At 34.4% G+C, this 127,483-nt stretch overlaps 1 protein-coding gene across 2 annotated transcripts; it reads left to right on the forward strand.

The window, feature by feature from the left end:
- Positions 1-43,462: 43,462 nt before the first annotated feature.
- On the forward strand, positions 43,463-81,208 carry LOC142353293 (uncharacterized). Of its 2 annotated transcripts, none has more exons than XM_075405525.1 (5): positions 43,463-43,587; positions 47,133-47,251; positions 74,977-75,106; positions 80,194-80,372; positions 81,039-81,208. In XM_075405525.1, the coding sequence occupies exons 2-5, from the start codon at positions 47,195-47,197 to the stop codon at positions 81,168-81,170; spliced, it is 498 nt and encodes a 165-aa protein (XP_075261640.1). In that variant the 5' UTR covers positions 43,463-43,587; positions 47,133-47,194; the 3' UTR covers positions 81,171-81,208. The 2 variants fall into 2 exon arrangements, with proteins under 2 accessions (XP_075261640.1, XP_075261641.1); XM_075405526.1 differs by having other exon boundaries at positions 43,581-43,683.
- The last annotated feature ends 46,275 nt before the right edge of the window (positions 81,209-127,483 follow it).

Raw genomic sequence — 127,483 nt, forward strand, 5'->3', positions numbered from 1 at the left:
GGTCTATGATAATTGCTGCTTCTAAGAAACACCGTTCACACCATAAGTAGAAGTCTTTAAAAGTTTCAGTGAATTGCATACTTGGAGACTAGTGAGCTGAAAGGCTCTAAGAGCATTTCTTGCATTTGTTTATCCCATTGAGTACGAAGAGTCAAATGAGTCTGCGAAGAGTCAAAAGTAAAAAATTGCACAAAACAGACCAACACGATTAATACAATCACTACAAACGTCATTTGAGAGCATTTCACAAAGATTTCCCAAAAAGTGCTAGTTACGTCACATATGACAAAAAATTTCGACTATACTTCAGCGTTAATGAGGGTAATAGATGATAACACCCCACATAACAGCGGCAAAAGTGAGGCATCAACAAAACAGTTGTTGAAAAATAGAGATAGAGTGCGAGAGAGATAAAACGTAAATAAGAAAAAGAAGAAGAGAAACCCCAACCAACAGAGAGAGAGAGAGAGCTACGGATATCAGCCATAATGAAATTTGACTCTGCAGCTTCTCGTTTTCTAACCTTGTTAGTAATTGAATCATATAGAAAAAATATGCAAAATACAAAAATTAAAGTTTCCAGATTTCGCAGTGAAAAAAAAATTTCACACCTATTTTTTGTCTCTTGAGTTCTGTCATGTAATCCATCAGCATGACTTAACAACTTCTTTTTTCCAGTATTGATCGTTAAACTCAAAAAGGACAAAAGTATTCAAAATTTTTTATTACAATTGAAAATTGTAACAGAATCATGCTAATATTTCTGATATTAATACCTTCAGAATCATTTCATTGTCTCATGAGCCCATACACCACCTCTATTTCAAGCCTTCAAAAAAATCGTAAATTCGATATGCTAAAATCTCCAAGAACATTCCATTAAATCAAAAAAACTATACAGTATCCTAAAATCAAACCCTAGAGGACATTTTTTGACTCTTGAGGACCGAAAAGCCTAAAAATTGAAAATAAAAATTAAAAAAGATCGAAAAAAATTTACATGTTTTATCAAAAATTTGCTAAAATTTGTAATGATAAAAGCTGAAAACTATTCCATAGCCAACAAATTTTTTTTCAGTAAATCATTATCGAACTTAAAAGGAGGCCTTCTGCACCCTAGATTGGGAAAAACTAAAAAAAATGACAGAAAAGTTTCTAAAACATGGACAATAATGCAAATTTTGTCAATTAAAAGCTAAAATTCTTGATGTAAAAATGTTGAAAACCATTTCTTTACAACTAGAAAATATGCAGTAACTTATTAGCAAAGCCTAGCGGTGCTTCCTTGACACCTAGAGCTAAAGAAAAGACAAATGGCAAAAAATTTTCAAAATCTTGAAAGAATTTGTGAAAATTTTTTAAAATTAGCATGTTTTTGTTGTGATTACCGGAATATATAGCTCCTAAATGGTCAAAAAAAGTAGTTCTTAAGGCTTTCAAAAAAAAGACCTTTACCAAATCTAACCAGCCTCAGTTGGATAAGTCCAACAAAAAAATACGAAGAGTCAAATGGGTCAAGTAAAAAAATTCATAAAAAAGACCAACACGGTTAATACAATTACTACAAACGTCATTTGATAGCATTTCGCAAAGATTTCCCAAAAAGTGCTAGTTAAGTCACTTATGATAAAAAATTTCGACTTTACTTCAGCGTTAATGAGGGTTAGATGATAACACCCCACATAACAGCGGCAAAAGTGAGGCATCAAAAAAACAGTTGAGGAAAAATAGAGATAGAGTGTGAGAGAGATAAAACGTAAACAAGAGAAAGAAGAAGAGAAACCCCAACCAACAGACAGAGAGAGATAGAGCTACGGATATCAGCCATAATGAAATTTGACAATGCAGCTTCTGGTTTTCTAACCTTGTTAGTAATTGAATCATATAGAAAAAATATGCAAAAATACAAAAATTAAAGTTTCCAGATTTCGCAGTGAAAAAAAATTCACAACTATTTTTCGTCTCTTGAGTTCTGGCATGTAATCCATCAGCATGACTTAACAGCTTTTTTTTTCCAGTTTAGATCGTTAAACTCAAAAAGGACAAAAGTATTCAGAAATTTTATGACAATTTCAGATTTTAACAGAATCATGCTAAAACTCCTGATAATAATACCTTCCGAATCATTTCACTGTGTCATGAGACCATACACCATCTCTATTTCAAGCCTCCAAAAAAATTGTAAATTCGATTTGCTAAAACCCCGAAGAACATTCCATTAAGACAAAAACTATACAGTATCCTAAAATCAAACCCTAGAGGACGTTTTTTGACTCTTGAGGACCGAAAAGCCTAAAAATTGAAAATAAAAATTAAAAAAGATTGAAAAAAATTTACAAGTTTTATCGAAAATTTGCTAAAATTTGAAATGAAAAAAGCTGAAAACTATTCCCTAGCCAACAAATGTTTTTTCAGTAATTTATTATTGAACTTAAGAGGAGGCCTTCTGGACCCTAGATTGGGAAAAACTAAAAAAAAATGACAGAAAATTTCCCAGAAAATGGTCAAAAATGCAAATTTTGTCAATTAAAAGCTAAAATTCTTGTTGTAAAAATGTTGAAAACCATTTCCTTACCACTAGAAAATATGCAGTAACCTATTAGCAACGCCTAGCGGGGCATCCTTGACACCTAGAGCTAAAGAAAAAACAAATGACAAAAAATTTTCAAAATCTTTAAAGATATTGTGAAAATTTTTATAAATTAGCATGTTTTTGTTTTGATTACCGGAATATATAGCTCCTTAAGTGTCATAAAAAGTACTTATGGCTTTCAAAATTTTAAAAACAATTGCAAACTTTTAACAAAAACTTGCTTACTTTCCCGATAATAATACGTTCAGAAGCATTTCATTGTCTCAAGAGGCTAAACAGTATCCCTGTTTTAAGCCTCAAATAGTTTCACTGGCTCATTGAGAGATCTAAAAACTTGTAACACGACAATTTCCCGATCACTTGAAAAAAATTAAACTTTATCAGGAAATTGTTAAAATTCAAGTCAGAAGAAAACTGATAATTATTCCATTAACTGCAGAAAACATGAAACAGCTTATTATCAAACCTTGGAGTAGTGCCTGCTACCCTGGCGACTGACAAAATTCAAAAAAATTCTAAATTATTCAAAAAACTTGAAAAAAATTGCAAACGTTTTAAAAAGTTACTTAATTTCGTTATATTGGAATCTTTAAAAAGGTTCTATTATATCTAAAAACACAGCAGTAACCTATTATCAAACCCTAGAAGAGGTTCCTTGGCACTTGAGAAACCCAAAAATTGCCAAAAAATTTTCAATTAACGTGAAAAAAAATGCAAAGTTTTGTGATATTAAAAAAATGAAAACTAACCAATGGCCAATAAAAATCTTTCATTAACTTATTATAAAACCCCAACGGAGCTTTTGTGACCCCTGAGGCTAATAAAATCTGACTGTTGACAATAAATGTCAAAAAATTGAAAAAAAAATTGCAAGTTTTATAAAAAAAGTTCATTTATGTTAAAATCTCAAAGAACATTCCCTTTAATCTAGAAATTATACATTAACCTATTATCAAACCAAATAAGAGGGTACTGGCTCTTAAGTGTGGAGAAACCTGAAAAACGACCAAAAATTTCAACAAAAGAACACAATTTCAAGTTTTACCAAAAAAATTGCTAAAATTTGTGATATTAAAAAGTTGAAAACTATTCCGTGGCCAAAAAAATTTTTCCAGTAACTTATTATCAAACCCCTAAAGAGGTTTTCTGGACCCTAGGTTGGGAAGAACTTGAATTTTGACATAAAATGTCAAAGAAATGAACAAAAAGGCAAGTTTTGTCAAACAATTGCTAAAATTCATGATGTTAAAATGTCGAAAACCATTCCATTACCACTAGACACAAAGCAGTAACCTATTATCAAACCCTAGAGGCGTTTCCTTGACACCGTTGCCTGAAAAAACTCAACAAATGGCAAAACATTTTCAAAAAGCTTGAAAAAATTGTGAGATTAGTATAAATTAGCAAGCTTTGTTTGGATTACCAAAATTGTCCTAAAAGTACTTATGTCTTTCAAAAGACCTTTACCAATCTTAACCAGCCTCAGATAGACTGGTCCAACCAAAAAATAAAAAAAACGAGAAAACACAAAAAATTGCAACATTTTGGGCTCGAAAATTCCTAAAATGACCTTTTAACCTTAAACTGCGGCCTTCCCGGTAGCTTCACTACATTAAGCACTTGAAGACCTACTAAACGTGGCTAAGGGCCTCTAATGAAATTTTCATGCCCCTGGGAGCCACCTGTTTATCCCGTTTCCAAGGAGGAAAATCAAATGGGTCAGACGAAAAATCGGTCAAGCAAAAATCGCATAAAAAAACCAACAGGACTAATATAATTGTTCGTTTGAGAGCAAATAAACATAAAACATCAATTTATCTCACACTTATTATCAACATTTCAATTCAGCGACTTGAAATAAAAAATAAACCTACATTTTCACAATAGCAGCAAAAAAAAACTATCACTCAACGAAAGATGAAACTCTGCTTACTATTTGCAAATTATCACATACATGGTCAAACCAAAAAAATCATGTCCATGTCTCTTTGATTGACTGAGTTTTCAAACGTTTCAAAAATGGCAAAAATTGATAATAAAACTTACGTACAACTGCAAATTGTTTGCGAAGTTGCAAAAATATTTTGAAAGTCGGCAAATTGAAAAACTACAGCATCAAAAGGAGACTTTAAAACTCTACTTACTGAGTGCAAATTATTCGGAAAAAGCACGTGCTAGTGGGTGCCATATGGTAAAATGTAGATGTATATAAAACAAGGCGGCTCGGTAATGTGCGTACGCAAATAATGTTCCGACCCCGCTCATCCACATTCTTGACTTAATTGGCTACCAAATAATGAAGCGGTATAAAACTTTCAAAAACATACACATCGTTCAAAAGACAACCAATGAAAAACGATAACGCCATGCTAGATGGCCAATGAAAATTGTTGATGAAAAATGCTGAGGACTACTAGAAAGGACAAAAATCAAAATCAAACAACAAAGATTATTTACGACCAAAACTATAATAAAGTCTATAATAAATTATATTAATCAAATCTAGAATAAAAAAATCATAACAAAATCAAACTCTCATCAGATAAAAACCAAAACAATTAAACCTATATTTCATTAGAAAAGACATAGGATGTGTCCCCAATGCGACTGGTTAAAAGGTAAACAAAAAGGAGGAAAGGAAATAAGTGCGAAGTTCAAAAATACTTTTCCATTTTTGAAAACAATTAATTGCACAATTATTATTGTCATTAGATATGAACTGAAAACAATAAAATGTTCGTTTATTTCTACATAGGCAGCAATTGAGACAAGTCACTATCCAATGTTCGATGGCACAAATTTTCAATGCCAATGGACCAACGATTATTGTTATAATTTAAAAAGAAACCAAAAATTATATGATATATACAAATATAAAAAAATATAACATTTTACCAAATCTCGTGTTAGCAAAAGTAACCAGCCAAGAAACGAACAATTTCAACTAAAGCAGTTAAAAAGATTAAAATTTAGCTCACGGGAGACGGATTGTTACCTGTTTATACACAGACTGAGCTAAAAATCAACCGAAAAACTCTGTAAAAAAGACGAAGCTCAAAAACCCAAAATTATTTCTGAAAACAAATATATTCAATAGACAGAAAAGATTTAAAATTACAACAAAAAGCCATGGATTAACTTTCAACAACTCAGGAAGCCAATTGGACCTGTTAATAATGAGACTAAGTAACGAGCACACAAACAAACGAATTCATAAAGAGGCCAAAGCTCGAACAATTTTGCAACATGACACTGCTCAAGGCACTATTATAAGATGTAACCTAAAAGAACTGTAACGAACTATTTTCTATTCATCTTATCATCAACGAATCCTCCTTACAAAGCTTCGACATGACAACAAAAAGAACACTGAAAAAATTGTTCATAATCTCGAAATTTTTAATTAAACTACAAGGTCGAAGCAATCAGTTACAACGCACAACCAAGCACCAAAATTAGTTTCGAATCAGCAGAACTATTTGAAATCTCTAATAAGTGAGATCGAGTAACATGGTGATGAAATTAAAAGAGAAAAGGAGACAAATGAAAAAAAAATCTTTTTTTTTAAAAAAATTTTATTTCGAAAGTCGTTAGAACAAACAGCTTTAAGTTGAAATCTTCAACTCGGTTGCGTTATACGTCTTGGGGAGCAATTAAGTTCAATCGTTATTGGGTAAATGGCGTACAGCAATGAAAAGAAAGACAAACTTAGGCAAAATCAAAAACCCACAAAGTTTTGCGAGATAACTGCGTCTCAGCCCAAGAAGCATAGCGATTCAACAAAAACAATTAACATACCAGATACGCCTTTTTCCAACGTTTAGCATTTTCCCTACAATGCCTTGTTTTAATTGGACTTGTCAATAATGTGATAGTTCGACAAGGAAACAAAATAAACATAAATATTGCAATTCTGCTGAAAAAAGAAAAATAGAAAACACATAGTACCAAAATAATGAAACATTTAGTTGAAATTAAAACCCTCGCCGACATTTATTCATTCATCAAAGGAAGTCGGTTTCCAATTGTATTTCCTGAGAATGCTCCCGAAGTTGAGAGAAAAAAGAAAAATAAGGGCAAAGTTCAAATATTCACCGACTTTTTTTCAAAAAATTTATATTCAAAGTCTTAACAAACATTAGATAACAACTGAAAAAATGTCTAGGTTCTTTTATGCCTTTTAAAAAAGAGATGCATTTTTCATTGGGGACACTAAGTCATTGAACTACAAAAATCATAAGAAATGAAAACAAAACGCAAGAAGTCTATAAAGTCTTTACGAAAACAATTGGTCAGAGCCATAAAAACAGTGAGCTTAGTTCTGAAAACTTAATATAATGTAGCACGGCTTCATTTATTGTAAACAATATCTGTCAATAATTGAGCCCTGCTTTGAATTTCTGGTCCGTAATTTACATATTAAACGTTTACATAGCGGAAAATGTTTGAAAAAAAAAGTTTGCGCCTCATTAAAATCTAAAGAAGTTTCTTCAAATGGATTCATGGTGAAATCAAGATCAGCCGAGATATTGCTGAGCGTCTAACAAAACGCTCAACTATTGAAATTGGTGCAAAATGGATCAATTCTATACCAAATTTTTCAGTTTCTTAAAAATAAATAATGCGTTTTGTATATTTATCGGCAACAAATTAGAATTTCAAAAGACTCTTATAGCCAGCTGGAGTACAACTAGCTCTTTTTGAGATTAGAACGATTATGGTTGCAATTTCAAGGTGTCTAGCTCCAGCAAATTTAAAGCAAGTTGGCTAAAAAAAAGCCGTTTTTTGACAAAAAATTTCTGAATTTTGAAAAAAAATAGCATAAATTCTACCCAAAAAACTCAAATCCAGCAGTTCAGCAACCCTCCTCTATCTTTAAGGATAAATTAAATAACACTACAATTAACAATTTTAAAATATTTTGGCATTAATTTTCGAAAATTTGGTCAAAATTGACAAAAATTTGGTCAAAAATGTGAAAAAAGTAGCTGAATTACGTCTAATATTCACAAAACTTTAAACCTCGGTAACTCCCTATAAAAAACAAAAATTGAAAAAATCTTTTTAGTTCCATATTCTACACTGGACGGGCTTTTAATGATACCACTCACAGCTCTCTACGATTATTATATCGATCGGTCAAAATTGACTGAACAAAAAAAACCCGTTTGAGTATATAGTTCCTCCCCCCTCAGAGAGGGGTCGGAACAAAAATTCAAATTATCACAGACTCAACAAAATTTTCGAAGTAGAAGTCAGTGACTTGAAATAAAGCCTAACATAACGAATTCACGATTACATCGAACAAAGCAAAATTGCAGTCAGCGGAAATTCGAAGTTCTACTAAGTGCGAACTATTACACATACGGTCAAACCAACCGAATTATGTCCAAGTGTCTCCGAGTGACCGAGTGTCTTCGATTTTCCTTGCTGTGACCAATAATTGAAACATTATTCTAAGTCTTTTCGATAGCCAATTATTACACCAAAAAACAGGAGAGTGTTAAAAGAACAGGTGAGTTATTATGACGAAGATTTTTGCTTCAGTCAGGGCCAAGTACTGGTTTTTCTATTTCGAAAATAATCAACTTTTTCAACATTAATCGGCTAATTGCAGATTATGCCAAATTTGTTTATAATTATAATATCGAAGACTATAAAGCGTCCTTTTTTGCTTTTTGCTTGTATCTTACAAACCCAATCAGCTAAAGGACGGAAAAGTGAAGAACATCGCAAAGGAGCCGACACATGTATCATGTCTTTATTTGTGCTTATCTTCTATACTGTTGAAACTGCATATCAATTTGCATGAAATAGTTATCAAATTTGCGGTTGCTCGTGGGGGGCCCACTGGAGCCCAGATTAAGCGAACGCTAAAATATTCTCCTTGCTCTTAGGACGAGTGAATGCGAGTGAGACCTCGTCGCTAAGCCACTTTGCTGGGTAAACCACTTGTCATTGTTTCTAAAGTTGACATTTATAACTGGGCATTAGTATCGTTTATAGTTTATTGGGCATTCTTCATCAGTCCCGTTTTATCTCAAAGGGCACACTAGTTTATCTATATCTGCCAAAATGGAATTCAGAAAACAGAGTGTTTTGTGTGTAAGAGAGCAATTCCTCAACAAATGAAGGAAATGATAATTTATCCCAAGATTTTGCAAAATAGAAATTTCGTTTTCTCACAGATTTGTTCGGAAGTAAATAGGGTTCTTGCAATTTATCATTTAACCGTTTCCTGTTTTCTTATTAGATGTTTTTCATGATAGTCTCATATTAAAAGCAATAGAATGTAGGAAAATGAAAAGCAACTTTATGGAAATAATTTAAACCTCATTACAGAATCTTCAAGGGGGCAAAAAAGCAATACTTATCAATATAGTTTTAGTTAGGATTTTTTCCGTTGACTAATTCTGATTTTTGTTCCGACACCACTTGTGGGTGGAAGGAACTATATACTCAAATGGGTTTCTTTCTGTTCAGCCAATTTTGGCCGATCGATATATTCATCGCAGAGAAATGTGAGTGGTATCATTAAAAAGCTGGTCCAGCATAGAATTCAAAAATAAAAAGATTTTTTTGATTTCCGTTTTTTTTTCGAGGAGTTATCGAGGATTGAAATTTTGTGTGAACACGAGATATTTGTTCACTTTTAGTGTGATTTTTCTTCAAATTTAGATATTTTCTATAAAAATAGTATTTCAAACTTAAATTTCCTGTCAAAAATTGAACCAGTTTTGTGTTCCTATTAGACTAAAGGCGATGAAAAAGACTAGTTTTAGTCTCATAGGGAGCTTCAATACCAAAAAAAATTTGAAATCTATCTGAGAGCTCTTTTTTATAAAACTTTTCTACATTTTTTTGCTTTCCTAAGTCACCTAGAGACAAGTCTCTTTTCATATCGAGGTTCCGTTAATGAAAAATCTCTTTTACAGTCAAATGAAGCCCAATGAACAAAAAAATTGTTATCAAGTAATTGCTCATGTTTTTTTTAAACTTCGACTCTGAGTTTTCGTAATTTTAAATGAAATTTTGAGTTTCTTTTAGAGGTTTAACTGATTATTTGGAGTTTTATGGCATTGACTCATTGACTAACAGTGCAACATAACCCGTAATGGGATTTAAAAGAGCATATCTAGTGCTTTGAGTGGACAGCTAACGGCTGTTAAGACTTCAAAATTAATTTTCGAAAATTGTTTCGAACATTAAGGAATCATAAACTTATTATAGTGAACTGTAAGTCAGTCTCTGTGATGACAGCAGCCTCTTCTGTCCTACTGTAACCAAATTTGATCTGGTTGGCGGTTTTATCTTCTAACTTTTAGTAATATGACTTCAATGAAACAAAATTTCAAAACTTTAATTTTTTTTTTTGGATATTTCCGAATAATTGGTTGCTTTTGAAGTCTTATCACATTATCCTAAAATTGACTGCTCCTATTGGCTTAAAGAAGACGTCCAGTGGATCAAAGATAAATTTTTCAGAGAAAAGCTTATGGTTTCAAATGGATTCGACCTTTTCTTCCCGCACTTCTCTACTGAATTTTTGGTTTTTGCCTGATTTTGTTGTCGTTTTCATAGTTATAAGACTTGTTGTGATGTCATATTGATCACTTTTGCATGACAAACATCCTCATACTCCAATGGAAGCATATTTTAGCGTATTTATTGACTTCCGTTGAGATTCATTGAGTTTAATGTCTGTTACTATTTTTAAAAAAATAATTTTTCGAAATTTTTTTTTGAACATTAACCGATCCTAATTCTTTTTCTTGGACTGTTAGTCAGTCTTAGTACTTATAGGTCCGTTTTATTAAGTCTAATTCAACCAATTTTAATATGGTTATCGTTTTCATCTTCTACCTATTAGTTTTAAAACTTCAATGCCACGAGTTTTCTCATTTTTTATAAAAATTTTCGGTTACATTTTCCTAATTTTTGGTCCTTTTGAAATCTTATAACATTATCTTATTACTAATGGTTCCCATTGGTTAAGGTAAAATGTTAAACGTATCATAGATAAAATTTTCAGAGAAGAACTTATGATTAAAATGGCTTCGACACTTTCCTCTTCCCCAATTTTACTGAATTTTTGGTTTTTGCCTGTTTTTGTTGTTGTTTTCATAGTCTTAAGACTTATTGTGATCTCCTATTGATTATTTATGCATGAAAAACATGTTTTGCTGCCATAGAGTTATTTCTGAGCGTAGCTATTGACCTCCGTTGAAAGCTTTTGAGTTTAATGTCTGTTAAGACTTTCAAATTGGTTTTTCGAAATTTTTTTGGAACTCTAACCAATCCTTTTTTTCGTGAACTGTCAGTCAGTCGTAATACTTTCGGGATATGTTTTAATTTCTAATGCAGCCAAAAATAATCTGGCCCGCGGTTTTTTTTTCTACCAATTAGTTTTAAAACTTTAATGCCACTAGTTTTTATATTTTTTAAAATTTTTTGGTACTTTTTCTTATTTTTGGATCCTTCTGAAATCTTATCACATTATCTTAATACTGATGGTTACCATTGTTTTGGGGAAGACGTTCAACGAATCATATATAAAGTTTTCAGAGAAGAACTTATTATTTAAATTACTTCGACACTTTCTTCTGGCACTTTTCTACTGAATTTTAAGTTGTTGCCAGTCTTTGTTGTTGTTTCCATCGTCAATAACTTGTTGTAAAGTCCTGCTGATGTAATGTGAATGATAAACAAACTTGTTGTCCCATGAAGACATAATTTAGCGTATTTAGTGGATTCAGTTGAAAGCAAATGAAATTAATGTCGTTGATACTACGAGTTTTCTCAAAAATTTCGTGGTTCTAATGTATTTGTTCATATTTGATTTTTTGAAACTAATTTTGATAAAACAGAGGAATCCCATTGCTGTTAAAAAACTAATTGAACATAGAAAAATTTTTAGTGAAATATTCATTCTTTAACGCCTTCGACACTTTTCTCGCTCAATTTTTTTCTTGAAATTGGTGTTTTTGCGTGTTTTTGTTCCGTAGGTAGCCGTAAATTGCTGACAAGTCTCTTAAGCATTTAATTGAGGATTGAAATAATGATGTTACCCGAATCAGTTAATCAGTTTATAGCCTTTAGTCTTAAAGTATATGATAAGCATTTTCAAACCTTTTCAGTTTTTGTTGTTCTTTTCGTCAAACTGTAACTTATTTTCATCAATGAGAGGTCACATCCAATTTCTTGTATTCCAAAAAAAAACATATCTACTGATATTACTTGTCACCCATGCTTTGTTTGCTGGACAAAATGCGTTTTTATAAACGTTTTTTTAGTGGTCAATTTTTGCGCTCCTTTTTCTCTTCTTTCAGAACAATCGCGTAGTAACAGATCCCAATGGTTTACAAATGTGGCCCAGACTTGTGTTTTCGCAGATCGTCTCGTTTTTTTAAGTTTTTCTTTAGTTCGTTTGTAAGTCCTAAGATACCCAAAAACAAAGCCTTTTTGTTTTGTAGTAACTTTTTAGTAATTTATCAAGGATTGTTTAGTTAAAAGGTAATGATTTTTATGACTTTTGAAAATTCTTGGTTTAATAAATGTTGATTGGGTTTTGAATTTCGCCTCAATGATCGTTCTCTTTGTTGACTTGTAACATAATCTCATTAGGAAAATTTTCCATCCAATGTAAAGTTAGGAAAAATTAAGTTTGAGTAGTTCAGGTTTTGTCTGACTGCATTTTGACGTTGTTACTATGTGCTTTTAAATTTAGATATTCAGTTTTTCTCATGAAATTTTTGTTTTGGCTAATTTTTTGGTTGTTTTTTGTCTCGTAGTCTCTTTTATGTCAGATCTCAGTGGCGCTGTAAAAAGGCTTGGCATTATGAAGTTCAATTAGTAGATAGGTTTTGTAACAATTGTTTTAAACTCAAACATCTATTTTTGTTATTTCTTCATTTGGTTGACAATTAAGTCAAAAGTCAAAAGTATAGATGAGCTCGGGTCGGAACATCATGTGCGAACGCACATTAACGAGCCGCCTTGTCACATCTCCATTTCTTCCAATATCAGCGTCCTAAATTGAAGTATATGACTTTGGCAGTCGAGGTCAAACTGATTACCCCGGATCAGGCGATGCTCGAGGCGAGTGCAAAGGATGGTGAAGAGTGCAGCAAAAAAATACGACAAAGCTCATAAAAAAATCAAAACCATACTCTCATCAAACCATACTGATTAAAATCATCAGCAATATAGCCTTTTGGCATCAAATATAGCTGAAGTCATTGAGATATAAGATTACCAAAAGCAAGCAAAACTTGCAATCAAAACCCAATGCTGTGCTGTCTTCATTTCAACGTATAGCTTTGTGCGTTGCATTCGCAAAAAAGACATTTGCAGAAAATAAAAAACTGTCATTCTATGAAAATATTGGAGGCGCAATATGCTAAGAACCTACGAACCACGAAAATGTTTCTACTTTTACCGAAACTCACACAAATTGTTTTATCAGCTTTTCGTAGAGAAAAATCAATCTTAACGCTCAGATGTAAGATGAAATTGTGAACGTCAGTTTAACAAGCTCAACGGCTGCGGTGTGTATGCCACATTGAAAGCTGGTAACTCAAGCATTATTGTTGTGGCTTTTGCAGTGAATTCGCAGCTTCCGCTGCTGGGTGTTGCTCCCAGTTCGTCTTCAAAGCCGAAGTCAAAGTTGTTTCTGGAACAGCCGCAATCACATGCTATTTGCCATGTGCAGATGTTATTTTGCGGAAACTTCTCGTTGACAAATTTTTGCATAATCTTCAGAAGTCGGTCTTTTAGGCCAGCTTGGTAAACCGTTTGTTCAAACGATTCATCTTTGGGCTTGTTCCGAACGAAGATTCTTGTAAGAAACGTCTCGGTTCAATTCTTAGGCAATTTCTGACCCTCGTAGTCTGGGGGCATCAACGTTCTAAACTAGTCATCATTCAAGACTTTTGCAGCAAGAAGTTGATCTTCAGGCTACAGAAACCTAGGCAGAGGCAATGTGTTGATTATCCAGAGCTGATATAAGTTTCTGTCTTATTTCAAGTTATATACCGGAACACCCTATTCTGAAATCTTTCGAGAGACATCAAGTCTGTTCTAGAAAAAGAGACATTGTGATATCCGTACGTGTGAACTGGGATCAACACAGAATTCTAAAGGCCCAGTCTCGTTGCCAATTTGAGCTTATGGGAATCATTTCCCCCGAGAAGATAAAAGACACTGTTCGTTATCTTCTATTCGCTTCAACAAATTGAAACTGGACAAGCTGAGAACTGAACTAAGGAAGAACAGCTTAAGCTAACATGTCCTTAATGAGTGGAGAAACCTTCCGACTGAAGTTATCTCGTCAAAATATGTAAGGCAATTTGAGTCGATGTTGGACATTCACTGAAAGTTTTGGATAGGTGTTTTGCTAATTTGTAAAATAGATTTTGCTATTTCCCGGAGGAAAATAGGTTTTGCTAATTTGAATCTGTACTTAACGCTTCCGGAACTTTTCGCGTGGCGAAAAAAGTCTGAGCCCAAAGAGACAAAGGGAGTTAACGAGTTATCAAGAATCACAAATACACAAAAAATGACAGAGACAGGATGCATCGTCGTAAAAATGATCAAAGGAAGATTTAGTTCTCACTCATTTTAGTTTCTTTGCACTTGATGTTTATCCTTGGTTTTGAAGCGACCACTGGTATATTCAACAAAAATCAATTTATTTAGCACTGGAAAAATGAAAATTAAAGAAAAAATGTGAAGCATCAATGCAGCGTATTTAAATCAAAGCGTTGAATTGAAACTTTACTAACTAGGTTATCTAGCCTTTTTTCCAGCACAATAGCACTACAGTTATTGTCGACCTCAGTTAAACTTTTTATACCCGGGCAGCCGCTGAGAAATAATGGCGCTGCGTAGGAGGGCGAAATTTATTTTCCATTGACTGTATGTTATTGCTTTGGAGTACGTGTCGTCTTCTTATTGCAATTTTTTGTTTTGGTGCTAGTTGTTTTCTGTTGCGTGTTACAGACGGATCTGCGCCCCGCATGCAGAAAACGCGACTTGAACCAAAACTACCTTTTTTCAAATACCAAGGTGCATTGAAAATTTATGTTTTTATATAATTGTAATTGTAGGCTTCCTTGGCTTCTTTTGCGCATGATTGGGCCAATCGGTTTGAAAAATTGTGTCGAGAAATTTCTGCTGAGTCTAAAGCCTCACCAGCCATCTTTTTGTTGTCAAGTCGAACGTAAAGATTTGTGGTTAAAGTTTTCTACGTCTAGCATCTGAAATACTGCCTCAACTTCGACGTAATAGCATACGTAATGCAATATATTTGCAAATCTCTCTCTAATTAAATTTAACCCCGTTATTACCCTCTTTGTTCAGTCAAAAGAATGGGGGTAAAGTGAATTTTCCCCTTAGTCGCAGGCGATATTTTGTTTGTGAGAATTTCCTTCAAAACGATTATATTGCCCGCACAAAACAACAGCCCCTCACAAGTACCGTGATTGAGTGGTCTGTAAGTTATCTAATCATTAAGCTTAAGGGGCAATACAGAGAAACACGTTTTTTTTCTGTAAGAGTGTACCGAGGGCACAAATCGTCACCAATTTCCAATTTTGCAACTGACAAGTTATAGGGTTTCAGTGGCCGGTTAGTGAGCGAGTTCGATGCTCCTTTTCCGAAGCCGCTCAGACGTGATGTCAGGTATCTTGTGGCAGGTGTTTTTTTGCTGGTTTTTATCCTGTTATTTTGAGTGCTGCAGTCCTCTGGAGTAACCTTATACTGTAGGAGGTGTCTATCCCTGAGCTCTTACATAAAAACTATGACCATTGACTTCCTTGTATTGTGTCCATCCTCTTGAGTTGGTAGCCAAAACAACTGACATGGGTTGCCTGCAATGAGCAAGTCAAAGAACGGTGGAAGCATAATTTTTCGGTTAATTATTTTCTTTTCTCTGCGTCCAAGAAAAAATTCGCTGCAATAAGGGCTGATTTTGCTGTACAGGCTTCGTAAAACACGAGTGAAGTTTTGGAGGTAATTTCTTAATATTTCTTCTGAGTTTTTGAAATAGACGTAAAAAATTGCAATGCCATGTCTGGGAAGCGATCACTAGATTCTTCACACCCAATGATTGTTCTTAAAAGGCGTCAACTGTCGAATATAATTACCTCAATTGCAAGAAAATATTCACAAGCTCTGGATTTTGCGTAGTCATTTTGCATTCAAATTACAATTTAGCGCGTTCACTGTGAATAATGAAGACGATCGGATGATTTCTTGAAGAATTTAAATAGTTTATTCAAATTTCTGCTTGCACTGAATAGCATTCATTAAGTTCAGTTTGATTTGCACATGAGTTCAATCAATTGGAGTATGGCTACATAGGCACTGCCATGGCTTTAGCGTAACCCTTATTAATGACTTTTTGGGAGCGCAGGTAAATGTTCGCTGCAAACAAATCGGATGAGTCTGTGTATCATGCTTTGGCCGCATAGCTGAACGCAGGACAATCTTTTTTTATTTGGAAGATCAAGCTGTCAAATAAGGTGAGTGAATGGATTTTTGACGTAGATTAGGAATACTGTTCCATTCGCTTGAGCATCAAAAGCAGACACATTTGAGTGAAAATTATACGCAATCCATCATATTAGGTCAAAACAGAGCTGTTTATTGCATCCAAGAAAAAACAAGTCATTTTCAAAGAGCTATATGACGCATTTCCCAGAAATATACCGCAAAAATACTCCAATACCAACATGTTCAGCGCCAGAGTTTCTGTTTAGCAGTCTGGGGCAACCTACAGCGAATGAATCTAAACATTCACCAAAATGCTTTTTCTCTGGCTAACTTGAAGCAATCATAGATCATGTTTTTTCAATATTGGTTGAGCTCTCTCTAAAGCTTGCCAATATTGTCTTTGTTCGTTTGCGTCTCAATATCATGGACCGTTGCTGCAATTAACTTTCTCGACCATTTTTAAAAATACCGCTGCGATTATCTTTCCAAATATAGAGGGGTAGGGGGATTGCTGGGTGGTCAGCCACTAGTTTGGATAGGGTTGAGAAGGTTAAGGCATTTTTCGAGGGTGTAGTTCAAGTACAACATTCCAATTGGTTGTGTCCTTCAGAGAGAGGTCCCCTGATGAGAGCACTCCTGTTGGGAAAATAATTGCGTTCAATATTATTCCTTTTTTCATGAATTTTATAAATTTTTCCAAGATATCTTGCTTTTTCCAAAAATTCCGTGTATGAAGTATTTTTTAGGACTTTAGGTTTTGTTCCAATTGACGTTTACTTCACTATGGAAGCCGATTCTGTAACCCCCCAACCCATCAATCAACAAATTTTCCTGAGAAAAAAGAGAAGAAAGTAGGGGAAAGTTTCCGCGTAAACAATCAATAAGATTGCAATTTTTCTTTTTTTTCGGCTCTGTGCTTCAAAATTTTGTCAAAAGAAACCACAAAGAAATAATGTTTGTTTTCGTAGCACAAAGAAGGAAACAGCAATTTTACCTATTAACTTTTTGAATATGGAGTTCAATTTGTAACTGAAAGATTTTAGGTAATATGTTGATTCTGGTAGGGTGCAATTGTAAAACTGAATGACATAATTACAAGATAAAAAACAAAAGTTTCCGATCTGTCAGACTCTGACCTATCTGATAGTCACTTTACATGACTCTCACTAATAAAAAGGAAACAAAAAATAACCGGTTTTTTAGCGTCAGTTTGTACATATTTAGAGATTCAATCAGAGACATCAGAATAATTTAACAAAACGAAAAACCAACTCACATTTTTTATTAGATTTATAATTTTTATATCCAGGATGTTAAACATCTTGCAAACTGGTTTGTCTTATGTAACCTGGACAGTTTTAGGGGTGAATTTTAAATATTTTGGAAGCTTTTTGTTTCCTTTACAGAATCATCAAGTAAAAAAACGTAATTAAAAGTAACTTGCCAAAATCAAGTCGTTTCCCTCAAATGAAGCGAGTATAGTAACTTTTGTTTTCAAAAAGAAAACGAAAGCTGTCAAAAACTTTTTCTGCTTGTCGGCAAAGTTAATCTTTTTCATCTTATATAATTTTTCAATCTTTAAGGCACTCTATGGTGAAACCCTATTGAACAGCGAAATTGTCGTTCTCTTGCTTGAACAGACTATTTTCTTAAACAATAAATTACGCATTTTACATCCGATATTCGATTACTTGTTTTCGCCATACTGAAATGGTTCATTTTCTTCTAATCACAAAATTAGCAAAATTAATCTCGCTATAAAGTAGAAGAAGCAACAAGCAGTTAGTTCAAACAGTTTTTGACAAGTAGTGAGACCATCAGCGGTAGCATACTAAGAGGGTTCAGGAGCAAAACAATTTCGTACAATCAGATATGTGGTTGAAGTTCAAAAAAGTTTTCCGGATACGACCATAAAAACATTGCTTAAACTTTCGACGCAACTAAATCCAAGCAGAATGGCTCTCGGATCTCTTTGCATTTGTGAACAAAAAAAAACAACGTGAAGAGACTGAGAACAAAATGACCGCATTTCATATTTTCTTCTGCCATTTTGCACAATTTTTTTTCGAATTTTTTTGGCACAAAACCTAAAACGATTTAACTGTATATAATAACTTCACCTCCATTTTCTCCAATATATGCTTCTGTAATACTAATTAGAATCATTTTGGCGATGAAAGTGAGGTTAAAATACAGAATATTGAACAAACGCCAAAAAGCTTGAATAATCGGAAAATTTTAAGTTAAGAAAAGTTGTGCCCCTTATTGATGCTTATTTGAAGAAATTTGCATGCAGCAACCGTTTGATTGCTGTTTCATATAAATTTAAACCTTGGTTTCATCCAAATAGTAAAATGAAGAATATTTTTGCACAAGTAAACGACGCAAACGATGTACATCCCTGTATTTTAGGAAACGGTGCTAGTTATATCCAATAGGAAAATGATCACCCCAGAAGACAAAAGAGGTCAATAGATCTGAGAACAGTTATGCATACATGTCTTTTAACTGGGACTAGAACAAGAAGAGACACTCTATGGGTGGTAAAGCTTGTTGTCAAAAGTAAATGTATTCGGTTTTGTCTTGAATCCTGAAAAAATATATTTGCTCACACTTGCCGTGTAATGAAATTCTATCAAAGAACCTAGACTTTATCAAGAAATTTCAAAATTTGGTAGTTTGTCGAAACTTGAAAATGAAAAATAAACCGAAGCGGATAAAAAAAACCATTATAAACTACGGACTACGCGGACAATGCACTATAGATAAAAAAACTGTCAAATTTTATCCCTAATTCGGAGGACTTCCGAATATAGAGGGGTAGTAGTGAATGCTGAGTGATCAACAAATAGTTTTGACAGGATTGAATGGTTGTGGCAGTTTTCCGGAAAGTAGATCAAGTACAATTTTCCAATTGGTTGTGTCTTTTAGAGAGAGGTCCCTTGACGAGAGTGCTCCTTTGGGGAATTAAGTTAGATTTTATTCCTGTTTCCATGAACTTCATAAATTTTTTCAGGATATCTTGCTTTATCCAACAGTTCTTTTTAGGAAGTGTTTATTAGGATTTTGGTTTTATGCCTGATTGACTTTGCATCACTATTGGAGCCGAACTAGTTAGCGTTTTGATCCTAGACCCATCAAATCTTATTTTTAAAATTTTAGATAAAAGAAAAGTAAGTAAGGGAAAGTTGCCTTTTAAACAAACGATAAATCTGCAAATTGTCTCCTCTTTTTCAGGATAGGGCTTCAAAATTTTTTCAAACCAACACACAAAGAAAAAAATGTACTGATAAGGTACTATAGATTAAAAATTTTTCCCTACTTTAGAGGACTTGTTTTTTGAACATCTCACTTATCCAAACACAAAAATAGTAACGAAAAATTTTTAAAATGAAAGAGAATGCAAAAAAAGTTCTTACGACAGAAAGCGATTTGAGAAAAAAATGAGAAGTGAAATATTGAATCACCATTTGTTTTATCAAAACAATTGCATTGTTTTTAATATTTACCCCTTTTGAAAAAGAACAACAGTGAAACAACAACATACGTGACGCATAATAAAATAAAGGACAAATTGTTCTCATTAGATCAGAAAATCCCTTCGACAAAAATTTGAACACCTTGAGGTAGATTTGGAAGAATTAGATTGCATAGTATTGCAATTGCATTCATAGAAACCTCGAGCAGCAATGATATACAGATAGAACGTTAGATTTGCTCAATGGGAAATCAAAGGCAACATGTAACTGCAAAAGAATTTCAGGATCTGTAGGGGTGTTACTATTGCAAAAGAAGAGCATAAATAACACTCTTTGCTGAAGAGTCAATTTTTTATTCACAAATGTTTAGTAATTAACAATCTATTCATAGACGAACGTTGACATTTCTGTTTAAATTACCTAACGATTCTTAAAAGTACAGAGAAGCACATAGTTTGTTGGAACTGAAATTGAGATATTTTCAATGGCAGCAGAACTTGACCAAAAATAATCTTGTTGTTCTTTTTTTTAGTAATTAGAGTTCCTGAACTCAAATTTTCAAGCAAAACTTGGAACACTTAAATTGGCAAAGCTGAATATCGCATCATGTTTCAGTAGTTTCGATAAAAATCAATCTTTAACTAGACCACGAAGCAAAATTTTATTATCTTCTTTGAGAAAATTTTCATTAATATCAGGGCAACTCCACTGCTTCAAAAAAATGACAGTCAGAGAACGATATAAAATATCATATTTTTTGTCAAACTAACGTAAAACAAATATAATATTAAAAACATAGACTCCAATGACAAAAGAACAGAATGGTCGCATTAAATTATCTTTGATTCAGAAAGGAAGTAACAATAATGGAAAAGATAATGCAGAAAATTGAATCATTCGTTAGAGTAGAAAATCGACGTCCATGAGACGGAACAATTTTTTCTAATGAAAGATAAATAAAATGACATAGTAACAAAATTGCAGTAAATTAGTGAATTATGCAATCAAAAAAATTCTATTTATAATAACTTACAGAATTGTTTTTGCTCAAAAGTACTACATGAAACTGAAAACAAGACCATAATCAAAATTGTTAAAAATTTTAAAAACCAACCAGTGTATCGTCGAGTTTGTCCAGTCCAACAATTGAATTTCAGTTGGTCAACAGAAGTCAGAGCAGGAGTAGAGACCATATTCTTTAAAAAAACAAAAACTAAAAAAATTATAAAAAACTGTAAAAAAACTATAGAAGAAACTATTTAAAAATTTTCAAAAAAGAAACTATTATAATTTAAGAAGACAGTCCCAATGAGATCTTTGGGAAAATGAGAGGCCTGGATAACAAACAACTTGTAGATATCTCTGAAATCAGTGCCATAATACTGCAGACTGCGCATCCTACTAATTGCGCTGCCTCGTGTAACAATTTTAAAAAATGTCTTCATCTAAAGCGTTTTTTGAAATTAAGAAATTTTTTGAATGCGTACTTTTTTTCATTTAAAAAAGTCGAGGATTAAAACCGGGCGGTTACAGACAACTGTTTTTAGTGGTACTTGGAAAAAATTTGAAAAAATAATTTTAAAGCCATTTTGTAGTTTTTTTAAAGATATGATTTTCTAAGTCTTATTCAGTAGGGTTTCAGAAGTAGGAGAACTATCATAGAGGCAGTTGCTCACCTGTAGAAGTTGTCCCATGGAGCATTTTTGAGTCTCCATTTTTTGTGTTTTTTTTTACCTAAGCAAATCTTTTGACAATGTTGAGCATGAGATAAGAATTTGAGATGTCGTGATTAAGTAGTCTTCTTTTTGGAGTTTTGAAATCTTAATTAGGTGAAAGAAAATGGTCAGATGTGGTAAGAAAAATCATTTGGGTGCGAAAGAGCAAAACAACAATTATTGCGATGACACCTGAAAATAATGCTCTCATAAAGAGGGATACGAGATCCCAGAAAATGATCTCGTTAAAGTAAAATCAGTTGAATATTTTTGAGGAAAATTGTGATATTTTTGTAAAAATTGCCTGATAAAAATTTACAAAAATTGAAATCTTTTTTAAAAAAACGGAAACAGAATTGTGTTTGGAAGTTTCTCTGTATCGAATACTTTCTTTTGCAGGACTGATAGCAGAAATGACAGAGAAAGTGAAACTGGTAAAATTTTTCACTTTCATAAATGTTTTTCAGTCGTGCAACTCTTATACTCTGATAAAAACCTGTGCTCAAACAAAACTGAAAACTGGAAATTTCTGTTAGCAAATACATTTGTGACTGATATTTGAACATTGATTTGGTCACAAGAATACCTTAAAAAGTATTTTGGTCTTCGGAAGTTTGAAAAAAAGCTCAAAGAACAAAGAAGACCTAAAAACAATTGAACTCACTAGATATTCAAAACATTGATCCATTTTAAGTGCTTTTCAGGTTGCAAAGCAAGAGTCGTCACATTAATTACTGAATATTAATGATGAAAAATTTGTCAAATAAGTATAGAAAAACTCTTAACTCAACAGGTTAACAAGTACTGAATTTAAGCTAATAGCGAAAGCGACAACAATGAGAGATAAAAAATTTTTTGATCACAAAAGTGCGAAAAATATTTCTCATTTTGCAAAGTTGGTCTTCTACATCACTTAAATTTTGATTACGCCGTTTGAAGTGAAAAATCGAATTTTACATAAGGTTAATAGCAGTTAAGTACAAGGAGGGTAATCAATCCCTTTGGAAACATTACTGGTAGGGATAAGACAATAAAGTCTTCAAGTTGATCTTCAATTTGATTGATGTATTGATAAACAGACAAAATTCGTTAGCTTCGTATCCATTTGACTGTGTCTCAAGCGCTGATTGTCCCAATGCCTTGTAACTTTAGTACACCGTTCGGAATCTCAAACTATATCTATGATATGGTGATTTCCCTGTGGCTACCAGTGTAATAGACTGACCAAGATTTAAGAATTCGTTTCAAAAAGAGCAAACCAATTTTGTACAAATCTTCCTAAATGCGTTTTTTTTACAGAAGGGTCGACTTTAGAGTTGGAGTCTTGGCTCCAATTTGCTGGCAGCACAGAATTTTGGTGATAATTTTATTGATAGCCCTTTGATTGTTGCATCCTCCAGTAAAAGATGTTTAAAGTTGGTGATACAAATTAAGTTACATTTCATTGGAACATAAGTGCAATGTCTATTAAAAACACAAGGAAAACGAAGGTTTCAAATCAATACATCAAAAGATTAAACGTTTCGCATATAATGTTAGCTTAAAAATTTTTTTTAACTTTGACCATTGTTTAAATTTTGGATACAAAGAACGGATTGTTCCTGAAATTTTCTAAAAATTTGTTGCAAAAGCTTTAATTTTTTGCACTTTCGGGTATTAAAGAAATAGAGCAGGCTGATTGTATTTATAACAAACCAAAGATATGGTTAGGGGCAAAAAAATCAGCTATTTAGGGCTTGGACTCGTAGCAGAAGAAAGCCAAACTTAGATATCTTAAATGTTTTTTTGAGAAAAAATTGATAAGTGAAGTACTGAATCACCATTTGTTTGATCAAAACAATATCATTTTTTTAGTATTACTATTTGCGCATCATGCAAAAGTGTTACTCAGAAACAACAACAAACATGACGGACAACCAAAATAAAAGACAATTTGTGCACATTAGTCAAAAATTTGTACACCTTGAGGTTGATTTAGTGTTATTATTGGGTTATTATGCAAAAGAATAGCCCACAAAAAACATCAATCGTGACGGACAACCAAAAAAAGACAATTTGTGCACATTAGGTAAAAAGTCCTTTGGACAAAAGTTCGAACACCTTAAGGTTATTTTAGAAATCTTAGATTGCATAATATTGCAATTATTCTTTCAGGAACCTCAAATAGCAATAGTATACAAAAAGATTGAAAGAGTTTATCAACGTGAAAGTAAATTTAAACAGCAACATGCAATTGCAAAAAGTTCGTGATCTGTAGGGTTGTTTTTATAGAAAAAAAAGAGAATAATAAACACACAAAAAGTTAAGTTCGATATATAAAAATTCCAAGTCAGAATACTGTTAAAAACAATTTCTGTTTATAAATGTCTAGTAGTTACCGAACTATTCAGTGGTCGAACGTTGATATTTAATGTCAAAAACCTAAAAAAACAGATGTTTTCAAAAGTAACAGAAACTAACCTAAATTGGTCTGGATTTTAGCATTGTGGGTTTCTGGACTCAATTTTTTTGAAGTTAACTTGGATTATTTGTTTTTCAGACAACAGTTAAAGTTTTTTTAAAAACTTCTGGAGATCGAAAAACATGCAATTTCGAAACAAGCTCCCGTTTTTCAGATAACAAACTAATTTTTTATTCTTTTTTCAGAAAAATTTTTTAATATCAGGGCAACTTCACGGCTTCAAAAAAAGTGACGGTCAGAAAAACACATAAAATAAGATGTTTTCCTATAAGATAAAACTTTAAAATCTAAAACTTCAATAACAAAAGATCAGAATTGTCGTATAAAATTAGCTTTGATCCAGGAAAGCAGAATCCATATTCTCCAAAAAAAAAAATAAAAACTCTGAAAAAAATTATAAAATATTATAAAACTTATAAAACTATTTAAAGAATGTAAAAATTAGACTATTATAATTTCAAACTGCGCTCCCACTGAATTCTGTGGGAAAATGAGAATTTTGGATAACAAAAAATTTGTAGATATCTCCGAATTCAGTGCCGTAACAGTGAACACTGCATCCTACTATATGTGTGGCCTCGTTTTTAAAAAATGTCTTCATCTAAAGTGACCACTGAATTTAAGAAGGCGTACTTTTTTCATTTAAAAAAATCGAGGAATAAAACCGAGCGGTTACAAAAAACTATCTTTTTTACTAGTACTTGCAAAAGTATCTTCAAAATAAATTTTCAAGCTAGTTTAGAAACTTTTTAAAATTATGAAATACTAAGTCCTATTCAGTACCGGTTCTGAAGTAGACGAACTATCATAGAGGCAGTTGCTCAATTGTAGAAATTGACTCATGTAGCATCTTTGAGTTGAAGTTTTGTGTGTTTTTCGAACCTAAGTAAAATTTTGTAAGTAAAACTGGAAATGTCTTGATTATGGGGTCTGGTTTTTGGACATTTGAAGTCTTACTTTGGCGAGAAAAGGTCAGATCAGGGACGAAATTTTTTCGAGTGCGAAAGAGCAAAACAACACTTTGCGGTTTACGCCTCGAAATAATACTCTATAAAGAAGGAAACTAGAGCTCATAACATGATCTCGTTAAAATAAAATCAGCTGAATAATATGGAGGAAAATTGTAAATTTTTAGTAAATAACCCATGAAAGAAGGAAAACATGTAGGAAGATGTGCTGAAAAAACGAAAACAAAGTAGTGTTCGAAAGTTTCTGTGTATAGAAGGCTTACTTTTGCGGGACAGTGTGCAAAAAATTTCAGGATCTGTAATTGTTTTTATAGGAAAAAAGGAGATTTAAAAACACAAGAAAAGATGAGTTTGATATATAAAAAATTCAAGTCAGAAACCTGTTAAAAAACAATTTATGTTCACAAATCTCTAATAATCAACAAGCTTTTCAGTGGTCGAACGTTGACCTAACGATCGTTAGAAGTAGAGAAAGGCACGTATTTTGTTGGACTTAAATATACATATTTTCAGATATAGTAGATAGTTTAGAACGCTATCTATAGTCTCTGTTTAGAACGCTATCTTTTGCGAGAGAGAGTGTAGAAATGACGGGGCAAACGGTGCTGGTAAAATTCTACACTTTCAAAAATGTTTTGCATTCGACTCTATTTCTCTGATATAAACCTATGCTCAACCAAAACTGCCACATAGAATCTTCTGTTTGCAAATGCAATTGTGACTGATGTTTAAAACATTAAATTGGTCATAGAACACATCTTATGAAAGATTTAGGTCTATAAAGGTGGTCTCGAAGGATAAAGAAGACCTAAAACTATAGACCCCACAAGATAGTCACGACTTTGAACCAATTAAGGCGCTTTTGAGATTTCAAGGCAAGACTCATCAAATTAATTAGTGAATAATACTGTTAAAGAACTAGATTTAGGAATATAGAAAGACTCTTAAGATAACAGGTTAACAAGAACTAAACTACTAGCGAAAACGACAACAATGAACAATACAAAATTTTTGCCAAGAAGAGTGCGAAAAAAAATTTCATTTTGCAAAACTGGTCTTCTACATCACTGAAAGTTTGATAACTCTGTTTGAAGTGAAAAATCCAATTTGACATAATGTTAATAATAGTTAAATACAAGGAAATCAATCCTTTTTGAAAAATTACTGGTAGGGATAAGACAATTAGGTCTTCATGTTAACCTTCAATTTGATTGATGTTCTGATAAGTAGACATATTTCGTTAGCTTCCTACCTTTTTGACTGTATCTCAAGCGCTGATTGTCCCAATGCTTTGTAACCTTTATACAGCGTTCGGAATGTCACACTATATCTATGATTTGGTGAATTCGCTATGGCTACCAACGAATTAATCTAGCCAAGATTAAATGATTCGTTCCACAAAGAGCAACCAGTTTTGTGCATCATATCTTAAAATCGTTTCTGTTGTCCAACTTTTAAAGTTTTGGTTACAAACAATGGATAGTATTCAAAAAAACAAAAAATTTGAAGAGGTGCAAAATATCAGCTATATAGGGCGGGTACCCGTATCAGAAAAAAATATACTTATATTTCTTAAATTTTTTTTCAAAAAATGATAAGTGAAGTAATGAATCACCATTTGTTTTATCGAAAAAATTTCATCTATTTTAGTAATAATAATGGCGCGTTAATAATGATGGCGCAAAAGAGTAACTTAGAAACAAAAAAAACGTGACGGACAACCAAAATAAAAGACATTTTGTGCACATTATTTAAAAATTTGAACAACTTGAGGTTGATTTAGAAGACTTAGGTTGCATAATATTGCAATTATACTTACAGGAACCTCGAGTAGCAAAAATATACAAAAGTAACGTTAGAGTTTCTCAACGTAAAAGTAAACAAAAACATGCAATTGCGAAAAAATTCAGTATCTCTAGGGTTGTTTTTATAAGAAAGATAGAGAATAATAAACACATGAAAAGTTGAGTTTGATATACAAAGTCGAAAGTCCAAGTCTTAAAACTGTTATAAAACATTTTTTGTTCAAAAATGTCTAGTAGTAAACAAATTATTCAGTGGTCGAACGCTGACATTTCTTGCCAATTAACATAACGATCCTTAGAAGTAGAGAAAAGCACTAAGGCTGCTTAACTTAATTACAGATTTTTTCAAAAGTAATAGAAACTAATCCAGTTTGTCTGTAAGTTTTGGACTCAATTTTATGCATTGTGAGTTCTGGACTCAATTTTATTGAGGCAAACTCGGAAGATTTATTTTTGAGGCAACAATAAATATGTTTTTTTTTCAGGTTTCTGGAGATTGCCAAAACTGCAATATCGGATCATGCTTCTATTTTTTTGATAACAACAATCTATAACTAGAACCAAAAAAGAATGTTTAGTTTTTTTCAGAAAAAACTCTTATTATCAGGGCAACTTCACGGCTTCAAAAAAAGTGACGGTCAGAAAAACACATAAAATACGATGTTTTCTTAAAAAATAAAACTTCAAAATCAAAGATTCCAATAACAAACGAACAGAATAGTCGCACAAAATCAGCTTTGATCCAGAAAAGCAGAGTCCAAATTTTTTTGAAGAAAAACTCTGAAAAAAATTATAAAACACTATAAAAACTATAGAAAAAACTATTTAAAAACTATAAAAATTAGAATATTATAATTTCAGACAGCGCTCCCACTGAATTCTCTGGGAAAATGAGAGGTTTGGATAACAAAAAGTTATAGATATCTCCGAAATCAGTGCTGTAACACTGAACACTGTGCAATCTTTTATATGTGAGGCCTCACGTAACGTTTTTAAAAATTGCCTTTCTTTAAAGTGATTTATGAATTTAAGGAAACATTCGAAGGCTTACTTTTTTATTTCAAAAAGTTAAGGTTTAAAACCGAGTGGTTAAAGAAAAATCTTTTTTACTAGTACTTGGAAAAGTATTTTAAAAAATAATTTTCAAGCCAGTTTTGTAAATTTTTAATCTTATGGTATTTTATGTCTAAATCAGTACGGGTTCAGAATTAGACAAACTTTTATTGATGCAGTTGCTGAAATTTAGAAATAGTCTCATTTAGTTTTTTTGAGTATCTGTTTCTAGCTTTTTTTTTACCTAAGTAAGTCTTTTGATAAAAACTGGAAATGTCGTGATTACGGAGTCTTCTTTTTGGAGTTTTGAAATCCTACTTAGGTGAAAAAAATGGTCAGATCTGTGACCAAACTTTTTTGGGTGCGGAAGAGCAAAACTTCACTGTAACCACACAAAATATTGATCTCGTAAAGATGGACACTAGATCTCAGAACATGATCGCGTTAAAGTAAACTAAACAGAACAATTTTGAGGAAAACTTTGAGTTTTTAGTAAATATTGCCTAGTAAAATTCTGCAAAAATTGAAATGTTTTGAAAAAAACAACATTGTGTTTGGAAGTTTCTCTGCATCGAATAATTTCTTCTGCAGGACTGATAGCAGAAATGACAGAGAAAGTTAAACTGGTAAAATTTCTCACTTTCATAAATTTTTTTCAGTTGTGCAACTCTTATACTCTGATAAAAGCCTATGATCAACCAAAACGGCCACTTGAAATCTTTTGTTTGGAAATGTTTAAAAATTTTTTTGGTCTTTATAAGTTTGAAAATGTCTCGAAGGACGAAGCAGACATAAAAACAATTGGAGGCACTAGATATTCACGACTTTAAACCAATTAAAGTGCTTTTCAGGTTTCAAGGCATGACTCGTCACACTTGTCGTTGAAACATAGAAAACTCATAATTCAACAGTTAACAAGTACTAAATTTTAGCTACTAGCGAAAAAGACAGAAATTAATAAAACAAATTTCTTGGTAGCAAGAGCAAGAAAAACATTTTTCATTTTGCAAAACTAGACTTCTACATCACTGAAACTTTGATAACGCTGTTTGAAGTGAAAAATCCAATTTGACATAATGTTAAAAATAGTTGAGCACAAAGAAATCAATCCTTTTTGAAAAATTACTGGTAGGGATAAGACAATTAGGTCTTCATGTTGACCTTCAATTTGATTGATGTTTTTATAAATAGACATAATTCGTTAGCTTCCTACCTATTTGACTGTGTCTCAAGCGCTGATTGTCGCAATGCATTTTAACCTTTGTACAGCGTTCTGAATGTCAAACTAGATCTATGATATGGTGAATTCGCAATGGCTACCAACGATTTAATCTAGCCAAGATTAAAGGATTCGTTCCACAAAGAGCAACCAGTTTTGTACATCATATCTTAAAATCGTTTCTTTACAGAACGTTCGACTTTAGAGCTGGAGACTTGGCTCCATTTTGCTATTAGCACAGAATTTTGCTGATAATTTTAATGATAGCCCATTGATTTTTGCACCCTCCAGTAAAAGATGTTTAAATTTGGTGATAAAAATTAAGTTACATTTCATTGGAACATAAGAGCAATGTCTATTTAAAACTCTAGGAAGACGAAGGTTTCAAATCAATACAGCACAACAAAGACCGTTTCGCATATAATGTAAGCTTGGAAAATTTTTTCAAGTTCTGGCCAATATAAGTTTTGGATACAAAGAACGGATTGTTCCTGAATATTTCTAAAAATCTGTTGCAAAAGCTGTAATTTTTTCCACTTTCGGGTATTAAAGAAATAGAGCAGGCTGTTAGTATTCGTAGCAAACCAAACATATGGTTAGGTGCCAAAAATCAACTTTTTAGGGCTGGGGCCTGTAACAGAAGAAAGCCAAACTTAGATGTCCTAAATTTTTTTTGAAGAAAAAATGATAAGTGAATTACTGAATCACCATTTGTTTGATCAAAACAATTTCATTTATTTTAGTATTGAAATTGGCGCATTATGCAAAAGAGTAACCCAGAGACAACAACAAACGTGACGGACAACCAGAAAAAGACAATTTGTGCACATTAGTTAAAAGTTTGTACGCCTTGAGGTTGATTTATTGTTATTATTGGGTTATTATGCAAAAGAATAGCCCACAAAGAACAATAATTGTGACGGACAACCAAAAAAGACAATTTGTGCACATTAGGTAAAAAGTCCGTTAGGCAGAAGTTTGAACACCTTGAGGTTAACTTAGAGGACTTAGATTGCATAATATTGCAATTATACTTTCAGGAACCTCGAATAGCAATAGAATACAAAAAGATTGATAAAGTTTATCAACGTAAATTTAAACAGAAACATGCAATTGCAAAAAGATTCGGGATGTCTAGCATTGTTTTAATAGAAAAGAAAGAGAATAATAAACACACAAAAATTTGAGTTCGATATATAAAAATTCCAAGTCAGAATACTGTTAAAAACAATTTTTGTTTACAAATGTCTAGTAGTTATTGAACTATTCATTTGTCGAAGGTCGATATTTCTTGTCAAAAAACCTAACAAAAACAGAGTCTTTCAAAAGTAACAGAAACTTCCCTAAATTAGTTTTGTTTTTTTTAGCATAGTGTGTTTCTGGACTCAATTTTATTGAGGCAAACTTGGATATTTGTTTTTCAGACAACAAATAAGGTTTTTTTAAATTCCTGGATAACGGCAAACCTGCAATATCAGATCTTGCTTCTGATTACAAATTAATTTTGTATTCTTTTTTCAGAAAAATTTTTTAATATCAGGGCAACTTCACGGCTTCAAAAAAAATGACGGTCAGTAAAACACATAAAATAAGATGTCTTCTTAAAAAATAAAACTTTAAAATCAAAGATTCCAATAAGAAACGAACAGAATAGTCGCATAAAATCAGCTTTAATCCAGAAAAGCAGAGTCCATATATTTTTAAAAAAATAAAAACTCTGCAAGAAATTATAAAACACTATAAAAACTATAGAAAAAACTATTTAGAAACTATAAAAATTAGATTATTATAATTTCAGAAGGCGCTCCCACTGAATTCTCTGGGAAAATGAGAGGTTTGATAACAAAAAGTTGTAGATAATTCCGAAATCAGTGCCGTAACAGTGAACACTGTGCATCCTACTATATGTGTGGCCTCACGTAACGTTTTTAAAGAATGCCTTCATCTAAATTGACTTGTTAATTTAAGAAAATATTCAAAGGCGTACTTTTTTCATCTCAGAAAATCGAGGATTAAAACCGAGCGGTTACAGAAAACTATATTTTTTACTAGTACTTGGAAAAGTATATTAAGAATAATTTTCAAGCTAGTTTTGAAACTTTTTTTATGAAATTCTAAGTCCTAATCAGTACGAGTTCAGAAGTAGACGAATTATCATAGAGGCAATTGCTCAATTGTAAATGTTGACCCATGTAGCATTTTTGAGTCAACGTTTTGTGTGTTTTTTGACCTAAGTGAAATTTTGTTAGTGTCAAGCATGAGATAAAACTGGAAATGTCTTGATTATGGGGTCTGTTTTTTGGACATTTGAAATCTTACTTAGTCGAGAAGAAGTCAGATCAGGGAAGAATCTTTTTTGAGTGCGAAAGAGCAAAACAACACTTTTGTGGTTTACGCCTCAAAATAATACTCTTTAAAGAAGGAAACTAGAGCTCATAACATGATCTCGTTAAAATAAAATCAGCTGAATATTAATGAGGAAAATTGTAAGTTTTTAGTAAATAACTCATGAAAGAAGGAAAGCATCTAGAAAAGTGTTCTGAAAAAACGCAAACAATGCAGTACTCGGAAGTTTCTGTGTATAGAACGCTTACTTTTGCGGGACAGAGTGCAAAAAAAAATTTCAGGATCTATAGAGTTGTTTTTATAGGAAAAAAGGAGAATAAAAAACACAAGAAAAGATGAGTTTGATATATAAAAACTCCAAGTCAAAAATCAATTTATGTTTACAAATGTCTAGTAATTATCAAGTTATTTAAAAGCCGAACGTTGAAAATTATTATCAAATAACCTAACGATCCTTAGAAGTAGAGAAAGCATGTATTTTGTGGGACTTAAATATAGATATTTTCAAATAGAGTAGTTAGTTTCTCTGTATAGAACACTTTCTTTTGCGGGATAGAGTGCAGAAATGACGGAGCAAAAGGTGCTGGTAAAATTCTACACTTTCAAAAATGTTTTGCACTCGACTCTCATTCTCTGATATAAACCTATGCTCAACCAAAACTGCCACTTGGAAACTTCGGTTTGCAAATGCAATTGTGACTGATATTTAAAACATTAAATTGTTCACAGAACACATCTTTTGAAAGCTTTTCGTCTTCGAAAGTTTAAAGGTGGTCTCGAAGGATAAAGAAGACCTAAAACTATAGACCCCACAAGATAGTCACGACTTTGAACCAATTAAAGCGCTTTTGAGATATCAAGGCAAGACTCATCAAACTAATTAGTGAATAATACGGTTAAAGAACTAGATTGAGGAATATAGAAAGACTCTTAAGACAACAGGTTAACAAGAACTAAACTTGAGCTACTAGCGAAAACGACAACAATGAACAAAACAAACTTTTGGTAACAGGAGTGCGAAATAAATTTTTGATTTTGCAAAACTGGTCTTTTACATCACTGAAACTTTGATAACACTGTTTGAAGTGAAAAATCCAATTTGACATAATGTTAATAATGGTTAAGTACAAGGAATTCAATTCCTTTGGAAAAAATTTGGTTAGGGATAAGACACTAGGTCTTCATGTTGACCTTCAATTTGGTTGATGTTCTGGTAAAAAGAGAAAATTAGTTAGCTTCCTTTCTTTTTGACTGTGTCTCAAGCGCTGATTGTCCCAATGCATTGTACCCTTTGTTGAACGTTCGAAAAGCCAAACTAAATCTATGATATGGTGATTTCCCTGTGGCTACTAACGAATTAGTCTGACCAAGATTAAAGGATTCGTTTCACAAAGAGCAACTAGTTTGGTACATCACATCTTAAATGCGTTTCTTTACAGAATTGTCGACTTCACAGTTGGAGACTAGGCTCCAATTTGCTAGCAGCACAGAATTTTGGTGATTTTTTTATAACTCCTTGATTTTTTTGCGCACCCCAAAATAGATGCTTAAGTATAGTGATAAAAATTAAATAACATCTCATGTGATTGTGGTGAACATAAGTAAAATGTCTATTTATCACATGCTAGGAAAACGAAGGTTTCAAATCAATACATACAAAATAACGTTTTGCATAGAATGTAAGCACGAAAATTTTTTTTAGGATTTGACGAATTTTTAAAATTATGGCTACAAAAAAGGATTCTTCCTTAAATTTTTTAAAAATCTGTTGCAAAAGCTTTAATTTTTCCCAATTTCCTGCCAAACGAATTAGAGCAGGGTGAAAGTGTTGAAAACAAAACAAAGTTTTGAAGAGGTGCAAAAATATCAGTTATATAAGGTTTTGACCTGTAACAGAAAAGAGCCAAATTTAGACGTCGTAAAAGTTTTTAACTTTTTTTTGCAAAATTGGGCTTTACAGCTCCTTTTGAAAGTGCGGAAAGAAAAATTTTATGTAAACGATAATTTCTTTTTCTGTTTTGTTCTTCAAGTTTTTTCTTTTTGCGCGTTTACGAAATTGATAAGAGCTTTCATGCTTTGCATTTATTGTATTCATGTCGTAGGTGATTGTTATTGTGTATGTTTTTTTTTGCAGCGGGAGTCCGCGAGAGCTATTCCGACAGCAGATTTAGCCAAGCAAAATGCTCTTTGTTTTGCAACCGTAGATTTGAAATTAGGTTTTGAAAATCATTAAATCGACTCCAAGTTAAATTTCAGATAAAAGGGAGATTCATTAAGTGAAACCTGGACGGCAAATCATAAGACAATCATATGAAATAAGCGGGAAGCTTAGATCATTTGAACAAGAAGAACAGCAAATGAAATTTTTCTAAGATTTAGAGGATAAACTTAAATGGGACAAATTGAACTAAACCATCATTATCAAAGATGAAATCAAATAATCTAATTCATGGCATTCTCAACGTTTATTTACAGACAAATTAATTTTTTTAACCAGTTAACTGAGTAGTGGCAGAAAATTTTTGGCTTATGTATATCTAGTTATAGATAATGAAAGTATATTTTTATGCAGTTTTGTTTCCCTCCGTTTTAAACACCTCTTCTTTCAACGCAGCCTTTTGTTCTGAACGGGACAAAAAATCATCCGGTTTCAAGTGTTTTGAGCCACTATTTCAATAGCTTTCTTGTGTATTATAGCCTCGGTCAATATTTTTTTGCCTGTTGTAGAACATGTAACACTTGCTGAAGTGCTGACAAAGAAGGGGTGTTTGAAATTAAAAAAAAATTCTGCGCTGCGTGTGATGCTTTTTTTCAGGAGGATTTTACGACGCGGAGAAAATGTGTTCCAATGCGAGTGTAACTTGCATTACGCGTGCAATAATTGAACGGTTAGAAAAAACTCCTCTTCTTGGTTCTGGTTACTTGCGTTTTACCCATTTATCGCTTTTCTGCTTAATACTGCTTCGGATTTCCTCTTCTGTCAGTTTTTCAACAACTCTCGGATCTCATCTTTGAGAAAAAAAAACGAAAAAGTGTTGCTCGTTCCTCTGGAGTATCAAAATCTTCTAAGTCACTTTTGGCAGCGGTTTTTCCGGGCTCCTGTTTTTTTTCAAAGTTTTGGGACTTGACTTGACTTGATGATTCTAGACCCCGCTGCTAATACCCAAAATCGGCTATCTAGACACTTTTCTGATTGCAGAAAATCGGCAAATTCTTCAAGTCAAAAAGGGAGATAGGGCAGTAAACGAGTGGTTTCACAATCCAGATTAATTATTGTTGCTCATTTTCTGCCACTCTGCGTCCTTTTTAGTGCCTCGGTTGGTATGTTTTATGAAGTTTTGTCCAAGCTATTTGAGTTTTTGAACGTCCATAACGAGCAAAAAGATCTTTACCACGCGTACGTTGATTTTATTAATAGAATTATGTGAACTGATAGGAGATGAAATCTGTGACCGCTATGGCCAAACTGTCAAACCAATCTCGGTGTGTGACCATCTGACAACACATTGAACTCCACTTCAGCAATGTTCCGGTCATTAAGGAAAACCGGGGTACAAATCTTCCCTTGAACAGGGTTTGGCTTTTTTGTTGGTTCCAGTTTGCTGATGGTTTGTTTTGCTTAGCCAATTTGCGGGAAATTTTTGTGACAAAATCTCAACTACTTGCAACTCGACATTGTTCTTCAAAATACTTCTAGAGTTGACTAACAGTGTTGATTGTACATTTTGTATCGCAATTGGCATGTTTAAGAGCAAAACTCCAGGAAACAAAATCGCATAAGTTATAATTCGAATTTGCGTGTACAAAATTCATTAAATTCTCAGGTGGAGTTTCATCTTCCACTGCGTCGGCGGATTTTTTATTGTTGTTGTTTTGGATGTTAGTTTTCTGTGGTCCGGGATTTCTTCATTTTTTAGCAATTTGTTTGAGAACTCCATAAGTTTTACAATTTTTTTGGAGGGATACATTTCTGTTTAAGAGCAGGTGTCCAAACATGTCAAGCAGTTTACATTCGGATAACGATGTCCGAGAGAAGGTTTTTGTACAAAATTATTTGAGAGCGTTTTTCTGGAGCACGAGAATATTCGAAAGTCCACAGCATTTATACTAGTCGAAACCAATGTGTTGTTGTGGCACGGATTTGGTGTTAATTTTTTTTTATCTCCAACTAAATTTTGGCTGCGAATTCAAGCTTCGTTCGTGATTCAACTGTCTCGTTTAAGGTTTACCTTTGTATTCCAAGCTAGAATGAGTTGTTATGAAGAAATCACGGATTAGCGTCTGCTCTTTGTTCTCAAAATGGCAATTTTCGGCCAATTCCTCTTATTTGCTCTATAGTTTCTCCTTTCAGCTGTTTAGTATTTAGAAAAACATATCTATCAAATATTATTTTGCGAAGACGTATGATGGCTTCTTCTACTAAGCTCCGGACTTTTGGAGTGGTCAGATGGTTGAGTAGGGTATGTTAATTCTTACAGTTGATTGTACAAATATTTGTTTTGCAATATAATCGACAAAGTATCAGTGTCGGGCATTTGGTTTTTCATTTTGTGAGTTTTTATTATTGAAAAATTTATAATTTCATGCTAGTAAGATTGCTTGGGGGTTTTTACTGCAGCTAAGATAGGGGAGGTATTGAACTGGTAAGAACAATTTGGCAAATTAATATTGCAGTTGAATTTTTTATTTTAACTTTATTGACTTTTTCTTGCAGATGGATTGAAATTCTGCGTTCTTTGTAGTTCTTTGTTTAGATTGTCTTATGAAAATTTGAGCACGCTGTAAGACTTTTCTACCGCTAAATCCAAGTTGTCAAATATATCTCGAAAATTTAATGTGTGTGTGACCATCTGACAACACATTGAACTTGACTTCCGCAATGTTCCGGACATTACTGAACACCGGGGTACAAATCTTCCCATGAATTGGGTTTGGTTTATTTGTGAAGGTCCGTTTTTCGATTGCTCCATATTTTTGCGGTTGGTTTGTTTCGCTTAGCATATTTGCAACTAAGTTTTTTGACAAAATGTTGACTAGTTGTAACTCTATGTTGTTCTGCAAAATACTTCCAGAGTTGACTAACAGTGTTACTTATACAGCCTATATCGTTATTGGCGTGTTTAAGGGCAAAACAACCAGAATCAAATTCGCATAATTTATTATTTGAGTTTGGTTTTACAAAACTTATTGACATCTCAGCTAAAGTTTCATCTTCCACTGCAGTGACGGATTTTCACTGTTGTTGTTTTGGATTTTAGTTTTCTGTCGTCTTGTTTTTCATCACAATTTAACAATTTGTTTGGGAATTTCAAAAATCTAATATTTTTTTTTGGGGCGATACAATTTTTTGTGAGCAGGTGTACAAACACAGCCCCAATTTTGGCATTCGGTTGCCGGGAAGCGAGAAGAGGATTTTGGACACTTTTATTTGAGAACTATTCTCTTGATCAAGAGGTTGTCTGAAAGTCGACAGCATTTAATCTAGTCGAAACCATTTTGTTGTTGTGTGCACGAATTCGGTGTTGGTTTTTTTTATCCCCGGCTCTAAATTGATTGCGAATTCAAGCTACTTTCGCAGCTCAACTGTCTCTTTCAAGAGTTGCCTTTGATTTTCACGGTAGATTGCGTTGTTAGGAAGATATCACGGCTTGGCGTCTGCTCTTTGTTCTAAAAATTGCAATTTTCGGCCAGTTCTATTTTTTGCTTTACAGTTTCTCCATTCAGTTGTTTAGTATTTAGGAGAATATATCTATCGAATATCATCCTGGGAAGACGTATGATTGCGTATTTTACTAAGCTTCGGAAATCTAGAGTGGTCAGATTTTCAAGTATGGTATGTGGATTCTTACAGTTGAATATACATCTTCCCTTGACAACATTGCTTAGACAAAATATGAAAACTGTCAATCGGTATGCGGGTGCCAAATTTTGTCTCCACATATCATTCCAGCTTCTGTAATACTTTGCATTTATTTTGTCAATTAATCTTTAGTCGCGTATTGCGGGCAGTACTTTTGCGCTCGCACTGGGCTCAAGGTCCTCATACGGTCTCCTCATAAATAGGTTGTATCGGTAGCTGAAATGATTCAGTTCGAAGGCCAAGCGATGTCTCCAAAATTTTGTTTTCATTTTACTGCGTCCTCCACTTCTCCCATCTGATAGGAGGGTAGGGTGTTGTACAAAGCAATTATTACAAGGGTGTTTCGTTTTTTGCTGACTGCACTAGGTCGCAGGTGATTGAAATTGTTTTTGTATTTCGCGAGAGAAACATTGATAGTGGATTTCCCCAAGCGAAGTACATTTTGCTTTTCAAGCTATGATCTGAAAACTACTTTTGTTAAGGTTAAATAGCAACTTGACCCAAAGTGCAAAACTTAAGAGAATGAAAAGATGCTTCACATGACATATGAACAGAAAAGATCAGATAATCTTTTCGGCAAAGCGAGAAATTAGCATTACTTGGACAAGGAGAACAGCACGTGAAATATGTCTACGAATTTGAAGGTAAAATTCAATGGTGCAAACTGAACTAAACTATAATCATCATCAAATATGGGCACAAATAATCTAATATATGACAAGGCCTTTGACTATCTTAGCTGTGATCATAGCCTCGACTGGAGTCTCCTTAGACTGTGTCACATAGCACTATGACGGTATCTGAATTGTGCCGTCGATACAAAACTTTGACTTGTCAAAATGTTTCGCCCCGGCACAGGTAGATTATGAAATTCCATTGGTCAAAGAGAAGCGACTCAAATGGGTGAGATTTAAACCAATGATTTTTTTTGCACCATTAGATTTTTTTACCCCGTTAGTGTTACCCTTAATAAGGGTGGAAAAAGGCGAATGTAGCAGGATAATTATTCAAAAACGAGTGGAAGAGTGTTAGAAAAATATTTAATTGCGTAAAAGATAACATCTAATGAAGTAAAAGCAAGTAATGGTGTAATAAAAGAGAGTTTATATATAAGTTAATCCACCTTCACTCTACTTTGAATTTTTGTTTTTAGGCCATTAAATCCCCCTTTTTCCACTCTTATGAAGGGTAGTACTAACGGGGTAATAAAATTTCTTTATACTCTTTGCACTGTTTTCCCCGTTATTTTTGGGTAAAATACTCGGCCCGGGAGAGACAAGTCAGAAGCACCACTATTTTTCTACCTATTATTCGGGTCTCATTCAACTCGGCTTCTTGGCGAAGAAATTTTAATCTTTAAGAGAGACTTGATGATCTTAGGGAGCGGAGGACGAAGATGCTCGTTCACTGTGCTTGCAATGAATGGCGAAAATCCAAAATTGAATTTTTCAGTTCAAGTTTTGTCTCGGTACTTACTGAAAATTTTTGGCTGCAGTTTCTCATAATTATAATAAGGAAAAGATGTGGAGCGTTTAGTGTACTTCATAGAGCGCTATAGAGGAAAAACTAAACCCCCGTTGCGGATGAACATGTCAGATGAAAGGGTATTGAGATAGAACTGAGTGAGTGCGGTTTTGATTACCCGCTATGACACTAATACGAATAAATAAGAGTGAGAAAACGAATATGGCTGATTAGGCTCTCATAGATTGCCAAAATGAGCATTCGATGTAAAGCTTGATGCAGAGTATGCATTATTTCGAATCGGCAGAAGAAGTGACCATCAACACAAAACTATCAAGATCAAAAAAATTTCCGCCGAAGATGTTTTGCCGCTCCTGCACTCTAACCAATTCCAATTAGGCTGAGTTTCAGACCAGGATCAACAGATCAAGCCGCTCATTTTTCTGAGATTTGCTATTTTTCTGAGATTTTCTCGCAGTTGGACTATGAGATTGCGAAAAGAAGTGATTTGCTACGATTAAACTGATGCTAAAACATAAGAAAATGTGCTGAAATAGCAGAAAGCCAGAGTTTCATGATCGCAAACGAGCTTAAAAGAGCTCTATTGGAGGAACTAGTACACAGAGACGGCTTATTACAAAGTTTTTTGTAATGAGTTATTGTAACGTTAACCGTAGAGCAGCAACCGAGGTCATCTCTGACGTCAATTCTGGATCAGAACAGCAGCTCACAGATAATAAAAGAGTTAGCAGCAAGATAGATGAGCTTAAATACGCGAATTGTGGAAGAAGATATAAATAAGGCCTTGAAGGCTATGTTGGTTAAGGTTTGTAGTCTTTCTATTTAGATCGTGACTTGTGACCAAAAAGTACCCATTATGAGCAAAAATTGGAATAAAGGCTCACATGCTCGAATTACTTGCACCCATTATGCCCTCTTTATAGTGCCAACTTTGACAATTTCTATCTCGAGGAATGTCATTGAAAACCGATACCCGATTTTGGACGATACAAAAAGCGCGATGGATCTTTGTGAGTGCACCTAAGTGCCAAGCGATAATGAGACTCGACTGAAATGGAGGCAGTTATACGATATGTTATTGTCAGAGTCTTTTCAGGTTCATATAGTGCTTCCCAGTTATCCGTATAGGTCAGGAGTTTTAAAAAACAAATTTGGTAGCTGTACCTTTTGTCATTGAGAGAAGATTCTCAGGATATCCTGTTTCCTTATCTTGCTACAGAGTCTTTCCTCTTTTCCATCAGGAATCTCTCATGCGTCTTTGTCGGTTCCCGTTTCAGCGCCGGGAGATATCTATCAAGTGTTGACAGTGTTTTTCTTTTTCAATTTTCTAAGCTGCTACCAGGAACTGGCGCCAGAGAGTGGTTGTTTGTCTGTCCTGAAAACCGAAAGTGATGAGCGTCAAAAAGCTACCGAAAAATCTGCAATTTGGCTCGAAAAAAATCGGCTAACATTGAATGTTGATAAAACAAAAACAGTTAGGGTTTACAAATAAAATACACATCACCTAAGCACTCTAACGATTGAAAACACTGAAATACACAATGCTGCAGTTAATAAGTATCTTGGCGTCCTATTTGACAATGATCTTGGTATCCAACAACATGCTGAGTCAGTGGTAAAAAAAATTAACAACCTTATGTTCTTTATTCTACCGTTTGCTGAAATTTTTAAGCACAAGGCAGCTATTACAGGTAACAGTTTATAAAACAAATGTGCAGCCAATTGCTCAGTATCGAGTTCTAATGTACGGATGTAGAAATTACATAATTCTGAAACCACTGACCATGATGATAAACAGAGTTGCTAGAATTTTGACTTTTCAAAAAAATATATGAGTCCACAATAACAACCAGGAGATAATTACTCATTTACAATGTATCAGAGCTACACGACTATGAAATTTTGAAAACAGCAACAAAAATAACAAGGTGCAAAAATTCAGTTTCATGTCTCGAAAATAGATTTTCCAAAGATGAATTTCTTCAAATTACAAATGGTCGAGCGAGATCAAGGAAACTTTGTCTACTCAGAAATAAATATAACAAATTTTATATAAGACCTAAAATCAGGCAGATCATAAACTGCTTACTATTATATTTTCGAAACTTTGTGAATAACGTTCTTACTAAATCAAACCTTCAAGTTAAAAATTTCTGGCATAAATTTCTTGATAATTACATCATAGACAATTGTGAGTTACTATTTGAGTTTAATAATAAGTGATTTATTCTGTGTTTTTTTTTTGACAGCGGTAATTGCTGTTTTTCTTGTCAGTAACTATCATAGTCATTTCTCTTCCGCTTGAGACACTTGAAAACAGGACTTCCTGGCCTTAAGTGATCTCCCAGAGTGATATCGATTTTGTCTCGACGTAAATATACATAATTACGATATTTGTTTTTTTTTACCTCTGGAAACAATTTATTTTTTTAAAAATATTATTATGTTTTTTATTATTACTATTATTATTATTCTCATTATTAGTATTTTTATTGTTATTATCATTATTATAAAATTTATTAATATTATTATTATTATTATTATTATTATTATTATTATTATTATTATTATTATTATTTGCCTTCATTGGATGTGAATTTTGTTTTTTTTTCCTTCAACTTCTTCCAATGCTTTAACTCATTCCGAACCCGAAACCCTGAATTTTTTTGGACCTGGAATATGAAGTTGATAACCACTATCTTCGTCATATGCGTGTTTTTAACTCTTCTCAGTTCTGTAGTTTAGCTGCTTTTTGCATTTAGACCCAGATAAATTTTATTCTTGACTCCACGATAGACTCTTGGGACAAGATTAATTTTTTTTGTACAATTTCAAAGCTTCCAAACAAAATTATATCACACGCAGTATCGTGTACTTAGACTTCTTTATGTGTGTGTGTATGTGTGTTTGTGTGTGTCTGTGTATGTGTGTGCCTGTGTGTGTATGTGTGTGTATGTATAAGGGGAGCTCTAAATTCCATGGGCTCCTCTTGGCGATAATCTGTTATAAATTAAAGGACTTAGCCTGCTGATTTACTGCACCGTTGTTTCTTAACCACGAACCCCTTGTCGGATCCGAATTGTTATCTTGCAAGATTTTGCCAGAATCTGGCAGAATCTTACAAGATAACCATCTGGTCTCGACTGTGGACTCTATGTGTATGATAGACAACTGTTTTTGTGCCCAATTTATTAGTGGATTGACAACAATTTTAAAAACAGAGTGAAACCTAAAAGTACGAGAGTAAAAAAAAGTAGTCCAATGAACTCAAATTACAGACGTATTAGATGCAAGCATTGTGTTTATTTTTATTACCCTTTGCTGAGTGGAAAGAAAATGTAACGCGCCTATCAAAATAAGCATACCATGAGGGGGGCTATAATGTTATGGGGGAGGGCTATGTTGGCAAAGAGACAAAATTTTTATGTAAAGCACCAAATCCAGTACATTTTTAACAAATTGTTCGAAAATGAAACTGGCCGGGCTTCAACGTTTGGTGTCTGATTATTTCTCTATGATTGGTTCTCGTGAGTAATAGTTAGAGGAGTTAGAGTAATAATAGAATTTTTGCATGTACGAGTTGTTTGTTGTGCCAAGCAGAGTTGAGACTAGGCAAAGTAGATTTGAAACGAAAGCCCAGGAGCACTAATCAATGAAACATCAAAAGTAGTTCTCGAATTGTATGAACAAAATAAAAGAAATCCGTATGTACAAACATCTTTAGGTTCGTTTTTTTAAATATCAATTGAATCTCAATTTTTCCAAAAAACTTCTAGCCCATGAAAAAAGGAGCTTGGATGCCTTACTTGAAAACCACCAAATCTAGATTAGCTCCTACACTAAAGGCCACTGAAGTTTTGTTGCTTTTGTTCGAATTTTGTTCAGAGGCGAAATTGCTTGAAAATAAACTAAGTGAACTGGAAAGTTTCTTGCTGGCTAAAATGATTGAGGTATCACATTAAAAACTGATAGAAATCTCTGTTGCTTAATTTTGAATTTTCATCCAACTTCGATATAAAAATTTAAATACAAAAAATATTTGTGGACATATTAATTCGACGCTAAATTGTACAGATGTAATCCCGCATTGCTGTTACTGGAAAAAATATTGGGAGCACAAACCACCAAGAAAATCGACGAAGTCAAATGGTGAAGTTAACAATTTTACTGCACAAAATATCAAGGTTGACAGAGACAAAAATTCAACTGATATCTAAAGTAATTAAGTTTCAAAGTAAAAATTCTTTATCTTTTTTCTACTCTTCTTAGACACTCATCTGAGACACGGCACACTCATTAAGTACCATTAGATCTATGTACTGTTTTTTATTGTACTTATAAACTTTAAATATAGGCCGTCTAAGTGTATATTGAAACAAAGCCGAAAATCCGAGTATCATCACGATTAATAGGTTTCAAAAGCGGAAATCTAAGATGCATATTTTAACAATTTACGTGGTTTTAGTGCCCATTTTCTTTTATTATTTAACAGTATTGTTGGAGCGAAATCACACAGTTTTGAAAGCTAATGAAAATTTCGTCAACCCTAATTAAGATTAGACCTGAGTTATGCTGTAAATTAAAAGCAACTTTAAAGAAAAAAGTTTCATAGTTTACTCAGTTTTTTGAAACCATAAGGAGTGACACTGAGTGACATAACAAAAAAATGCTGACAATTTCTGTCATCCATTTGCTCCTACAACAATATTGAGAATTTCATGAAAAAAAAATGTTATTTTGATTGAGATTATCTCGAGAAAAACGAGTTGATGAAAAAGTTTTCTTTAGAGATATACAGATATGCTATGTTAATCCAAATTTCAATTGATTTTTCTCTTTGTTTTTGAACAGCAAAAATAGGGTCTAAATAAGTTAGAGAATAGAGCTGGGAAGCCTGCAGCAATTCGAGTTTAGCCCCGGGCGCAAGCGCTCTAATGGACTTTGAGCCCTAATTGCCGTAGGCTTCCCAGAACTATGCTCTAATATATGCTTGTTGTAGATTCTATTTCCATGTTTCTCCAATAAAATGACCGCTGAAGTATGCAAAAAACAATGATTCCGATTCGGTTGTCATCGTTAAGATAGCATTTCCACTGCTTTCAATTTGAGGTGAGTCACGATTTAGTTCCAATTGGCAATATGTTTGACAGTAATAAAATTTATCTTGGTTTTCTAAAATAAAACAGTGTCACCGTTTGAACTGAGGTAAATGTTTTCCCTTTCATGTACAAACTATTGCTTGTTTTGTTTATCTGTTGTTTTCATTATCATTTGTGAACAAACCAAAGTTTGTGTTCGCTCACCCCACTCCCACCTTATGAGAGAAAGACCAAAGAAACCTTAGAACACAAAGGTTACGTGAATTATAGTTCAGCATAGAATACGTGACTGATGAAATCACTCAAAAATTCTGGCATTAACCGGGAACGACCGTTCCAGATATGAGCCAGAATTTCGAGGTGACTTCAGCCGAGTCAAGTAGTTTTGCCGGCAAATTTAAAATCTGGTACTGTTTATGGGAAAATTTTGCATTATCGGATCGACCTGGAACCTCAGAGATCATGCGTAAAATAATACATGTACACAATCATACCGAACAATTTCTTGTGATCTTTTATTAATGCGGTCTTCTAGATTAGGGTTTGATGATTGCCCAGGTTTAGGTCCAGACCCAAATTTAGCTATGATCAGACCCACTCGAACGCACGCCCGTGTGTTTCCAGACCTAAATTACAGAGACTGGACAGCGATTCGAGTGAACAATATTCTAGACCATGGTCTGGTTTCGGTCTGATCAGAGGTCATTTCGGTCTGAAAAGTCTGAACAGAAGCCGTTTCGAACGCACTTGAGTCTGATCAGAAGAGGTATCGAGTGCACTTGTGTCTGATCAGAGGAGGTTTCAAGCGCATTTGATTACAATTATCAAGTCTGCCGTTTTACTGAATGAATGACTTTTGGTTTTTTCATTAGAATGGAGGTGCCTTGGGAAATATGTTTGCTCATTGTATATTACAACACAATTATAAGTTGATTTTATACCAAAAAACGCGTTTGATCCAATTTATATTTACAAGATCATACTATTTTTGCAGCTAAAGTTTGTGTTACCATTAAGACAGAAAATGACTTGGAATGATATGAAAACGCTTTTATAAAAATTGACAGTTAGGTTTGTTGACGCATAACTAGGATAGACGGATTCAGGAGCCAGAGTACAACGATATTTGTTTAATTAAAGACACATTGAATAGTGGATTTGAAAAATAAAATTTTCATGAAAAGAGCAATAAATGTTTTTCTTGTCTACTATAGCAAGTAATGTAATATTTTTAGCGTAGTAGAAGATCATTTAATCACTATTAAAGAGACCAAGGGTCATATTAAGTTTACAATCTGTTTGACTACTTTTTTGAAAACTGTGAAAACTGTACTGGACTTTTTTTTTGTTTTGAATATTTACCTAGTTGTTGCCGAACAGGCGAAATCTGAATGATGAGGTGGAAAAAAATTCCATCTTGACAATAAGTTTATGATGATTTAAACTTTTTTGTTATTTGTTGAAAACAAGAAGTTTGTTGAAAATATGAAAGCAGAAGTATTTGTGAATTAGCAAAAACTATTGGTGTTGTTAGATTAAAGGATGAAAAAATTGTCTGGAATTTAAAATTTTATCGCAAAAAATCTATTTGGTTGCGTTGCGCAAATTGCCAATGATTCATCAAAACAGAGAAAAGGTGCATTTTTCAAGAATTGGTTTAGATTGAGTCTGAAAAGCGGTCACTTTGATCGGGAAAATCTGATTATAGTCTGTTTATAGTCTGGACGTTGGTCTGCATTTGAGTCTGATCACAAGCGCACTATAGTGTGGACCAAGGTCTGGGTTTGGTCTCATCAGAAGAGATTTTGGTCTCGAAAGTCTGATCAGAGGTCTTTTTGGCCTGGAAATTATAATCAGAGTCTATTTCCGTCTGAAAAGTCTGATCAGAGGTCCTTTTGGTCCGGAATTTCTGATCATAGCGCAATTTGGCTCTGGACCTAAACCTGGATGCTGGTTTTTTTACACACAAATAGCCTAACCATAATTGTGCATTTTAACAAAATTTGTCATTTTTCACCGAGAAGTTCATTTCAATTTGTAAAAACCTAAAATAAAGCTCTATTCTAGAAGCGCAGTTTTGTTACTCAGATCAATTATGTTTTGATTTTGAATTTGGAAAAATTTTCAACCTCGCTTTAAAGATTATTATAATTTTGTCTGGGGGTGATGTAAAATTTGGAAAATAATCATCCCTACTGTGCAAATAATTGAAAGGACAAAAACAGTAATTTAAATGGATAACTTTTTGCTAATACAATATACTATTGCTGGAGGATAGGAAGAAACAAATAAAAAATAAAAATAGTACAATACTAGATTAAAGGGGACAAAGTATAATTTTAGAAAATGCCAGTTGAGAAAAAAACATGATTGATTATGAAGTCATGAAGAAATTCGTAAAAAAAACCCGGATATTTTCCGTTTGCTCCCCCCAGTAAGTTATGCACCCCCCGTTACAGAGTAGGTGTTATTACATAGTACAAGATTATGTAAAAAAATATCAAGTGCGTCTGACAGGTGCAAAAAATATGCACCCCACTAAGCTGGGTTGGGGGGCACAAACGGAAACGATCCAAAAATCCTATTTTTATACAGCACCTATTGAAAATTTAGCAATTTATTCAACCCTGTCATTGTTATCCCTTTGTGAATAGATGGAAAGTTCCATCTTAAATTACTATGAATAGCAAAAAATCTGGCCAATGGGTTTGGATATTCAGGCCTTCACATCATCATTGGTTTGTTCTGCTTAAATTGTTGTAAACCCGTTTACCAAATGATGGCATCACTTTGAGTTTTTCATAGACTTTAACATGCTCGAGACCATATAACCTATTTCTTGCCATATCAAGCTCTTCAAAATATTCCGGTTCAGAGATTCTTCATAAAATTTTTCCAGACCAAAATTGTATATTGAATAGATGTCAGTTATAGAACCTGACCTAATGACAAGTCAATTTCAGTACCGGGCACGCCTAATTGCAAGTCTTATATCAGTACTGATTCGGAGAAATGATCATGTCACTTTTCACAGTTGGCAGTCTAAATGTAAGTCTTATTCACGACGTGCACGACTAAATGCAAGTCTTGACCATAATGTGCGTGTCTAAATGCAAATCATTGCAAGCTTGTGCACTGAAAATGAAGCAGTTTCACAGTGAGTGCCACCCTGAATCCCTTCGGGTTGCGGTTGGGGTTGAATTTTATGTCGGTTTTGGGGTCGGTCTGGGGGCCAAATAATATTTCTGGTATATTGTGCAAAAATGGCGCGTGGGAGGAAAAAGTTGAAAAGGTTATTGATATTCTATTGAGAGCTTTTAACCAATCTCAATCTTCATCGCATCAGAAACAATATTTTTCTATTGAAAACACATATGGCATTTATTGTAAGCATGATTCAAATTTGATTAACATTAGCAGAATATGTGTTTCACAAGAATTCTGAACATGCAAAAAAACGCTCCTGATTCTGATCTTATTTCCTTCGTAGGTGCTATTATTTTTTGTAAAAGTAGTGTGATGGTAAATGTTATAGTTATAATTTTTGTTGTTTAGCTCATTATTATTTGGCCTAAATAAAACAACTCTTAAAGTGAGACAAAACTAATTGTGTTGGAATGGCAGAACTAAATCTTGGAATGGAGGAATGCATCAAAAACATGGAGAAATGCCAGGTATGTTTGAATCTAATTAGTTTTAAAGACTATTCAGAGGGAAAAAATGAGACGAATGAATGATTTTTCAGTCAAGATACCAAAAATATTTGTATCTTTAAGCCATGGTTAAAAGTTTATACACTATGGTACCAAAAAGCTACGTGAGTAGTAATCATATCTGCCATGTTACTGGGGGGGGGGGGGGGTCCGGACCCCCCCCCCCCTACAAGAACTCTCACCACCGAAAAACTGATTTTCTCTTAGTGAAAGCAAGTTTTTTGGTTAAGTTTCGCCAGCCTGAGAGAAATTCTTGGGTTAAGTTGGCTGGCGAAACTTAACCAAAAAACTTGCTTTCACTAAGAGAAAATCAGTTTTTCGGTGGTGAGAGTTCTTGTAGGGGGGGTGTCCGGACCCCCGCCCTCCAGTAACATGGCAGATATCCGCTGTTGAAATGTTCGCTGTATATAGATTTAGGTGTTACCTAAGTTTTGAACTCTCACTAAATCTTTTTGGTGAAAACATAAAAAACCTAATATAAGACACCAGAAGCCTAAAATTTTTCAAAAAATTTCAAAAATTTTTTCGAAAATTTTTCAGTTTTTCAAAGTCCTAAAATGGTCTGAAATGGATTTTGCGCTATGAAAGAGCCCTCAAAAGTGATTTTTTGTTGACTTCACTTTTTTCACCTAAGTAGTATAGGGGTCGAAACATATAAAAGTTTCGAATTTTTTGAAAAAAATTTTAAAAAATTTTTGGAGTCCTAAAATGGTCTGAAATGGATTTTGCGCTATGAAAGAGCACTCAAAACTGATTTTTTGTTGACTTTAAAAAACTTCTCAGTTAATGTTTTTATAATAAAAGATAGAAAAATTTTCTTGAAAAAAGTCAATTTTTGTCAACTTTATTATTTTCATACATAAAAGTAACTTTTGTTCATTTATTTATTTTTCTGTTTGAGAATCAGCATGACAACCATAGCGACAGTAGATTTGAAAAGCATTCATCAAATTTACGAACAAATAAAAGTCGACTATCCGGAATATAGTGAACGATTTGTATACTTTTTGGCAGCATGTCTTTATCTGGACCCCGAAATTAACTTGGAAATAGTTCTCAAGTTGAGACCATATGGTGGTCTTATAGGTATAGACAACTCTTCACTAGACACTTACCTGAAGTCTTATAAATTCCTTCGATTACATGCAATACTTCACGACGCTTCAGGGTTTATTGCAGAGCATAGTCAGAAAGGCCCTGGATATTCATACGTTTTACCTTGTCCAATCACAAACGCCTACATTGGTCACATGACTGGATTAATGTTTTGCCTCTTCGTGAAAACTTTTAAAAGGAATTTGTTTAATTTGCTGGAATGTTGAAGCCAGAAATTGTTGTCTCAGATTTTGAAGGTTTTCGTCATAAGAAATCGGGTTTTATAATTAAGGAGTTATCGATTTGCTCAAACAACTACACAGACACAATCTTGTTCCTTCCACCAGTTTCTTACAACTCACTATCCGCTAGTGAGAGAAAATCTCATCAGTGGGTTAGTAGGTTCTTACACGGTTTGTCGTGGAATAGTGGCAATTATCCTTACTGGTTTATATCTCAAATTTTTATTGCAATTAAACTTCGATTTCCTTCAGGAAAGTTTTATGCTAAAGGGAAAGAGAAAACTGAATCACTGCAAACACTTTTACAGAAAGAAGTGATAGATTTGGTTACCCTTTCATGCCCTAAATTTGAAGAAATTGTTCCCCCAATTAAACATTTTACTTGTGCTCTACATTCTCTTTACTTGCCTGAGAAACAAAAGAAAAGACATTGCGCTAAAAGAAAAGCACAGTTGTATTTCAATTGGCTAACATTGCTCGCCAATGAGCCGTCGAGTGGAGAAGGTAGCTCCTTCAGTTCTTCAAGTGAATTTATCTCCAAGTTTGACAGTATGCAGTTGCATAACGAATGATAATCAAATAAATCTATCTTTGGTCAGAGAGGAAAAAATAGAATCACGTGGGCAATCCATTCTGAGGAAACAACAGATTATTTGCAACTTATCGGAGGTTGAGACGCTGAAGAAATATTTTTCACTGCTCGAATATTTTCAAATGTACCATATCTTTACAAGAGAAAATGAGAAGACTGAAACTAACCCCTTTACCTATGCACAAGTCGCCAACCCCAGTTCAAGTGAGCCTGGACGACGAAAGTCTCCCTGATGAAATCAAACAGGTAGTCAGCAAAGCAGACGTGGAGTCAATTGTCTACCACGCAAAGGATTGTGGCATGCAATCGTACTACAAAGTGACTTTCAAGAAAGAAGACAAAGACTCTAGATATACTTCATATGAATTTTTTATGGTTGAGAGAGTTACTAACAAAATAATGAGCTAACACAAAAAACTGATGTTTTAATTCATTTTTGATCAAAACGTCTTTTCAAATGAGTGATAAAGAAGACCAGATAGATTCTCCTGCTGGAATAGGTTTGAATGATTTAGTTTTCAATGAAGAAAATCAAGAGAGACGCTCATGGAAATTTTGTAACTCTAGACTACCACGATCAGAAGCAGTGTATTTTACTCAAATCGTAATAATACTGTTTCTTATTGGTGTGTCCTTGATCAAACTTGTGTTTTTTCATCTTGATTGTGAGGAGTCAACATTTTGGTTTTCATTGCTTTCATGCACAGTTGGCTACGCGCTTCCTAATCCGAAGCTATGAACAAGATAATTTCAACAAGCGATAGACTATTCATGGCTGTTTGTGGGCCATCGTGCTGTGGTAAAACTGAGCTCATATTCCAGATGCTACTGAGAAACACTTTTTACCCAAAATTTAATTCTATTTACTACTTCTATCAACATGAACAACCAAAGTTCAGCTCTATAGAGCGTAACTTGAACATTTTCTTCACAAAGTTTTCTGGATTTGATTTCATTTCACAGCTGGAAAACTGCCTGCTTGATTTTGACGATTCTTGCGAGGAAATTTTCAACGACAAAGAGTTTTCTAAACTCGCAACTGCTGGACGTCACAGAAATATTAGCGTCATTTACGTTAAGCATAACTTATTTCAACAGAGTAAATGGTCAAGAACAATTGATCTCAATACAACTCACATCATTTTGTTCAAATCACCTAGAGACATACAGCAGATCACCTATATTGGCAAACAGTTGAACAACACAAGTTTTTTAAAAGAAAGCTACGAGTTAGCAACAAAATTACCCTTTGGTTACTTACTCATCGACTTGGATCCAAAAACTTCAGACTTCTTGCGTTATTGTTCAAATATTGTACAACCAGGTCCTACAATTTTTTATCTACCTTCCTCCAAAGCGGTTAGAACTAATTTGACAGATGAGAGAGAAAGAGTTATGTATGCTAAAGCAAATGCTCGAGATGTCTGATATTAATTTCAGAAAGTTCCACAAAGAAGCACCAAATAGTTTTATAAATATTCTTTGTGAGTGTTTGCTCAATGTAATCAATGGCAATGTACCAGTCAACAAACAGCTACTAAAAAATCAAGAGGACTCATTTCAGCAGTTATTATCAAAGGAAACAAGTCTGAAGAAAAAGCGATTTATTTTGACGAGAAAATCACAACTTATCAAGGCAATAGCATTCTCGTGCTATCTTTACTTAAAAGTCAAATAATGCATGCAGAAGAATTCGTTTTGATTCCCAAGAGAATGTTCATATCAGAAAACCCAACCAAGGAAGAAATTTTTGATAATCCAATATATGAACAAAAAGCCACTCAGTTATCGCTCCTACAAAGATCTAATCCAAACTTTGAGCAGAGAAGTGGAAAAAAAAGATGCTGACACAAGCACTGATAGACTGGTCATGAGAACAAAGAGTGTCGGTAATGGAACAAGTGATCGAGATGATGTAAAATCAGAATCATTTGTTAGTGATGACAGTGAAATTGAACCTGTAGTGAAAAAACGGAAAGACTCAGCCTTTGACTCAATAATGCTGGAACTAAAACTAATGGATGAAAATAAAACAAAAAAAGCTGCAATAATCCTGAAAAAAATTTTTGATTCCGATACTGTTTCTATTAGTGAAGAGAATAATGTTCTCCATATTGAAGATGAACCTCAAGGAGTGAAGGTGACAAATTTCTTGTACAATTTACAACAACCTACCAAAAAAATTGACGTTCAAAAGTATTCCAAAATATTGAGTGAACTTGATATAGCAGCCCACTTGGTTTACAATACACATGCAAAAAAAGTTCTCGATGAGTTTTACAGCGAAGAAGAGGAAGAACAACCGACTCGAAAACAAAAGAAACAGCAACAAAAACAACCAAGAGGAAGATCTGAGACAAAAGAAAAAAGTGCAGAGCCAAAAGTCGATGAGAGCAAAAAAACGACTGACGAAGACACGAGTAGATAAGACTGGGCTTTCTATAGATGATGTGAAGAAACTTGATAACCTCTATTTAAAAGGACCTGCGTCATTTGGAAACGCAAAACGACTGCAAAATTTGAGTAAAATATCAATGAAAAAAGTAAAAATGTATCTGGAAACGAAACCATCCTTCACCAAATATCGTTCACGTTGCCTCAGATTTCCAAGGCTTAAAGTAATTGTTAACGACCTAAATGAGATCTGGTCCGTAGATCTAGCATTTGTTGATAAACTTGCAAAGTACAACAGTGGTGTAAAATACCTTCTTGTTGCAGTTGACTGTCTGTCAAGATATCTCAGAGTTGAACCACTAAAAACAAAATATGCTACAGAAACTGCAGAGGCTTTCAAAAAGATGATCAAGCATAAGCAACCTAAAAAAGTTTGGGTCGATGATGGTACAGAGTTCCTCGGTGCTTTCAAAGCCCTCTGCAATAAACGCGGAATTCATTTATACAGTACGTTCAGTGAGAAAAAGTCTGCTTTTGCTGAAAGAAATATACGTTCCCTCAAAAATATAATATACAGATACTTAGAAGAAAAGTGGACCTATTCATATCTAGATAAACTGGATTCATTTGTTAAAACTATCAATTCTAGAGTTAATCGAACAATCAATCTTGCTCCAAACAAAGTCACAAAAAAAGACGTTCCGCGACTGGTATCGTTGATTGCGAATACAACATAATCTCAGAAACCAAAATTTTTTGTCGGTGATCTTGTACGAATACTGAAAAAAGAAGAAACGTTTGGAAAGGGCTACAAACAGTCATTTACAGACGAGGTTTTTGAAATTTCGTCTATCCCAACATTGAACCCTCCAACGTATTCTCTTATCGATAACGATAAGGAAATTATTCAGGGTAAATTCTATCAACCCGAACTCCAATTATTTCGAGAGTCGCTTGTGCAAAATGGCAAATAAACGTTTTGAAGATGAATTTACGGTACATGTAATTTCCTCTGCTTCGATGGAGATCTTCGATCAAAACACATTAGCTTCATTCAGGAATTTTTTCAATGATGAAATACAACTGTCGGGAGAATGGAGAGTAGCTTTGAGTGAAATTATTTTTCCAACAAAAATAGAGCACATCACAAACGGAGTCCTAATTTCTTACAGTTTAAGTGGTTTAGAAGATCACCAACGGAATAGCTCTGGAGCCAATTTCATATCACGTCCATACAACGGTGAGCGATTAGCTTTCATGCCAGGAACTTTTGATACTGTGCCACAGTTGTTAGCTACCATTAAAAGAACTGTTGGTTTACCAAATTTTTCTTTCAGAGAAATTAAAAGTTCCGGTAAATTTGAAATTGTCTTTGGAAAATACGAGGGAATTACGTTTCCAAGCGATGAAATTCCAAGCATTATTGGTTTCAAGGACACTCCTGATGGACGAGGAACACACATTGGTTATAAAATGGACACAATTGCAAATAAACTGATGAAAAAAGATGATACTAAAGCTTTTATGGGTGACTTTCCAGCTGATCTGTGCGCCGGGAAACATTTGATATTCATTTATACAAACATTATTGAGTATCAATACGTGGGCGATGCAAAAGCACCTTTATTACAAGTCATTGATTCAAAACAACGACTGAAAAACGGTAGCGTCTGCGAGCTTGAACCAACACACAGAATAGTTTTTTCGAATTTGGACTACAAAAAACTTCTTTCAAATACGATTCAGTCAATTTCTGTAGAACTACGCACCGAAACAGGTCAATTAGTCCCTTTTTCAGGGACCGGAAAAGTCATTTTGACGTTACAGTTTAAAAAATTTGGCGAGTAAAAGCAATGGATTCATACTACACCAATCAAGCATCTGCATTGCCTTATTTTTCTGGGCACTATAGGCAAAGAGGTAGCGGCTTTGGAGCTTTAGCAAGTGGTATCGGAAGAATCGCTCTACCTATTGCAAGAAAATTTATTTTACCAGCAGCAAAACGAGTTGGAAAATAACTTCTGTTACAGAGCGTACCAGAGTTAATGGACGTTGTCAGTTAAAAAAAATCTCCAAAGCAAGCGCTGAAAAACACGATATCAAATACAGTCAAAAAGCAAACAGGAGGCTCATTGGCTCTGCGAATGAGACAAAGACGAATGAATCGTAGACGATCTAAACGTTCAGGTTCAAAAGCGAGAAAAAGTAGCAAAAAAAGAAAAGTAGTCATTTCAAAATACAAACAGCCAAAGAGAAGTCGGTCGGATTTCTTTGCCAAAGTTAAAGATGATCGGTAATATGTTACCAACATAGGCAACACATAGTTCCTTGGATTTATTCGAAAAACCAGCGCTTCTTGTAACTTTTGATGGGAGCTTTTGTCAAAAAGTAGGGCCAGTTTAAAGTCCTAACGGACCCATGCTTGAGTCTGAGGTTGCTGGAGACAGAAATAATTTTATTGATCTGCAAAAAATCTTCCTGGAAATCAAATGCAAGATAGTTCAGGCTTCTGAAGCTGACTTAAAATATGATGCTGGAGCTGCAGCAGATGTAACCAAAACAGACACTCCTTACTTTTGTAATAATGTTTTACATTCACTCTTTTCTGACTGTACAGTATCTGCCAACGGACTGAAAATTTCAAATGCAAATGGAAATTATGCTCACAAAAGTTTCATTGAAACTGAATTTTCTCACAACAAAGACGCAAAGGCTACTTGGTTGGCTTGTCAAGGTTATTCGTACGAGGATAATCCTGGAGCGACAGCAACAGCTGAAGTTGACAGACGAAAAACTTTGGTTAGACAATCTGCTGAATGTACTTTTTATGGAAAAGTGGCAGTAGATTTTTTTACATGTGATCGACATCTTTTGAGTGGAGTCACATTGCGAATTTCCTTTCGAAGATCAATAGATGATTTTGTTGTAATATCTGACGATGCTGGAAAATCATACAAAGTAAAAATTATAGAAGCTAATTTGTATGTGAGAAAAATGACATTGAACGACGACGTCGTTTCTGCCATTGAAAAAACTTTGCTAACAAGCCCAGCGTCCTATCCTTACTTGGAAACTATAACAAAAACATTTCTGGCTTCTACTGGTTTGCAAAGTTGGAAACAGGAAGATGTTTTTAGCAGGGAGCCTATTCGACGTCTTGCCATTTGTCTTAACACAAATGAAGCTTTCTTAGGAAGCAAACAACTCAATCCTTTTCACTTTCGTAAATTTAATCTGGAGCAGATATGTATTTATCGCAATGGACTCCCCGTTGCAGACAGCCCCATAAATACAGCTGACGTAAAACGCTTGTACTTCAACACAATGTCAGATTTAGCCTATATTGACAATGGACATGGAAAAAGTTTGTCTGAATACCCTAACCATTTTATTATGGTGTTTGATCTCACCAGCACTCAGCAGGCGTCACATGATTTTATTCACCCCGAACTCACCAATTGTTCAATTTCAATTGAACTTAAGTTTTCAGCGGCCTTACCAAGCAACATTGAAATTTTTATAATTGGTGAAAAAGCTAGCACAATTTTCATTGACTCTGCTCGGAGAGTTTCAAAAAATCATATTCTCACAAACTGATGGATGAAGATGAAATAAACAACCTCGTTCAACGATGTAAATTGTTAAAGCATAAATTTCATGGTGTATTTGCTGCTGATAATTTTCCGCTTAGCCTATCTCAGAACAGCTTCATTATAGTGAATGTATCAACTTCTCAAACAATTGGAACACATTGGACACTTATTTGCCGGAAAAACGGAAAATATATTTTTGCAGATCCACTGGGACAAAATCTAACTTCATATAAACATTTACACAATAGACTTGCTTCCTCTGCTGGTAATATTCAAACTGTGTTTGAATTGCTTAGAAACCAACCAATTCAAAAACCAAACTCAATATTGTGTGGCTTATTTTGCATTTATATTGCTCATTACCTTTTTGATGAAAAAAAATTTGTAAAGATGAGTGATGTTGATTTGATACGTTTCACGCTTCATATGATGCTCTAACATTACTAACTTTTGTATTGAAATAAATTTTTTTCAAAACTTTATTTTTTCTTCATAAACTAAGCGAACACACAAAACATCATTGTCAATATCCAATTTTCCATAACCACTCACAAAGATATCCATTATTTGACAGAAAGCACCAGAATGAGGACCATGCAAAATTTTCTCAAATCTCTTAAGAGTTTCAGTAGACAATCGGTCAGTTTGCAATTGTTGGTTTGATTTTTTCTCAACACTATTTTCTAGAGTTTTGAAAGCAGTACTTCCAACTGTCCGATGAGTTTTGCAGCCAACGCCAGTGACCAAATTGGGTAAACGTTTTTGAATGTTTGTAGTGTCTCCCTTCGTCTGTAACGTTAGACCATTGTATTCCACAGCTAGCTTCAATTTTTCGAAAACCGTTCCGATTGTCTCCAAGTCCTTGCCATGCGAGAATAAACAATTAAAAGTTGTAAATAAGCATGGAACAGAACAAAGTTTAGTTTTTTTTAAGAAATCTGTAGTAACATCTGACACATCAAACAAAACATGATAATGATTAGCAGGTAAAACTCCACAAAAAAGGCTATCAGTGTGCATGCATATGGCTGAAACTTTAGCGAACGTTGATTTTGGTTTCTCTTCAGTGATAAAAAACCTGAAATTTTTTTGAAATGGCTTGAAGTAACCAGGTGAACGTTCATACATAGCTTCTACAATTTTCAATTGAGCTCTTTAAATTATTCAGAGAATTCGTGTTCGTCGTCTTTTTGTTTTAATTTAGGTTTCTTTGCAGAGGGAGCTTTCAGAGTAGAATCGTTTTCAGTGTTGTCGTTAGCAGCAGAACGAATTTTTCCGTTCTTTTTCGATAACTTTTCAAACTCTTCTAAAGTCAGTGTTATTCTCTGTTGAAGTTCAAATTCTTGACCAACTTTTTTGAACAACTTTAGGAAGATATAAGTTCCTGTTTTGTCATAAGTTTTCACTGTTGCTCGGATCAAACGTTTTTCACTTTTGGAAATGTCAAAATGAGCGTCTCCAAACTCAGCGTCTGTCTTCGCTGTAAAAGGCATTTTTGTGTTTCTTATTCAATATATTCAATTAACTGTTTTGCAAGAAAAACCGTGTCAATGATTTCGTGCACTAAAATTTTAGAAATTACACGCAGACGCTAGAAATAGAATTGGTTAACTGATAAGAAATATGATCTATTGAGTTAACAGTATTTGTACGTTAGTCCTGTAGGCAAACGCATAAATGTCTTTATCCTATGTATGCATACAAATTCCCATGGTACTAGAGCCTGCCTTAACTTCAGGGTGGTCTTGTCTGGAAACAATACAACTTTAATGTTTGGTTTAACAGATAAAACCAAAATGAAGAGTACATGTATGACCTTAGGTGTGTCAAGAGACTAACTTGATCAATAAAGTGAACCCAACACGTGTGCCAAAACTTGACGCTTTAACGACATTGAACAACCTACATACTTGTTGAAATTTTCATTCAATTCTATATTCAAGTTCATGCTTGTAATACTGCAAACAAGTGTCTTTTAAAAATAACTGTACCTCAATTCATTTTTGATTCAATTTTTCGTTTCAACATTACTAGTATTTGCTTCAAGGAAACATTATCTTTCAAAATTTTCGTTATTGTTGTTTAACTTCAATTATGACTTAACAGTTCATCTGAATTTTCCAGAGCAATTGCAATGTCTTACCATATTTCGTCAGAAAGCAATTTGTCATGTGAACGCACAATTATCTATCAAACTGTACATGAAAACTTCATAGTAATTGTACAACAAAAACGTTCTCATGAGAAAGAAGAGTGGATAACTCACGACCATTGCATGCTTCCAAAAATATTCATCAATTTTATGGCTCAGTTACCCGACAAAACCGAAACTACTGGTAGTGGATTCATTACATCAGGGGGAATTGTACCACCAACAACACTTTTGCACCATCTGGAACAATATGATATATCGAACTTACCAATTGGAACCAAAAAATTAATATACAAATACGATTGCGACTGTGTACCATTCTATGAGAACCAGCTCGGTGTTTTGCAAGCATGCGACAACCTAGCGGATCTTTGGGGGCTTCCAAAATCTCCTGAGTCTCCTACAAATCCGTCACCATTTTGCACGCCTACTGCGGACCCCAGTCCAACACTCAGCCCAGATAGCTCAGAGCAGAATCCTTCACTTTTTTCGAATCTAAAAAGCAACAACTTATGGATAAACTTTGACAGTCCTACAGACACAAACGATCTGTTGAAAAACCTTTCTGGAGACAACTTTGAGACTCCCACAATTTACAATGGAATTGAAGAACAAGAAGATACCCCTACCAAAAACTTCTCTTTAACTCCCGTAAACACTGAAAACCCCTCAGTTGACAATGCTCCAAAAAAGAGAAAAATTTCAGCTATGCGAGAACTCTTTGACAACTCAAAATAAATTCATTTTTGATGCGCTGATTTTATAAAACTTGAAAACAGTATGGTGTCCCAACTGTATTCTTATTCATTCGCCGCATATTGATCACAATTGGATTTCCATAATTGTATTTTCTTCAGAATATATAATTTTTCATTGTCTCTAAGTAAGGAAGCAAAAAATCAAATAAGAAATAAACTATCTTGACATTTTTGCAGAACAATTATTTTCTTCTGAGGGCTGAGAGTCAAATTGAGATATCTCTGCTTACAGTGAACACAAAATCTGTTTGAAAAAACAATTCAAATAACTGAGAAACATAATTTTTAAAGGTTCCCATATGAAAAATGATATTTAGAAAAGAACTCAGAATACAAAATTTTAGAGTTTTAATGAAATTTGCGTCAAATTTTCACGAGGTACTGTAAAAGTGATTGAACTAACTGTTAGGAACGGATTAAAAGAATGAAGGTACTATTAAAAATTAATAGAGATATTTTCTATTTTCAACAGAAATTTCACAAAAAATGCAATTTTTAATGATATTTTGAACCTTAACTCAAAAACTTGACATACGATTTTTGATTTTTCTACCTGAATCCATAGGTAAGTGATCTGGAATTACAATTTAATACTTTTGAGGCACCATTGAAAAAATTTTTTTAAAATGAATTTTTGATTCAAACTTTTTCATTAATTTCTCTCTGATCTTGCGGTGATCAACAAAAACAATGAAAATCTCATATTTGTTCAAAATACTGCGTTTACTATGCATATATTCGCTGAGCAGAAGGCATTCCTTTGATTTGACCCTCCCCTGATCTACAGTAACCGTTCAGTACGTTTCTAAATATAATCAACTTTACTGTTTAATGAAAAGATTGTGTTTAGTACAGAGCCCAAAAGTTGGGAAATTTAACAGTTCTTGTTATCTGAAGTGTTCAGGATTTAGGTGGAGTTCAGTTTCATGAAACGTTTTCCTTTGATATGACACTCCCTGCTCTACAGTAACCGTTCAGTACGTTTCTAAACTTAGTCAGTTTTACAGTTTACGAAAAGACTGTGCTTATTACACAGTCCAAAATTATGGGAAATAAAACAGTTTTTGTTATCTGAAACGTTCAGGGGTTAGGTTAGAGTTCAATTTCATGAACCGTTTTCCTTTGATATGACACTCCCTGCTCTACAACAACCAATGGGTAAAATTTTATTTTCGATCAAGTTTACTGGTTAATGAAAAGACTAGTGTTATTACCAAGCAAACATTGAAGGGAAAGAATTTTCGTTATCTGCGAAGGGGGAACTTAGTGTTAGGTTTGCGCTCAATTTGAATGAAAACTCTCTCACTTTGCTCTATTATTCTTTACAACATGTTTAACAATAAGTCAGCATATACTGGCCGATAGAATTTTCTTACTATTCTTATATATATTTCTGCAATAAACTCAAATTACAACTCAAATTCCATAATACAAAGAAAACTTATTATGGGAGTACATGCAATATTTAAGAAGAACTGATAAGCCTATTTATTGTTCTTGCCATATTTTGCCTATGTTTTACACAAAGGTCTCACACAGAGTTGAAACTTGTATATTATGAATTGTCATGATAAGAATTATATTTAATTACGCCCCCCTCAGGGTTAGAAAACATTGTACTACCTAAAGCTGTAAACTGGAGGTGTGCTCAAGAATTAAACGAAACCCGTGTAGTGCCACGCAATCAAAACTTCATTTCTTGACTTGATTGCAGAAAATTCAGCTTTAACTGTTCGTCAACTTTTGGGTGAAAAAGTTTTGATAAATTGGAAAACATAAAGCAAAGAATTTATACCTCTATTTTGTTGCAAAAAAATTTGAAAGCTTTTCAGGCTTTTACTATAAATTAATAATTCCTAAGCTTTTCAAAAACTCTCACAACTTAGAAATATCTCTTAACGTTATCAATCATTATTTTCTACATTTCTTACCCTATTATTCAAAAGTCTCAACACCATTCAAAGCTTTAAAACTGCGTTCCGTACTTCTGTACAGTATGCCAGTTCAGTGTCCAAACTGTTCTGCTCAGCTCTCCAACAGAAGGTCCCTTAACAAGCATATGAAAAATTTACATAAAATTTTTCCAGATATACCGACTTTCAGCTGTTTTCAGTGCTTCGAGAACGTTAGAAGTCTTCCTACACTGCGTAAGCATTCTCATATTTCTCATCAACAGCCCATTTTAAAAGTCTGCTATACTTGTCGCGTAGGTTTTCAAACAAAACTCGAATATGCAGAGCACATAAACAATGAGCATGGTCTGCCCATTTTGGACTTGGAAACCCACGAAGTTGATACGTCTAAACCAACAGTCTGTTCAATTAGCAATGGTGTAAACTACTACGAATTTGAGCCGGCCCAGGGGGATTTAGACATTATGGAATATCTGTTCAGGAACCGGGGCGAAATTTCGAAAACAGTCCAAAAACACACGCACAAGTTTCCACAAAAGGTTCAACTTGTAGTGGAAATGACGCTTCAGAAACCTTTGGATGATGATCAAGAAAAATTGAGCGTGTTTTTCAATACGAATACACGAATCGTATATCATTCAGGGATTTCGGATGAAATTTTTGAAGACTTTGTCGACAACATTGTTTAAAAACTTGTTTCGTTTTCAAGCTACGGAAGTGGGTGGCAGCTACTTTCAATAGACAAAGTTACCCTGAAGCTGGCCAAATGTGTGCCTGTCCGGAGAAGCAGTTTCATACCGTTTCATGAGGAACATCCGCTAAGAAGAGATTCGAACTTGTTAAACATACACAAGGCAAACGATGATAACTGTTTCCTTTACTGCTACACAGCTGGATACCATCTGGTTTACAAAAAAGAAAAATTAGAACCGCCAACACCATGCTTCAGGTCACGCACCAACGTTCTGACGTACAGCAAAGAAAATCCATCAGCAAAGCAACCGAAAGGGGACTTTGAAATGCCAATGAGTCTACAGGACATATCAAAGTTTGAGGAACTCAATGAAGTACAAGTTAATGTGTTCAGGTAAGAACAAATCGTATTATTCTGTATTTAAATGTGATTTTATTTTTTTGTAAAAAAAAAAGCAAAAACAAAAACGAAAAGTTGTTAAAAAAAGGGGGGCAAAAATTCTTCGTTCATCATAACAGTTCTTAACATTTTGCTGTTTAAAAAACCTCACTATCCAGAAAAAGTCTAAGATTTTTCATATTTAAGGTATCAGACGAAGCAATTACTACCATTGAGGCTGTCACGAGGCAAAAATTTCCCATTCGTACTCGATTTGTTGCTCCTACAAAACGAACAGACATACCACTACGTACTCATTATCAATTTGATGAAACTTGTCGCTAAAATCAACGGTAAAGAGTATCGTGATAGAAATGAGCTGTGCAGGAACTGTTTTCACATTGGTTCGTCAGCGGATGTGCTATTAGCACATCAGAAATCGTGTTTGGAAAATGATTCTCTGCAAATCACGATGCCCGATCCTGCTAACAACAAGTTAGAACAATGCTAAACTACGCCGCGAGGTGATTTTCACCTTTTGTAGTATACTTGGACTTGGAATCTCTACTTGTGCCTGTAGCAACAGCAAAAAAAACCCAATGACTTCAAGCACGTGTGCCTTGGAACACCATTTACCGTGTAGTTACTGCTTAATTGTGGTCGAACATAACAACCCTGAACCAATACATTTTGACATTTACACAGGCCCCGATTGTATGAAACGCTTCATTACAAAAATCGAAAAACTTGCAAGGTTCTTTTACCATCAGAAAAGGAAATTTCCTAAATTTATTGGAGCCGCTCCTTTGAAAAGTACATTCTCGAGATGTTGGATTTGTGATGTTGCTTTCAACAATGACAACGAAAAAGTGTTAGACCACTGTCACTACAGTGGTCAATTCATTGGTTACGCGCACGACGAATGCAACCTCAAGCGCCGAACACTCAACTTCACGCCCGTAATTGCCCACAACATGATGAATTATGAATTACATCACATAGTTAAGTCCTTGCATACAGCCTCAGAGTCAACAAAAATTGAAGTGATACCGACAAACGACGAAAAATTCATTGCACTAAATTTTTGTGTATTCATTGAAACACGAAAAAGGAAGCGAGATGAAGTCACTGTTTACGAGTACATGCGCTTTATTGACAGTTTCAAGTTTATGCCGTGCAGCCTCGATAAAATTGTACAAACTCTGCCTCACAATAAATTCAGTATTCTTGACAACTTTTACCGAGGCTATACCACTGAGCAACGCAACTTGTTGAAGAAAAAGGGAAGTTTTCCCTACTCGTATGTCAATGACTTCAGAAAACTGAGAGAACTTTCTCTTCCCAGTCTCGAAAACTGGAAAAACAGTTTGAAAAACAATAAAATTGATGTTACCAGTGAGGAACTCAATCAGTTGAATTTTGTCTTCAACGAGTTCAATTGCCAAAGTCTGAAGGAATTCCTGGAGCTATATCTCACTGGCGATGTGCTACAGCTGTCATGCTGGTTCGAGGAGCTGCGTTCTGTGTGCTATGACACATACGGCCTGGACTGTGCACAGTTCTACACAGCTTCAAACCTTTCTGGAAACGCGTTTCTGAAAACCTGCAAGCCCGAAATTGAGCTGTTGACAGACCGACTGATCCTTGAAATGGCAGAGAAAATGATACGTGGAGGCCTGTCCTCCATCTACAGTTCAAGACTAGAGATTGCAAACAACACTCTACTGCCTAACTTTGATAGCTCAAAGGAAGTCTCATCAATCATTTATATTGATGCTAATAACCTTTACGGGGGAATCATGTTACATTTCCCTCTTCCCCTGAATCCGTTTGAATTGATTGAAGATGTTGCACTAGAAACGATTTTGCAGACCGACGACGAAGGGGATGTTGGTTTCATTGTTGAGGTGGATCTAGAGTACCCTGATGCTCTACATGATGAACATGCAGATTACCCATTGATACCCGACAAGGAACCAATCGATACCCTAGAACTTAGTGACTATCAGACAACTCTTAGAAGCGCTCTAAGTCTAACTTCGTCGAAATCAAGTAAGTTGAGACAGACGTTTCACCCAAAGAAGAACTATGTTGTTCACTACCGGAACCTCAAATTCTATGTTGATAGCGGAATTAAGGTCACCCGAGTTCATCGAGCAGTAAAGTTTCATCAATCTAAGTGGTTAGCAAGTTATATTGCACTTAACACACAGAAACGTCAAGAAGCTAGCTCTAAGCTTGATCAGGATTTCTACAAACTTATGTCAAACTCTACTTTTGGCAAGCTATGTGAAAGTTTGAGAAATAGAGTGTCCGTTAAATTTGTTCGCACAGAAGAGGAGCTACTTAAAACAACATCAAAAGGAAATATTTCATCGATAAAAATCATAGACGAGAACCTAACAATTATCACAAAGAAAGTCCAATCCATAGTATGGAACAAACCAACAATTATTGGAGCCAGCATTCTTGAGCTTTCAAAGCTGTTTATGATGGATTTTCATTACATCGTAATAAAAAAACAAACAGAGTGCAGTTTGCTGTATTCAGATACAGACTCATTCGTATACAAAGTTAAAACGAATAGTTTCTATGATGATTTGACGAAAAACTCTACCCTGAAAAAACACTTTGATCTCTCAAACTTCCCCAGCGACCACAAACTCTATGACAAAACGAATGCAAAGGTGGTGCTTAAGTTCAAAGACGAACTTGCAGGAACGCCAATAGAAGAATTCTGTGCCCTTAAGCCTAAACTTCACTCGATTGTTGCTAGTAATGGTGAAAACAAAATGTCGGCGAAAGGAACTAAAAAATTCGCGCAAGCCAAATTAAATCATGAAATGTTCAAAGAGACATTGGAGACGAGCAACGTAGTGAGACTTGAAAACATCAAAATGTCAACACTTCAACATCAACTACAAACTGTGTGCTTGAACAAAATTGCCCTCTGCGCATACGACGACAAAAGATATATAAATACAGACAAAAAAACGACACTGCCCTTCGGACATTTTTCTTTGCGTGATGAATACGTTTCAAAAAAACTGTGTGCCGAAACCGACTGGGAAGACGAATTGAACGAACCCTATAACGTGTTTGAACTTCCTGAAGGAGGGGAGGTCTCAGGCTGGGAAACACCCGATCCAGGTTTTCATCAGCCCTCGTACTCTAATGAAGAGTTGAATGATGTTATTGACCTTTCAAATTTATCGGAACAAAGTGATGTGTCTGACCATGAAATCAATAACCCGTTCATTCTCAATGAAGCTGATGAAAACCCAGATTGCTGCTCTTCAAGCAGTGAGAGTGCAACATTAGCCAGCATCAGCAACAAAAAGAAGCAAGCAACATTAAGCAATAACTTATTCAGACAAATAGATAGTGTTGAATCTACTAACTCTTCAGAGGTAACACTCTCTGAAAATGAGGAATCGCCAGTAATCTCGATTAAACCTACCCGTGCTTATATTGTAGATTCTGACACTGAGTAATCTGTTATTTTTCTTTGTATTGTAATAAGTACTTCTTTTATAGAACGGAAAATTTAAAAATACAAAGATAAATATTAATAATGATATTTTTATACAATTGGTGAGAACAAAACTTACTTTAAGGAAATTTCCCAGTCCTCCTGTCGGATATTCTTTGCACTTTGCACCGACAAAAGCTTTTCAAATGCTTCTCGAGCTCCTGTTTATAAAAAAAATTTGCCTGCAGAAAGGGCAAATTTGGTCCAATATTTTCCCCGAAACAAGAGATAGAGAACAGTATAATGGGTTGGTTTCAAGAAATTTGTTGTGCTTTTTATGCTTGGTAAACTGAGGAAGAAAATAAACGGCTTCCTGACATCTTGAACAATATTTTATATATCGGTTTTTGTGATTTTCTGTGAAATGTTTTAATTTTTCTTGAAAATTGTTGAAAGTGAGCTCACAAGTCTCACATTTGTGTCCTGGCATTCTTTTTAATAGCTTCAAGTTTCACTTAGTTCGCTCTGTAGACGCAATACAATTGAGAAGAAATAGGAAATAGTCTCTTCAGAAGGCTCATTTTGGTGGTTTAACATTTATCTCAACCTAACAGGCAGAAAAGAATATATTCCAAGCATTTGCCAAGAAATGGTTCAGTTCTAACACCGAGGGCCCTGCTTAATTCCCCTCACCAAATTTATACTTCCAAACTGCTTTCACAGCCATACATTTACTTTTATCTTAATTGGAACACTTTTCATACACCGAAGCAAATTAATTTCAAAATCAATAAAACACACCGCACTAATTTAATTTTGTTTTGAAATTCAGTTTCCAAGAGCCCGCTCCGCTTTGATTTAACTCCACATAAAATCCCCCACCGTAAACAAAACTTGACAAGTTTAAACAAACCCCACTTTCGAAAGCTCAATAAAAGTTCTAATTAGGCATAACAGCCCACTCATGCGCGCGGAAGGAAATATTCCAAACTCTCCAAATTTATTTCCCAAGAGTTCACATAACATGAACTTACAATCCAAAAGATCGAAGTAGGTAAAACAATAAGACTCTCAAAGTTTCTTCAAAAGTACAAGAAATCAACTTTTACAGAGTGAAAGTTCTTGTAGGGGGGGGTCCGGACCCCCCCCCCCCCTCCAGTAACATGGCAGATATGATTACTACTTACGTGAGCCTAAAGATTTTTTAAAAAGCAATACAAACATCAAATAAAATAACATTTTCAGTTCAAAGTTTTTTCTCTAATAACGCGTCAATACACCTTTAGCTTTTTCGACGTCTATGAGATGGTTTGTATAGTTTTCATACAGGTTTCTCACGACGTCTGGGTCAATTTCACTCCCAATTTCATAGACTTTTCTTCTAAATTTTCCCAAAAACTGTCTGTTTTCGTAACCGTTGCTTCAAAATTGCGCATAAATTTTCAATAGGATTCAGATCTGGACTGTATGATGGCCATTCCAGTACCTTCAAAAAAATTACCGATAATCTTCGATTTATGCACAGGAGCATTATCTTGTTGAAAAATAATGTCCTGTAAATGCAATTTTCTTCGTAAATTTTCAAAATTTCCAAATAACAGACAGCGTTTAGCTTGTCTGGACACTTAACGAGCAATTTCCGTCCATTGATTGTATTGCATCGCAAAACAAAAGTGATCGTTTGTCCGATCTCAAAATTTTTGTGTTTTTTTCAAGAAATTTTGTTCTATTTCTTCGAAAAACTCTTACAATTCCGTTGCTGGAGATGCGCACCCTTGTTTCATCAGTAAAAACATTATTCTGCTAAAAAGAGAACGGCTTCTTCAGCATATTAATACACCATTTTGAACAAAACACTTGCTTTTCTAATTCAAACTGACTTTATTGCAGCATTTCTTGAAAAAACACAGTACTTTTTGAGAATTCGTCGTACTGTACCTCTGGAAATTTTATCGTAGCAAGAAAAAGCGTAATGAGCCACTCTAATGCGCTCCAGTGAGGTTTTGGGATTTTACAAAACATCCATAACCAACTTTTTTTCTAATTTTTTTTGATAATTTTGGGGGTCTTCCGCTCGATTTTTTGGCCTCGAAACTGTTATTTTTCAAGTAACGTATGTATGCATACTGTGCACTGGATCTTGACTTCAAGTTGAGTCACGTTTGTTGTTTTTTAAACCATGAAAATCCGACATCTCGTAGCGTAACAAACTTTGCAAACGGTGAAAGAACAAAGCGGTTTAACCATCTTTTCTGTTTAAGCGGAGAAATAGAGAATGAAATATCTCTTAAAACCTCTAAATTTCACGCTTTTTTTCATGACTTGGCGCAAATCATGCTTATGAAGCACGAATAATGCCTTAAAAGCAGAAGTCATGCTGTACGTAACTTTTTGGTACCATAGTGTATCTTTGTTCTTCTTCATTCTCTGTTTCCCTTGGAAAAAAACACAAATTAAGAAACAAAACCACTAGGAAACTACCCCAAACGGAAATAACACATAAGTTAAGAAAACAAAAAATCTCATCGATACAAACCTCCCACGGTAAAAAAACTCCTGGAAACAGTTTCCCCCTGTCAACATTGAAAATCCATTCAATTGGTACCAAAAGTATAGCATAATTCAATAGCTAATACTGTGCTACTTGTTCAGCAATTACTTTTATAACAAAAACAAGACGGCTCGTGTGATACTTGCTCAGCACAGAAATTTCCCTTATAGTTCTCAAGGTTGTCAAAAGATTCTCTTTGTTTATGGATGAAAATTTTTTTGACTGTGCTTTTTTGAAAGATCAAACTGAGACATTTTTCCACTGCAACTTAACTACGATTTTTATTATGAAAAAGTGAAAATTCAGAACACTCATTTTGATAATACTTTGCGAGATGAAAAACAAATGCGTTGTCAATTGTTTTGCAATATAACATTTTTTAGAAACTCAAAGTTGCAAAAGAGCAATCAGTCGCACGAAAACCTAACTCCAAAAACACACACAGTTTTTTGAATTAGAACAAGATAAAAATTGCAAGCAAATAAACTACTGTACCCTTTCTTCTCTGAAGTACGAAATTCTGGATATTATTTTGCAAAGAGAAAGGAAAAAATGTTTTCTAATCGACCAAATAATATTCAGTTTTTTATTCGATGTGAAAAGAAGGACGGGGCTCCTAGAGAAATAACTTTATTGAGTGGAACTTCTAATTAAAGTTTCACCAACTGGACAAATTAGATTTCACGGTGTAATTAAAAATCCTTCTTGTATCTTCAATTATCAAAAAAAATTTGGTAACGAAAAACAAATTTTGACTCTTTCATAAAATAATTTTTTTCTTGAGTTATGTTATTTAAAATGTTTTAGCGATTCATTTCAATTTTTTTTAGTTAGACCACTAAGAACAAGCAACAGGCAGCAAAAAAGGTGTTTTTGCGAAGGTATTTACGACAAAATTTGGATTTTCTATTCTTCCCATTTTGTTTCTGAGTTCCCTTTTTCTTTTTCTTATTGGAAGGCAAAATTAAATGTTGACAGCTTAAAATTTTTTGTTTACTGAAATAACAACGCAACTGGAAACCGAATTTAATGCCAGAAGTCAGTTGAGTCATTAGGAACCATTATAAGATTTATAAAAGAAACAGCTTTTAATTTCTTGTTCTTGTTCTTGTTCTCAAGAAGCGTTATATTTTTTTTTCTGGTCTCAATTATCTTGGCACGTGTTGAATCAAATCTTATGTCTTGGCAAGTATTTAGTCAAGTCTTTAGAACAATGTTTTAGTGTTCTTTTTCTTTCGCAGCGACAGAAAGACGCACAAGAAAACACAAGCACTTCCACAAAGTTCTTTTGATGGAAAATAAAAAAATTTCTGACATTGCTTTAGTATAACCTACATGGCCACTCTATTCCGCACATTGAAACAGAATTTGTTGACTATGCGATATGTAGGTCATTTAAAGTTTTTAAATGTTCATATCAGCAGTAGCTTGGTCATTTTAACATATTTTTCGTAAAAAAGTTTGACCAACTTTAGTTGATTTTGAAATGAATTTTTAAAAGTGAATAATGATTTTACAAAAATTTTCTTTGGTTGTTAAAAGCGTAAAGATTAAGACTTGTCAAGACAAGTATTATGATTTAAAGTGATCAGCACTGATTGGTCAAATTAAGGAGTGCATTTCACTGCAGAGGTACTGATCAAAACTTGAAAATCGTTTCGTGTTTGTATATAATATATTCCTTGTATTTATCTCTATCTTTCCATTCGTTTGAAAGCTGATTGTTGTGATGGTTTTGGAGATAATTGTTTTCAATGTTTGAACTTTACCCCGTTTTATTTACCTGGTCGAAATTTAAGCAGATACAATCTTTTGTCTAGTGAATTTCAATTTGATTTGTTTATTAAATGTTTTAAATGATGCTGTTTTGATTCTGTTGTTTCTTTTTCTGTTTTTTCCTTCTGTAGTTATTTTTCAAACGAGACTAAAATTTGCCCGGTATTCATTTTTTGAAATTGCCCGTTATTCATGCTTGTTTTCAAATGTATTATTTTTTAAGATGGAAGTTATAAGATAGAATTTCATTTTTTAAATTGGTTCAGATTAATTATGGAAATTGAAAGATTGTCGCTGTTGTCTGCAAAACCCTCAAAGTGTACATTTTTCCAGATTTTGTTTTTCTGGATCAGTTTTTACCTTGATGGCTAGAATTTTCGTTGTATTCTTCTTGTAGCTCAATTATGCACTGTCTCTAGCCGTCAAAGAAGCTTAAAAGGTGCGAACTAACGCTAGGATAATGTTTCTGCAAGGCCCAGCCCTTTTCATGTCCATTCGAATTGAAAGATTCATGCAAGTTCATCAATTCATCTTGCAAGTTCTCTTCCAAAACTTTTTAAAAAGCTTGCAGGATTCTGGTCAGCGATTCAAAAATTTGGCAGAATTCTAGCAAGTGAATAGAAATGCTTGAAAGATTTTTTTTTGAAACATGTAAATTACTCAGACTATAACCCTAAGGTTAGATTTCTACATGCCCTAAAATGTTAAATAAAATAATCAGCATTGTTATTAATATAGTAATCTTCAAATTGTGGCTGTTCGTTTTTATAGGTAAAATAGGATTTGAAGGCTCCTATTTGTCTATTAACGGGTACTCTCCTGTGTTGATCGAGCAAAAACTCGGTTAAAACATTTTTAAAGCAAGTTTTACTGTTAAAAGTTCTTATTGAAGAGGGCAATTTGTTCCATTTTTGAACGCTTTTCAAGATTAAAGATTTGTTACTCCACTTCGTTTTCGTTTTCTTTTTTTATAATAATTTGATTTGTTCTGTTGTTCTGTCTGGCGTTATGGCGACTAGTGAACATTTTAAAATTTTCGAATGTTTCCCATTGTTTTATATCTGTTTGTAGCTTCATTAGGCTAACTTTTGAGATAAACAATTCGGCTGGTAGGATACGATCCTTAATGAGAAGATCAATGGAGTTGTCAAATTTTTGACGAATATAACAAACTTTTATTCCCCAGTTAATTTGCCTGTTTATGCGGTTTATGTTTTTCACTGTAAGAGTTTGGAGGAATACTCCACTGAAAGAGAGATGAGAGAGTACCACTGACTTGAAAACATCGATTCTTACTTTCAAAGGTATTTGATTTTTTACAAGATACAAAGAACGAATTGCATTAGCCATTTTGCTTAAAACTGTATTCAGGTGATTTTCAAAGGTTAAGTTTGAATCAATTTGTACTCCCAGATAACGACATGCATGAGCTGGTTTGATAACTTCGCCTTTAAAAGAAATTTCTGGATCCGAATTAGTATGATCTGTAAAGAATAACATCTCTGTTTTATCGGCATTTAATGTGAGTTGATTCTCTGTCAGGTATTTGTCTGTTTGTTCTAATCTTTTCAATTTTTTGGGGAATATTTTCATTACGTTCAAATTTGGATATAATACTACTGTCATCCGCAAATTGAACAACATCATTTTCACCTTCCAGCTTTTCAGAAAAATCGTTGACATATAACAGAAAAATAAGAGGTCCTAACACAGTTCCTTGTGGAACACCATGATTAATAGTTAATTTATCTGATAAGTCAATACCCAGTTTTACGCATTGTGTTCGATTTTCGAGAAAAGATTTGAGAAGCAAAATTGTTGATTGAGAGAGGTTGAAATTTTCAGCTTTCTTGAGAAAGATTTCATGTGAATTAGAATTGAAAGCTTTTGCAAGATCTAAGAACACAGCACCTGTGTCATTATCTTGCATATTTCCTATTATTTTCTCAATAAAGTAAAGAACAGCATCAGTAGACAACTTTCGAGATTGGAAACCGAATTGTTTTTTGCTCAAGAGCGCAAATTTTTCAAGATATTCTAATAACTGATTAAGTAAAAGCCTTTCAAAAACTTTTGCAAAAGTTGGTGTTACAGAAATTGGACGATAATTAGTTAAAACAGAAATATCTCCTTTTTTGAAAATTGGTGTGATGTGTGCATCCTTAAGAATTGTTGGAAAAACTTTCTCTTGAATACAATCGTTAAATATAATCTGAAGATGTGTCCCAATAGCATATTTTCCGGATTTCAATGCCCAAGCATTGATGAATCCCGGCCCTGGTGCTTTGTTGTTGTCTAGATTGTCAAAAACTTTATAGATTTCCCTCAAAGTAAAAGGTCTAAAATTAAACTCTTGAAAAGTTCGCTCCATTTTTTCGACGTTCAATGGAACAATCTGCTCTCTGTAGATGCCCATTTCGCTGAAGACTCTGTTAAAAGCGTTACATATTGATTTTTTGTCTTTCGTTTTTTTACCATTCTCATCAATTTCAGTGATGTTTGGACTGTTATTTTTCTTTCCAATTTTTTTCTTAAAGAATTTCCATTTCTCTTTTGTGGTTTCATTTTTCTTAAAAAAAATCCTCTGAAAATTGATTTTGTGCTTCTTTTAACTTTCTTTTTACAAGGTTGCAATATTTTTTAAATGACGCAAAAGATTCAGCACTTTGTGTCAATTTGTACTCATTGAAGTAACGATGTTTCTCAGAAACTAAATGTTTAATTTCTTTTGTCATCCAAGGTTTTTCTGAAGTAGTCTTTTTTATATTAGAAACTAATTTCTTCTCTGTTGGTGCATTTTTCTCGAGTATTGTCAGAAAAATTTTGTTAAACTCTGCAAACATTTCATCGCAGTTTCTTTGTTGATAAACTGTTCTCCAATCTGCAAGAGCCAGATCTCTATTAAATTTTTCCTCGACAAAATTTTTTGTATCTCGTATAAAAAAAATTTTGTTTTTCTTCTAACAAAAAAAGTTTGCTCTGAAAAAAAATACATTATGATCAATATCGAAAGGAGGTAAGCAGACTTTGTAACTTTTTTTATTTTTGCTTATGCGTGTAGGAATTTCAATATTAGATAACTGTAATCCTAGTCCCGCCGCAAAATTCTGAAGGCTTTTCTGCCCATTTACGCTCAACATATCAATGATATAATCACCAAAAAAGAGAATATTATCTGTAGCTGAGAACGCATTAGAAACCTCTAAACTTATTTCGTCTAAAAAGAAGTCACCCAGGCTTTGATTTGGACAATAGGAGATGTTAATGAGACATTTTTCAGTTAAAGGGTTGCCTAGCTCCAGCCACAAAGTTTCAAAAAATTTCGGATCAGCTAACTCAAATTCTCTTCTGCGTTTAAAATTTATTTTCTTTGGAATCCATATTCCTACACCCCCACCCTTAGCTGCTCCTGTTTGATGTGACCGATTTTTATGCACAAAATTGTGCTCAGCGCTGAGGTTTATATTCCAGCTTTGATCTTCGCTCATCCAAGTTTCAGTTACAATAACAAAAGTTTCCGAATCTAGCTGCTGGAGCAAGTTTGATATATCTTGATACTTATTCTGTATGCTACGAGCGTTGAAAAGTAGAAATTTAATGCCAGTTTGAGCGCCAAATATAGCATCATCCAAAGAAGAAAGTTTTGAGTCATAGGGTCCAGGATTTTTTTCTATGTCACCACAGAGAAGCAAAAAATTTCTGTTAGTAAATCGTGAAACACTACGAACAGCCGCAATGAATAATAAAATCAGCATTCTCTGGAAATAAATCAGCACATTTTCTAAATTATCATGTTCCTTATTTATTTGAGTTAAGTAACGTTGCCTAATGTATACCTGGTCTTTCATATTTCCCAAAAAAAACCAGAAAGTTAAAACAAACGGTAAAAGTATCATGTCAAAAAATAAAGTTACTCAAATCAAGCAAAGTTAAAATTTCTATGCAATTTCCGATGTTGAACTGTATTCTGTGATGCCGGTAGGTTGTGTGTTATATTATAATGACGTATATTTTCTACCAGATTTTTTATACCACCATTATTGGGATGCACTCCATCAAAACATATATCATCAATTGATAGCGCATTTTCCAAAACCTCCATCCGTGACCACGGATAGGATCCATCAAGCTCCAGGCTTATCATTTCTAGATGGTCATTGAATATTGATATTTCCTCGTTGTTTGTTTTCCTTCCATAGCAACCATCTTTTACCGGACCAATTTTGCTTATAGCAACACGATGAGGTTTGAATTTTTGCATACATTTGTCGACTGTTTCTTTGAGTTGAGTCGCTGCCTCCTGTCCAGAAACACCTTTGTCAATTGAATTATGACCGACGTGTACAATTAACGTTTCCGTTTTGGCTCCAGGGGAATAGCAATCAACTACATTAGAAATATCTCCTATGGTTGCAGATGAATATGAGTGGATTGCAGTCTGCTGCGAAATGTCATGCTGATTTACTTTCCGAAAAGTACTATCAGATATAACTAATTGCTTGGCAAATCGGGGAACCATTTTTGGCTGATAAATTTTCAGTGGAGGATCAACATGACTGTTGCTTTTTGACGTCTCCTGTCTCTCAAGTAAATTATCAATAACTTTAGTAGTTTGTGTTTTGAAAAATTCGATATCTTTTTCCATGCGTTCAATAGTTTCTTTTTGATGTCCGACAGTTAATTTTTGCATTTCATAGTTAATAAGATCTTTTTCAAGTTTTGTTATGATATTGTCTTTTTCTTGTATTTTTTCATAGGTCTCCAAAAGCTTTGCAATTAGTTCCTCTTTGTTGCATTTCTCGAGAACTTTTTTAGAAAACATGGTGATAACGCGTATTTGCTCTCATTGGGAGTTTAAAAAAAATCTAAAGCATTATTTTTCGTTCGACCTGAAAATGAAAATTGAATAAAGTGAGTAGATAAGATTGGAGTGATCTCACTGGTGATGAAGCAGGCAGAATACCCAATAAGAATTTTATATCTTCTTTTGATGCCTTTAAAAAACGAAAAATGTTCGAGATGAATTCAAAAAACAAAAGATTTTTTGATCGTCGTTTGATAAGATACCCAGTAACTGTGAGATTTGAAAGAATATCCAGTAATGTAATAGCTTCAGAGAAAAAAAAGGTCAAAAAAGACTTGCTCAGTATTCGAATTCAAAAAGAGCGAATAAAACGACAAAAAATGGTTTATCCATACAGTTGACTTCTAACTTTCAGTTGACTTATCCTCAAGAAAATGGTTTTTGCGAGCGAAAAGATAAATTTGCAAGGATATTGTTTGGTACCCGTATGTGTTCCCTTACAAGATTGCTTCCCAGATGATTGCAAATTTTCAACTTCATAAATCACCCGGGCACTCGGTCTACTCAAAATCAACGACGGTAATTGAAATTTTGTACCAAAAAACCGATATAGCATGAAACTGATTTACAATTTGGTCCACATTCTGCGTTCTTTACAGTACAATGAAAAGTTTCAAGCATTCATCATAAGTTATCACTTTATTACGTAATCGTGCGAAGTGTATCGTAGCTCTTATCCGGTGATGCCCAAGGAAAAGTTTATCAATAGTGGGTTGATTGAGACATGGCGTTTCTGTAGAGAATCGAAATGGGTATTGGATTTAACCATAATTTCATATGGAGCTCGTGCAGATTACATGTTGAAATGTTGGCAAGATTTCCTTGTTTCATAAAATTTTTGCTGTTCAACTGTCCTTTATGTTTGTTTTGAGCTGTTTTGTCACTTCAGCTCACTTTTGGAAACTATACGTTACCCGTACATAAAGGTAGTATTTATAACGGTCGTACGGTACGGTAGAACAGAACACTGAAAAAGTCAAACTGCAAGTCTTAATCAGTACTGATTCAGTGAAATTACATGTCGTGGATCAGTTCTGTATCAGAGCTCTGAGCATGTCACTTTTTAGAGTTGGCACGTCTGGGATCAATTCTTAATATATCAACTTACTAGAATAATTATTAATACCTAACTAGTTCCTACAAGTTGTTGACATCTTTTGGATATTTTTCAGGTGGGGACGATTCTGTGATCTACCATTTGTTTATTTTCAGGATGAGCAAGATCCAATGTTTAAATGCTGGCAGGAGATGAGGACAAAAATCAACCAAATCAAGTTCAATGGAGAAGCACATGGATTTATTGTACTGACACCTGCAAATGATGGAAGTGGCTGTTTTAAAGGTCATACCTGGCCAATTTACACAGATACTGTACAGTAGGGTAGAAAGTGTGAAAAAATTATTGGCTCTGAATATGAGCGAGAAAAATATTAGTCAAAATTTTTCGCTAAGTATGCAATTTTTTTTCACATGCTGCTTGTTCATTCTGTTTTCATTGTTTTATACTTTTACGATGTCTAAAAGCTAATTATACAGTGTTTTGAGCCTTTTTGGCAGTTAAAGGGATTTTTACGCAAATCTGGATGGTTTTCAACTATTTTTCAAATTTTCAGACCATTGAGCAATATTTTGCCCATTGAATTGCTTTTAGGCTTTTATTTTACAAAAGAAACACTAACTGTCCTAAGTTTTTCCCATTATGTGTTGAATCGAAGTGTTTTAGAACAAAACATTTTTTGTTCTGTAAAATTGACGAAACGGAGAAATTTTATAAAATTTCTCTCAATTTCTGACAGTTTTATTTCTTTTTTTAAAATTAGAAATGCTTATGACATTATTATGATTTACTTAATATTGTGTAAATAAATTCAAAATCTCGATGAAGCAAACAATATTCTTTGTTTGTCTACTTTTACCATATCGAAATAGTTTCAAACTTTCCTAATTATTGTGAAGAATTTACGTTTTCTGGAGTTTTTATTTGACTTATTACTGTCTTTTCTTCAGCTTTGATGCGTTCAACCAGCAGATGCTAACTATTGTATTGTTTGTTGCAAAGAAGATTTCGAGTCGTTTCTGGAATTGTTCTGACTATGTATTTTCAATCCTTTTTCGTTTTTTGTTTTACACAAATCAGCCGTTTGGATTTTGAAAGTTTACAGCAGATTTACACGATTACGCGGAAGTTAAAAAAATGATAATGAAACGGGATAAACCAATAAAACTATCATTTGCGTTAAGGCTTCTTGCGTTAAGTTTCTTAGAGTTCGCTATCAGCTGCTTTTAACAATAAGCTTCTAAGCTTTTAGCAATAATCCTCCAAATCAGAGGCCAAATTTTCAATATCTATCCATTTTAATTCAACAGATCACCTGATTAGAGCCATTCAAATTTGACAATTAGAAGAAAATTAGGCTCCCACCATTTTTTCTCTAACTCTTTCAAATGAAGCGTCGGTCAATGTGGTCAATGTAGGCTATTTTTCGGTAATATGCAGGCTATGTTTGTTATCAAGCTCTTTATGTTAAGCTGTTTTTTTCATGGTATCCTTTTTGGCTATCTATACATTATTGGAAACAAAAAACAGTTGCAACTGAAAAGACATTGCAACTGATGAAAAGACGCTTTCAATTATTTGCTTCTTTATAGGAAAAACGAGGTTAAACGTTTCAAGGCATTCAACTGTTTTTTTTTGCTTTTTATCAATTTCAAAAGACCACGTAGTTGAAATTTTCAAATCTAATGAGATGTGTTGCTTGGATTTGATAAGGAAGTAAATGAACTTTTATAAGCAAATTTTAGGATATTTTCCACAAAATAATGAATTTGGATAATGAATTTTCAAGCCAGCTCTACATTCAACCCCTTCAATTCCGGCTGAAGCAAGATCCAGTAGAAGGAGCCCCGATTGACATTAGAGAGAATTTTGTCTGACATAGTGGTTTATGATTTTAATATCATTTTGCTCCTGGGTGTGCTGACTAAAAGACGTGTTGATGAAAATTTTGCAAAAAGTATATCAAAAGTTGGAGAGAGTCCTTTGAATTTCTTGTCTCTTAGTGAAAAATGGGTTAATTTTTTTTCAAAAAATTATTTTGGCTTCTCAGTTTTTTATCTATTCTTATCTCTATGTGAAAGCAGAAACATTTCTGTTTTTTATGTCTTCTCAAATGGTTGAAAAATTTGTCAGAAATATGATTTAAGAAAGAATTATTTAAATCATATATTTGTGAATTTGAGGAAACACGTGTTCATTCTTTTATCAGTATAAGAAAACAGTATAAAAATCTTTTTTGTACGTCATGTTCCATCTGAGCTTTTTTCATGTAATATACAAAATTATTGAGACTCATTGCCTCTTTTGAGTTTTCAATATCAAAGGGAACAGATTTATATATATATATATATATATATATATATATATATATATATATGGGTGTGTGTGTGTATCAATATATCAACATTTATACACATAATCAAGGAAACGAAAAGAAAATAAAAGTTATTTTTACTAACGATATATTTTTTCAACCTAATTTTTTTAAGCACTAAAAAATTATTGCTTTTTTTCTCTGTAACTAAATTAATCAAAAACAATTATGTGGAAAAGCGAGGCCTTTCTGAGCAAAAAACACCAAAAATTGAGCTATCAGACAACAGATATGTTTAGCAAAAGTTTCGTCTGGCTCTTAGTTCAAATCCTACTGTTATACTTGCGATGAGTTGAAGTTTTTGTACGTTTCCAAAACACAATTTTTTAAAAAAACAAAATGATTTTCAAAAAGTGGAAACAGTATGAAATCTCACAACATTTTGCTTTGCAGATTTTTGAGGAACTCAACATCAAAAAATGGTTGGTTTTTTTGCTAAGCAACTTGATATTTTTCATTAATGACAATCTTTTCCACGTCAATAATGGCTGCTTGAAGTTCTTAGAACTTACAAATTGACGTCGATGTCATTCTTTGCAGTTCACAGTTTTGAACATCAGAACCTTATTTTGAAAACTACATTTGTTGTTCCTGAAATGCAAAATTAGTCTTTTGTGTTTTTGAAATTTTTTAAAGGTAATGAAACGCCGTTTTCAAGCAGATATTGCAACTTATTTGTGCTTCAAAATAGTTTGATTTTTTTGTTAATGAAAATCTGACAATTTTTGACATTTGTCTGGATACAATTGATCTGAGTTGAAACATCTTTTTGACCAGCTGCTTGGTTCAAATAAGTCATTAGTTCCAAAAACAAAGTAATCTATCAAGTAACCGTATAAAAATTGCATGCTTCAACCAAACAGAGAGAGACTGAAGTTCAAAGACTTATCAGTTTTCAAAACTTTTGACTTTGTTGTTTTGTTTGCCAATTTTTTGTGAAAAGGAAAAGGTTTTTTGTTTTCAAGCGTTCAATCGAACTTCGCAACTTGGCTTAGCCGTATCTAAAAAGAGAAGAAAGAAACTTTCATTTTCAGGTTGACCTAAAGAATTTATCCACTGTTTCTCTTGCGCAATATATCCATCGTTGCGCGCACCGTATTCGATAGAAAAAAGTTGCTGCCACTAGTCTTTTTCATCGGCTTCTTCTATTAATGCCTGCAAAGTGTCCATAGGAGTATCCAAGTTTTCGCTGAGAAATGAAGATATTTCATAATACCCGCAATTTTAGAGCAAAGAGTAATATTAAAAAGAATATATAGGAAATGAAATATTATATAAAATTGTAATAAAATTGTTACTTGAAGAGAAAATGCTCTTCAAAAAAAGATTTTTTGCTCGCTCCTATTTCTTTGACAAAAATTTTTCTTATTATTTCAGGCTAATATTTTTAGGACACATATATTGATGTTCATCTAAATCAATATTTTTTGAGATACACACTTCTAATAATGTGGTAAAGAATAGTCGTGAATTGATTTAAAAAAGAAAAAAGTCGAAAATGAAATGCGTAACCGCTCCATTTAATATATTGCAGTTATGTTCATTTTATATGGTTAATTGTTAAATTAATATATTTTTTGAATTATCAACTTTCTTAGAAGCCGAGGTTTTATCCCCAATCAGTTTTTTAGCCAGCAATTAGTAATCTCTTTGCAAATTCTTTCATTAAGATTCATTTATTAAAATTGGTATTCCTTTCATTTATGTTCAATTGACACGTTATTTGTCACCCATGTCTAGGTACAGACTTATGAAAAGACGATGCTCGACCAAAAGGTACTGTGAAAAAACCATACTGGACTCATTTGAGCTTTGAAGACCCAGTAAGGTCTTTTCATGAGTCCTCCATTAGTCTTTTCAAAACCAACAAAGTCGAGTTAAGGTCTTTTCATGGTTCCACCAATAGTCTTTTCTTCAGTCTGCTTTTTTGCCACCGAAATTTTACGTGCAACTATTGTGCTCACTGTTACTTTACAGTGTAGACTTTTTATGAGTCTGCACCTAGAGCTGGGCATTATGACATCAGAAAATACCCAATGCAATTATACCCTATGTGACAGTATATCCAATGCCATTTACCCAGTTTATTTCGTTTGATGCTTTCATTCAATAATCCGACCAAAAGTTTTACAAACATGTTTCATCACACTTAAGATGATAATTTATTCCTATGTTTGGTTGTAATAGTTTTCTATTATGTCCCAAGGATCACTGAAACATAGCCATGGTTAGCAGTTTTACATTTAAAACCTGATCAGTATACCTAATACATTGTAAGCTGGCTCAGTTTGATAATATTTTGTTTAATAATTGTTCTGGTAGTTTGAAAAATAGGCTAAAGCATTGGGTAAATTTGGGTTCTGAATTGCTCTGAATTTTGTGGCAATTATTTTAGTTCTGTTGTCTTTTTATTGGAATTTTTTGCTTTACCAATTTTTCGTCTGACCTTTTTTTAAAACTTTTCGTCTGTCCTCAAAACCAGACGGCATTAAGTTTCAGAGCAGCTCTCTTTGAGTCTTATGCCCTGCTAGTCTCTAAGTATGCGATTCACCAAAACTGCTTTGAGTCTTTTCCCTTAGTCTAAAAAGTTTGCCACCTCAATCACCTCTCCCTCAATTCTCCCCCGTCCACCTGGCGTTTTCGACCCATCTCGTCTCCCTTACCGCTTGAACCCCACTCCTACCCCCCCCCCCCCCCCCCTTAATGCTAGCATTCCAAGCCCCCGCTCGCTGCTACCGAAGCCAACAGCTCGCTGTTCGTTTGAGAGCGATTCGCCCAATGTTAATTGGTTAAGAATCGCCACATTAGGTGTTTTGTCCTAAAACCGGTAGCCAGCGGATGGTGCAAAGTATACATCTCCGCAAAATGAGCTAAATCTTGTGTAATGATCGATAACCATGAATTTTAATACGACCCTCTAGAGTAATTCGATATCCACTCCCAAGTTAGTTTGCTAAACCCGGGTGTTTGGGTAAATTGTCTTGCCTCTGTTTCAAAGTGGACGACTGTTCTTCAAACAAAAACTTTAAATGCTGCGTGAACTACCTGAAGAACCAGACGGAAAATGTATTAGTAGTTTACGACTTCTGCTATTCAAGGATTGGGGGAGGAAATTCACGAGAGCTTATTTTGATCAACTGGTGTCCAAAAGGGGAATCCAAATTTCGACCCAGACTGGTCAGTAGATTTCACCATTTTTCACTGAATTTAGACTGATTTCTAATAACTCCAGAACCTCCAGAACTCATGCGTGTGACGTCATTTATTACGCTCATGAGGGTAGAATTGTCAGAACTTGATTGCGCGATTAGTAATTTGATCATAAATGACTTACCACTCTCAAACTGGTCGTTGAAGCCCTAAATTGTTTTAAAGTCAATACAGGACAACCTCTTGACAGCTCTTCCATTTCATTCCACTCCCCTCCCCCTCCCCCTCCCTAAAAATAATTTTTAAAATGCAGAGTTTGATTAAAAAACGGTTCAGTATTCAGTTTTATGCGCCCTGGTTGATGCGTCAGCCATAGGAAAGGCAAAAATATGCCAGATTAGCGCGCTGGCGACTGAATCTCGACTTTAACTAGGAACCTCGACCGTGTAATTTTAGTCAATACTGCCCCCCCCACACTAGACTTTTAGTCTTTTCATAAGTCAAGGTCTAGACCTGGGCGTTGAATGCGTTAAAACTATGTAAGATCAACTCTCTTACTTCGTTGCTCAATTATGTAATGACATTTTTGTGGCATTTCTAAATTTTCATCGCAGCCTATGTTACATATTTTTGCAAAAATTCCTCGGCCCGGGTCCGATCCCGCTAAAATTTGTCTATTCCCTATTTGTTCAGGTGTGTGAGAAACTGACAGTTTTCAAGTACATGGAAGCAAAGAGTGAGTCTGATCTGCAACTGCACAAAGTGATAGAGGCGGCTGCAAAAGGAAGTAATGCCTATGGAATGGACACGATATTTAGTTATTAGTGTTATCATCTTTGCAAATGTTTCCTCCTAACCCCCTGTGAACAAAATACTTTTTTTTTGTAACTATGCACTTGAACAAAATGTGCCTGTTTTGTAATCATAAGATTTCTTGTAGAAGATTAAGTAAGAGACGGGTTAGTCAATACGAATGAGGAATATCAACTTAAAATGCTGATAAATTATTTCGAGGAAATATTTCGATTTTCGTCATTATAATTGTTTTTAGAAATTCGAACTAAGATATCAATTTAGTTTGGAAAAATTCTGAGATGACATTTGAGAATTAGGGAAGCAGGACAAATTCAGCACATGAAAATCACAATTTTTTTTGAAAAATTATATCAGTCTATTTTGAAAATATATGAAAATATAAATTAACAGCCCCTGACGATCATCCTGTTTAATGTAATTATTAAGACTCGAAGAGGCTTTATTGTTTCCTGTTTTTAAGACTCGAAGAAGCTTTATGGTTTTCTGTTGTTAACACTCGAAGACGTTTTTTGGTATTCTGTTTTCTTAAGACCGGAAGGGGCTTTATGGTTTTGTGTTATTTTTTTTTATAAGTGAGCGAGCAAGAAAGCCGTAAGTCAAGGGAGTGAAAACAGATTGAAAAAGATGTTTCAGTGAATAAATTCGACGAGCGAAGAAAAAAGAGAATGGTTCTTTCATTCATACTTTCTTTTGAAACTTAGTTGAGCGAAAAAGTAGTTCTTTTACATTCTCGCTCAAGAAAGTACCTTCTTTTGAGCGAGAAACTAGTTGTGAAATTTTTTTTTGCTAATTGAGCAAATTTTTTTGTTCACACGCGGCTCTTTCAAGCTGTTTTTTTTATTTTCGAAATAATTTATGTTGTCTAAAAAATAATATTATATAATAATAATAATTATAATTATCAGCGTGTTTTGATAGCGTTTCAAAAATTGTTGGTAATTAAAGTGAGTTTTACGCTAACTTGAAGGTTTTCAACGTTTTCGGATTTTTAGGCTTTTTAAAGCAATTTTTGGACCCTCATTGGTTTTTCATCGCTTTTACTTGTTGCTGAATTTAAGTTTAATGCTGTTGGGCAGTTTCTAATACAAATTAAATGCAATATCCTTGGTAGCTTTTTTCTTTGAATTTTGACAACAGATTGCAAATTTTTTTGAATTGCTTACAGTTTTTTTATTTAATAGTTTTTTGATTTAATCAAAGTTAGAGATGTTTTTCTGCTTAATTTGGATTTTCCGGGTTTTTGTGAGCAACGAGGTTGTCTCAATTACTTAAAATATTGTTTTCTGTGTTTTTGTGATGGTACAAACTGAAAAATTAATGGAATTTCTGTTTTTTTTTGTCTAAATTACTTTTTAGTCAAATTTCCTTTATTTCAATTAAGATCTTTTCTCTTCTTTTCTCTTCTTTTATGCTCATTGTCATCAAGCACCAAAAACAAGTTATTCGACAGGCTGCTTTAAGGTCTTTTCTCTTCTTTTATGCTCATTGTCATCAAGCACCAAAAACAAGTTTTTTGACAGGCTGTTTTTTAGAAGAGCATCTTCGAATCTTTTCCGGAATTCTTCCGGATATGTTTCATTATTGTGGTAGATAGTTTTTAGTTCAAGACACGAAAAATTATCTAATTTCCTCCTTTTTCGGAGCGCCAGAGACGTAAGACATCAAGCAAAACCTCAAATTAGCAGCCAGGAGTCAAAATTGTCAAAATCAGTGCCTAAACATCAGCACAGCATTCGTTTTCTTCATATGCAATTTTAAGTTCATGTCACACTTTAAAAATTGTAGACTGTGTTTAGTAGCGCCACTTTTCAGTTGCCCCGCATCTGATCACGATTTCATTTATTTCATCCAATTTTCTGGCCAACCTTGATTGCCGACTGCCAACGTTTGCAAACTTTCTGCGCTAAATTTAGAAAAATGTTAATTACTGCACAATTGGAGTAATTATTGTAAACGTGTTGGTTTTTTTAAACCAATTTTTCTCTTGACAGTTTTAATTTCTTAATTATCTTCTGATTTTTTGTTTTTCCTTGAACTTCAATCTAATTCAGCATTGTCAGCAGTTGAACTCTAAAAGTCACTAAATGTAGAATGAGAAGTCACTAAATTGGTGTAGATATTTTCACTTGATAGGTTTTTTAGTTTTTATAGTGCACTCCCCTTCCCCGCTCCTTCGACTCCCACGATTGAAGCAGGCTGCTATAGATTCGATCTCTCATTAGTCGTTCGAGAGCAATTCTTCCAACGTTAGTTAATTGTTCTGGTTTTTGTAAATCATTGAAAGAGCCAAAAAAGGGCTGTGAGCCGTAACTTTTCACAGATTTGAAGTAATTGAGTAAAAAAAAATTACACAAAAAACAAAAATTTCGTTTTTTATGAGCCTTTAACATAGTTTAAATTAAGTCGATATTCCCATTGTTTTTTTGCACTCAAGGTGTGTCAATAATTCGGATTGAAACCGAGAGTATAATATGTTGCTCGTCTAGAATTCTGTCCCTTTGTTTCTTTAATTGCGTACATATTAAGAGACAAAATCAAATTTTTTCCGGAATTATAAAAAAACTGAATATTCAAAACAAAATGAAAACTATGTTTTGTTGTTGTTAATCTTTTATGCAGTGATCATCAATTTTTAGCATCAAGAACATCTGATCACACGTGTTAAAAAGTTTATATATGCGAACTATAAAGAACTTTGGAGTTATAGAATTATTGTTACATAATGTATTTTCCAATTCATTAAAGAAACAAAAACACGTCTATTTTTTGACATCTAAGGGTTACGGGCCTTAACCATGGCCATGCCTCTCATCCGCTGTGGGATGTAATCCGGAAATCGTGGGTCGGTTATCCCACTAGCCCGCCATAGCCAACTTACAATACCGGTATCCCAAAATTTTTAGGCTGACTTGACTTCATTTTCATAATTTGGTTTGCTTGCCTATCGGTTTGCTGGACTTCCACCTGAAAATTGACCTGCAATCAACAAAAATTTATTCTGTTCTCAACTTAATTCACTGTCGCTGCAAAATAAATTCTAACAAGGGTCAGTGGGTTAAAAGAGACAGCAGCATTTTCAAAAGAGACAGCAGCATGGGACATCAAGAGAATCTATCAATTATAAACATTAAATAAATTGTAAATGAATGATATTTTTCTGTACAAGGAGTTTTCTAATATAACCTTGTTTTTTTTTGATATTCGGTGCTTGATTACAGTTGACACAGCTCGGTTTTTGTTCCAATAAAAAAAATCTTGAGACTTTAACAATATAAGAAGTAACTTTTTGACACAAAATAACTGCCAAAAGCTGTTATTTTTTTCGCCGCATTCTGCTGGTAGCGGTGAAACTTTTTTTTCACCGCCTAAGAGGTGAAAAATTTTTTTCAACGCATTAATATTTTTTTGTCACTGCATTCATCGCATTGAGCGCAATTATTACACTTTTACTCAAATTCACCACAAATCTTACTTCTTTTAGCAATTTTTAGCGGTGACTTCTCAACCCGGGGTCAATGTTTTTGGATAAATTTTTGTAAGAAATGGCCCAGGTTGAGGTGTCACAGCTAAAAATTGTTAAAAGATGTAAGATTTGCGGTGAATTTGAGTTAAAATGTAAGATTTGCGCTCAATGCGATGAATGCGGTGACAAAAAATATTTAAGCGGTGAAATTTTTTTTCACAGCTTAAGCGGTGAAAGAAAAATTTTCACCACTACCAGCAGAATGCAGTGAAATAATTTTTCACCGCTAAAATTGCAAACCTGTCAAATATTCACTGCTAATTTCAAACGCTTATCTTAAGTTCACAAGAATTATTAATGAAGTAAGTGACAGATGGCGCAGTTTAAAAAGAAGTTATTTTCACGAAGGAGATGAGTGGTTCGAACCCGTGAAAGGTCGTTTCTTTTTCGTAAGAAATCCGGGGAATGCGGTGAAAAAAATTTTTCACAGCTAAAAACCGAAAATCTTATAAAAATTCACCGCTCTCAGCGCATTCAACGCTAAATATGCGGGCGTTTTGCGGTGAAAAAAGTTTTTTTTTCACCGCTATTCACCGCTAATCTTACATTATTACAAAACCTCAACTTGGGGCGGTGATTGCGGTGAATGCGGTGAAAAGCAATAATGCACCGTATTTCACCGTTTTTCTAACAAAAATTCACCGCGAAATTTACTGCATTTCTTACAAAAGTTCACCGCATCGATTTTTGTGGTAAATTAACGTGAGAAATGTAGTGAAAGCGATGAATGCTGTGAAAAAAAGTTAATGCACCCCATATCACCGCATTTCTTAAAAAAATTCACCGCATTGGCTTTCAAACGTTTATGGAATCTGATTTAAATGCACAAGAAATTTCATAGAAGTAAGTGACATTTGGCGAAGTGGACTAAGAAGTTGAAGGCATGCAGGAGGTGAGAGGCTCGAACCAGTTTACGGAAGCTTCTTTTTTGTTGGAATACTGACAACGCGGTGAAAATAAGTAATCCGTGTTCACTGCGAAAAGATGTAAGAATCCACGCTGAAATTTTTTTTCACTGAATTTTACCGCATTTCTTCCAAAAATTCACCGCCAAACTCATACTGCGGGGCTTATTGCAATAATGTGAAATAAAATTCTATAATATCAAAAGTGTTTGGTTTTCAAAGAATGGAAATGCTGGTCGTTGTTTAAAACTATAACGAATGCAAGTATAATGTCAAGTTGATGGGAATAAACCTTGCTACTCTTTTAAAATAACGTCTACTGAAAACTTCAGTTATCATTCAATATTTGTTTTAAGTTCGCGTCTAGAAGATTAATCAAGTCAACAAAAATATTCGCCAATGTTAATTCATGATAATTCTAGCGTTTTGTGACATACCTTGATAATACAAGCTCAAATTTAAATTTTGGTTCTGAATCTTGATATTTATTGCTATTCATTCTTCGGAACTTGTTATCTGTTGCCATGTTATGGTTCATCTTACTTGTTTTTGCTGCTGATGTCTCATATCGTGATACCAAAATCTTTTTTCCTTTATGCAAATACTTTGCAAGTTCAAGAATCCAAGATATTTTAATTCATGGAAAGTTTTTTTTTTTTAGTTTTTCCCAATTGAAATAATAGCCGCTACAAAATTATGGATCTTTTTATCGTAAAATTGCAATAGTCGGTTATGCGTTATATGGCAACTAAGTTTAGGGAGGGATTGTAGAAGACCTATTTTTCTATCCATGGCATGTGTAAATCGAGTTTAACCATGACTACCACAATTATTGTAGTTCTCTATCATAGTTATTAAGATTCGTTTCACTGTTGCCAGTCAAAGATTGCAGGGTTTTATCCATCAATTTTTTTATGTTGGGAACGGTGATGTGAGTTAATGTATGAAGTTATTACTCGCAGATTTTCAGTTAATTGAAAGAAAGCTTAATTGGATAATAAATGCATATATGCCCGTTCGTAAATGCTTCATTCCTAAATAACTATGTTATAATTTTAATTTTTCGGAAGCGCTTGAAAAAGAGTGTGGGTTAATGAATGAATTATCCATCATGATTCAACTAGTCTGCTTTATGTTCAAAAATATAAGCAAAATTTTATTATTTCTAAGCTAGATTTGTTAACGAACTGTAAAAAAATTCAATTTGGTTACCAAAGTTTTCTTAAGGAGGTACATGTGAAATTGATTGTTGCACAGTTTCGTGCAACAGCATAAAAAAACGGTCGACTTTTAAAATTAAAATTAAACACAGATTACTTCCAAAGTTTCCTATAGTAACCAAGAGAAACGATTTTTTTGTCAAACGAATATCACAGAGAAGCTTTCTCAGGTTCTGAGACTAAACATACCAAACATTTCTTACCTAGAAAAATGAAAGCGTGAGAAAACTGAGAAGCTTTTGTACGATTGAAATCATGCATAAGGATAAATTTTTTTACCCAATTTCTGATTTAATTTTGCCCCTCTAGATTACGGTACTAATTGCGGATGAAAAAGACCAATATCATATCGCCACTTATCAAAAATAATTTTGTTGAGAAAATTTGGTTCCTAAGTTTGATCTCAATTCACGAAGAATGAAATTCAAGAGATGAATTTTATGCAAAATGAAGTTGTTGCTGTTGTCCATAAAAACCCAAACACACAGTGTATCTTACTGTGGAATCATGTTGCAATGGATGCATTATTGCTGAGGGCCACTTGGGGGTATGAAGTGCGCCAAAATGTCGTGAAAAAGTTCGCTTCATTTTTTTGCTTTCTAACGGTGAAAGCGTTTAATTCAACGAGTTTCTGTAGAAAATTCGTTGAAATTTGCCTAATTTTTGGTACACTGCAATTTTAAGACATAATTTTGCCACCTCATTTACTGCTAACTTTCCTTTCCGTTTTTTGAGCGATTTTAGAGCGAGCGTTTCCCAGGCAGGAACCCGGGTGCGACCCGGGCAGAAACACCCCCCACCCAAAGTCCGAGAGTTTTGTGTGACTTCTGATCAAATTTTACCATAAATCAGATTTTTTTAAATTAAAATGCGACTATCCGAGGAATAAACAACGAATTCATAATTAATTTTCCGATGAAAACAGGAAAAAAATAATAGATATCTTGCGGTCGTCGGCATTTTTCAGCTATTTTGTTTGATGTGAATTAATTTGATTGGTAACGTCAAACGAAATCCATCCCGGGGCATTTGAAATTACTCTAATTACTGCTAAATTTTGTCAAATAATAAACGAAACAACAATTTCGGGGCCATTTCTGTGTGATTTGTCAATTTTTTTCAGCTCGAGTTACTCTTTTTCTTTGAGAATGGCTTTTTCTTTCCCAGATTTTTCGGACAATCCAGGTATGTCTCCAGGATTTAGTTGGGACTTTTCGACAGTGCAAAATGGAGACACTCCCGTGTTGACCTTTGATTGGTTTGCTGATCCCTCGGAAAGCCCTGTGGTCAACAACGACAATGTTGACAGTAAGTTGAATTGTATTGGTTTCATATCACTGTGGTCCAGATTCTGGCCTAAATTTTAAAGACCTGAAGGAAGTGAACAAGCTTTTTCATTTGCTCCACCTCCTCCTCCCAGGACGAGGCCCACGACGCAAGAAAATTGTGACCAAACCCACACGGGTTGTGGACGTGGGGATGTAGACAGAAAAAAAACTGATAAACTGGTTTTGGACAAAAAGAACAGAAATGGCCCAGTCTCGGCCACACCAAACAAACTTTTTACAGGCACCCGATGTGTTGTGTGGCCGAGATTTTATGTTCAAAAATGTAAGCAAAATTTTATTATTTCTAAGCTAGATTTGTTAACGAACTGTAAAAAAAATTCAATTTGGTTACCAAAGTTTTCTTAAGGAGGTACATGTGAAATTAATTGTTGCACAGTTTTGTGTAACAGCATAAAAAACAGTCGACTTTTGAGAATAAAATTAGACACCGATTATTTCCAAAATTTCCTATAGTAACCAAGAGAAACGATTTTTTTGTTAAAAGAATATCACAGAGAAGCTTTCTCAGGTTCTGAGACTAAACATACCAAACATTTCTTACCTAGAAAAATGAAAGCGTGAGAAAACTAGATAAGAATTGCTTAAGTTCTCTTGCACTCAGATGTTGCACTTCTTAAACAAAATTAGGATAAAATTTTAAAATGAAGTTAAGCAATTTTCGTATTCTCATTCCTAATCTTTTAGGACTTAGGCCGCTGCTTTTGTTTGCAGTTTTAAGTTGCTTTGATTGGATTTTTTTGCTTGCAGTGTTTCAATTTCTTTTCTAGTAATTACGTTTTTGAGACAATCAATATGGCATTCTGCTCTTAAAACTTCAGCTAATTTTTTCAACAGTTCAAAAAGGTGCATGACTCGAATAGGTGCATAATTGAATAAATGTGATTTGATTCGCGTTCCAGGCCAGTGGAGGTTTTTTTAGGTTTATTAAAAATAATTCGTGTAATTTGTTTTATTTTCGACTCAATTGGCAAATTAATGTTTTGTTACTTGTTCCGTAGACTAGTACGCCATAGTTCATAACAGGCTGGACGTAAACTTTGTATGTTAATAACATTTGTTTAACAGTTAAAATCGATCTGAGCCGGTAAAAAAGTCATGAGAATTTGTTCAGTTTTGAGCAAAGGTTTTTAATATGTTCGCTGAAATTCAGATTGTCATCCAATTCTATACCTAAGTACTTCAGTGATGATCTCTGTGTTAGGTTTATTTCTTTTTTCATCTTTATTTGTTGCTTTGAATTTTTCCGTCTGGCTTACATGCTCATAAAACAAGTTTTTTTGTAGTTAATAGTCAGTTTGTTTTTTTATGAGGTAATCACTAACCAGGTTCAAAGATGGGCTGAAAACTTCAGTTGTTGATTCCCCTTTTTGTTTAACAACAGTATTGTCAGCGTATAAGTTCAAACAGTTCTGACTACAGTAATCATCTATGTCGTTTTTATACACAAGAAAAAGAAGTGGTCCAAGTACTGACCTTGTGGTACCCCAAATTCGACTTCCACAAAATTGGAGTATACATTTCCTGAATTTACACATTGCTGCCTTTTGCTCAGATAAGATTTCAAAAAGCTCTGCATGTGACCCTTCAATCCCAAGTTGTTTATTTTGTCCAAAAGAATACTATGTTTAACTGTATCAAACCTTTTTTGAGATCGATGAAAACAGCTTAAGTTTCTGCAATACCATCTTCCCAATCTTTCCTGAAGCTCTCGATAAAAGTTACCAAGGCCTCAACGGTGCACTTTTTTGGCCTAAACCCAAATTGATTTTTGTTTGGAAGTTTGAAAATTTCCAAAAAATTTAGCATTCTTTTCTGAACCAATTTCTCAATCAGTTTTACTATTGTTGGCAGCAAACTGATTGGTCTGTCATTTTCAGCAATTTTTTTATACAGTGGAATAATTACGGCTTTCTTTAAGCAGTTCGGGAAAACGCTGTTTTCAAAACATTTGTTGACCAAATAGGTAAGACTGGGGACAATAGCAATTGGTATTTTCTTGAGCATAGAATTGTTGAGTCCATCAAAGTCTGAGCTGTATTTATTTTTCAGGTTTCTGATTGCAACGGATAGCTCTTTTTCGCTGATTTCGTGTAGAAACAAGCTATTGACGCTTCTGTTTTTTGTGTCGTTTTTTCCATCTGTAACCAGTTTATCAGCTAACGTTTTTCCGATGGTGGTGAAAAATTTGTTGACATTTTCAGTCTCTTCCTGCGTTAAAGTAGCTTGTTGTTTTTTTGTGAGTCTCCTCCTAAACTTTTGATAGTATTGAATATGGTTTTTTATTGTTTTTGTTGCCTTTCAATTAGCTGTGAGGCTGTAGCGAGAACTATTATTGGTATCTTTGTGTTTTTTACGACTCGAGAAGAAGAGTTTGATTTTTAGAGCTCTTCTTAATTGGCAATACGAAAGTACCGGGGCAGGATATTAGGCTAAAGGTGGACTAGGCGATGGCAATTTTTGTAGCCGTTAGGAGAGATTTTCCATTTAACTGTATGTGGAAATAGAGGAAAACCAATAAAAACACTTAAAGACAGTCCTTCAAAATACGCTGGACGTTAAAAGGTACTCATAGTGACCCTATTAATTATTATCATGAAAATAAGTTGATAAAGTATTCGATAATGAGCTGGTATAACTGAAATATTTTTGTATAACTGAGTGAGAGAACTGAAATGCTGCATATTAAAAAACCCAGTTTCTGATTTTTAGTAAGACAGTATCATGCTAAGACAATTGTTAGTGATACTTGAATACTTTGTATAGCGCCCAGCGGATTTTGAAGCACCTTCTTTAAATGATTTTTTAATTGGTTATCGCCTATTTTCCACAAACAAATAATTGAAAATTTTTGCCTAATGGCTAAAAAATTAGCTTCGCTGAATCTAGCTGTCATATAATATCCTATCCACCGAAAGTACGATAAACTCCGACTGTTTAAAATTGAAAATGAATATAATTGGTGTGACGAACAAACCCTGGGTGATGTTTTTGTGTTCTTGCCCTTAGTTGAATGGTTGACATTTAACGCACCTAACAAACATTTAAAAGTGCAATTAAGTTCCGCAAAATTATTCCCTTTGGCTAACGGTTTTTCCTACGTATGAAATTCAGGCAATATGTAACGGCAACTTATCAGACACCCCAATGTAAAGTTGACAAACTCATTCCGAGTTTCATTTGAAAAGAAAGTTGTCTCAAAAGGTGTTGCGATTGTTCAAGTATAATTGTATAATTGAGTTTTCATTTGCGTTGAAAATTTTAGGGAGAAAATTTGTAGAATGAAATATCGTTACAATTTTTTGCTGTGAGACTTGGATGTAGTTCATCAACTGGGGTACCTACCTGGGAAGTTACCCTTACCTATTTTCTGAATATCATGAGTAGGCAGGACTACTAGCCTGGGAATTACTTGGGTACTTTTCGTGAATTTTGGGGGTGATAACTTACTTTTGCCGTTCAACATATGTAGATTTTTACTCCTGAAATTTTCTTAGGATCGCCCCATCAAAATTTCATTGGTGAGTTTCAAGGAGAAACGTGGCTCAAATAGATGACATCCAGAGTCCGTAAATAGAGCCATCTGGTTTTTTCTCCCACATATTTTATTGGAAGATTGTTTCAATGTTTTTATGATTATGAGTTTTTCTATTCTTCTATGGTGACTAATCCGTTATGAAGATCACTTTAAATTTGATTATTTCGGGCCACCCAGGTTGAGGTCGCGCTCGAAATCGCCTCTGATCAGACCGTCCCAGACAAGTGTGACCTCTGATCAGACCGTCCCAGACCGAAGTGACCTCTGATCAGACGAGTGTGCGCTCGAAGATCGTTGTGCGCTCGAAGTGCGCTCGAAGCCGCCTCTGATTAGACGAGTTCCAGACCGAAGTGACCCCTGATCAGACAAGTTCCAGACCATTGCCCAGACGAGTTCCAGACCATTGTCCAGACTAAAGTGCGCTCGAAATATTGTCCCAGACCATATGCATGGATGATCTCTGCAGACCTTCAATAACGAAATAATTGCACAAAATTGACAATAAATAAAAAAATAAAATAAATCAATGAAAAAGATAAATTTTACCAATAAACGAGTCCGTATATAACCCAGGTTAAAGTACCGAAGAGAGTATGTCCATACTGAAGATGAAAAAAATGCCTGGAATGCTAAATTTTGGTTTAGTGGATTCTTAAAATAGACAGGGATGCTCAGTCATATACGCTCCTACACAATTTTCCGACCCCGCTCATCCACGATTTTATTTAATTGTCTACCAAATGAGGAAGAGATGGAAAATTTCCAAAATTCCACAAAACAATGTGAAAAATAATGCTGGATTAAGAGAACAAATATGCTGGACTTCTTGGCCGATGAGACTTTCCATTAATGAAAGTAAAAGACATCACAAACAATAAAACCGTATAACAGAAAACAATAACTGCGACATAAAAGTTGGTGTCTAATACAACTCTAATTAACAAAGTGAAAAAGGAATCAGCTAAAACGTGATTTCAACAAATTAACCTGTTTCTCACTAGATAAGATACGAGAACTTTCAGTAATGAGATGTAGTAACAGGTCGACGAAGAACAGAAAAGAGGCAAAGATCAAACATACGTTTTTGTTTTCAAAATAGCAATCCTCCAATTGATTTAAACCTATACATATCAACTTGCCACATTAACAAAATATATGTGGAACCACATAGGAAGTTTTTAAAATTTCATTATATGTCAGATGAATACAAAAAGAACAGCAAAAACAAAAAATCAAAAAAAATTACTAAGAAAGCTTTATCCTTGTCGTTAAAACCCTAGGCTGTTCAAAAAAATTGAACTTCTTAAATAGAGTTTCTTTTTTTCAAAGTTCAATTTATTTCAAAGTTCAATTTCACATGACTTACTTCTTCATCAAAATTCAAAAACAAATCAAAGATAGTGGGAGTCTATAACAACAAAAAGTGGAACAAAAATTGACGGTCTGTGGGTAGTCTTAGATTAAGAAACTGGGAAAATAAGTATAAAACAATAAAAAAAAATTGTTTATTTTTTTCCAAAGTATTTTTTTTCAAGTTTATAGTTTCCTTCTGATCAAGAGGGTTAAAAGGTCCTTTCTCACATTGACTTTTTGTTTTTACTTCATCAATAGAAATGCTCTTGTGAAAAAACTTTTTAAGAAAATCAGCAAATCTTTTTCTGATGATTTTCAATTTTTTTGCATCTTGAGTATCATTAGCTCTCTCCTGGAACAATCGCCACTGTAAACAATTTTCTAGGAAACCACTTCTAGTTGCCTTATTTAAAGATTCGTTGTTTAATAACTTTTTAGTACGAACGAATTGAGAAACGTACTATAGCTCATTTTCTTGCATTTTTTACGTTCTTTCTAATTATGAATATATTTCTTCACTTTAAGGTAGTTCAAAACAGAAATTTTGTAAAAGAGTAACTTTCGACAAAAAATTTTACCTCTTTTTCAAGAATCTTTCACTAATATTTTTTTCTTTAGACAATATTTTGCGAAGTTCTTATGACTAAAATTTAGCTTATTTAACGGGTCTCACAACCCAAAAAAAATCTTTGTAGTTCATTCAACGTTGGCGTTGTAATAAGCCTCTGTAGTGCTAGTAATAGTTGCAAAAATTACGAAATTTTTGTCATTTTTAAAGTTTCAATGTTTTATAACTTTTTAGTACGACCGAATTGGGAAACGTACCATAGCTCATTTTCTTGCATTTTTTACGCTCTTTCCGAATATATATATATATATATATATATATATATATATATATTGGGTACTTTTGTTTTAGTTTGTAGTTAAATTTTTAACTTTTCTAAGGGGTGTCAGTTTGGCCAAATTCCGGTGTCTGGAGCTAAAAATCGTCAAATTTAAAAACTGTTTTTCGGAACTTTTTTATGCTTCAGATGATAGCCCTTTTCTTCCTGATTCCAAAACACCTTCATTTTTAAGAATTGGTTCAGTAGTCTTGAAGATATGGCGTTTTGAAGATCTAGCCCCCTCGTTACTCCCGTGCCCGACAAACTCCCATCCCCCACTCGTCGCTGGTTCTAACGAAATTGAAATAATTTCGTTTTCGTTAATTCCGTTTAGTAACAGCTTTTGAAATATGAAATTTGAATGCAAGTTGTATTTCGCCTCTCAACAGGTAAGTTATATGTGTTGGCAATGTGAAATATTCGAATGAACTGCCGCATTGCCAAATGACCAGCGCTATACAATCTGAGCATGTCATCTGACAGCAGGAGGAGTGCTATGAAGCGCTGTCCGGCTAGACCATTATAATTAACCTGCAAAGAGGTGCATATGAAATGAAATGTATCGGAAACATTCAAATGGTGATAGTAGATTAGTGAAAGCAATGAGAAAGTGTCAGAGACCCCCCACACCCTGCCCCCCAAACCCGGCAGCTACACCAGAATACCCCCGCCCGTGCTACGTGTCGTACCGTACGAGTGTTGCACGTCGCAGAATAGCTGCGCGCGCTGCTGTAGAGCGCAGATCAAAGTGTCGGGCGTGCCCAAGGTCATTTTAATAGCAGGAACTGAGTATTTTAGATCAAGTGAGATGCAGTCAAGGTATTTTGACGATCATGTACCTGGACAGGGAGTTAATGTTAATGAGTTCTTGAGTCCAGGAGGACGCAGAAAGGAGATAAGAGTTAAATGTTTCGAAGGTTTTAAAAAAGACAAGGAATTATATAGGACAAGACGTCAAGTTGATTTAGATCTCGCAACCTCTATAAGGTTCGTCAATTTCCAAGCTAAGTGCGAACCTGGGCAAGTACTAGCGAAAGTCTGGAAGATATTTAAGAATGCGAAATGGATCAAGTTGGGCAAATTAAGACCAAATCAGAAAACAGGCGAAAAAAAACAATGGCGTTACAATGGCTGGGTCAATTTTTTTGGCAGTGGAGACTGCAAACGTGCCAGGAGTGTTATCGAGAAAAAGAGAGAAAAATATGGCGAAATGATCATTGAAAAAGTTGGCAGGATCAGATGTCTCGGTTTTCATACCAAGAAGAAGGTTGTAGCTGTACCAAAAAAAAGAATACCTGCGAAAAAAGAAGTGCCTAGGCAATTTTCCAGTTGGGGTAAACGATGGTCCCCAATAAACGAAAGTCGATTTGCGGATGACGTTTTTGATTGCTTATTTTCAAATGGTGTTGTGCTAGTAGAGTAATTGTTATAGCAGTGTTGTTTTAGTGTTTGCCTTGTAGTTTTTCTTACATATTGAGAAATTGTTTATTTGATGCTTATGATTTAGCTAATCTGAATTCAGAATTGTCCCGTCTGAGAGCTTTTTTTTCTTTATCATTTATTTGTACTGCTTCTATTAACTTTTTCATGGTTTGTTTTTGAGGATTCTGCAGGGGAAACCCTAGATACCAACAGAATCGTTGAAAACATTCCATTATATGCTCAAAATTACGATTTTTCCGCATTTTAGAAATTATAGAATTTTAAAAATAGGTCTTTTTCATCGGGTCAAGGAGTTATTCAAATCGAACCAAACTCGGTATAGAGTATCCCCTGTGTATCTAGAGTCTAAAACAGAAAGAATTTTTGGTATAGCTTGTCTAGGAAAAAAGTTAGCTTTTGATACGGAAATTTGCTATTATTTCGAATATTTTTTTTCAAAAATAGGTCTTTTTGATCGGGTCAAGGAGTTGTTCAAATCAAACCAAACTCGGTATGGAGTATCCCCTGTGTATCTAGAGTCTAAAACAGAAAGAATTTTTGGTATAGCTTGCCTAGGAAAAAAGTTAGCTTTTGATACGGAAATTTGCTATTATTTCGAATATTTTTTTTCAAAAATAGGTCTTTTTGATCGGGTCAAGGAGTTGTTCAAAACGAACCAAACTTGGTATGGAGTATCCCCAGGGTATGTAGAGTGTAAAACAGAAAAAATTTTTGGTATAGCTTGCCTAGGAAAAAAGTTAGTATTTGATACGGAAATTTGCTATTATTTCGAATATTTTTTTCAAAAATAGAGAAATTTTATTGAGTCAAGGAGTTGTTCAAAGTGAACCAAATTGATATCCCAGACTACCAGTACTATTTAGGTTGTAATGCAAAAAGAATGGTCCGTCTAACGTTCCTAGAAAAAAAGTTCGTATCTCAATCGGAAATCTCGACTTTTTCGCTTATTCTATTTTCAAAAATATAGAAATTTCATCGGGTCAAGGAGTTTTTCAAATCGAACCAAACTCGGTATAGAGTATCCCCTGGGTATGTAGAGTGTAAAACAAAAGGAAGTTTTGGTATAGCTTGCCTAGGAAAAAAGTTAGTTTTTCGTACGTTAATTTCCGATTAATTCGAATAATTAATTTTAAATAATTTTAAAAAATACCTTATTTTTATCGGGTCAAGGAGTTGTTCAAAGTGAACCAAATTGATATCCCAGACTACTAGTAACGTTTAGGTTGTAATGCAAAAAGAATGGTCAGCCTAACTTTCCTAGAAAAAAAGTTCGTATCTCAATCGGAAATCTCGACTTTTTCGCTTATTCTATTTTCAAAAATATAGAAATTTCGTCGGGTCAAGCAGTTGTTCAAATCGAAACAAACTCGGCATGGAGTATCCCCAGTGTTTGTAGAGTCTAAAACAGAATGAATTTTTGTAATAGCTTGCCTAGGAAAAAAGTTCGTATTTCAATCGGAAATCTCGACTTTTTCGCTTATTCTATTTTCAAAAATATAGAAATTTCATCGGGTCAAGGAGTTATTCAAATCGAACCAAACTCGGTATGGAGTATCCCCAGTGTATGTAGAGTCTAAAACAGTAAGAATTTTTGTAATAGCTTGCCTAGAAAAAAAGTTCGTATTTCAATCGGAAATCTCGACTTATTCGCTTATTATTCGCTTATTCTATTTTCAAAAATATAGAAATTTCGTCGGGTCAAGGAGTTGTTCAAATCGAACCAAACTCGGTATGGAGTATCCCCTGTGTATCTAGAGTCTAAAACAGAAAGAGTTTTCGGTATAGCTTGCCTAGGAAAAAAGTTCGTATTTCAATCGGAAATATCGACTTATTCGCTTATTCTATTTTCAAAAATATAGAAATTTCGTCGGGTCAAGGAGTTGTTCAAATCAAACCAAACTCGGCATGGAGTATCCCCAGTGTTTGTAGAGTCTAAAACAGAAAGAATTTTTGTAATAGCTTGCCTAGGAAAAAAGTTCGTATTTCAATCGGAAATCTCGACTTTTTCGCTTATTCTATTTTCAAAAATATAGAAATTTCATCGGGTCAAGGAGTTATTCAAATCGAACCAAACTCGGTATGGAGTATCCCCAGTGTTTGTAGAGTCTAAAACAGAAAGAATTTTTGTAATAGCTTGCCTAGGAAAGAAGTTCGTATTTCAATCGGAAATCTCGACTTTTTCGCTTATTCTATTTTCAAAAATATAGAAATTTCATCGGGCCAAGGAGTTATTCAAATCGAACCAAACTCGGTATGGAGTATCCCCTGTGTATCTAAAGTCTAAAACAGAAAGAATTTTTGGTATAGCTTGCCTAGGAAAAAAGTTCGTTTTTCAATCGGAAATATCGAGTTATTCGCTTATTATTCGCTTATTCTATTTTCAAAAATATAGAAATTTCGTCGGGTCAAGGAGTTGTTCAAATCGAACCAAACTCGGCATGGAGTATCCCCAGTGTATGTAGAGTTTAAAACAGAAAGATTTTTTGGTATAGCTTGCCTAGGAAAAAAGTTAGCTTTTGATACGGAAATTTGCTATTATTTCGAATATTTTTTTCAAAAATAGGTCTTTTTGATCGGGTCAAGGAGTTGTTCAAATCGAACCAAACTCGGTATGGAGTATCCCCAGTGTATCTAGAGTCTAAAGCAGAAAAAATTTTCGGTATAGCTTGCCTAGGAAAAAAGTTCGTTTTTCAATCGGAAATATCGAGTTATTCGCTTATTATTCGCTTATTCTATTTTCAAAAATATAGAAATTTCGTCGGGTCAAGGAGTTGTTCAAATCGAACCAAATTCGGCATGGAGTATCCCCTGTGTATGTAGAGTCTAAAACAGAAAGAATTTTTGGTATAGCTTGCCTAGGAAAAAAGTTAGCTTTTGATACGGAAATTTGCTATTATTTCGAATATTTTTTTCAAAAATAGGTCTTTTTGATCGGGTCAAGGAGTTGTTCAAATCGAACCAAACTCGGTATGGAGTATCCCCAGTGTATGTAGAGTGTAAAACAGAAAGAATTTTTGGTATTGCTCGCCTAGGAAAAAAGTTTGCTTTTGATACGGAAATTTGCTATTATTTCGAATATTTTTTTTCAAAAATAGGTCTTTTTGAACGGGTCAAGGAGTTGTTCAAATCGAACCAAACTCGGTATGGAGTATCCCCTGTGTACCTAGAAGGTAAAAAAGTAATTTTTGCTATAGCTTGTATAGGAAAAAAAGTTACTTTTTCATACGGAAATGTCCAATTATTTCGAAGAACTTGAGATTATTGAATTTTAAAAATAGGTATTTTTTATCGGGTCAAGAAGTTATTCAAATTGAACCAAACTCGGTATAGAGTATCCCCTGGGTATGTAGAGTGTAAAACAAAAGGAGTTTTTGGTATAGCTTGACTAGGAAAAAAGTTCGTATTTCAATCGGAAATATCGATTTATTCGCTTATTTTATTTTCAAAAATATAGAAATTTCGTCGGGTCAAGGAAATGTTCAAATTGAACCAAACTCGGTATAGAGTATCCCATGTGTATCTAGAGTGTGAAACAGAAAGAATTTTTGGTATAGCTTGCCTAGGAAAAAAGTTCGTATTTCAATCGGAAATATCGACTTATTCGCTTATTCTTTTTTCAAAAATATATAAATTTTATCGGGTCAAGGAGTTATTCAAATCGAACCAAACTGGGTATGTAGTATACCACGGGTACCTTGAGTGTACAACAAAAAGAGTTTTTGCTATAGCTTGTATAGGAAAAAAGTTAGTTTATCATACGGAAATTTGCGATTATTCCGAATAACGAATTTTTAAAATAGGTCTTTTTCGTATGGTCAAAAACTTCTTGAAATTGAACCAAACTCGGTATAGAGTATCCCAAGTGTATCTAGAGTCTAAAACAGAAAGAATTTCTGCTATAGCTTGCCTAGGAAAAAAGTAAGTTTTTCGTACGTTAATTTCCGATTAATTCGAATAATTAATTTTAAATAATTTTAAAAAATAGTTAATTTTTATCGGGTCAAGGAGTTGTTCAAAGTGAAATAAATTGATATCCCAGACTACCAGTACTATTAAGGTTGTAATGCGAAAAGAATTGTCCGCCTAACTTTCCTAGAAAAAAAGTTCGTATTTCAATCGGAGTTATCGACTTATTCGCTTATTCTATTTGCAAAAATATAGAAATTTTATCGGGTCAAGGAGTTGTTCAAAGTGAAATAAATTGATATCCCAGACTACCAGTACTATTTAGGTTGTAATGCGAAAAGAATGGTCCGCGTAACTTTCCTAGAAAAAAATTTGTATTTCAATCGGAAATATCGACTTTTTCGCTTATTATATTTTAAAAAAGTTAATTTTTATCGGGTCAAGGAGTTGTTCAAATCGAACCAAACTTGGTATGTTTTCAGTTTTCATTATGACACAGACCACAATTGTTGTAAGTGAGAAGGGGATTTTTTGCGAAAGGCCTCGAGTGTTATCAAATGCTCAAGAAGAGACTTTAAGTCAACACGACAATTTGAGAAGCGAAATCGATCTCCTTAAAACTCAAGTTGAAAATCTAACCAGGCGGGTCACAGAGTTGGAAAAAGCCTCAGCTGAAGTTATAGACTTGACTCAAGATGATAGCTTTACGACTACTGCCTCTGTTCACTCTGAAGATCTAAGTCCAGTTGAGAATGGATTGATACATTAGATATGAGCATAATGTTTCCCTCTAAAATCCCTGATTTTGAATTGGATGTATGCCTTGAACTAGCTGAAAAAATTGTTTAATTAGGTAATTGTTTACGAGTTGTCTGTGACAATATTTTGTTACTTTGCTTTATTGATGAAGTTTTGTTAATTTGTAGTCAATGTACCATTATTTTGGTTTTCGTAAGGAAGCGATGTTTGAGCTAGGAAGAGTGTTTTCAGTTAATTTCTTCGAGTTTCTTTTTTAGCGAACGTAATTTGAATGTCGGCGCTTTATTTTCTCTTCGTTAATTGCACTTTCAACTTATTTTCAGATAATCTGACAAATGTCTTCTGTCAAATGCAGTTTTGGATGGTTACTTCTCTCTACGGACAAGAAGGATGGCAGAATTATTGATGCTAAATCGGAGTTGTGGGGTTCAACAAGTCATTTTGACAAATTTACAAAGACGGAGGGGACAGAAGTTCAGCTCCTTGTGGGAAACAAACAAGTCACGTACGTTGTGGTGCAGCAAGGAATGGGAAATTTTGAAAAGAATTTGGCAGAGCTGAGATCGAAGTATAATATGCAAATTACATCGAATATGGGCATAAGTCAAACTGAAGCTCCACCTCAATCTACCGACACAAGTTCTACAACTGTCAAGGCTGTCTCGGTAACTTTTTTAATTTTTAGCAAGCATTTCGAAAAATTTTGTTCAAACAAAGGACAATTTCAATTTTCTGTTGTTTCGTTTTCTTCACAAACTAGGCTCAACGATTTTTTCAACTTTACGAAAATCAGTTATTGTTTAGTGCTGCGCTGCTCATCGTGCAATCTCAGAAACACTTCTACAAAATGAAGAACGATTGTGTGAGACTGTCGAATTGATGCAGCAATCATCTCAACAATCAGCCGATGATTTTGCTAACCTGAAAAGAAAAATGACGGCCATTGTAAGTCACGTTTCGTTTGCTATCTGATTTTCCAAATAGTATCGAAGCTCTCCACAAAACACATACGATCTTTTCTAGAAAATATCAATGTTGTATAGGGGAAAAACGTATTTATAAATTCCTTAAGTAGATATCTCTTCATAGAATCCTAGTTAGTCTCACTATTCTTATCAGTTCAATGTTTCTTGGGGACAGTACCCTTTAAAATTAATTTTTTTAAACTCTGATTGCATAGGTGAATAGCGCCCTGAAATCCTTTGATACAACAGAAAATGTACCTCTCTTCGATGAAGATGTGGACATCGCCGAAGTAACAGCTGACGCTGAAGAGACTGATCTCTTTCTTCTCGTTGAAAGAAATCCCCCTGTGCAATTTGGTTTGAACAATCAGAATTTAGATCTTGTGTACAGCGGTCATTTGCCTTCAACATATGGGGGAATTCTTCGGAAGTGGATATTTGGAATTAACGGACTGGCACATGAAATGATTTTGCCCTCAAAAACATTCGATGGAGGACGAAAATGTGCTTCCAAGGAGTTGATGCTGAAATTTTTCCGTTAGAACTTCCGAATTCGTTTTGAAGGATTTTTTGTTGCTCTTAGGTTTTTAAGCTGTGGCAATCAGAAATCTTATCTCTATTCGTATTTTAAAATACTGCATGATTTTTGCATCACTGAATTGAGAAGTGGCATGTATGGTCTCTTCTTAGGTTCTGTGGAGCGAAAGTTTCCTAGAGATACTTATCCCAACGCAAAGCAGCAGGCGAAAGTTGCTGCAAACAAGGCGGGCTTAAATGCACGACAGAGGTTACAGGCAACTGGAAAGTACAGCGAATCAACAAAAGCCAAGAAAAAGCAGAACCGTCTGGCCAAAATGAATGGCACTCCAAAGAAGTAATTTCGAGAAAGTTCAGCGTAGATTACATAGAGTAGTTCGAATCCTTGCCTGTTTGGTTTTCAGAACATTTACAGGCTTCGCTTTTTATCGTAAATTTGGGTATTTTACCATGTACTTCTAATTCTGACGTATAAATGCGTATTAGTTATCGTAGTCTGAGATTTAATGTTTTTGATAGATTTTTGATTTATATCTGTCCCCAGATGATTGTCTTCTTTTACTTCACTGATTTTAATTTAAAATCACTCCTCTCCTGTTTTAATTTATATGGTTACAATCTTCGATGAGTGATTTGTCTATCGCATTGAGGTACTGTTTGTGAGTCGCATGTTTGTTAGAATGTTATATTTGCTTAAAATTTTGTTTAAATCTACACCGTTCTTTCAGAGATGTCTCAAAAACCTGTGTCTAAAAGATCAGCTTCGGGTAGACTGATCAAAAGCCGCGAATTTGAAACTGATCCAGAGACTTTAGTTGAGCGTAGCAGTCAGCAGGAAAACTTAAACACAAGATTTCTCTTTTACTGCACCCATGCTCTTTTTTCGTGCCAATTGAACAGCGATAACTGGCCCATAGGAACCACTACCGATGACAAATTGTCTCTCCAGCCAGGTACTTGGATAGACGCATTTTACCAAAGGAAACCAACCAGGTGTCTGTACTTAGGAAAAGGAACAGCAAAAGTTGTCTCTGATCACAAAGACAAAACTTACAAGCGTCTTAAAAGAGGACTACCGCCATTGCACCTTAAAGAACCCGAACAACTACAAACCCACGCGCCTCGTGCAAATGCTGAACCGTCAAGAGCCTCTGAGTACGTTTCAAATGTGCAACCTGCAGTGAGCAACGCAAATAGGGTGCTGTTTCCAGATGACGAGCCAAATAACCCAATACAACCAGGCAGCTCGCAAGCAGTAATTGATCCAACTACACCGACAATCGCGAGTGACAATATCTGTGGAGCTGTCTGCGAGGAGTTCAACAAATTTATCCAAGAGCATGAGCAACGAATGGTGCGCGCTAAGTCTGTGGGAGTAATCTTGAAGCAGAAATCTGACAAGAAACGCAAGAGAAATGTTGCTGAACTGAACGAGCTGGTAAACTTGCTTGTTTATATTTGCTGCAAAATGTGTTTCTCAGATTAAGCTTAAGTTGGCCAAAATTTGTCAAAATTTTTCCTACTTAAAATGAATATACGAAGTAAGAAATTTGTGTGTCCCAGCTTACCTATACTTAAATTTTCAACGCTTTTTTAAGCCTTACTTGACAGAGTTTATTTCTTAGAAAGTATGAAGACTTGTGTAATTTCCGTTTTTTTAAGCTGGAAGATATGACAGAGATTGAAAAGCTGCAAGAGCACGGCTTTCAGAGCATTGACGAGTACCCTCATCTTCTGGCGACCTACCCTACAAAACGTGTTGATTTCAACGGCGAAGATCTTATGAAGCGTTATAAGACAGGGCCGCATCCATCAACCCTCGGAAGAAACTTGCGAAAGGATTTGTTTGGCTTGGACGGTTTGACCACAGATATGATTGACAGCGAGAATTCCCCTATCAGAAAAGAAGCTGATAAGATTTTGGTCAGAGTTTTTAAAGGTCAGTTGCCATTTGCTCCATATAGATTTGATTTTAAGATGAAAACTTATCTGTTTTAATTTTCCTGCACTGTTGAGATTTTAAATGTTGTTTAAACCAATATTAATAATAATAATATAATGAAGTAACTAGCTCGACGTTTGTCCTATACTAAAGGCATTCGATTTAATTGATGCAACACTTGTTTGCTTTTAGATGTTGTCGAGCAAAAATATCCAGTCACCCCACGACTTGCTCTCCTGAAGGCAAAAAATGCGGCAAACCAAGCTGGTCTCGAGCGGAAAAGCTACATGCGGCGAAGTGATGAAAATGAGGTGGCCAACTATGATGTTGTCAATGATTTAGAAGATAATCAAATTGCGGATGTTGATGAGGACTAAATTACAAGGCAGTCTTTAGTTGAGTCTGTACTCTAGAATACCTTGCAGAAAACTTTAATTCTCGATTGCTTTACTTGTTGCTTAAACTTCAAACTGAAAAATTGTTTACTTTAATTTCTGATTGGAATTGCTTTTAACCAGGATTGATTTAGTGCAATAAATTTTGATTTGAACACATTTTCTAACAGATTTGTGCAGTTAATGTCAGTTTAATGTGAAGTTTGTTAATTTGGTAAAGATGGTTCATGACTTAAATGATATTCAGTTAGTTCCTAAAATTTGTTTGAATGACGTTTTCTTCGGTTAGCAGTTGCCTGAATTTTCTTTTTGTATCGCTTTTCTTTCCTGTTCATTTAAAAGATTGTGAAATGTTTTTTTTTGGTACTGTTAAGATCAGAAGGATAGAATAAGTATTTTTTTGCTCTAGATTTCAATTGTATTTACGCTTCAGATATGGATTTGTGTGAAATGCTGTCACAAGCTGATGGTTGGGTTTCCAAATCTTTTATCCAAGATACGGAAATCAGTCCACATGTTTTAACTTCGTTATTGTCGGATGATGAGATGAAAAGAATGCAGAAATCTAATCGTCAATTCAGTAAATTGTGTGATGACATGGTAAAAATCTATTCAGCATCCTTTGACGCTGGCTTAAGGATTGAGCGAGATAATTTTGGTGGTTTTTGTCTAGTAAATCGAAGTGGTCGAACAATTAAATCTGGCGTAATAGAAAACACAGTTGGTCTGTTGGGGAAAAAACCAAAGAATCGAGAGCTCGATGACTGGTCTATGATGGAAGGAGAGAAGATCTTAGTTGGAGTCGCGAGATGGGCCAACCACTCATGCCGCCCGAATTGTGAATATTATATGAGTGGGGGCTTCAATGGCAGACTATGGGTAAGGCTTCGTGCTCTGGATGATATTCGGGACGGTTCTGAGCTGCTGACTTTTTATAGCGGCGATTATTTTGGTGATGGAAATGTTAATTGTCTCTGCGGTCACGATGATTTGCACCATGAAGTAAAGTGTACCCAAGAGTCCTCATCAACTGCTCAAAATTTTCGAACCTCAATGCGAAGACGCGTTCTGCCCAGAATTAAGTTGTTTGTAGAAGAAAAACAGAATGCTCTGGAAAGTTTAATTAACTTTTATGATGAATGCTCAAATGCCAGCTTGTTATCAGTCGAAAGTTCTACTGAAATTAATTTCCCCGTGCAAATTCATGAAAATTCAGACATTGAAACGTTTCCGTTCGAAGGCTCCGTTACCTCTTTAGAAGAAATCAGTGATATTGAGTTGCATGAGAACAGCAGCAGTTCTAGGAGTCTTGTCATAAGTGGCAGCAGCTCTTCCAGCTCCAATCAGGCAAATGAAAACTCAATTTTTGATAAACGGTTCTGCTCTGATCGTTTAAATGCGGTTTCTGTTGTCTCTCCTGTCAATTTGACCGCATCTCTGATTACCCTGGTGTCCAAGCATAATGGTTCGGATGCCCTTCTGAACGATCTTTTAAAACGAGACCAAGCGCTTTTTGATGAACGTGCCATCACGCCCTGGACCGTTAAAACACAGTTCCGAGAATTTTGTGACCGATATCAATCTGAAAAAATAATTAGCTCAAATGGCGAGCTAATCCTCATCAAATTTCGTATATTGCTATTAGATATCGTTTCCAGGTTGCTTGCGGACATTATTTCATATGCGAATGAGAAGATAAGTGGTGAAGACATACTCATGCCTAAGTTTTGTATTAATCAAGATGTAGCAACAGTTAGACTTCTTATAAACACAGATGGTGCTGCTGTCTCCAAATCATCCCCCCTATCGACATGGCCACTCTTTTTAGCTGTGGCAGACCTTCCTCCAAAGAAAAGGCAGTCGTTCGAAAACATTGTGCTAGGTTGTCTCTTTGTAGGGTCCGGCTATCCTGATTTCGATGCCGTGCTTTCTCATATAGAACAAGAGGTATCAGTCTCCAAGTCAATTCTTTTTAATGGGAAACAGATCAAAGTTGTCTTCAAACCTATACTCTTTATCGCAGATTTGATTGGCAAATCCAAAGTTTTGAAAAAGAAACAGTGCAATGGGTTTTACGGTTGCACTTTATGCACACAAAGAGGAGTACATTACGCTGGAGCTCACCGTTACCCGCACGGAGAATCTTTCACTATGAGATCTTATGACTCCCACTTGGTAAATCTTTCGGAGTTAGAAAAAGGAAGCATTGATGAATTGAAATCGAAATACGGCAGGAATGCTGACTGCGAGGTCCGAACACAGGGTGTAAAAGGAAGGAGCAAGATTTTGAGTGTCATACCCAATCAGCCCCTTTCATCACCAATAGATCCAATGCACCAATTATTTCTCGGTGTTACCAAAGAACTTCTTGGTTATTTTTACGATAAAATGTTTTCCTCTGAGAAAAAAGAGCTCAACGAATTTCTCAACTCGGTGTTACTCCCGAAAGAGCTGAAAAATTCCGTTAGAGGTTTGGATTGTTTGTCGAATTTTAAAGCTAAAGAGCTGAAGGCGTTTTTATTCTATTTGTCGCCAATAGTTTTGCCTCCATTTTTCCACGGCGAAGACAGATCTAGTGACGAATTAGACCTCAAAATGCTTGTCTTCGCCACTCGACAACTTTTCGATACAGTTGAGCTTTCCGATTTCTGAGACACCCTGTTAAACCAATTTTGCAGAAGCATGGCCGATAAAACAGAACGCATGGAGTCAATCAATTTTCACCTGTTGAGGCACCTGGCATGGCAAGTAAAAAGTATTGGCCCACTCTTCACTACGTCAGCATCTATGTTATGTTCGAATCAGCCAACAGATTATTGATTGCTCCCTTAACAGGTACTGTTAATCAATGCCAGTTGTTGGTCAGAAGGTTTATTCGCGCAAAAATGCTGGCAAAAATGAACATTCAGGATGACTGCTTGACTTCCTCAATAAAAGATTTCCAGGAAAATAAAAAGTTTGATGAAAATTATGCGTTTCTTGAAAGTCAGGAAACAAAAAGATTTCGAGACAAAAATCCCTCGTCCCAACTCTTCTGTCGCAGTTTTGTAAACCATTTCCTGGGATCGGCGGCTTACGGACGCGGTTCAGCTGCTGACAACTTTGTTGCCGTAAAGCTGGACAGTCTCATCGTTGGCGAAATCTTGTTCTTTTATAGAAATGAAACAACGGGATGTGTTATTCGAAAACTGGAGATATTAAGAAAACTTAGGCTTGTCAAAACTGATGTTGCCAATGAGTTGCCATTCGGTTTCCTTGTGGGTGATCATAAGGAAGTTGTTGAAGTACCAATGACTGCTATCATAAGGAAATTATTCCGATTTTGCTTTAATGATTCTGTTTATCTGATATCAATCCTCAAGCATTATGAGCACAACTAAGTCAACTTCACGATAGACTAATTCTTAGCTCTTCTATTTTCATTTCTGCAATCTGGCCATTCTCATTTGAAATTTTGATCCTTTAAATTTAGAAAGTTTTCTTAATCGGAGTTTTCCTTAAGTGAAGAGTAGTGCTATCCTAGACTAGCCCAGATATGCAGGCTGTAAGTCAACAATAAGTGTTAGCCAACAACTAGGAAAGAAGTTAGTTTTTCATACGCAATGTTGCGAATTTCGCGATTAGCGAATTTTAAAAATCGGCCTTTTTCATCGGGTCAAGGAGTTGTTCAAATCTAGTCAAACTCGGTATGGAGTATCCCCTGTGTACCTAGAAGGTAAAAAAGTAATTTTTGCTATAGCTTGTATAGGAAAAAAAGTTACTTTTTCATACGGAAATGTCCAATTATTTCGAAGAACTTGAGATTATTGAATTTTAAAAATAGGTATTTTTTATCGGGTCAAGAAGTTATTCAAATTGAACCAAACTCGGTATAGAGTATCCCCTGGGTATGTAGATTGTAAAACAAAGGGAATTTTTGGTATAGCTTGCTTAGGAAAAAAGTTCGTTTTGCAATCGGAAATATCGATTTATTCGCTTATTCTATTTTCAAAAATATAGAAATTTCGTTGGGTCAAGGAGTTGTTCAAAGTGAACCAAATTCATATTCCAGACTACCAGTAACGTTTAGGTTGTAATGCCAAACGAATGGTCAGCCTAACGTTCCTAGAAAAAAAGTTCGTATCTCAATCGGAAATCTCGACTTTTTCGCTTATTCTATTTTCAAAAATAGAGAAATTTTATCGGATCAAGGAGTTGTTCAAAGTGAACCAAATTGATATTCCAGACTACCAGTAACGTTTAGGTTGTAATGCGAAAAGAATGGTCAGTCTAACGTTACTAGAAAATAAGTTCGTATCTCAATCGGAAATCTCGACTTTTTCGCTTATTCTTTTTTCAAAAATAGAGAAATTTTATCGGATCAAGGACTTTTTCAAAGTAAACCAAATTGATATCCCAGACTACCAGTAACATTTACGTTGTACTGCAAAAAGAATGGCCCGCTTAGCTTTTGCTAGAAAAAAAGTTCGTATTTCAATCGGAAATATTGATTTATTCGCTTATTCTATTTTCAAAAATATAGAAATTTCATCGGGTCAAGGAGTCGTTCAAATCGAACCAAACTCGGTATGGAGTATTCCCATTGTATGTAGAGTCTAAAACAAAAAGAGTTTTTGCTATAGCTAGCGTAGGAAAAAAGTTAGTTTTTCATACGGAAATGTGCAATTAATTCGAATAACTTGAGATTATTGAATTTTAAAAATTGGTCTTTTTTAATGGGTCAAGGAGTTGTTCAAAGTGAACCAAATTATTATTCCAGACTACCAGTAACGTTTAGGTTGTAATGCAAAAAGAATGGTCAGCCTAACGTTCCTAGAAAAAAAGTTCGTATCTCAATCGGAAATCTCGACCTTTTCGCTTATTCTATTTTCAAAAATAGAGAAATTTTGTCGGATCAAGGACTTTTTCAAAGTGAACCAAATTGATATCCCAGACTACCAGTAACATTTACGTTGTAATGCAAAAAGAATGGCCCGTTTAGCTTTCCTAGAAAAAAAGTTCGTATTTCAATCGGAAATATCGATTTATTCTCTTATTCTATTTTCAAAAATATAGAAATTTCATCGGGTCAAGGAGTCGTTTAAATCGAACCAAACTCGGTATGGAGTATTCCCATTGTATGTAGAGTCTAAAACAAAAAGAATTTTCGCTATAGCTAGCCTAGGAAAAAAGTTAGTTTTTCATACGGAAATGTGCAATTAATCGAATAACTTGAGATTATTGAATTTTAAAAATTGGTCTTTTTTATTGGGTCAAGGAGTTGTTCAAACTGAACCAAATTGATATTCCAGACTACCAGTAACGTTTAGGTTGTAATGCAAAAAGAATGGTCAGCCTAACGTTCCTAGAAAAAAAAGTTCGTATCTCAATCGGAAATCTCGACTTTATCGCTTATTCTATTTTCAAAAATAGAGAAATTTTATCGGATCAAGGACTTTTTCAAAGTGAACCAAATTGATATCCCAGACTACCAGTAACATTTAAGTTAAAATGCAAAAAGATTGGCCCGCTTAGCTTTCCTAGAAAAAAGTTCGTATTTCAATCGGAAATCTCGACCTTTTCGCTTATTCTATTTTCAAAAATAGAGAAATTTTGTCGGATCAAGGACTTTTTCAAAGTGAACCAAATTGATATCCCAGACTACCAGTAACATTTACGTTGTAATGCAAAAAGAATGGCCCGCTTAGCTTTCCTAGAAAAAAAGTTCGTATTTCAATCGGAAATATCGATTTATTCTCTTATTCTATTTTCAAAAATATAGAAATTTCATCGGGTCAAGGAGTCGTTTAAATCGAACCAAACTCGGTATGGAGTATTCCCATTGTATGTAGAGTCTAAAACAAAAAGAATTTTCGCTATAGCTAGCCTAGGAAAAAAGTTAGTTTTTCATACGGAAATGTGCAATTAATCGAATAACTTGAGATTATTGAATTTTAAAAATTGGTCTTTTTTATTGGGTCAAGGAGTTGTTCAAACTGAACCAAATTGATATTCCAGACTACCAGTAACGTTTAGGTTGTAATGCAAAAAGAATGGTCAGCCTAACGTTCCTAGAAAAAAAAGTTCGTATCTCAATCGGAAATCTCGACTTTTTCGCTTATTCTATTTTCAAAAATAGAGAAATTTTATCGGATCAAGGACTTTTTCAAAGTGAACCAAATTGATATCCCAGACTACCAGTAACATTTAAGTTAAAATGCAAAAAGATTGGCCCGCTTAGCTTTCCTAGAAAAAAAGTTCGTATTTCAATAGGAAATCTCGACTTTTTCGCTTATTCTATTTTCAAAAATAGAGAAATTTTATCGGATCAAGGACTTTCTCAAAGTGAACCAAATTGATATCCCAGACTACCAGTAACATTTAAGTTGTAATGCAAAAAGATTGGCCCGCTTAGCTTTCCTAGAAAAAAGTTCGTATTTCAATCGGAAATCCCGACTTTTTCGCTTTTTCTATTTTCAAAAATATAGAAATTTCATCGGGTCAAGGAGTCGTTCAAATCGAACCAAACTGGGTATGGAGTATCCCCTGTGTATCTAGAGTCTAAAACAGAAAGAGTTTTCGGTATAGCTTGCCTAGGAAAAAAGTTCGTATTTCAATCGGAAATATCGACTTATTCGCTTATTCTATTTTCAAAAATATAGAAATTTCGTCGGGTCAAGGAGTTGTTCAAATCAAACCAAACTCGGCATGGAGTATCCCCAGTGTATGTAGAGTCTAAAACAGAAAGAATTTTTGTAATAGCTTACCTAGGAAAAAAGTTCGTATTTCAATCGGAAATCTCGACTTATTCGCTTATTATTCGCTTATTCTATTTTCAAAAATATAGAAATTTCATCGGGTCAAGGAGTCGTTCAAATCGAACCAAACTCGGTATGAAGTATCCCCATTGTATGTAGAGTCTAAAACAAAAAGAATTTTTGGTATAGCTTGCCTAGGAAAAAATTTAGCTTTTCATACGGAAATTTGCTATTATTTCGAATATTGAATTTTTAAATATAGTATTTTTCATCGGGTCAAGGAGTTGTTCAAATCAAACCAAACTCGGTATGGAGAATTTCCTGTCTAATTGGACCATAAAACAAAAGGACTTTTTGGTATAGCTTGTATAGGAAGGAAGTTAGTTTTTCGTACGTTAATTTCCGATTAATTCGAATAATTAATTTTAATCAATTTTAAAAAATAGTTAATTTTTATCGGGTCAAGGAGTTGTTCAATGTTGCTGAGCTTATCTTCATAGAATCTACTATTCAATTAGATTGTAATAAATCGGCAGTTTTTGCTTTGGGGTCAATACTTCAAAAAGTGGTAGTGTAGAAATGTTAAGTTCGGAAACGCAAAAAATTCGTCTGTTTTTTGTGTAAAATGTCTTGTTATTTCTCGACTATTGGGTCTAGGCGGCTCAAAGTGATATAACAAACCTATGGTTGGCTAACGTTGGCCATGATGTAAAGAAATTCAAGAATAGTGATATATGAAGTAAAGTTTTGCAATTTCGACAGATGTTTCTCTAAAGTCGTTTAGTATTTCAAAAATATAATGTGACCCTCTGGGTGAAGGAGTTGTTCAATGTTGCTCAGACCATTTTCATAGAATCTACTATTCAATTAGATTGTTATAAACTGGCAATTTTTGCTTTGGGGTCAATACTTCAAAAAGTGGTAGAGTAGAAAAGTTAAGTTCGGAAACGCAAAAAATTGGTCTGTTTTTTTTTTGTAAAATGTCTTGTTATTTCTCGACTATTGAGTCTAGGCGGCTCAAAGTGATACAACAAGCGTGTGGCAGGCTAACGTTGGCCATGGTTTGAAGAAATTCAAGATTAGTTATATATGAAGTCAAGTTTTGCAATTTTTTCAAATGTTTCTCTAAAGTCGTTTCGTATTTCAAAAATATGATGTGACCTTATGGGTCGAGGAGTTGTTCAATGTTACCCATACTGCTTTGCTTGTGCCTTCTAACCATAAGGATTGTAAGGCACTAGGTTGTTTTTGTTTTGGCGTCTTTGTTTAAATTTTGGGGGTAAACTTTAAAAAAAAATTGATTTTTTGTTAAATGTCCATCCCTTTGTGCCCTTACAGGCACCTTCTCCCATGTGCTGTATTTTAATTGTGCTTTGTTTCTTTGCTTTAATGATGTTCTAGTCCTGGCCTATCCGGAATTTTAACTATATATATCATGTCTTGGGAAGAAAAGAGCCTCCGTTTTTGCTTATTCTGCAAGAAAAACAGTCAAATCTGTTTCCTTGTAGTTTAAGAAGCTCATGAGGACTCACGAAAAATCAAGACTCGTTAAATGCCTCCTTTCTGTTGTTATGGAGAAGTAGTAACCATAGAACTTCCATATTATGTAGTCATAAAACGTTGTGATCATAAAACGGAAAGTTTCAAACGGAAATTTGCGAATTTCATGGTTAGCGAATTTTAAAAAAAGGTCTTTTTTATCGGGTCAAGGAGTTATTCAAATCAAACCAAACTCGGTATGGAGATTTCCCTGTCTAATTGAACCATAAAACAAAAGGACATTTTGGTATAGCTTGTATAGGAAAAAAGTTAGTTTATCATACGGAAATTTGCGATTATTTCGAATAACGAATTTTAAAAATAGGTCTTTTTCGTATGGTCAAAAACTTCTTGAAATTGAACCAAACTCGGCATAGAGTATCCCATGTGTATCTAGAGAGTAAAACAGAAAGAATTTTTTGTTATAGCTTCCCTAGGAAAAAGTTCGTATTTCAATCGGAAATATCGATTTATTCGCTTATTCTATTTTCAAAAATAGAGAAATTTTATCGGATCAAGGAGTTGTTCAAAGTGAACCAAATTGATATCCCAGACTACCAATATCATTTAGGTTGTGATACAAAAAGAATGGCCCGCTTAGCTTTCCTAGAAAAAAAGTTCGTATCTCAATCGGAAATCTCGACTTTTTCGCTTTTTCTATTTTCAAAAATAGAGAAATTTTATCGGATCAAGGAGTTGTTCAAAGTGAACCAAATTGATATCCCAGACTACCAGTACTATTTAGGTTGTAATGCAAAAAGAATGGTCCGTCTAACTGTCCTAGAAAAAAAGTTCGTATCTCAATCGGAAATCTCGACTTTTTCGCTTATTCTATTTTCAAAAATATAGAAATTTCATCGGGTCAAGGAGTTTTTCAAATCGAACCAAACTCGGTATAGAGTATCCCCTGGGTATGTAAAGTGTAAAACAAAAGGAAGTTTTGGTATAGCTTGCCTAGGAAAAAAGTTAGTTTTTCGTACGTTAATTTCCGATTAATTCGAATAATTAATTTTAAATAATTTTAAAAAATATCTTATTTTTATCGGGTCAAGGAGTTGTTCAAAGTGAACCAAATTGATATCCCAGACTACCAGTAACGTTTAGGTTGTAATGCAAAAGGAATGGTCAACCTAACGTTCCTAGAAAAAAAGTTCGTATCTCAATCGGAAATCTCGACTTTTTCGCTTTTTCTATTTTCAAAAATAGAGAAATTTTATCGGATCAAGGAGTTGTTCAAAGTGAACCAAATTGATATCCCAGACTACCAGTACTATTTAGGTTGTAATGCGAAAAGAATGGTCCGCGTAACTTTCCTAGAAAAAAGTTTGTATTTCAATCGGAAATCTCGACTTTTTCGCTTATTCTATTTTCAAAATTAGAGAAATTTTATCGGATCAAGGAGTTGTTCAAAACGAACCAAAATGATATCCCAGACTACCAGTACTATTTACGTTGTAATGCAAAAAGAATGGTCCGTCTAACTGTCCTAGAAAAAAAGTTCGTATCTCAATCGGAAATCTCGACTTTTTCGCTTATTCTATTTTCAAAAATATAGAAATTTCATCGGGTCAAGGAGTTTTTCAAATCGAACCAAACTCGGTATAGAGTATCCCCTGGGTTTGTAGAGTGTAAAACAAAAGGAAGTTTTGGTATAGCTTGCCCAGGAAAAAAGTTAGTTTTTCGTACGTTAATTTCCGATTAATTCGAATAATTAATTTTAAATAATTTTAAAAAATATCTTATTTTTATCGGGTCAAGGAGTTGTTCAAAGTGAACCAAATTGATATCCCAGACTACCAGTAACGTTTAGGTTGTAATGCAAAAAGAATGGTCAGCCTAACGTTCCTAGAAAAAAAGTTCGTATCTCAATCGGAAATCTCGACTTTTTCGCTTATTCTATTTTCAAAAATAGAGAAATTTTATCGGATCAAGGAGTTGTTCAAAGTGAACCAAATTGATATCCCAGACTACCAGTACTATTTAGGTTGTAATGCGAAAAGAATGGTCCGCGTAACTTTCCTAGAAAAAAGTTTGTATTTCAATCGGAAATCTCGACTTTTTCGCTTATTCTATTTTCAAAATTAGAGAAATTTTATCGGATCAAGGAGTTGTTCAAAACGAACCAAAATGATATCCCAGACTACCAGTACTATTTACGTTGTAATGCAAAAAGAATGGTCCGTCTAACTGTCCTAGAAAAAAAGTTCGTATCTCAATCGGAAATCTCGACTTTTTCGCTTATTCTATTTTCAAAAATATAGAAATTTCATCGGGTCAAGGAGTTTTTCAAATCGAACCAAACTCGGTATAGAGTATCCCCTGGGTTTGTAGAGTGTAAAACAAAAGGAAGTTTTGGTATAGCTTGCCCAGGAAAAAAGTTAGTTTTTCGTACGTTAATTTCCGATTAATTCGAATAATTAATTTTAAATAATTTTAAAAAATATCTTATTTTTATCGGGTCAAGGAGTTGTTCAAAGTGAACCAAATTGATATCCCAGACTACCAGTAACGTTTAGGTTGTAATGCAAAAAGAATGGTCAGCCTAACGTTCCTAGAAAAAAAGTTCGTATCTCAATCGGAAATCTCGACTTTTTCGCTTATTCTATTTTCAAAAATAGAGAAATTTTATCGGATCAAGGAGTTGTTCAAAGTGAACCAAAATGATATCCCAGACTACCAGTATCATTTAGGTTGTGATACAAAAAGAATGGCCCGCTTAGCTTTCCTAGAAAAAAAGTTCGTATTTCAATCGGAAATCTCTACTTTTTCGCTTATTCTATTTTTAAAAATAGAGAAATTTCGTCGGGTCAAGGATTTTTTCAAATCGAACCAAACTCGGAATAGAGTATCCCCTGGGTATTTAGAGTGTAAAACAAAAGGAAGTTTTGGTATAGCTTGCCTAGGAAAAAAGTTAGTTTTTCGTACGTTAATTTCCGATTAATTCGAATAATTAATTTTAAATAATTTTAAAAAATATCTTATTTTTATCGGGTCAAGGAGTTGTTCAAAGTGAACCAAATTGATATCCGAGACTACCAGTATCATTTAGGTTGTAATACAAAAAGAATGGCCGGCTTAGCTTCCTAGAAAAAAGTTCGTTTTTCAATCGGAAATATCGATTTATTCGCTTATTCTATTTTCAAAAATAGAGAAATTTTTATCGGATCAAGGAGTTGTTCAAAGTGAACCAAATTGATATCCCATACTACCAGTATCATTTAGGTTGTAATACCAAAAGAATGGCCGGCTTAGCTTTCCTAGAAAAAAAGTTCGTTTTTCAATCGGAAATATCGATTTATTCGCTTATTCTATTTTCAAAAATAGAGAAATTTTATCGGATCAAGGAGTTGTTCAAAGTGAACCAAATTGATATCCCAGACTACCAGTAGCATTTAGGTTGTAATGCAAAAAGAATGGTCAGTCTAACGTTACTAGAAAAAAAGTTCGTATCTCTATCGGAAATCTCGACTTTTTCGCTTATTCTATTTTCAAAAATAGAGAAATTTTGTCGGATCAAGGACTTTTTCAAAGTGAACCAAATTGATATCCCAGACTACCAGTAACATTTACGTTGTAATGCAAAAAGAATGGCCCGCTTAGCTTTCCTAGAAAAAAAATTCGTATTTCAATCGGAAATATCGATTTATTCGCTTATTCTATATTCAAAAATAGAGAAATTTTATCGGATCAAGGAGTTGTTCAAAGTGAACCAAATTGATATCCCAGACTACCAGTATCATTTAGGTTGTAATACCAAAAGAATGGCCGGCTTAGCTTTCCTAGAAAAAAAGTTCGTTTTTCAATCGGAAATATCGATTTATTCGCTTATCCTATTTTCAAAAATAGAGAAATTTTATCGGATCAAGGAGTTGTTCAAAGTGAACCAAATTGATATCCCAGACTACTAGTAACATTTAGGTTGTAATGCAAAAAGAATGGTCAGTCTAACGTTACTAGAAAAAAAGTTCGTATCTCAATCGGAAATCTCGACTTTTTCGCTTATTCTTTTTTCAAAAATAGAGAAATTTTATCGGATCAAGGAGTTGTTCAAAGTGAACCAAATTGATATCCCAGACTACCAGTAACATTTAAGTTGTAATGCAAAAAGAATGGTCAGTCTAACGTTACTAGAAAAAAAGTTCGTATTTCAATCGGAAATCTCGACTTTTTCGCTTATTCTATTTTCAAAAATAGAGAAATTTTATCGGATCAAGGAGTTGTTCAAAGTGAACCAAATTGATATCCCAGACTACCAGTACTATTTAGGTTGTAATGCGAAAAGAATGGTCCGTCTAACGTTACTAGAAAAAAAGTTCGTATTTCAATCGGAAATCTCGACTTTTTCGCTTATTTCAGTCTTACTATTATTCTAAGGTGAGGGCCTCGGGCCCGCATGAGGTGCACCCCCCTCCCTGCCCCGTTGAGACGCCGGTTAGTCGGTTTCCCCCCGCTGGGATTTTGTGCACCTCATGTTGGGGACGTAGTTGGCGTGCGGTCGATTTTTTGGGTTCTCTCTGATCAGACAAAAGTGCGGTCGAAACGTCTTCTGATCAGACAAAAGTGCGCTCGAAACGTCCTCTGATCAGACAAAAGTGCGGTCGAAACGTCTCTGATCAGACAAAAGTGCGTTCGAAACGTCCTCTGATCAGACAAAAGTGCGCTCGAAACGTCTCTGATCAGACAAAAGTGCGTTCGAAACGTCTCTGATCAGACAAAAGTGCGCTCGAAACGTCCTCTGATCAGACTTAAGTGCGCTCGAAAACCTCCCCTGATCAGACAAGTGTGCGCTCGAAAACCGCCCTGATCAGACTAGTGTGCGTTCGAAATTGTCTCTGATCAGACTAGTGTGCGCTCGAAACTGCCTCTGATCAGACCGTCCCAGACCGAAGTGACCCCTGATCAGACAAGTTCCAGACCATTGTCCAGACGAAAGTGCGCTCGAAGCTTTTTCCAGACCATGTAATTCGAGCGCACCCGGAACATGTGTGCGCTCGAAACTCGTCTGATCAGGGGTCACTTCGGTCTGGCCACCTCGACCTGGGCATGTTTGTTTCTGCGTAAAGCAAACCCATCAAAAGCTACAAAGAGCCAACGGAAGGAAGTTGGCACCGACCTCATTGCTCCTAATCTCACAGAATATAAGAGCAGCGGAATCTGGAGCCATAAACTTTTGAAAAAGTGGAAAAATGCTTGCAATTTTTTGCTGATTATTATTACTTTTCTCCGAAGGAAAATAGCTGTAATGAGTCTATTAAATCAGTTTAATGCTTGCAGACACAGACATGGAATGCTCGAAGAGAATTATTGATTGTCGAAGAAGTTCAACTCACCCAATAGAAGTTGAAAAGAGATGTTAACTATCGAGTGTTTTACAGGTGAGCCAAGTTATGGCGGAGTGAACCCGGGTGCTTATGATGAGTGGAATGACAATGTGAAACACCTGTGGATGACACACGCCGGCACTGTGGAGCTCTATGCCATCATATACACAGTACAGGTTAACATTCAATTCAGTTCATATTGTTAAAGACTTTCTGAAGAGGCAAACCTATCAAAGAGTTGGAAGAGATTTTTATGATTGCTTGAAATAATTCCCTTTTATTTCGGGCCTTATAGGCAATGCAGTGCTTTTCAGTCAAAGTGGATGGAAAAACTTAGAAAGCAGGATACTGAATTAACATACATTACACTCTAAATAATGTATAGGTAAATTTACCTGAAGAGTGTGCAGGTAAGGCCAAGTGCAGGTAAAATTTACCTGCACAATTTTCCCAGGAATTGCTTACCTGCACATTATTCATGTAATTTACCTGCAATTTATTTGTGATTTTAATGTATCAATTTGAAGCAAAAATTTCACAGGAAAACTGAGTTTGAAAATAAAATTCCTAGCTTCTCTTTTCAGACAAGAAAGACGATTCCATGAGGCTTCCCTATGATATTTCCAAAGCTGGAAAGAAGTGAACAAAAAATTAAAAATATTTATCAATAAAATACTTTTATAATATTTTCAAGATTTCGTAAATTGCTCTGGGACTTTCTTTGGACCGAAAGTTACTATTGAAAATAAATAAAAAAAATTTGTGAACAATGAAGATAATTTTGTTGACTAAACTAAAAAATTTCCTCCTGCACTCTGCGAAAAACCTAAACCCGGAACCGAAAAAACCGCTAGTTCCAAGCCTCCACTGCTCTCAGGAAAAATTTGCTCCGGCAAATGGAAGACTAAGAATTTACTACTTAACACAGAAAATTATTCTGCTCACTGAAGTCAGGCTGACTAGAAAAGTTGGTCAATACTTATATTTAAAAATTGGTGGAAACATGCATCAAAATCTTTATTTATTCAGTTTTGGAAGTAATTGCAAGTTCTGTGTGTGAGTGTACTGGCTCAAAATGCTGTCATCTTAGAAGAATTGGAAAAAAAAATTGACGCAGGAATACTAATTTCCAGGAGATTTTTTTCTCTATATTATATTTTGCTGTTGTAGAATTGGTATTTCGATGGTCCTAAACATCATTTTTTCCCTCCAAATTACTTCAACCTTGCACAACGTGGAATATAGTAGGCCCAAACGAGTTGATTCATTAATTGAAACATTATCTGGCTTTTCGCCGATAACTCAAAAACCAAACTTTACATAATCTCTTGTGACACTTTAACGTAACAGAAATCCGAAACATCCTCTAAAAAACTCGAATAGATGAAACCTACAAATTGTGTCTTGTCAATTACAACTAAAAATTTATAGGTTTGAACTATTATAACTTGTATAAGTTCATCAGTATGACTGCATTAGAAGTCTGCATTTTTAGGTAAATTTCCCTGCCTTTTTTTTCGAGTGTAATTGTGAAGTTCAACTCAGGGTTCGCGCTTGGCAGAGTTTCTCACAGAGCTGGTCTTCTCTGAGGCTAGTCTTCTCAAAGTTGAGCCCATAATAGGTCTGTCTGTTTCTCTCGACAGAGTTGATCGCAGAGTAGGTCTAATATGGAGTACCTATTGACAAAGTTTGCCGCAGAGTAGAAGTTCATTACGGCTAACAACTCCTAATAAACTTACTAGGATTCATAATTAGCTGATGAAAAATCTTATCTCCGAATTATCCTGTTAGTAAAAGTTATTTCAATTGCCTTTCCCAAAAACCTACTAGGAAATATTACTTTTATTTTTCGTTCCTCGTATATCAGAACCCTAAGTTTTCACCATCTCATCCTTACGGTTTACAGTAGACTGGAACAACTAAAGTGACTTGGATATCCCTCAAAATACATGATAGCAAGTTTATTGAAGCGGAAGGTATAAAAATAAAGCCAAATAATGAAAACATGGTTACAAGTTGTCCCAGAGTAAGCTTGTTCTGAGCCAGCTTGGTCAAATATAGTACAGAACAGCGCTTCTCTGGGATCTCTGCTGTCAAAGATAGCCGCATAATTCTACTCTTCTACTCTGGAGCTGCTCTGTCAAGCGTAAAAAGTGACTCGATCAAACTCGGATCAAACACTGAGAGTCTTTCTGAATTTAAAATGTTCCAGTTCTTATCTGCTGTGGAGGTATTATTCGGGCAGCCAGAGTGTTGTTCATAAAAATAAAAGAAGAATAAGAGCGAAACGTGGTTGTAATTTTTTTCGAAGACTTTGAAGCTCAGTAATTTTTGCAGCTCTGAACTTTATTTGAGAGATGTGACAGATGCTCTGGGTATCTGCCTGATTCGAATCCGAACAATTTTAAAATAGTTGTGCCTAGTTTTTCACCCAGCTAATCGTGTTTAACCCTGAAATCATCAAAAAGTCGATTACCACCTGAAAATGAATTGGAGCACAGTAGACTTATTGATCTCATGCAGAACTCCAGAAAGAATTATTGATTCATGCTGTATTTGTTTTAATCCAATTTTAATTCAAAGGTCAAATTTAGCCACAGCGTCTAAATTACTAATTGCAATAATTTTAATTTTTTGGTTTTTCCTTTATTTTCCATATTGTGTACGCGACGATATGATGAGGATAACCAAAAAAATCATATTATTCTCTGCTAAAACCTATTGAAAAATATCCACTAATTCTGCTCTATTACGAATTCCTTATAACTAACTCTTTTTTAACCTAAAATTGAGTACAATGTATTTTTTGAGTGAATTGATATTAATAACTTGTGCGATAAAATTTTCTGGGACCATATAAGATTCTTTATGTTGGTTGAATCAGTTCGCATGATAAAAGTATAGTTACTATGAAAAATTGCATATATGAAATAAGAGCAATCTTGTGCAACATACTTGGTTTCAATGCAATGAACCGATATGCGAATTTAAGCTATTATTCGGTTGAAGTTTATTGTGACCTCTTTAAATAGACAAAAAATATTACATACTTCTAAAAAATTAACACTGTCGTCTCAATATTGCAAACCCAATGGAAAAAAATTGTAAACAAAAAAAGGTCTTATGAACAACTCGTTTAAACCCATGAAACCTCTACGACTGTTGCATTTAATTTCCTACATATAAGAGCCATTTTGTAATTTCTCACACATTCTTAAATTTTTTGGCCACCTCTTATCACTATTTTTTGATGAAACGTTGTCCACTTGTCTTGCGTGAGCGATTGCAACTTTCTTTGCAGTTCTGAGGAAACCTATTTAGAAATTTCACACAAACATTTTTTCAAAAAAAAACACAGAGTCTGCTTTTGTAAGGTTATGCAGCCCCACTTGATATTTAAAGGAAGTTATCCAACAAGGGCTTGCTGCAATATTCTTTTATATATATATATATATATATATATATATATATAAATATATATATATATATATATATATATATATAATATATATATATTGTTAATGAAACAGAAAGATAGAAAGAAGAAAAAATAGATTCTTGCAAATCTATTACGCCAGGAAGTGCCTACATTTACTCTGAGCAAACACACAACCTATTGGCTTGGCTGAAAAATTTATTTTATTTTGGTGCATACGAGCAGATTGTTTTCAGATAGCTACAAGTACTCATATAAAGAAATTACACATAATTTTTACTACCAAACTATATTTGGTTTATTTTCATTTGCACTCTGAACAACTTTTGATGCATCTTAAGGGTTGAGTGCGTGGTATTTTCTTCAACTCCGTTCGACAAATTTGAGAATTAGTATTCAGTTTTGATAATTCAGTGTTTCGTTAACTACGCAGTTTTCTTGCGAGTTCTTTTTTAGTCTGATTGGTCGTATTGTCAACCAGAAAGTTATAAAAAATGAATTTAGTTTCAGTTACAGCAGGTAATCGTGCCATTAAATAAAGCTGGTTTAGAATTTGATTTAAAAAATATTTTTCAGCATTTCAGGAAAAGAAAGAATTTCAGCGCTTTCTGCCCATTCTGTACTTTGAATTTGTTGCCACGTAGTCATAATGTACGGTCTTTCATCTTTTGCAACTCTGAAGACCCACTAATTAATCAAAAATATGCGTTGTTTTTTTAGTAATTCGTACTTTGCGAAAAAAGAACAACATAAAAGCGTCATTTTTATCATTGCTAACAGAAGGAAGACAATTACATGTAAACTAACTGGTTTCATTCAAAAAAATTTATACTCCAGCTGAGGTAACTGCGTTATTTCAAGAGTTGGCAAAATTTTAATTATTTTGGCGATTTTGCAGCTGTATTTTAAGTTGGACTGCCTGTTGCAATACTTCTCGTTCTTGCTCCATTGCTGCTTCTGTTTGTAAAAAAATTTGGAAAAAAAATCAGAATATGCATTACTTTTCCTACCCATTTTCACGCTGACAGGCGCTGAAAAAATGCTTTCAAGCGGCAAAATCTTACATAATTGTCCTCTTTTAACGTGTTGTTAAATGCTGAAATTATAGAAAGAAAATGTGTTTACAACTCAGCACAATAAGCGGTTAATTATGCAAGGCTTATCCTGAAAAATATTTTCTTTCAGTTGTTATATCAGTGCATTTCTGACATAGTTTTTCAGTATAAATCTTGACTTGGTTAGTTGTCATTGTATTAATCAGTATAGATTGTTTTGTTTAATCAGTTTCCGTGTTCTGTTCCCAGACTGCTCTGGTTGGAGTTGTTCTGTTATTGAGTTTGTACTGCCTATTCGTGATACTTGTGAACAAAGAGTTGCATACTATGGACTTCTACTTTGTCATAGTCCAGACAGTTTCGGAGTGTCTGGGAGGAGTGGGGTTGATGGGTATTGCGACCAGTACTCTCATGATACTGAAGAGCAAGGCTGATGCTTGTCAAATGAGGGGATGGGCACTCTTCTCTTACGAATATTTGTACACAGTTGTTGTACACACAAACACACACACACACACACACACACACACACACACACACACACACACACACACACACACACACACACACACACACACACACACACACACACAACACACACACACACACACACACACACACACACACACTCACAAACACAAACACACACACACGCAATACACACACAAAGTTTTTTTTAAACTCAAAGCCCTTTAACAAAGAATATTTGTAAGAAAAAAACAACGTTGTTGCCTGGAGGTTGGTGGCATGGCAAATAGGCGCTGAATCAGTTTTATTATTTTTCTAGAAAGCCAGTACTCTGTTCAGGTCACAACTTACACCGCAAATTCTTGAAATTCTTGAGTAAAAAATTACTGCATGAAAAATAATATACAGTTTAACCAAAATATTTGTTTTATATGCATTTGGAACTTCTGTGAGGGTACTTGTGACTTTCAATTTGCGTAGCAGGTCCTAACCATTAATAAAAATGGTTCTTAATAGCAGTTTTCAGGAGTTAAGCAAAAATTTAAAGACAAAGTCAAATCATTACTGTTATTAATTGCTCAAAGTTTGAAGTAAATATTGGAAACTTGTGCTTGTTTTATAAAAAATGTTTGCTTGACCGTTCTGCGTTTTTGTTCTAGAACATTTAATTTTAAGCGATGTAAGTTGTTTTTCGTTCGAAATAAAGTTCGTTCGTTAGATGATTGTGAGCGAAACCACAGTTCAAACCACAGTTGGGTATGTTTGTGCACCCATAAAAACAGTTCTAAGTTACTCCGCCTCTCAATTGAATTGCTCCCGTCTATGATTCGAGAGCAAATTCTTCCGAAGCTCGTCGGTTTATGCTCGAACAAGGCAATAACACATCATATGATTTGAGTGAGCTGCAAATGAGTAATTTTTGACGATCGAGACAAAGGGCCATAACTCTATGAACAAGAGAGGATCTGCCTGTGAGCAAAGTTGAAGGAGACAGTTTTGGCACGAACCAATTTGAATATCTGAGATTGGGATCATTTTTTCTGCTTTGGCTGCTTCATACGGCGTTTTAATCGGAAACATTGTAATAATTACGATGAATGTTTTGTTGGAAAAAAGTACACTCTTTTGACAGTCGGTTTCAAAACAAGTTGTTTTCATTTCAATTTTCTGACTAATTTGCAAATTTTGATCTTTACATTTTTGTTTGGTTGATAAGAAATAATAATCAAATGCCGGATTATTTGCAAATCAAAGAGAGTGGTTAAAACAGTTGTTTGATTTCTGATGGACTGCTGTACCCTACTTATTAAGTTCCTTCGTTGATTCTTTTTACTTTTTTTTTTATTCTATCCTAAAAATAGCTCAAGAAACTGAAATTAAAATTGGTATATCAGCTTTGACGTTTAAAAATGATTGTCAATTTGACATGGAGTAGCAAAGCAGAAGCAGTAGGATACTCTGATATAAATTGTAAAATTTTTATAGGATTTTGTTAAAGTTTTTGTTTATTTTTCTGCTTCTGCCAAGTTAAAGAATTTCATTAGGTAAAACTTCTGAGTATTTCTCTTTTGTCCCATTTTGAGGTCAAACAAAAATGCTTGACTTCCTCCATTTGTTCCACCCAGATTAAAGGATGCCGATTATTTGCAAACCCACAAGTGCATTTGTCAGATCCCGGGTCGAGGTTTAGCGGTGAATTTTCATAAGAAATGGCCGTGAAATGCGGTGGAAAAAATAAATTTTACCGCGTTTTCTTACATTTTTCTGCGATGAATGTGGTGAATCACGGTGAATTATTTATTTCCACCGCGTTTTCGGTAATCTTACAAAAAAGACACGTCAAAACACAGGTTGGAAACCTCTTACCTCTTGCATGTTTTCAATTCTTTATTCCACTGGGCCAACTGTCAATTAGTTCTATCATACTTCTTCCCGGGGGTGAGGTCGTGGGAAGTATGAACTGGGTGATCTAGACAAAAATTGGCCATGATCAGATGATCCAGACAAAAAATTTGTCCGTGATTCGATTTTTGCGAATTATTGTGAATTAGTGCGAAACTAATTTGAAAGAACGCGTTCATTTCTCGACAAGACCGGACCACGCGAAATTAAGCAACTATAAATTTGAAGGTGCGACTGCTCGAAATTGTGCGATTATGATCAGACAGAAATCTGTCAAAATAGGGTCCTAGTTATGAACGGATTCAAATCTTGCAAGAATTCTTTCAAGATGATTCAAAACTTACTAGATGTCAATCAAAAAATCAGGGTAAAAAATGATTTAGAAAACATCTTTGAAGTTTACAATAGAAATCGATACATTTGGGATATATTGTTAAGGATTGAGTAAAAAGTTATTTGTATTTGAAAGCGTTTGATCCATTCGCCAGAAATAGCTCTAGTTGAATACTGAATTCTAATAAATAAGACAAGACCATCAAAACTAATTCATATTGATTCTTGAACAAAAATCAATCGAAGTATAGGAGAGAACCTCTCTACATTGATATTTTCCAGCATAGGGTATGCTAGTCTGTGGGATCTGAAAACCAATCAAATTTGACGGAAAGAATGGCCAATAAAAATTCTCAACTATCACAAACAACAGGACAAAAACTTAGTATGACTTTTTCACGCAGCTCTATACATTGCCTTTGTACTGATCGTATTTCTATGGAAGCTTTCATTGGAGAAAATATGAGAGAAGACGCAATTGATTAAGATCTCGTCTTCTAATGCCTATCATGTCTTGTCTTAGGATCATCACTTTTTAAACAGATAGAAAATGGCTTTATCACTCAATCAGTGGGTCAAAAATGCAAATTAGTCTCTTAATACATCTACATTTAAGACAACAATCACATTTTTTTTGAAAAAAAAAACATTTATCATTAAGATCAAAATTCGACTCTGATTGAGAATTCATCAGACTATGGTTTCGCAATGTTTCGTTCATTCAGGCTCATTTTTTGAAATAATGCGACTATGAGAGGGAATTAACCAGACTATGATTCTCTATGTTTCAAACTTTCAGGCTCAGTTTTTGATTTAATCAGACCTATGGACTCAATTTTTATCGATTTTATGAACCGAATTATAGTGGTTTAGGAAGATTTTTGCGGGACTATGATTCCATTGGGTACGATTATGATTCGAATTTAAGGCGTGCATATCAGACTTTTTGCGACTATGATTCGTTGATGCCAGATCATGAGTTGAAATAGTGCGACCAAAAAGTTTGGTCCAGACCATGTATTTTCGTCTGGGAGGGGGTACACCCAGAGAAAAAATGTCGAATCATATTTCGAACACCCCACTTTGGATTCTGAATTCAAATAAACGTTGGAAAACGAATGCGGTGAATTTTTGTAACAAATGCGGTGATTTTTGTGCTGAATTTTTTAAAGAAATGCGGTGAAACGCAGTGCACTATTTTTCCACCGCATTCACCGCATTCACCGCATTTCTTACATTAATTTGCCACAAACATCGATGCGGTGAATTTTCGTAACAAAAGTGGTGAATATCGCGGTGAATTTTTGTAAGAAATGCGCTGAAATGCGGTGAAATATTTTCGTTCACTGCATTCACCGCACTCACCGCATTTTTTACATATGTTCACCTCATTCACCACATTTCTTACAAAAATTCACCCAAAAACCTCGACCTAGGATTTTTTACAAATCGATTTAAAATATAATGGCACGTGCTATGACAGTGGGCGTGCATAGCCCTCTGGGTGGCAGATATGGAAAATTTCCTTTTTGTAAAACCCTTCTCTAAATTGATCTCCTCCACTAACGGTTCCAAATATTTTGTTTGAGACTTGTCAGTTTAGTAATTATAAAATTTTGATTAGAAAATGACATTTTGCTCGTTAATCACCCATAACAGTGCAAATTAGTTCTAAAATGTTTGAACATATTATATTCCAACAAAATTGGTTCCCGGTCTCCTCGGAAGCTCTCTCATTATCTTTATCTCCTGAAAACTCGCACAAGTAAATTTCTCCAATGCGAAGAGACAAACTGAATGTAATTAACACAAAAAATCACGTAAGTTTTAAAAGTCACATTGGGGCAAAATCGTGATGTCTCAATCGAGTGCTTTTTAGAGGTCATTAGCGGCTCTATTAGGATATTTATTTTGCCTAAATCTAAACTAAAATTTGATAATTTTGTCCAACAATTGTACTAGACCACTTTGGTATGACAAATACGACTCTTGCCTGGACGGACTGGACGCAGACATATTCTACAGAAACTCAGAATCGGAAACAATTTTGCTCGTTCTAAAATCAGGCCGAGCTCTCAATACTTTCATCTACGCTTTCACTATTGCCGGATTTGCTATTGAGAGATACTTTTTAGTTTGCAAAGCGAGTCATGATTCGATGCTGCATAGTTATTGGTGTCGGGTTCTGTTCTATATTATTGTGACCGCGGGTCCACTTATAATCTGGGGTCCGTTGGTCGCTACAATTATTAAAGATGATGGCTCATTATTTCTTGGTGATGACTATATGGCTGTTTTAAAGGGACATTTCAGTTGTGAATTTGGACAATTAATGGAACTAATTCATTTTTACCCAGGCTGAAGTTCGTTTGATTTCATATTAGGATCATATATGATTTCATACTGGCCATACACGAGTTTCTTAGTACGATCCTAGTATGAAACTAAAGAAATCTTTCATGATCTTTGTACGAAATCCAAAATTCAAAGAAATCATAGATTAATCATCCATGAAACGTAAGAAATACGCCTTAAAACGTGTATGATCCCTGTATCAAAGAAATCATGATGAAACCGAATATTAGTTGTTTGATTTTACTGACGGTGGCATTGAACATTAAAAGTAGTCTCTAGAACTGAAATGGCCCGAATAAAAGAAAAAACTTTGATTGCTTGTCTATAAATGTCTGTATTTGTGTATTTTTGTGTTTAGTTGTTTGTTTGTTTGTGTGTGTTTGCGTGTGGTGTGTGTGTGTGTGTGTTTATGTCTCTCTCTCTCTCTCTCTCTCTCTCTCTCTCTCTCTCTCTCTCT

Source organism: Convolutriloba macropyga, chromosome 14 (genome assembly GCF_964194025.1).
Source record: "Convolutriloba macropyga chromosome 14, txConMacr16.3, whole genome shotgun sequence".
NCBI classification, from domain to species: domain Eukaryota; kingdom Metazoa; phylum Xenacoelomorpha; order Acoela; family Convolutidae; genus Convolutriloba; species Convolutriloba macropyga.

Bases quoted from the DNA above. Each gene is read 5' to 3' on its own strand.
- LOC142353293 (XM_075405525.1), top strand. From the start codon at position 47,195: ATGGCAGAACTAAATCTTGGAATGGAGGAATGCATCAAAAACATGGAG. The intron at 75,107-80,193 runs GTCATACCTGGC...TCTGTTTCAAAG, and splicing joins TGGAAGTGGCTGTTTTAAAG to TGGACGACTGTTCTTCAAAC. The intron at 80,373-81,038 runs GTCAGTAGATTT...CTATTTGTTCAG, and splicing joins CCAAATTTCGACCCAGACTG to GTGTGTGAGAAACTGACAGT.